The sequence below is a fragment of the Cynocephalus volans genome, chromosome 6, assembly GCF_027409185.1.
Source record: "Cynocephalus volans isolate mCynVol1 chromosome 6, mCynVol1.pri, whole genome shotgun sequence".
Lineage (NCBI taxonomy): Eukaryota > Metazoa > Chordata > Mammalia > Dermoptera > Cynocephalidae > Cynocephalus > Cynocephalus volans.
The window spans coordinates 77,224,135-77,368,313 of NC_084465.1; positions in this window are offsets into that span (position 1 = coordinate 77,224,135).

Here is a 144,179-nt window from a genome sequence, read left to right on the forward strand (position 1 = left end):
ACCTCACCCATAAAGATTCACACAGACTAAGAGTGAAAGGATGGAAAAAGATTTACCATGCAAACAGAAAAGAAAAACGAGCTGGAGTGGCTATTCTTATATCTGACAAAATAGACTTTAAACTAAAAACCATAAAAAGAGACAATGAGGGACACTACTTAATGATAAAAGGACTGATCCATCAAGAAGACATAACAATCATAAATATGTACGCACCCAATGTTGGAGCAGCCAGATTTATAAAACAAACTCTATTAGACCTAAAGAAGGAAATAGACACTAATACCATAATAGCAGGGGACCTGAACACTCCACTGTCAATATTAGACAGATCATCTAGGCAAAGAATCAGTAGAGAAACACAAGATCTAAACAAGACTCTAGACCAATTGGAATTGGCAGATATCTACAGAACATTCCACCCAACAACCTCAGAATATTCATTCTTCTCATCAGCACATGGATCATTCTCCAGGATAGATCACATATTAGGTCACAAATCAAGTCTCAATAAATTCAAAAAAATTGGAATTATCCCATGTATCTTCTCAGACCACAATGGATTAAAACTAGAAATTAATAACAAACAAAACTCTGGAAACTATACAAACACATGGAAATTAAACAGCATTCTACTTAATGACATATGGGTCCAAGAAGAAATCAAGCAGGAAATCAAAAAGTTTATTGAAACTAATAAAAACAATGATACATCATACCAAAACCTGTGGGATACTGCAAAAGCAGTATTGAGGGGAAAATTTATTGCATTAAATGCTCACTTCAGAAGAATGGAAAGATGGCAAGTGAACAACCTAACACTTCACCTTAAAGAACTAGAAAAACAAGAACAATCCAATCCTAAAGTTAGCAGACGGAAAGAAATCATTAAGATCAGAGCAGAACTGAATGAAATTGAAAACCAAAAAACAATTCAAAAGATCAACGAATCAAAAAGTTGGTTTTTTGAAAAGATAAATAAAATTGACAAACTATTAGCTTGGCTAACAAAAAAAAGAAGAGAGAAGACTCAAATAACAAAAATTAGAAATGAAAAAGGCGATATTACAACTGATTCATCTGAAATACAAGGAATCATTCGAGACTACTATAAACAACTATACGCCAACAAATTTGAAAATCTGGAGGAAATGGATAAATTTCTGGACACACACAAGCTCCCAAAACTGAACCGTGAAGACGTAGAAAATTTGAACAGACCAATAACAATAAAGGAGATTGAAGCTGTTATCAGAAGGCTCCCAACAAAGAAAAGCCCAGGACCAGATGGATTCACAGCAGAATTTTACCAAACATTCAAAGAGGAATTGACACCGATTCTTTACAAACTATTCCAAAAGATTGAAACGGACGCAAATCTCCCAAACTCATTCTATGAAGCAAACATCATCCTGATACCAAAACCAGGTAAAGATATAACCAAAAAAGAAAACTACAGGCCGATATCCTTGATGAATATAGATGCAAAAATCCTCACTAAAATACTAGCAAACAGAATACAGCAACACATACGAAAAATTATTCATCACGATCAAGTGGGATTCATCCCAGGGATGCAAGGTTGGTTCAACATACGCAAATCAATAAATGTGATACACCATATTAATAAACTCAAACACAAGGACCATATGATCATCTCTATAGATGCTGAAAAAGCATTTGATAAAGTTCAGCACTCATTCATGACAAAGACCCTCTATAAGTTAGGTATAGAGGGAAAGTATCTCAACATAATTAAAGCCATATATGCCAAACCCACTGCCAATATCATCCTGAATGGGGAAAAGCTGAAAGCTTTTCCTTTAAGAACAGGCACTAGACAAGGATGCCCACTCTCACCACTCCTATTCAACATAGTGTTGGAAGTACTAGCCAGAGCAATCAGAGAAGAGAAGGAAATAAAGGGCATCCAGATTGGAAAAGATGAAGTCAAACTGTCCCTGTTTGCAGATGACATGATCCTATATATCGAACAGCCTAAAACCTCTACAAAAAAACTGTTGGAATTGATAAATGATTTTAGCACAGTAGCAGGATACAAAATCAACACACAAAAATCAGTAGCATTTATTTTCTCCAATAGTGAACATGCAGAAGGAGAAATCAAGAAAGCCTGCCCATTTACAATAGCCACCAAAAAAATAAAATACTTAGGAATTGAGTTAACCAAGGAGGTGAAAAATCTCTATAATGAGAACTACAAACCACTGCTGAGAGAAATTAGAGAGGATACAAGAAGATGGAAAGATATTCCATGCTCTTGGATTGGAAGAATCAACATAGTGAAAATGTCCATACTACCCAAAGTGATATACAAATTCAATGCAATCCCCATCAAAATTCCAAAGACATTTTTCTCAGAAATGGAAAAAACTATCCAGACATTTATATGGAACAATAAAAGACCACGCATAGCCAAAGCAATGCTGAGCAAAAAAAATAAAGCTGGAGGCATAACACTACCTGACTTTAAGCTATACTACAAAGCTATAATAACCAAAACAGTATGGTACTGGCATAAAAACAGACACACTGACCAATGGAATAGAATAGAGAATCCAGAAATCAACCCACACACTTACTGCCATCTGATCTTTGACAAAGGCACCAAGCCTATTCACTGGGGAAGGGACTGCCTCTTCAGCAAGTGGTGCTGGGAAAACTGGATATCGATATGCAGGAGAATGAAACTAGATCCATACCTCTCACCGTATACTAAAATCAACTCAAAATGGATTAAGGATTTAAATATACACCCTGAGACAATAAAACTTCTTAAAGAAAACATAGGGGAAACACTTCAGGAAATAGGACTGGGCACAGACTTCATGAATACGACCCCAAAAGCACGGGCAACCAAAGGAAAAATAAACAAATGGGATTATATCAAACTAAAAAGCTTCTGCACAGCAAAAGAAACAATTAAAAGAGTTAAAAGACAACCAACAGAGTGGGAGAAAATATTTGCAAAATATACATCTGACAAAGGATTAATATCCAGAATATATAAGGAACTCAAACAACTTTACAAGAAGAAAACAAGCAACCCAATTAAAACATGGGCAAAAGAGCTAAGTAGGCATTTCTCTAAGGAAGATATCCAAATGGCCAACAGACATATGAAAAAATGCTCAACATCACTCAGCATCCGGGAAATGCAAATCAAAACCACATTGAGATACCATCTAACCCCAGTTAGGATGGCTAAAATCCAAAAGACTATGAACGATAAATGCTGGCGAGGCTGTGGAGAAAAAGGAACTCTCATACATTGTTGGTGGGACTGCAAAATGGTGCAGCCTCTATGGAAAATGGTATGGAGGTTCCTTAAACAATTGCAAATAGATCTACCATACGACCCAGCCATCCCACTGTTGGGAATATACCCAGAGGAATGGAAATCATCAAGTCGAAGGTATACCTGTTCCCCAATGTTCATCGCAGCACTCTTTACAATAGCCAAGAGTTGGAACCAGCCCAAATGCCCATCATCAGATGAGTGGATACGGAAAATGTGGTACATCTACACAATGGAATACTACTCAGCTATAAAAACGAATGAAATACTGCCATTTGCAACAACATGGATGGACCTTGAGAGAATTATATTAAGTGAAACAAGTCAGGCACAGAAAGAGAAATACCACATGTTCTCACTTATTGGAGGGAGCTAAAAATTAATATATAAATTCACACACACACACACACACACACACACACACACAAACCGGGGGGGGGGAAGAAGATATAACAACAACAATTATTTGAAGTTGATACAACAAGCAAACAGAAAGGACATTGTTGGGGGGGAGGGGGGAGGGAGAAGGGAGGGAGGTTTTGGTGATGGGGAGCATTAATCAGCTACAATGTATATCGACAAAATAAAATTTAAAAAATAAAAAAATAAAAAAATAAAAAGTCTTTAGCAGTAATCCCAGCTAGAGATGACAGTGACCCCCGTAAGTAAAATGGTAATCCGGATGGAGGTAACTAAACAGATTCAAGAATTTTTTTTTAAAAATCATTCTTACTACATGAAGATTGGATGGGGATGGTGAAAACTGATTCTGTGTTAAGAAATACAGGAGAAAGAGATTTTCAGGGAAGGGAGATAATTTGTCTAATCTTGAAAATATTAAATTCCTATAAAAAAAATCCAGGTAAGAATAGGCAGCAAGCAATTAGTTATACGGGTCTGCAGCTTAGTTAAAGAGATCGGGGCATGAGATATATTTGGGGGACATGAGCGTATAGATGTCAGTTGAATGTATAGGTAGATGAGGCCATTAAGAGAAAGTAGATGACAGAAGAAAAGAGGGCTAAAGATAGAAATCCAAGCAGTATTTTAAGTGGTACATAAAGGAAAAGTGGTATATAAAGGATAAGGAGTTAAGAGCAGAGTCAAGAAAGACTGCTTTTCCTAGAAATCAGAGCAACAATGAATTTCAAAAACAGAAAATGTTCAACACTGTCATAAAACAGCAGAAGACAAGGAAGATAATGTTCTGCAATGAGTATCTTATCCCCTGTTATGAACCTCTTCAGATTCTTTTGGCTTCAACTGTTTCTCAGGCATTTTGCCATTTGTATCTGTACCAGCCACTAGGAATCACCTATGTTTCTATGACTCATCTGTGGCACGAAGCCTCAGGGCTTCCCTGTCGACAAGGAGGTATGAAAAACCAAATCCTTTGGTGCCCACTTGTGCACAATCAAGAAGTGCAGGAGAATTTAATGCCCTGTGGGCTCACCTTTGACCAGTGGGAGAAAGGGGCTGGTGAAAATATTCTATTCTCTTCCTTTTTTTGGTGGACTTCCCTGAAAAGCAATCATTTATACATCCTCTCAGGAGATGGTCCCAGGAGACTGAGCAAATTGTGTTTGATACCCAAGTGGTGGCCAGGTTGAAAACACATCCTCTTACTGACTCCTTCCTTCTCTGCCACACTCAGTTTTTCCCTTATTCCTGCTCCTGGGATGGCATTCCATAATGAGGGAGTAGAACCTAATCCTTTGCTACAGGCTCTGCTCTCTGGGGACACCAAGCTAAGAAAAAAGTGTATGACTATTGTAATAAAAAAGAACACGTGTTTCATTTGATTTGATACCACAAAATAAAATAATTTCTTCTTAACGTAGCATCTGTGAATCAGAAATTAAGAACAAAAATTGATGAATAGACTGATATGATACAAATAATGTAAACTGCAATTAGAAAAATAATAAAATTATGAGAGTAACTTGAAAAAGCAAGCAAATATATTTAACCAAAAGAGAACTACCGTCACGTTTCAGGGAAACTCAAAGTAAAGACTCAGTTGTATGAATATGATAAAGGAGAAAGATGAAAATGCATTAGGAGACCATTTAGGAATATTTAGCTTAAATTTTCTTTAGGAATTAAAGGTAGCTAGCTTAGTCCAATGGACTTTATTGTCTGGCTCTATACTAATGGTCCTCAAAGTATGGTAGCCAGATGTGCAGTATTGGCACCACCTAGAAAACTGATAGAAAAGCAAATTCTCAGATTTCCACCCCAGATACACTGAATAACAAATTCTGGGGGTATAACCCAGTAATCTGTGTTTTAATAGGCTCTATGGGGGGATTCTGATGCATGCTAGAGATTGAGAACCATATAATGATCTGTTTCATTTGAGGTAAGAGTAACTAAATTAAACAGTAATATGATACCTCTTCCCTGAAGTCTTCTCTGATTTCCCAAAATGGAAATAAACTTTCTTGCCTCTGAATTTCCAAAGACTTTATATATAGATCACTTTTATGTCATTAAAACAAAGACAACTTTTTGGAACAATTTGATGCAACATTCATCACACATTTGAGTAGACATTGTGAATTCTAACCTATCAGTTCCCCAAAGTAACCTAGACAACTAAAGACATTCTTCGTAATGGTCACCTGGCAGAGTACACATCAAAGGGTAAGATCACAGAATGCTTTTTAAGAAGAAAGCAATATATTTTTTTAAGAAAAAAAAATGCCTAAGTAATATTGGAAAATTGTACAATTGGACACATAAAGAATAAAAAATGCATGCGATTTTCTCTGACATTTAAAATGCCTTCAAGTAGGTTCTATACTAAAGGTTACTGATTATATTGAGACAGTATGGGATAGAGGGCAACATTTGGTTATACGTAGGAAACAAACGTAAAAACCATCACCTGTCCATTAGGCACATGTGGGTTTTCTAGTTTGCTGGTCATCTATATCAACGTATCCATTCTGGACAACTTAACCTAGTTTTAATTGATGGCTCCTCAAGGAATTAAAATAGGTATCAATATTTGCTAATTTAAAGGTTTTCATACCTATTAGGCAGGGGGGGAAAACCTACTTAGCCTTTACTCTACCTTGTTTTTTCCTTAAAATATTTATCATGAATCCCTCTACGTGAAAATTAAATAAATAAAAGCGAGATTGTATGGTCTCTGCCTTTAGCTACCAACAAAATCTCTTCTCCTTAGGGACTTCTAAGGTTAGCGTGCTGAGAATATGTGCCAGGCAGCTACTGAGTTTAATTCTGGGCAGCATGTGAGCTAGAATTTGAGCAGCCTTTCTTTGAATAATTTCAGTGAATATATTAAAATGTGAGCATTATCAATATGCAAATATTATAGATATCATCTTCACATAGTTCAAATAATCTGTTATAACATAAAGCAAACACTCTTAACATTATCTAGGTTGTGTTGGATAAATCACCATTAAATACTGTGATGTGGTTGATTATAATATGCAGTGCTCTACAGCTGGTTTTCAAGTTACATGAGATATTTTTCATATAATTTATTGCAATATTCCACTCTATCAGACCTCTTAGATGACTGGAAGTAATAGAGTATAATGGTTTGTTCTAGTGAATTGGGTGCATCTTAAATGACTCAGAAGCTGTCTTAACATTCCAGAGCATGAAAATACTGTTAAGGGACAGGATGTGATTCTTATGCAACTTAAATAAGACATACTGGGTCTAAACACAAATCAAGGAGTTCTCAGTGATATAACTCGAAAGAAGAAATAAATTGAAACTATGAAATAGGGGGAAAAAGTGGTATAGAAGAGTTTTAACAGGGAGAGGAGCATATTAAATTGTATAATCTTCCAAAGACATTTTCCATATATATTTACTGAAAAGTAGTTAATGTTTAATAAGAACAGTACAAAGAGATCAACAGCTAGCACTAAAATATTATTGTCTTTATACAAGATAAATGAAAGGTAAAAATACTAAAGTTCAGTAGCATTAAAATCGTTGAATCTCTCAGAATCAATAAGTTCACAAAAATTACACACCTCATTAAATTCTACACAGATTGCAAAGCTAGCTATAATGTAAAAACAGGCAGACAGTCTGTCTCAATATTATTACAGGAAGGGTTGGTTAAATTAATAGCTTCTCATTGATTAAAAAATCTTGCATTTTACATGTTCTTAAGTTGGTTCCCACCATTACCTTTCAATAACAGAATGAGTCTTTGGAGAAATGTGGTTATATTGAACTACTAAAATACAAAGGTAGGCAAAAGAAGATGTTTACAATATCCTATCATTGTTTCCTGTCATAAAATGCTGTCTACCTGAAATAAAAAGATGTTTGCTTCAATATATTCATAGTGATTTTTTTATGCTTAAAATCTCCTACTGCTAAAAATGTAATTAGTCTGTAATGATAACTAAGCATAAAATATTATTACTCCATCATAATTTTTTTAGTCACAGCATCATTTTGTCCACTTAATATAGCATCTGACATTGCATGTGATAATGCCACTGGGACCTTGTCCATTTGTAATCACTGTGCATTAAGAAATACTGTCTTATCAGACTATCAGTCAGCTGCATTTTGCATATATTCATTTAGCTCATTTCTACTTTTGTTCATTTAGCAAACATGGCAACTATATGACTTACCTAGAAAAATTTTATTATAAATGTGGATTCTTATCCAACTTACATGTTCACTTCTACTCAATGGAAGCCTAACTTTTTAAAAATACACATAATCCTTTATTAATCAGTCCATTTCCTCCCTTGAAGGTTATCAGTAAATAACTAACTGTGGTTCTTGGGTAGTGAAACACATATATTTGTTATGTACAGCTAAGTTTATTTAAATTTCAGATTTCTTCAATCAGATTTAGTTGATGATATTGTTATTAGTAGCATTGGCCTCATTATTTAGACCCTTTCACTGATCTCTTTCATTAAATATGTTGCCATGAAGATTCATTTATTGGCTCTGAAGCAGCATTAAATTGCACTTTTATTTGGTCATCCTGTATATTTTCTTAGTCAATAATGAAATTCAGTTTTCAAAGATATATATGAAATACATATGCATAGAGCTATAAATAATACACTATATTATATTCCACTGTAATTAGAGGCATTAAATACAGCAAAGTCAGTAAATAGGTTATAGAAATGTTTAAGGTGTTTGGGGTTAGCTTTCTTATTCTTATGTGTAATTATGCTATACATTTTAAAAAATATATTTTAGAATCTATAAATTTACAAATAACCACGGTATCACTCATATGTGGAATCTAAAAAAAAAAAAAAATCAAGTGATTGTCATAAAAATAGAGAATAGAACAATGGTTACCAAAGGGCTGGGGGTGGGAGGGTAGAAAAAGTGGTGGAATAAAGGGTATAGAACTATGCTGTGTACCCTAAGTGAATCATTGTGCAATAAATGCATATATTAAAACAACATACTATACCTACCCTACAAATTAGTACAAGTAAATGTAAATGTTAAACTACTTCGAATAAAAAGATAAGTACATAAATAAAATAAATTTTTAGAATTTTAGAAAATATAATTATATTTTTAAAAAATCACTTCCACAATATCTGCAACATTTGTTCATAACAAGACTGTATATATTTAGAGTTTTTACATTTCTTGATTTTGGAAAATATCAGCATCACCTCCTTTTTTTTCAACTAAAGGAAAAAGTGCTTTATATGAAAGGGGGACTTATAATCAATACCCTGTTGTTTTATTGGGGTTGTTTCTCATCCAATGTGGTGTTACTGAGTTACGTGTTTTGGACTGAATAACATTCACTCATATTTAGATTATATTTGAGGATTACATGAGAATACTCATTGAGACCCCAAAACATTTAGATTTAATGACAATTATCACTGATAAGTGGCGATTAGAACATATGTTAAATTCTTAATAACCCATTGAGTTCAGGGTGGCCATGTCTTTTCAAATTATAAATAGCTCTATGCATACTTGACATTGCTGTTATGGCAAATAAAAATGAAAACCTGACAAATCCACGAGGAGGTGAACATGATGATCCCATCATGAAATTCAAACCTATTTTGTTTTTGCTTACTTTTTGTTTCTTATACTAATTGTGGTTTTTCTGATTTTTAGTGTAATGAACCTAATTTTTAAGATTGTTTTCACAGTTGTGGAAGTTATTATATGACATCTGTTACATCACAGTGGAAATTCAAACACACTCCTGAAATATCAAAACATTTGAATCATAAAAGAGATGGATTCTGCAAACACCATTCATAAATTTAGTTCACTTAATAAAGGACACAGTCAGTTGCAAGATTTAGTTTATATTTGTTGTTTTAAATAGACTGGAAAATAGAAAGTGAACCAATGGCACAATTTAGAAATCATTTAATTTTTCAACTTTTATTCAGATTATCACTGTAATTACTGCAAAAAATAAAGATTTAATGGGCTACAGAAAGAAAAAAAAAAAAAAAAACTAGGGCCAGATATATATACTTGCATATAGTTTTTTTCCTTCCTCATAATACTGAATGTAGGTTTTGTAGGAAAGCTTTACTAAATAGACTAAAATTGGTAAATTAATTAGCAAAAAAAAAAAAAAAAATTAACAAACCACACTATCAAGATGGCATATATTTTGGAATTATCTGAAAAAGATTTTAAAACAGCCATCATAAAACTGCTTCAATGAACAATAAAATATTCTTAAAACAATTGAAAGAATATAATGTCACAGAAAAAAAAAAAAGTTGGGGATATAAAAAATAACCAAATGGAAATTTTGGAAATGAAAAATACAACCACCAAAATAAAAAACTCAATTGAAGAGCAAAATAGCAGAATGAAGAGAACAGAAAAAATAATTGGTAAATTTTTGGAGAAAACAATAGAAAGCACCCAATCTGAACAATAAAGATAAAATAGGGTGAAGCAGCACTCATTTTTTCTATCCTTTTATTGCAAATAGTTCCTTCAGTGAACTTGGTCTTTAAAATTAAATGTAAAGAGTAGTTTCCTGAAGGCTTTTTTGTGGGTCCTATAAAAATACAAAAATACACACACCAAGCCCCATCCCACACTAATAACCTCAGACAAAGAAAGAAAAGATATTGTTACTTTCATAAAAGAAGCTGAGATTGGGAAGGTAATTAAGAAAAAATATATTAAAACTAAAACAAAAAGTTATATGAAAATGTTAACATTTTATGTCCTGCTATGGAATATGCAGTTGGGGAGCAAAGAAGGCTTCACGGGGGGAGCAAAAGAGTGGTGAGAAATTAAAAGGAAAATAAAGAAAAAGGAGAAGGCCATACATAAGAGAGGGCTTAAGCAAATTGTAAAACTGGCCCTTTTTGTTACTAGTGTTCTAAGATATTTTAGACTTAGCTCTTTTCACTCCTCTCTGGTTCCTAGCTTTTCCCCAGCAGGAAAAGACCTGATAACAATGAATATTCTCTCTTTCCCAAGAACCAAAAAAACCCATCAACTGAAAACCTTAAGGAAAAGAATATAAGCCCAGAGATAATATCAAACTTGATTCACAACATCTATTTTCTAGGATCACACATCAAATACTAAAGAGTTATACTCATTAACCAAATCTTCCTTTTAGGTTGACATCCTTCAAGAAGAATTTTGAAGTTTCTTATAAATTGAAACTTTTATAAACCTATGCATCTATTAGTGTTGTCTTTCCAGACATCAGTGTTCTGCTTGATAGACAATAACTTTGTATGAGATTTCTTGATGCCCTTGAAATCCCACCACTGTTGTGACTAGTTTATTTTGTGGTAAGGCTGAGTACAAATTTAGGTGTTTACAATAAACATGAAACCAACAGCATCATACCATGAAGAAGAAATACATAAAAAAAAGTCTATCTAGTTGAAGACTTGGAATTCATTTTTTAAGTGAAAATAGAGTAAGTTATCATAACCAATATATGAATTAAAGAGACTAACAATAATAGTTATCATTTGTTAACATTTATTGTGAAGTATTATGCTAGCATCTTTACATAAATCTTCTCATTTAATTTTGAGAGAACTCTGTGAGATATCTCAGATAATTTGTCCAATTTTGGATGAGGAAACTTAAGTTTAGGAAAATTAAATAACTTGCCAAAGAATATGCATGAAGTAAAGAGTGAAGTCATAGCAAAAACAGGTCAGCTGATTTTAGAATCTTTTAACAATAGCTTATTTTCTTCCTAAGAAAGTGTTTTCACTAGAGTTTAGGCATTGTTACAGTAAATAGAAAGAGAGTTGTGGAATGAAAAACACATATCACCTTAGGCTTTTTATGCAAACAGATCCCAAAAGTACTTGAAATTAAGCCAAAACATTGCTCAAGCAATAAGGTGTTTATTAGATATTCAGAAGCCCTACCTTCGGCCCACCTTTTCTGCCACTGACTCCACTTGTTTCACAAATCCAGTGGCATGGAACAAAGTCACTTATTGCACCACTAGAAACATTGTTTTAAATGCAAGAGCTCCTGGTACATGTAACACACTGAATTAAATATACTTTTTAGAAAATAAATGGTAGGAGGGCTACTCTCCAGAGAGCAGATTATGATGGATAATGAGGTGCAAGAGTGAACATTGGGAGAGAAGGCTGTATTTCACAGTGGGAAGCTAGAATGAGAAAAGGAGAGGCCAGGTGTGCTCAAGAATAACTAACTGTGCTTTGCAATTGAGCTCAGGGCCAATCTAGTAAAGAATAAGTCCATTATGAAAATCAAATACAAAGGCAAAGTTAGCAAGAACTGCATGTGTGTTTTTGGAACCATGATTATAAAGACCTTGGGAATAGATGTGTGGGGTAGTTAATCAGACAAGAGCAACAAAAGAACACTATGTGAGCTTTAGATATGCGATTTATTTCAAAAGAACTTGCCGGAGAATATTGTGATATTCTCTGTCTGGCTTTTGCAGTTATGCTAGTCAGCAGGCCAAGGATAAAGACCGCTTAAGTATTATTTAGAAATGAAATGGCTACTAAAAAGGATATAGTTGTATGGTAAAGAGACACCAAATCATTTTGAATCAACTATGTTAGATGTAGGGGCAAGAATAAATGAATAAAAATGTGAGATCATATTCTCATAGATACAGGACTTTCACAGTCTTGTTTCTGAAGGTATGGAAAAGCCAATGAGGAGAAGGTGAGCTGTCAAATCTCTGTCACAAATGTACACCTAAGTAGTATTTAAGTTGCCTGATTCTCGAATACATCAAGTGAAAGATAGCATCATAGTGTCAAAGAATAGTATATAAACTGTAATTATTCAACACAAAAGAGAATGGATAGAGAAAGAAAAAAGTCAAAGCAGCAAGCTTAATCAAAATAGAGTTTTCAACCTTGCAGAGATAAAGACTGAGAGTTCAGAAATATGAATGGATTTGCCCATTCAAGTTAGAAAATAAATTAGAGAGACAGAAAGAAGTAGAAGAGGAAAATATAAAATAGAGAAATCTGCAACTTTAGTACATAAAAAGCGGCATAAAAAATGGAAAAGAGAAGGAATAGTAGAGTTGATTACTAAAATTTTTCTCACAAGAAGAACAATAAAATTTTAAGTATGTTCCAGTAAATATAACCTAAGATTAATTTTCAATTCTTTTTTTTTTTTTTTTTTTTTTTTGTCTTTTTCGTGACCGGCACTCAGCCAGTGAGTGCACCGGCCATTCCTATATAGGATCCGAACCCGCGGCGGGAGCGTCGCCGCGCTGCCAGCGCAGCACGCTACCGAGTGCGCCACGGGCTCGGCCCTAATTTTCAATTCTTGAAGTCATGTTTAAAGTTTGAGAAACCCACCTGTATTAGTCAGTGTTCTCCAGAGAGACAGAAACAATAGGACATGATAGATAGATAGATAGATAGATAGATAGATAGATAGATAGATAGATAGATAGATAGATAGATAGATAAAGAGAAGATTTATTAGGGGAATTGGCTTACACAATATGGAGGCTGAGAAGTCCCACAATAGGCCATCTGCAGGCTGGAGAACCGGGGAAGCCAGTAGCATGGTTCAGCCTACGTCCAAAGGCCTCAGAACCAGAAAAGCTAACGTTTTAACCCTTAGTCCTAGGCCAAGAGCTTGAGAAACTGGAGCTGGTCACTGGTGCAAGTCCTGGAGTCCATAGGTGTTCTCATGTGCAAGGGCAGGATAAGAAAGGTGTCTTAGCTCTAAAAGAGAGAAAGAAAGAGAGAGACTTCCTTTCTTCTGCCTTTTTGTTCTGTCCAAGACCTCAGCTGATTAGATACAGCCTGCCCACATTGGGTGAGGGTGGATTTTTCTCACTTGGTCAACTGATTCAAATGCTAATCTCTTCTGGAAACATGCTCAAAGACATACTCATAAATAATGCTTTGCCAGCTATCTGAGTATCCCTTAATCCATTCAAGTTGGCCCCTAAAATTAACCATTACAATTTCACCCTTTGTCAAGTTGGCACCTATATGTATCTCCTTAAAACCTACTCGGTTTCAAAAAAAAGACAATAACAAGGTTATAGTTCTGTCTAGCATAATACAACTATCCTGCATACAACCAAAAACACTAATCCCTTCCCCCAAAGAGGAATTAAAGTCCATGAGTGTAAAAGGGTAAACCCTTTTCCTAATATTCCATAACTTAAATGCTATGATATGAGATTAGCAACTCTTCAATAGTGATCTAAACTCAATACATCTTATGTTACATAATGAAGGCATGAGCAGAAAGAAAACAAAGATTATCTGCTTAATACGCATATATACACACACGCGTGCACGCACACACACACACACACACACACACATTCTCAAAATAAAGAGAAAATATTTACGGCAATTAGAGTCCTCATTCCTTTAACTGTTCATGTAGTCATAGCTGGTATTTATAACTACATTCTTCTACTACCCATTCTGCGTTCCCTTTGCCTTCATCAAGCATCTCAGCTGGTCATGGTTCTTTACCTGGTAAAATGACCCAAACTTTCATTCCTGAAGGATCTGGGCCATTTATAGTCCTGCTTAGGTTGGATTGTTGTAGTTCCATTGACCTTAACTACAGTGTAAGATAATACTAAGAGATACCCTAAAGGAACGTCTGTATGTCAGACATATTCTTCCACATATCCATTGTGGAGTAGTAGTCCAATTTCTCCTTAGTAGTCCAAACTAATTAGCCCAGCCAACACCAGAACTCCCTTCCTTAGCCTGTCGATTCAGAGGCATGAGGAATCCAAGTGGCCAGGTGGAAGTCTTAACTTCCAATTTAATGGAATCATTGTTTTATGTCCTGCTGGAAGCATTTTTTTCTTCTGGAACTAAGACTACTAGGCCAGCAGAACATTAACTTACAGGAATAGGAAGCAAAATTTTGCTAGAGGATCACTTGGGGTAGTGGTGAGTGATGCCAATACTATTTCCACCCCTTGATTCCTGGACCCCTAAATCCTGGCAATGAGAGAAACAGCAACAGTGAATGCTGATTCTGAGTATACACAGCCTTCTGGAGAATGTTTCCCAAGCCCTGCAAGGTATTGTCACTTAGCTGGTGCTGTAACTGGTCTTCAAAAGGCTATTCCACCTTTCTATCAAGCCAGCTGCTTCAGGATTATGGGAAATATGGTAAAACCAGTGAATTGTATGAATATTAACCCATTGTCACACTTCCTTGATCAGAGCAATGCTGTGTGGAATACCATGACAGTGGATAAAGCATTCTGTAACTCCACAGATGGTAGGTAGTCTGGGTAGAAGCATTGCATGCAGGAAAGGCAAATTTATATCTAAAGAAAGTGTCTATTCCGAAAAGGAAAATAAAAAGCACTACCTCTTCCATGGTGGGAGTGGCCCAATGTAATCAACCTGACACTAGGAGGTTACTCCATTTCCCACCATTCTGCCTTCAAGACCCCAGACCTTTGGAGCCACCAGTGTGCAACACCAGCCTGGGAGAGCCACTGGCACAGGGCTTTAATCTGTGAGAGCTGCTACGTGCCTGCACCAAGCAAAGCCTTGGGGATGGGGCTGCCTGATGTCTTGGGGTCTCAACTCTTGCTGCAGTGTGTCCAGAAGGCGGGACATGTTGCCAAAGAATACTCTCATGCTTTGAGATTGAACGTTGTTTGCTTTGTTGAGTTTTGGGCTTACTTGGGAACTGTTACCCCTTTCTCTTTCCAGTTGCTCCCTTTTGGAATGGGAATGTCTATCCTATGCTGTCGGGCCTTAAAAACTAAGGCCACCTTAAATGACATTACAAGCAGCGCCATTATGGGCCCACAAGGGCATATTAACGTGCAGCCTAAGACTGCGCCGGGAGGAAGTAGGGTGGGAGTGTCTGAGGGAAACTTGCCTTAGCCCTTATTGGCCAAATAGGTGCTTCCGCGCTGGTGAACACTGCGTGATTGCAGTAGCTAGGCATTGAGACAGGATGCATGCTCTCGTAACCTTTAAGCTGATTGGAGGATGTAAAAAACCTCCCTTCCCCATTTGCCTTTAAAAGCAAGTGCTTGTGTGATAATAAACAGAACTGCTCGACAGAACCCCCGCCGCCTCTGAGTGTCCTTTAACGGGCTGGTTGGGGCTGGCGGCTGTGCTCACCTCTTTTCACGGCTCTCTTCCCCCGTCTCCTCCCAATGGGGACCAGAGGGAAAGAGGAATCCGGGCAATTCGCTCGCCCACCAAGGGAGAGACTGATAGTGGGGCAAGGGCTGTTCGGGTCAGCTGGCAGCGGACCCAACACTATGCCATTGTTTTTGAAAGCATATACGTTGTTTGACTTCATAGGCTCACAGATGGAGGGAAATTTGCCTCAGGATGAATTTCACCCATATCTGATTTAGATGATATTTAAACAAGACTTTGGACTTTAGACTTTTGAGTTGATGCTAGAACAAGTTAAGACTTTGGGAGCCATTGGAATAAAATAAATGCATTTTGCTGTTTCTGTGGAGAACCCTGACTAATACATATACTTAAATGGTAATTTTAATGGATATCTGAAGGCTGAGGGTGGACTAAAATGATAACTCTTGGGGGCTGAATTTCTTAGTGGAATTTATCTCCAGTAAGCCCATGAGGTTCTCACATTGAAGAGCCAAGAAAGATCCCTGTATGACTCTGGCACGGAGGGGGAAAAAGTAATCATTGTTTATCATGCACAATGACTTCCCCATCAGAAAGGCCTATTCTCCAGCAGGAAAGACTTAACTAGAGCCTTGCCTCAGAGCCATGAGAGAAGTGCATTTTTCTTAGTCGAGCCACCTGTTGCCTTCCTGTCTCACCTAAGTAATAGCAGAAGCTATACGAAAAGAAACACTTGTACAGGACACAAATCCATTAAAAGTCTGAGATTTCATCATAAGATTATATATGCTTCCCCTACCCTATATCTAGCTATAAATAAAATAAATAAATAAAATAAACAGCAAATCAGTCCGTGATGGTTTCACCAGTGAATTTTACCATAAGAAAAATATAATATTAATTCTCCACTGTATCTTCCAGAAAATGGAAGCAGAGACAATCCTTCCTATATCATTCTATGAGGCCAGCAATATCCTAATACCTGAAACAAATAAAGACATTACATAAAGAAAAACTGCAGACCAATATCTCTCTTGAAAATAGAAACACAAATTTTTAGAACAGTTTTAGCAAGTTGAATCCAATATTGTGTAAAAAATATGTATATAAGACCAAGTGGAATTTATTCTGTGCATTATACTATAAAGCTAATAAATTTCACAGGGCCTAGTTTCTTGTACTTTCAGTTTTAGTCTAACTTCTTAAAAGTACATATAAAATGTTGAGCTGGCAAAAAACAGGAAATTTTCCCCAGGCTATAGTCTCTGTTGTAAGATGAAGAATTGTAACACAGCAAGGTTGCTGGTTCAAAGACAGACAAGTTCCTGATTGGTATGTAAAGATACTGGGAAGCTGCTGTATGGAGAAGGAATGTTTGCTATGATCAAGCTTTTGTTGGTGGATCACCTAAATTGCCTTATGGAATGTCACTTTTGCTGGTTTTACTGAATGTTACCAGCTTATATTGTTAAACTATAACCCCACCTATGTTCACTTCCTGTAACTTCCTAGTCTGGAGATTAAATGCAGGAAGAGAACCCCAATTTGTGGTTAATTTCCCAAATGGAAGGGATGCCTCTCTTGAGTGTTTCAGGAGATTAACCACTTCAGGGCTTCACAATGCTCAGAAGAGATGGGCTTTGAGTAATCTTTTGTGGCTCTGTTACCCAGGGGGAGAGGGGTGACAAATCTGTAGGAGGCAAAGCAACAAAATGATGCCCCATGTGAGAAAGTTCTCCATGGATCAGAGACTGACCTGCCAAGCACTGAAGAGGTAAAGGACATCCGACTCATCCCAGCAAGGGAGTCCCATTAAAGGAAGTCACATCCCCGTAAGGGAACACAGGTGGCTTTCGATTAGCGATTGCACTCCTGCAGCAGGTCAAAGCTAGGTCTTTTCAATCCTGAAGGTATTTTTCCCTTCTCTTTACTTTTAAAATATGGATAATTCATTAACAAAAGGGGAGACTGAACATACATTACAACTCCAATGTCTCCTTAAAGCAGCAGGCTGTAAGGAACTGAATGGCAGCTCGTAAAACTATTAGTGGATATTAAACAACCATGTCCATGATACCTTAAGGAAGGGAGCCTTAACATAAGAATTTGGGGAAAATTGGTCACTGGTTAATTATGCAATGGGTCTCGTTAAGGTTTCCCACCTAACAACTAGGAATCTATGTCGCTTCGCTCTGAGACCTATCCAAGACCTTAACAAAAAACTAAGACATGTTTATGTCACCAAAAAAGGATAAAACTTAATCTTTGCCAGTGACTGAGAGAACTTTAAATTGAATAATCTAAAGTAAAAGAAGTTAGTATTTCTTTGCAGTGTTGGTACTGTTAGAGCATGTTTTTTTTTTTTTCTTATCTGCACAATGCTTCTCTCCTCTCTTAAAAGCAGTGGTTCTTTTCTTGACTGCATGTGCTACTCTTTTTCACTGAGGACTCTGAGGTATTATGAAGAAAAGCAGTCATGGCACGAACCAGACCCCTTTTGGGTCTACTGCTCTTCTCCTAAAAACCTCAAGAGTCAAATGGTTTCATCTCTGATTGGAGTCTCAGCTCCTAAGCTCAGTAACCCATTTAAAAAACAAAAACTAGACTAAAATCTACCTGTTTAACTGGACGGTCTCAAATTTTCTGGCATCCAGCTGGTTATGTTAAACAGACTTCTAAATTCTCTTCTAGTCTCATCCATGTATTTCTTCACAAAATCCTATGGTAGAATTCTATGCTATTTTCTCTGCATCTTCTTGAAAAGGCTTGCATACTTTGCTTTACAATGTAAATTTGCTACCTTGCTTTCTTTAAAACAGGGTGAGGCCTATGTGATATTGGGCATAGAGTTTTTCTTTTTCTTTTCACTAAAGACATAACATACAGCTTACATATGTATATATGCAGACACAAACAAGAACAAATAAGGATCTTATAGGTTTTGTTAAAATGTAATAAAAAACCTCACTAGTAAAAAGGACAGTCAGGTTTAGGTTGTGTTTTTTTTTTTTTTTTTTTAAGACTTATCGGTGTTATCTTTGTGAATATTGCCTTCTGCCTCTCTGGATTCCACTTGGCTCTAAATGCCACATGGAAACCTGGGACCTAAAATAGCTAGTGAAAAGAAAACAAAAAACAAAACCGTATGCCCAATATCACATAGGCCCTAGTTAACATTAACTGATAAGGGTATAAATTTAATACATCAAGTTTTTTAGCTGGAAAACCATAAATATTTATTTGGTAAAAATAGCTAAAACTCAAACTGGGCTTTGTGTAATCTGCTCTGATAAATGGATGCCTATTTATTAACCTGTATCTGTAAAAATGTTCTTATCAGCCCACATTGCTAACTGGGTTTACTAATCAAACAGGATTATTAACAGTCTTTTCACTTAACTGCTCTTAATAAAATGTTGTAAAAGATTTTCTCTGTCCTTTAGATAACTGGTTTAAAAAATTTATTTCATGATAAAGTCCTTGTGCTCTCTGCCTTTGAAACCCTTTGTCACTTTGGTTTTATTTTTTGTAGTAATTTGTAATCTTATTCAACTAAATGTTTTAAGCCTTTTATTTGACAAAACTTTCTGAAACCAAATTCTGAAAGCTCAACATTTTGACTTAAACTAACTTTGAGGAGTTCCAAAGGCCCTGGAGCTTCTCAAAGGATATATAAAAGATGTATCAAAACTAATTGGCTGGGCTGAGCCCGTGGCGCACTTGGTAGAGTGCTGCGCTGGCAGCGCGGCGACGCTCCCGCCGCGGGTTCGGATGCTATATAGGACTGACCGGTGTACTCACTGGCTGAGTGCCAGTCACGAAAAAACGACAAAAAAAAAAAAAAAAAAAAAACAACTAATTGGCTTATTTGATAAATTAAACTACATGGGAAAGAATTGTCAGTATTGAAATGTTATTATGTGTTCCAAAATTTTGCAAGGTTCTTAAAAATCTGTGTCTTGATATATATGCTACCAGTCATAATCTTGGCTCAATTATATTTTTAAAGTGTTATGTCTTCAAATATTTCATTAAAAAATTCTGATAGGTACAGTTTCCTGACAAACTTTTAGTTCACAGCTTTAAACTAAATTTCCAAAATTCTAATGAAAAAACTGATGGTATTGTGAAATTATTCAAAGGTCAAAACTACAAAAGTTAATTAGTGAACTCGTTAAAAAGAATTATGAGTTTTTACAATTTCCTTATTTTGAAACACTGCTGGTTCTCTTAATGTTTTGTTTTCCAGATTTAAGAAATCTCTCTCTTTTAATCTATCTATAGCTAACAACAGTTTGGTAAAAATATCATTTAAAAACAAAAATTAAAGCATTTGTTTTCTCCCTATTTGATTCCCCCCCAAATTTAATAACTTTAAGTATCTTTATGATTATTATGACAATGTGGCTATTTTTATAAGTTCAATGAAAATTAACTCTCTCTCTCTTTAAAACAGGATATAATTAAAAACTTTGGATATAAGATAGCATGTCTCACTACTAAATTGTTGACTCCTCTTTCATGTTGCCAAATTGCCTTAATCTGGCCTGACTACTGCTTCATCTTTCCGCTTCATCTTTCCCCCCCGACCTGGGATCAGACAACCTGGGAATCAGCTTTCCAAGCACCGAGAGACCTATACAAAGAAAAATAAGACCTTTTCAATCAAGATATTGATCATCAATGCTTTTAAGAGGAATGTCGTGATCATAAGGGGGAAATAACATCTTTTCTGCAAAAGCAGTTCTCTAAATTTTCTTGGCCTTAAAGAGGGTGTTTGTAACTTGGATGAGACATCCTGTTCTTAAACAAAAGATTTGTAATTAATCAAAAAAATTTACAAAAGACTAGATGCTTTGAAAATAGAAATGTCCTGGACAGGTGAACACTGACAAACCCTCTGGACACAATCAATTATTATATGGAACAAAATCTCATTCCAGAGTTTCAACAACTGGTAATTAAACCCAATTCACAGCACCTGGAATGGTGCTGCCACAACAGCTCTGGGAGACAATGACATCATCAGTCCTCACCTGAATTACATTAAAAGGACTTGTCATGCTAAATGATACAAACTTTGCTTCAACAAAATGCTTTTTGTCTTAACTGTAAAAACCTGATCTATAGCTTTTGCTTTTTCTTTTAAATAAATAAAATGGGGGAGATGTGGAGTATACTATAAAGCAAATATATTTCACAGGGCCTAGTTTCTTGTACTTTCAGTTTTAGTCTAACTTCTTAAAAGTACATATAAAATGTTGACCTTGCAAAAAACAGGAAATCTGCCCCAGGCTCTAATCTCTGTTATAACAAAAAGAATTGTAACACAGCAAGGTTGCTGGTTCAAAGACAGACAAGTTACTGATTGGTATGTAAGGATACTGGGAAGCTGCTGTGTGGAAAAGGAATGTTTGCTAAGATCAAGCTTTTGTTGGTGGATCACTTAAATCGCCTTATGGAATGTCACTTTGTTTGTTTTACTGAATGTTACCATTTTCTACTGTTAAACTATAACCCCACCTATGTTCACTTCCTGTAACTTCCTGGTCTGGAGAATAAATGTGGGAAGAGAACCCCAATTCGTGGTTAATTTCCCAAATAGAAGGAATGACTCTCTCGTGAAGGTTCTGGGAGATTAACCACTTCGGGGCTTCTCACTACTCAAGAGAAATGGGCTTTGAATAAACTTTTGCAGCTCTGTCACCCAAGGGAAGAGGGGTGACAAATCCGTGGGAAACAAGCAACATTATTCCAGGTTGGCAGAGTTTGTTCAACTTTTGAAAACATATCAGTTTATTCACCACATCAATAGGATAAACAAGATACATCATATGATCATGTCATTTGTTGCAGAAAAAATATTTGACAAAGTCCAGCACTCACTCATGATTAAAAAATCTCACCCTCAAGAAATAAAGAGGAAATCTTGTCAAATTATTAAAGAATAACTAAAAAAAACTTATAGCTAATATGATATTTTGAAAAACTGGAGCTTTTCCTCTAAATAATTAACAAGGCAAAGATATCTCCTCTCTACTTATATTCAAGATTGTACTAGAAGTTCTAGTTCGTGCAATAAGAAACAAAAGGAATTTAACAATGAAAGAAAGAAATGAACAACCAAGCCATTAGAAGACATATAAGATACTGTTCTGGATGATAGTGTAATGGTGTATACCTGATGTCATCCATTTGTCAAAATCCATAGAACATCACAGAACAAAGAATAAATCTTAATGTTTGTATTTTCTTAAAATATTATTTAAACAGTTCAGGGATACAAGGAAAGATTTTAGAATTCAACAGAAGAAACTAAATGTGTTACAACTGTATAAAACATCTTCAACAAAAGGAGTAGAGTAATAAGGCATCATAGACCTAAGTCACTTTGGAAATGAGTGTAGTTTGTAACACTAAGGACAAAAGGATCTTAATGCAAACATGATAACTTAATTGATAAAGTTGTTTCCCTTGAGGCTGTGCTTTAACAATTGTCACACCACTATGCATGTGTAATAGAACTGAACTAAGAGGAAAATGGTTGTCAATGGCAAGAGTCAGGTTTCTCACTGTAGAGTGGGAATTTACACATAAGTAACAACAGGAGGCTGGAGTGGCTCCTGTAATGGACTAGAGTTAAATACATCAGCATGGACTTATGTCTGCTCAATAAAAACATAGGTGGTTACATCTGGAAATGTTTATTGATGTATACCTATATGTGAGTTAGCATACATACATACACATACATTTGAAATGCCAGCTGAAGGGAACCAGCAGCAATGACACCCCAGTAGCAAGAAGCACACATGGTATCCAGGTCTTGATTTCTATTACTATTGTTCAATAAAAAGAAGCAGAACTCATCAAAGAAATAGCTGATTCTAGGGCTAGGGCACAAAATATACAATATACAAGATAAGCCTGAGGAATATTGTAGTGCCTGAAAGTAAGAAAGTACTCAGGGAGAAAAAAAAAAAAAAAAAAAAAAAAGGGCCCACTATTGAGGCGGGCATTAGAATAACAGGAAAGACTCCATTTTTTTGTCCACACCATGGACAGCAGCAGTCTACATGGGGACCCAGGGACAACAGACCACATCCTGTTCTAGGAAACACAAGGGAGGACAACGGTTAAAGATAAATCCTAAAGGTATCAGTCAGTATGCCTCCCTCCTAAAACCATGTCATTACCCAAGGTTGCTTAACCTCCCTTGTAAAAGCATTCTTTTGCAGGCTTCAAAGGAACAATGAGACCCCAGCAGAAGAAGGTAACCATCAGCCCCCAACCACTGAAGCTGAAAATAGAACATCCTATGCAATCGTGAAGCCAGAGAGCACAAGCTCTTTCCCAAGCCCCCACCCTGCTCTTTTGTCTTTAAAAACCCCTTTGCACTGAGCAACCTTTCCCTTTCATGTTGGCTCCCTTGTGCACAAGCTGTTTTCCAATAAACAGCTTGCTCACTCACACTACATGTTTGGTGATTATTTCTATGACATTGACTCCCAAGAACATGGCTATTGAAGTCTGGTAACACAGTGATGGGAATATGTCAAAGAGACACAGGAGCCAACTGAAAGAGTTGTCAGTGGTCAAAGCTGAAAAAACTTATTAACAAAATAAATGAAATAAAATTAGATTATAGCCCCAAATATAAAATAAACATCCATTAAACTATACTGATATAAATTATTAAATAAATAATAAATATTAAATAAGTGAATAAGTGGGGGGAAATAAACAAATCTCCTGCACAGAAGAATTCCATATATGTACATAGATACTCCCACATCAACAAGGTAAAGCATAACTTCCCATTTATTAAGTCTGGGCTACACATAGTGACCTTTGCAAAGAATACAGTATAAAAAGGAAGGGAAAAGAGTAGGTTTACGTTGGAGAAACCTGCCAAACACATCTCAAGTGTGGCAATGAAGGTTAACATCAACAGTAATAAGTTATATTGATACTACGTACGCTTTATATAATAAGAATGTCACTTTGTCTCTGGGTGCCTTATCCCAATAACATATTATGTGTTTCTAATCATGAGAAAAACATCAGATATCCTAATTGAGAGACATTGTAATAAACATACTATAGCAATAATAGGGGAACCAGATGTGAGTTATATGGAAACTCTCTGTACTATTGTCATCATATTTTTATAAACTTAAAACTATTTAAAAACTAAAAGCATATGAAAAATTATTACAATGTATTTTTTAGTTTATAAATACATAGAAATAAAATGCAAGATGGCAACAGCACAAAGTATGGGAAAGGGAAAAGGAACTATATTATGGTAATGATTTTATATTAAGAGTAAAGTCACATATCATTTTTTAAAACCTAATTGATGTAAAAGAAGACAGGAAAACATGAAAAACAGAAAGGAACACATAGTTCAAAAATAAAACTGTAGCAATATGGTGGACTTGCACTCAGGCATATCAATAATAGCATTAAGTCCAAGTAATCTAAACATTTCAATAAAATATAAATATTTTCATACTGGATTAAAAAAATACAGTATGTTCATAATAACAGTCTCCAAATATATGAAGCAAAAATTCCAGGAAAGAGCTAAAAAAGAAAACAAACAAACAAACAAATAAACAATTATTGTTGGATATTTTAACACCCCTTTCTCAATAACGGAGAATCAATCCTTTTAAATTTGAATCCACAGAGAATCAATAGTGATTTGAAGGACTTGAACAGTACTATCAACCGACCTGACCATATCAGCATTTATAGAACATTCCACCTCCACTTCTTTTCAAATGCATCAAAATGACCATATGCTGGGCCACATTTAAAAACAACTCAACAAATTTAAAAGGATCAAAATCATGCAGTATATGTTCTCTGACCACAAGAGAATTAAATTAGAAATCAGTAAAGGAATTATATGTGGAAAATCTTCAAATCAATAAATGTAATTCACTATATTACTAAAATAAAAGAGAAAAACTATATGATTACAACATGTGACTTGTGACACTCGTTCATGATAAAATATCACAACAACCTAGGAAGAGGAGAGAACCTATTTGACCTGATTTTGAACATCTATAAATAACCTCTTTATCATATGCTTAAAGGTGAAAGTTTTAAGATTGGAAATAAGGCAAGAATGTCCCTCTTATCAATTCTACTGAATATTGCACTGAATATTCTTTCAATTGTCCCTCTTATCAATTCTACTGAATATTGCACTGAATATTCTTTCAATTGCAATAAGGCAAGAAAGATAAGTATAAGGGGGAAAAAAGAGCCTCAATTCTACTCGACAAAACATACAAAATAATTAATTTTAAATGGATCACAGACATAAATGTACAAGCAAAAATATAAAACTTTTAGAAGAGAAAAAGGAATTGAAGAACTAAAACTGTTATTTTTCACAGTCAATAAGGCTACATACATAGAAAATTCTAGGGTGTTGATATTACACTTGGTTTGTCAACATCAGATTATGAATTGACATTGGACGAGGTCAACAGGGACCACAGATCATCAGACCAGTGAGCAATAGGGCAGTGGGGTCACAAACATATCTATTTTTCTTATAAAAACAAAACAAAATATCTGTTTTTCTTATGATAACATGATATCATTTGTCTCAAATATTGGAAAGAAAGGAGGTGATGAGGTTGGACCACTGGAGGCAACAGACAAGGGAAATTGTTAACTTATTTCCTCTCTCCACCCCTACCAAAACTATCTTCTTGATCCCCTGTATTTTCTTTCTTTGTCTTCATAATCTAGAAAACTCACGTTCCTTCTTGATTCTGCTTTGTTCATTAATTGCCACATCTGGTCATTTATTCCATATTGTCTTTTCTACTGCAAAGTTTCCGCCCTTTATTACTCTTGTCTTTTTCCAGATCTTTATAATCTCTTACCTACATGGATTCATTCCTTTATTTATTCATCCAGTATTTATCAATCACCTCCCTCTTGCTTGAACCTATGCTGGTCAGGGGAGAAACACCATGATGAAAAAGATAGACATGGTCTCTTCCCCATGAGGTTTATGTGTTGTGGTTAAAAGTATCAGGTATATAAGCAATAATAAGTACAATGGTGAAAAAGAACCACATTTATAGAAGGTCCTAAAAGGGTAACCTACTCTTAACTTAGGATATTGGGCTTCCTGGAAGAATTCGTTCTAAACTAAAATCAGAATGATATAGTAGGCATGAGTAAGCCAGAGAGAATAAAAACACCTAGATGTAAAAGTGTGAAAAAGAACAACAAACTGAAAACTACTTTGTATTATATGTCAGAATGCAACACTTTAAAGCAACACACACAATTTAAATGGTAATTTTTCCCCTAGGAATGTGTGTATATATTTGATTTTATATATGTATATATGTGTGTATGTATATATGTATATACACACATATATGACTATAGATAGCTATGTGCTTCTTTTGCAATATATATTTCTTTAGAATATATATTTCTAAATATATAAATAAGCATTATTTATAAAATTATGCCAAATATATATATTTATATATATATATTTCTAAAGATGAAGATGACTATCTACTGAATTTTACGTAGCCAAGATAATTCTTTGTATCTGGAAAGAATTTTAGAGAAAATTAATGCAAATTATCCACTTTCAGGGACAATTCAGAACCATATGGAAAATAAACAGTGTAACTACGATAAAGTCCGTCCTGTGTTTGCTGTAGAGTAAGAGGACAGCACCATACGCTTTCATGTACATTACCCCAGGAGGGCAGTGCCGGATGTTCACACATATGTCACCCTTCTTGGCCTTCTGTATAAGCCAGCTTCCCAAGAGGTATGATGAATGTGAAGAAAGCAGCCACACGTGAATATGAGGACGTAGTGTGTTTCCCCTGTTGACAGATTTTGTTGGACCATCACTTCGGTTGGCAAGCATCCACAACAGCTCCTTTACCCTGGAGCAAAGGTCTTTGTGATACCACCAAATTCCCCAGTGAGTGAGACAGTGGGGTGAAGGTGATGTGCCCTTTGGGACTGGACTTTTCCTGTCAAGTGCGGGATGAGAAAAAGGCAGTAATTACCAACTAAAACCCAATATTCAAAGAAGTTTCTTACCACTCTCTCCTTTGCCACTCAGTTTTGATAAAATGAATTAACATATATTTACACAAACTGAAATCCTTCATTTTAAAAAAAGAGAGAGATTAAGAGATTAAGAAATTTTAAAACTCTGTTGCTCAAAGTTTGTTTCATTATAATTTAGTGATTACATGCCTATGTTGTTTAAACCTTTTAGGTTTATACCAAGGCTGTACATAGGTGATAGTTTGGGCCAGAATTATGTTTTATCATCCCAGATGTGGCCAAAATGAAAGAAAGCATTTTACAAACTCTGTACAGCCTTGTGAAAACGAACGTGGGTTTATTCATCACGAAAACAGTCATCAGGCACAGGTAGAGGGCATATGGTAGCACCCATCTCAAAATGCTCTTTTTTCTTAGCTATCTTTCTTTTATAGAATTTTATGAATATATGAACTCATTTGTATCTAATACATATTTGGCTCTTTCTAAAGTTAGGTCATTCAAATATATTTAAAGAATAAATAAAATAATATGTTTATATTTACCAATCTATGTACATGGAGAAAATGTTAAAAGGTTCATAAATCCAGTTTCCACTATTGCAATGAATGAAATATGATTATTTAATGTCATGTTTTTCCAATGCTTTCCTTTACATTTCTGCTTTCATCAAAAAGAAATAAGATAAATCCAAAATAAAATTAATAGCTATATTCAATAATTGAATTTGTTTTGTCTCCCAAGAGAAAAGTTTGCATCTCAAAGTAAAGGATTTTTCTCTTTGCTGTTTTTAGGCAAAATTAATTTGAAAAATGTTTGGAAGAATCTTTTCTTATTGGAAAACTCTGAGATAGTTTATCAGAGTTTTTAGCCAATAAAAAAAAATCTATTTTTACTCCCTGTTTTACAGATGGGGGATAAAGCTCTTAGGAAGGTTTTCTAACTATTTTGCACAGCTAGTAGGTAGGCAGTACCAAGATGTAAACCCAGGTCCATTTGACTTCCAAATTGAGATTTAATTTCTCACCAAATTATGCCACATGTTAGGTTAATGAATCAATGCTTCACCCCCCCCCCTCCCTTTTTTTCTCCCAATTAGACAAATGGACAGTTCTGAGTTGCATTCCAAAAAGCTCCTCAGGAGGTACTAAGGTATTGAGCCCTAGCCATCTATAACTGTGCCACTTTAATAATCAATTTTGTTGTTCTTTCCTCCTTCCCTTATTAGTCCTGATGTCCTTCACTCCTGTTATCTGTGATCACTTCTCAAATAAAATACCTGCAAGCAAGCCTTAGTCTCAGGCTCTGCTGTCTGAAGTGCCTCCTCTTTCCTTTCTCACTCCCCATTTTCCCTCCAGTGCCTTCCAGATAAACTACTTGTGCTTGAATCTTTGTCTCAGAGTCTATTTCTGGGGAAACCCTAACTAAAATAAGCATTTTTTTTTTCTTTACAAACTCCCTTTCTTCCATTTCTCTCTTTCTCCTCCAATTTTCCTCACTCACTCCTGCATCCTTCTTGCCATCTTTTCACTTCTTGATACGCACTCTGGGTTCTCATGGTCTCTCTATATTCCCTTTCTATCAAAACTTGAACTCATAAAAGGTTATATTAATCTGCTTTATTCCAGAAAGTAAATTACTGAAATACTTAAGGTCATATGCTTCTTCGTCATATTTGCACTTTAGCACAGGGCCCAGACTGTACCTAATGTGATAAAACTTTGATCATAGGATTTTAGTTGTTTTTTATACTGGGGATAGAAGCTTTTCAAAGATTGTGATGAAACCAGGAGCTTGTCTAAATTCATGGCTAATAAATGGCCATTTAGCCTGCCTTCTTGCAAAACTCCATGAAGTAATGGAAAATATTAATTTATATCCACATAGCTGTCATCAACACATATACACCTTTAGTTCTGTACATTAAAAAAAAAGTTATAAACTCAAAATTTTATGGAATATATATATTTTTAGAGCCCTAGTACAATTTCAGCTAGCATGATAATTTTGTTCTGAATGGTTGTTTTCATTAGTTCATTTATGGCCCATGACCAACTGTTTAACATAATTCTATTTTTAAGGGAACAATGAAAAGTGCTGGGAAGAGAAAAGCAACTCACTCAGGTGGACAAAAAACAGTTCCTAACATATTCAATATGATTAAATAGCAGTAGAAAAGATGATCACGATTCACCTGACGAAAACTCAGATGGCCAACCTGGTGCCACAATTAGTACTCTGTGTCACAGCTCGAACTCTGAGTGGTGAACGTGGCATCAGCTTCACTGTTGGCAAGAGCATGAGAACATGGAAGAGGCTGTTAGATCACACAGCCTGTGATGTTTCCCCACTGCAGTCTGACTTGCTCAGATATCACAGTGCCAGAGTAAACAGGAAATCATTCCAGACAAATAGCAGAGAATCCAGTTCCTAAAATGTCTAGCGGAGTTTAGTAAATAAAAACAATGATTTGATAGGTTCCATCCATTAAAAGGCAAAAGGTTATGACAATCCCTCTCTAATTTCTATCTGATCTCTCAGTAAACCCAATGGAAATCAATTTTCAAAGTTAAAATGTGATCTCAGAGTTCATGAAGATATATGACACATATGTTTAGAAACCAAGCTCAAAAGAGGAAAAGGGGATTTAAGTAATTTGCGCATAAGCAAGTTCAGATGCTTAAAGTAAGTTGCTGTGACAAATGTAAGTTTTTATAAAATTAAACAGACACATGGCAAATTTCAGAACATCTTCTATGTTTTAACTCTGAGTCTGACAAAGAAAAGACATACTAGAGGGCCAACAATTTTCTGAATAGTTGTTCCAGTCTGCTTGCTTGCTTTTTATTTACAAACTCTTAATTGTTTTCTTCTGACTCTCAAGAAAAAGAATTAACTAACCAGCACATAAAGTCAAAGGAAAAAAAAAGTAAATCACTGGGAATCCCACCACCCAGAGTTTATTAATCTAATGTGACCAAATTTCTAGAAAACTCACTATTTATACACAAATGGCTCCATACACAATTTTACAGATAAAACACAAGATTTATCATTCTGTAACTTTTTTTTTTTTTTACACTCAACAGTATGCCTGGACATTATTTCATCATAAATAGAATTACGGACATAGGTTATAACTTTAGTGACATCCTGTACCCCACAAATATGTTTAATCAATTATGTCTCAATTAAAAAAAAAAAGAAAATTTTAGTTACTGCTTACATTTTACTCTGTGATAAATCATAATTCATGTTATCAGGCTTCTGTAGAACTTTTCAATTATTTCCAGTTTTTGAAAACTATAATAATGTTACTCTTGTTCATACTTCTGTGTCTTTTACATTTTCATTTGGATAAATTCACAGAATAATGCAAGTTCTAAGACTACATTCATTTTACATTTGAATATTTGTGACCACAGTGATGTCCAGATAAGCTGTAACAATTTGAAGTCATGCTAAAATTTAGGAGTGAGTGAGACTGTTTTCATACATAGTGCCTTTTGTAAACTTAGTTTAGAATATTTGTCAATTTGCACAGAATATCTTTGGCAGAGGCTCCTCCTCGGTCTTGCTTCCCCTGGTTGAGGGATGGGTTGGTGGTGGTTTGGAATTTTCTTCCTTACTCTATTTGGCTATCCTGGGTTTCTGCACTCTCTGTGAATTTTGCATGTGTCTCTCCCTGGATCAAGGTAGTTGCTTGCACTGCACATGTACCCCTCACCCCCAGGTGGTGTGCTACCACAGGAGCAGCAATTTCCCCTCTGGGTTGGTCCACTGGGTCATGGGTCTGTGCTCACTCACCTCTTTCCCTGGGCTCCACTGGTGACCCTTCTTGTGTCAATGCTGTTGAGTGGTCAGTGGTTTGCCTATACAGCTGCAGTAGCTAATGCTGCAACTGTGGTGGGCTGCTTTTGTGGTGGCAGTGGTGGCAGGTTACCCTTGTGATGTTAGTGGCCATAGCAGTGGCTGTGGTGGACCACTCACACAGTGGCAGTGTTTGCAGCAGTGGTGGGCCACCCACACAACAGTGCCCCATACTCCTGCCATCTGTTCGCAGGGACTGCCTTCAGCTCCCGAGGTCTCTGCAGGTCAATATGATGGCAGAAAAAATATTGCAGTGTTTTTACTTGCATTTTATTTGTTGCTATTTTTATTTATTACTATGGCACATCTTTTCAATCTTTTATTCCTTTTTCTTCGTGTGTGTGTGTGTGTGTATTCCTTTTTTGGTGTGTGTCCTAGATCCAATTTTTATTACAGTGTCAGTCTCCTTAGTGGTTTCTAAAAGCTGTTTCTATATAATGAGTATTGATAAATGTCCAAGTAAATCACTTTCAAGTTGTCATTTTGATTTTATTAATGTAAATATTTAAATAAAAGTACTTAAAATCTTCATGAAATTATATCCATAATTTATTTAGGGTTTCTGTATTTTGTGTCATGCTTAGAAAAGTCATCCTAGATAGTAAACATATTTACCTTTATGTTCTTCTAGTACCTTTTGTTTTGTTTTTGCTGTTTTTTACATTTAAACATTTAATATGTGCAAAAATTTATTTTTGTGATATAGTGAGAGAGGTATACTTAGCAATTTACAAATAATTTGTCCATTTCCTCAACATACATTATTGTTAATTCTCTTGCTTCACTAATTTTGTTAGCCTCTTTATTTCCTAAATTCTCATATGTAATGGGATCAATTTTAGTACTATTTTAGTTCTACTGATCTATTTGTTCATTCACCTTTCATTATTAGTTTTATTTACTGTAGCTTTATGCATTATTTTTAATATATCTGGATTTGTTTATTTACCTTTGATTTAAACAATTTTTATAATTATCACTTCTTTTGACATAATTAAAACAATGTGATCATTAGCTTAAAATAATAATTTTAATATAACTTTATCTGTGGTTTATAATACACTAAGTGTTTCTTAAAAAATAAATGCCTCTTAGAGGAGGATGATCAAAATAATATAACTTTTTTTATACTGTCATTTAGATTCACAAATATTCTGGTTTTAAATAAGTAAGCCATTTATTTTTTATCACTTCTTTGAGAAATGATTAATGAATTTATTTTTTGGCAATACTGACAATAATACACTTCTATAACACAAATACATTTTTTGGAATTTCTCTTCCAACTTTTTCTCCCAAACTGGTGGCAGATTAGAAATTGATGAATAGTGCAGATCTACATTCGTTCAAACTTGCTTTGAATATAGAGCCAGTACCACTCGACTAATGCAGAGTGGAGTGGAGTAATGAGTAGTCTGCCTAACAAAATCCTGTGTGGAAAGAGACCACTCTTATGGAGTTTTTTAAATAAATTTCTTAAGATATCTAGAAAGGTAGAAATTTCAAAATTAATTTTAATAATATGTTCAAAAAAAGAGGGATAAAATTTAGCCAACCCAAGACAAGCAGAGGGCCAAATTTTTGCAAATAAAAAAAGAGAAAGAAGAAGAACAATAATGTTTAGTGTTAAAAATTAGGTCAGAAGGGAAATAAATTGCTTTTCTCTCTGAAGTGAACAACAAAAAAAAAGCAAAAAAAAAAAAAAAAAGATAATTCCATAAATGTTTTGAGCAATTACTACACCATCAGAATAAATATATCTACCTCTCTTAGGATGACTTCCTACATTGAGCATACCTGTTTTAGTAATTAAGTCAGATTTTTAAATTTGAAAAAGTGGCCCCATTTTCTTACATGCAATCCCAATAAATTCTTAATGGCTTTCTAGACTATTACAATTATTAATACAAAATTTTTAATATTTTGATTTAATAGTCTTAAACACCTTCATTTATACATATCAAAAGTGAAAACAAAAACTAACCAATTATAATAAATATTTACAGATTGTTGTATGGGAAGAATTATTTGGTGATGTCAAAGTCCCCGTAGAGGAGCTAAAGTTCGTTATTAGAGTATTATAATGTCTCACAAAATTCAAGGGCAGAAATGCAGCTTATCCTTAAGACAACTTTGAAACCAGAAACTGAGTGACCACCAGGATTCTTCACCCCTAGCTCTGATCCTCTCTGCATGTGTCCTTTCACTCTAACTTTCTGCAGGTGAGTTTCCTCTGCTATCTGACCCAGGTGGTGAGAAAACATGGTGCTAAGAGTGCCTGGGTTCACTTGCATCCATTTCTGCTGTCTGGGGAGAAGCAGATCTTTTGTCTGTCTCAACCAACATCCTAGAAAAGGATGCCAATTAGCTCAGTTTGGGTTATATATCCTCCTGTGGACTGACCAATCAGTTGTAACCAGAGTATTGTGCCATGGAAGAAACAAGGTTGTCAAGAGTTGACCACTTTAGGAAGGGCAAGTAGTTTTCAGAGAAAAAGTGATAGGCAATTAGGTTATTGTCTAGGACAGTTGCCTACTTTATTCTTGGCCCTAAACATACTACAAAGGGGGACAGAGAGTAAAAATTTGGCTTTTTTAAGAAGCTTATAATCCTATAGGAAATAACATTTATTTAATATGATCAGAATTCACATCTAAATAATTTGTTTATAAAGGGCTCCAAAATTAAACTTATACAATAGTTACATATTTTATCATATGATACAATCTCATTAGAATGTTGAAATGGCAGATCTTACAAATTTTCTTATCAAAAGTATTCAAGAAAATATGTACAGATTTTCCAAGTATAACTTTCTAATCTTAATGGAAACTGCATAAAAACGTAATTAGCTGTCTAATGAAATTAAATGGTTCTGATACTTATACCTATAAAGTTGTAGATATGTGAAGAGGGATTTAGTTTATGGCTCTCATATTAAACATGCTCAAGACTGAAGCAGGATAACCACTTATTAATCAATTTCTTAGGCAGTGAAATAAAAATTTAACATTATATAGCCTTTAATGTCTTTTTTTGGTTTTGAGTTGATAATCATTAGCTTTGACTACGCACGTAATAAAAAATCCTGTACAAAGTTACTTTGCAAATAACTTCAACTCTAATACAGTTTGTAATAACTGTCCTGTCAAAAGGAAGAAAGGCATCTGAAAAAGATTTCTAAAATTTCTGTCCTGAAGCTGGACCATCATCTTATATGATCAAAGTGTCTGACGCAGTCTGGATATAGATTCTCTGTATGTAGAACGGATTTTCTCTTACCTCAATGAATTGTACATGAGTATTAATAGATAAAGAATGGCAGCATTATCTTATCAGAGTTCACTGGGAGTACCTTGACAGTTGGGTCTTTTTCTTCTGTTAATGCCAGTGTCTAGCATAATAGCTGCTCACCATATCTTTAAGAAGTTATTCTTGAATTTTTAGTAAAGTGATGAGTATACACTCAATGAACATCAATAATTTCTATTGATGATTTTGTGAAATACCACCTTTGTTATCCATTGGATCCATATTTGTTTCCTTCTTTTTGAGTATAAAAACATCAAGAAAATGATATCAGGTATTAGACAAAAAGACAAAGATTAAAATATTTGCATACTGCCTTTTCTTAGTCAAATTACAAAGTTACAGTTCTGCAGATCTGAAATTAATACTAGGGAAATGAAAAATTATAAAGACACTAAAAAAAGCATTGATCAGGAGTGGTCAAAGATTTTCAGATGCATGGAGAAGCTGGTAGATATATAAGGCTTGTGAATTGGATTATAAAGTAACAGAAAATATGTTTGCATTTACTTTATCTCCAGAAAGAAGTTTAAATACATTTATGTACCAAATACATTTATGTACCAAATAAATGACATTAGATTAATTTTTGTTGATAAATTCAAATTTGGTGTTACTTTAGAATTAATGGGCTATTTCATCAGTCACCTGTAGTACCACATTACTTTGTATTTTCAAAGATTTTCTTTCATAAATGTTGAAATTCTATTTTTAAGACTATTTCCTAGACATAGCAATAGTTTAATTTCAAATTGATTTATAATGATTTTAGTAACAGCTTTCTTCCGATATCAGTAGTCTAATACTGAATCAACCAATAGGTTGATTATTTGTGCCTATTAAATATGGACATTTGATTGTGATCTTAATTGTAATAAACCAATGTTTTGTGAAGCATAGCAGGATACATATCTTAACCCCATTTAAAGGATACTATGTTGTCACTTTACTGAGGCATCAAGAAATTAACCATTTTATTGAATCATAAAAATCTTTCTGTTCCCCAAAGAGGTAGCAATAATTTAAGATTAGTAGAGTTAAGAAAATAGGAAAATTTATTTTTTAAGGACCTGAGATTCTAGAAATGACCTAGTGATAATCTAATGAGGTTTTATATTGATAATGTTGGTGGACTTTTCAGATGCAATTTCCAGCTTGCAGCATAAGACAAGCAAAGAACACAGTCCTCTCTGGTAACTGCATTTGTTAAATCTTCTTTGTTTTTCTTTTATAAGCTCCAAAAAAAAAAAAAAACCCTTCTTCAAAAATCTTTTGTTCATATTTTAATCCAGGTCATGAAAATCTTTTAGGTTAAATATTTAAGCAGGCTATCGGCAAAGTGAACCTTTGCTGTCAACCTGTCAAAACAATTTTTAGTTTGTCAAAAACTTCAAATAATGTATGGTAAGAATATATGTCACATTATATACTCTCCTTTCTTAAGGAAAATTTCAGGTCTATAGAGTTAAGTGAAAGTAGTAATACCAACTGACCTCACTTTTATCTGTAGCATTTACTGCTCCTGGTAATACTAATGATAAAATCTGATACCATGAGCATAGCCTAGGGGTTAAGAGCCAGACTTGCATTGGGCTTCCTGGGTTGGTAACATGGCCACTTCACTTACTAGCTGGTAAACTTGGGCACATCAGTTAATATCTCAGTTACTTAGTTTTTTTCATAGGGATTAGATTATATATTGCATAGAGTTTTATTATATTTAATAAATTAGTCCATGGAAAGCACTTAGAACAGTATCAGTCATATAGTAAATGCTACTTAACTAAACATTCAAACAAGTAACTTGTTATTTTCCCCCTAGATTATTAATATTTCCCATGACTTTAGTTTCTATAAAATAGTTGCAAAATTCATTGGTCATATGACCTTTAAATAAATCAGTCTTTAGTCTCACGATTTGGAGTTTACATAATAAATATTTTATCTGTTTTTAGACATTTCTGAATTTTGACAAATTATTTATGAAATTATGAAGATGGCTCTGACTGACCCCTACAGAAGTATAATTTATTGGACATTTTTCTAAAATGAATTATTATCTGAATTTGAATATCAGTATTCCTCACAATTTATCTGGGTAATTCTTTACTTACTATTCCAGTTTTCTATTGCTGAGTAACAAACCTGAAAACTTCGTGGCTCAAAACAACAATTTGTTATTTCTCATATTTGTATGGGTTGGCTATCTCTTCTTTCTGCTTGTCTTGTCCAGGATCATTCATGAAGCTGCAGTCACATCTGACAGCTCAACTGTGGCAGGAGGATGCCACACAGCCTTGCTCACGTGTTTGGTACTGAAAGTGGGAAATCGCTGTAGACTGGCAGGTTTTCTTTTTCCTTTTCCTGTCTCTCCCCCCCCCCCCCCCGCCCCGCTTCATCCTCCAGATCCTCTTTTTCCTGTGGTCTTTCATTTTCTCAAGATAGTTTCAGTCACTTCTGTAACATTTTACTCATTAAAGCAGATCTTGAGCCAGCCCAAATTCAAGAGGAGGAGAACTAGACTCTACCTCTTGATATAAATGGTAAAGTCATATAGGAAAGTAGCATGGAAGGAATTATTACAGACATTTTTGAAACAATCTACCACAGTCTGCCATTGGGACCTAGTAACTCACATCCTTCCCCTTAGCAAAATACACTTTCTCCCTTCAATACACCATCCCCAATCGTGTTTCATCTAATTGTGGCATTAACCTCAATGGTTAGCCTTTGTGTTCTGCATCAGGTCTAAATCTGGATAAGCATCCTCACGTACCGTTCCTCACTCTAGCTCCTCTTGAGCTAGAGACTTGTGAAGTTAGAAGGCAAATTTTCTGACTCTCACAGACCTAACATGTAATAAACAAAAAGTATATCACCTCAATGACACTTCATTCAAAAGAGGAACGAATAAAATGCACATAGTAACCACTGGTTTATAGCAACTCTGACATTTAGACAAGCAGGTTTTCAGGTTTCTGTACTCCAAAGGATACATTTCCTTTCCTCCAACCCAGGAATTCTTTTCCAGCCACCAGGGACCTCTGCTAGCAGGATCCTGTGCCTGGAGACCTTCTTGCCATGATCTCTAATGGCCCCTATCATTCTAGTCTTGGATCAAATGTCACCTTTGCTTAGAAACTGATACAGACAATCCTGTCTAGAATCAATCTCCCCTTCTCCTATTTCCTTCATGGAACTTACCACATTCTACCATTATCTTCTATGTTGACTTAACACATAAGGGCACACACTTTGTTTATTTCTTATTCACTAAATTATTCCTCAAGCTTAACACAGAGCTTAGTATTTAAGAGATGATCAATAAATATCTGTTAAATGAATAAGTGAATGAGCTCTAACAACCACCCTGTAAAATAGATGCTTCCCTGTTTTAAAGATGAAGAAACTGAGTGAGTAACTTGCCAAAGGTCACACATATCTAATCAAGAGCAAGATCCATATATATCCCAGCAATCATGTTATTCTCACAATTTTCCGTTCTTTATAAATGGAAACAGAATACATGTCCTTCAGAAGGTTGACATTGTTTCTTGCATCACTTCACCATTTCATGTAACTTCAGGTCATATTATATCAGACAACTCAAGAAGAATGGCAGTGACTTTCACCTTGTCTTCCTTTCTTTTTCTAAGATTTGCACACACTGTGTATTATTTAATAAGTGAGCAAATGGAAACTGGCAGATGAATCTACCCCACGATGAGAAAAAAGAGAATGAACACATATTCTCTGCCTAACTTCCAAAGGAGAGAAGTCAGTCTGTGTTCTCTTCTTAGAAAGAGTATCGTCCTTTATTCTTTCTGGTTATATTTAGAAAATGTTCATTCATTTATGTAGCATCTCATTTTTGATTTCCAACCATATACTGCCACAGGTGTCAAGAAGAATAAGAACAATTTCAAATGTGAAAACAAAATGTGATATTAGTCTTGGCTTAGAGGTGCATCACTGTTTTTTTTTTAAAAAAAAAAAACACTGAAATGTTATTAATTGGCACAATTCCAAAAAATAATTTTAAACAAAAATTTCATCTTTTCGGTATGTTCTGAAGTTTCAAAGACAAATAATCTCACTTAAAGACACACACACACACACACACACACACACACACACACACACACACACACACATGCACGCACAGTCCTATTAATAAAGGACAATGCAAATACATTCAAATCTATTCTCATCATTTGTAAGTGTGAATGAGCACCTTCTATGATAGCAGCACTGTTCCTGGTGATTCATACCGTTTGCTTAACCTTGCAACAAATCCTCCATATAATTATTTGCAGTCCTATTTCAGAGATGAGGACTCTGTGTCTCAGGGCAAATAAATGTTAGCAATTTCTACCTAGTTTTATATTTTTCTGACATAAATATATACCAGTTCCAGAAAAGAAGAAGGTCAAACTTTCTTCTTTGCAGTGTTTTTTTCTCCTTCTTCCTTCTCCCCTTTTTCCTCTTCCTCCTCCTGCTCTTCCTCCTCATTTTCTTCTTCTCTTTATATTTCCCTCCTTTGTTTTTTTTTAGTGCCCGAAGAAGTTAATGACAAAGTCCACTCTCCAAAAAGTATAATTAATTACTGATTAGATAATAAATAATTTAACTAATGCTTGGTATAAATATATATAAATCAATTTTTATTAAATCACCTAGATACTAAACACGTAATTTAGCAGAAATAACAGAATTCTTTTTCTATTCAGTTAAAATACTGGAAGCATTTCCACCATTAATATAAACTGTGCAGTACCAGGTAGTATACTTTTAGCAGCAATTCACAAAACCACCCACTCAAATAGCTTTTTTGAATGAAGAGAAATATCCTATCATATACCAGAATGTCCACAGGATGGTCACTGCTGAAGCTACAGACATTGTACAATCAGCCACTCAAAGTTTTTACGAACAACTGGAAAATTATTTTGCTTTGACCTGAATTGAAATGTTATTGTTTACTTTAAATAACTGTCATGCATTGTAAGTTATCATATGTTTATGAAGGATATACATATCTATATCATTGAGTAATTGTGTGACATTGGGAAATTTGCATAAACTTCCTGCCCATTACTCTCCTCATCTGCAAATACTAATAGTACCTACCTTATAGATTATTGAGAGTAATTAATGAGACAATCCATGAAGAGTATTTATCACAATTTGTGGAAATGGTAAACAGGCTCTAAATATGAATTATTATTATAATTGCTACCAAATCAGTTTTTTAAAACAATTTTATTAAGTATATTTTACAAATATAAAATTCACCTATTTCAAGTGATTCAATGATTTCAGTAACTTTACTGAGCAGGTGCAACAATCACCATAATCCATTCGATTTTCATTTAACACTTTCATCTGAAAGTTTTTAATTCACATTAAAAAATCTGTAAAATAAAAAAGGACGGTTGTCAATATTAAATGAAATTTAATGTGTACATATATTTACATAAAGTTAAATCGTTAGATAGGTAACATAAATAAAAATTACCCAGTACATAGAAAGAATTAGGCAAAACAAGTAGAAATTTTACACACTCTACCACCTCCTTTCCAGACCCCATTACATAATTTAACTGCCTCTTTAAAGCTTTATTTGATTTTTCTTTGCTTTGTTTTAAATTTCCTCCACTGCTATAATCAAAGTCACTTGTCTTATTTCACATTATCTCACTCTAGCAAAGATTCTAATTATAACTTCTAGTATGCTAAGCAAATACTAATTACACACTAAGGGCCAAATTCTGCCCTTGAATTTAAACAAAGAATTTACAATAACTTCAATTAAACTTGAATATCCAACAGGTTTCTTATCAAAACTCTTTAATGTTGAGGGTCATTCACACACAAAATGATATAACTGTCTAGAGAAAAAAAAATATCCAACTAAGTATGGTTTAAACTAGGACTAGGCATTAGGTGTCACCAAAAAGTACTCCATGAGCATTTTTCTATTTTACATTGAGCCTCTCAAGACTAAAATTCAAAGGCAAGTGAGATTTACTTATAGAAAATGAAATATCATAAGTTTCAAAATTTTTGTTTGGGCAATAATTTCTCTTTTATTTTCATGTCTTGTGATTCCTTTTGAAATCCTTTAGGGTGAGAGATGAATCCCATAAACAAAAAGGGTAGAAAATTTTTACCAAATGAAGTTAGCCTCTTCACTGGGAATCCTTTCAAACCATATTTTGGGGATGATGCTAACAAATATCGTGCAACTCTAGCAAATAAAGTTTAAGTATCTCCCTGTTGATAGTAGTATTCTAGCATGAAATTGATGTAATAAAACACTTTTTTTTTGGTTTCCGTACAAAAAGTTTCACATAGAATTGAGAGATGTTTCCACCACAAAAAGTACACATTTAAAAAGAGAATGACACCCAAGAGAAGTATGAAGAAGAAACCTATGTCCACCTAAATACTTGTATACTAATGCTCACAGAAGCATTATTTATAATATCCAAAAGGTGAAAACCCAAATGTCCATCAACTGAGGAATACATAAACAAAATGTGGTAAATCCATACAATGGAATATTATTCAGCCATAAAAAAGAACAAAGTATTGATACATGCTACCTTGAAAACATTAAGTGAAAGAAGCCAGTCATAAAAAAACACATATATGATTCCATTAATATGTAAATTCAGAACAGGAAAATCCACAGAAGCCAAAAGTAGATTAGCGATTGCTTAGCACTGGTAGATGGGAATGAGAGATAAGGGATGAAAGCTCAAGGGTATGGGGTTTCTTTTTAAGGTAATAAAAGTAAAATTGTGGTGACTATTGCATATATCTGTGAATATATTAAAGACCATTAAATTATACACTTTTAATATGTGAATTGAATGTTATGTGGATTATACCTCAACAAAGCTGTTTACAAAATACAAAGAGAATGAGAAAAACAAAACATTACATAACAGTCTAATCCAAATCTAATTTATAGGAATGTCCCAGAAGATTGAATGTACTGCTAGAGATTTTGTGTGTATGTGTTTGTGTGTTTAGTTTTATTGTTGTTGATGCTGTTGTTTTCCAGGAGTCTAATACTTTGGATCAGTATTTTTAATATAGAGTTTCCATTTTATAGTCTTCTATTTTTAGACCAGAACCCATTGAAAAATGACTTTAGATGCTGAATTACATAAAAATGGCCTGAAATAATTTTCATGCATAAATATTATTTGCCAACATATTTTCCACTCCATGTTATAAATTATCAGAATCTGATGCTGTGATCAGTTACCCCACACCATACTATTTAAAACTTGAAGCCCAGCAGGGATTTTTTTTTTTTAATTTAGTATGATTTTAAACATTACAAAAATAGCTCTCTTACAGATCCCCTGCTGTGTCTTAGTTTGTTGCCAAGGCTTTTTGTAATATATTATCAGTCGAGTAACATCCTTCTATAAATATTGCATCCTTGATTCTAATGTCACTCAAAATAGCAATTTGGTATGAAGGATACCGAGAGAAAAAAATGTAAAGACAGGAACTATGATTTAATTTAATTTTTATTTTATAGTCATTACAACCTCCATACTGCCGCACTTTTACACTTACCTTCATAGTTTCCGAATGTGGAAGTCTCTCTTGGGTGTCAAGATTTTTTTTTTTTAAGGCTGGAAGACATTCCCTTAGAAAATTAAGCTCAGATGAACAACTGATGTTATTTGAAAAAAAAAAAAAAAGTCACTGAACTTTGAGTACTTTGTAAAAACTCTGTTGCCAAGTATCAACTGCTTGTACACTTCTCATTTCAATGACCCATTCTATAAAGCAATTTATTCACTGTACAAGTTTCAAAGACAAAAAAACAAAAGCACTTTGGATTTAGTCTGAATCTTGAAAAAAATTCTAAAGAGAATGGAGTTGACATAGTTTACTTTGCTTTTTACTCTGAAATTTTAATACTTTGTTTTATGAGAAAAATTTATTTCATGGACTAATTGTCAACCATGTTTTATTCATCAAACTGTATTTGAAAGGAGCTACTGGAGCTTCTAATTTAAATAGCTTTTGAAATAGACTTTGTAAATTGTTTTTTAATAAGATTTAAAATATTGTTCTTGAAAAAGAGGAAGTCATTATTATAAGCCCAAAGTAACAAAAGACCCAAAAGACTCAAGTTCAACTTGAAATATTAATCCTCAAATGCTCAATAATTCCTATATCTAATAAAACCAATTTGAGCATCCCATTCTAACAGTCTGCCTCTTTGGAACAGCCCTAAATGTGTATGTGGCTGTGGTAGCTGCCAAATTTTGTATGACAAGAAAAAAGTGTTTCATGGTGATTAAAGACTGACTTTCAATCTCTGGATAATAATCTATTGTTTATGTCAGCTTGATTATTGCAGATACACAGGCCAAAAATATTTTGCTTGAGGCCCTATGGAGGCTTTTGTAACCCCCAAAGACTTATCAGCAAAGTCAATGCAAAATATGCAGCCAGAAAATTAATTCTTAGGTGAAACCATTTTTCATTCATAACATTAGATTGAATCCTACGAGCAACTGCATTCTTGTTTGAAACCCCATCTCCACCGTCCTCCAACATCTTATGAAGTAGAAGTACAGAAGAATGGAAATAATTCAAATGCAGGAACTGATGGCCCAGGGGGTAGGAAGAAATTAGGGGAGAGATGGAAGAGTGTTCAAATGTAGTTTGAGATTTTTTGAAAACCTCAACTGAAGGCATAAAAATAACCTAGCACTGCAAGTTATAGATATATTACATGCTGGAGAAAAACTGAGAATTGATAACTTATCCATAAATAGTAATGAAGGATGTTTCTTGGCTATAGATATAACTCATCTCAGAAGGGTCAAATCTAGAACGCAAAAGCAACAAACCCAGTTTACTGTATTTTCCCATGTCACACTCCTACTTTCTCATTCAAATGACTATTACCATACATTTTTAAGGGTCTTAAGTCCCATGACATTAAAGTGTTTGTTTGTTTATTTGATTGTTAATGTTCTGTTCTTTTTTTCTTCCTTTTGGGCCTTTATTATTTTTACAACTCATCTTCTACCATTTACCAACTTTAGCTACCTGGAACTCTCATCTCTGAACCATCCTTAGTTCCAGTAAGAGATATTTCCTCTGCATTTCTGCACTCCATATGACCTACAGTACAGCAGTACCCTGGCCACCCCCTTGTAAGTGAGGGATTGAATATGATTTCTAAAATCGACCATGACTTTTCCATGCTAGTATGAAGACCTCCAGGTTTAATCTAATTCCAATCCCTTTAACTTTTACTTCTGAGATACTGGAGTAAATGTCTACAGTATGGAGGAAAGACTAATGCTATTAAAATTAGGTTTAAATTTTCTCACATTCTTTGTGAAGAGTGACACTTCAGAAAGATAGTGTCCACTTGGGGAAACTGTATCTCTCATTATTTATAGATTTAAAATATTTGAAACTGAAAAATATGAGTTATAAATATGTAACATATATTTTGTAACTGCTCTTGTCTCCATAATATGGTGTCTTAGCCCAGGTTCCCCAACTCCTGAGGCAAAATTCACATACTTTTATTGAAAATTTGTAATCTCAGGGAAACAAAGATAAGAAATATAGCAATGAAGAAGAGCAGATATGAAAATACAGCATTACGAAGCTGACCACAGCTTCCATAAAAGGCATGGTTGGTTGCTTCATCACACTGATTTCTGTGTTACTGTGGTATGGAAAAGCTGTTTATTATAATGCTCTCTTAGCGGGGAAGGACGGGAGCATTTATTTCAGGCACCTTCCCATTGCTGGTCTTTCACTGGCCAGTTATCGGAGGGTATTAACTCCCCCACAATTAACTCCTTTATGTTATGTTACCTGATTTCTTCAGGCTGTGGAGGTAACATTCACTGAGAGCAGTAGTACCCTCTCCTTTGATGTCAGTCATACATGTGTAGAGTGTGCCAGCAAGTGACCATAAGCCAGTCACACTACTAGCCTACCCGAAGCCTACAGTTTTGATGCAACAGGGAAGACCTGAGGCTAGAGGCAAGGCAATAGCAGGTTATAATTTAAGAGATCTGGAGCAGCTGCTGCAGCAGGCCCAATAGACTGAACAGGCACAATACTGCAAGATATAGTCTCCTCCATGAAGATGGTGATGCTTTTCAATAAGCTTTTCTAACAAAGATAAATACCTCCTCTTTCTAGACCACAAGAACATGGTTTATTCTAAGTGACCTTCCTAGAAGGCTAGAAGTAGAAGTGAACAGAAAAACATGGCCAAAAAAATCTGATTAGATTCATGGAGAGTGTTTGAAAAATATTCTAAGAAAATATAACAAATAAAAATATCTATAAAACAGGGAAAATGAAGAGCTAGTCTTTAAGAGGTACAGAGTGTGACTTGCTCAGTTTTTTGCCAACAGAAGTATGTTTTTGTAAAGTCCAGAATTTATCTAAGAGTTTTTAAAAAGTCTAGGTAATTTTCCCTGAAAAAATATTTATAGTAGTTATTTTTAAAAAGAAGAAAAATCTCAAACTAACAACTTAACTTTAGAATTTAAGAAATTAGAAAAAAAAAGAAACCAAATCCAAAGTTAGCAAAAGGAAGAAAATAATAAAGATTAGAACAGAGATAAACAACACAGAGAGAAAGAATAGAAAAACAATAGAGAAAATCACTAAAACCAAAAGTTGGTTCTTGAAAAGATCAATTAAATTGACAAAACTTTAACTAGATGGCCAAAATAGAGAGGGGGGGCGGGGAGAGAGGGAGAGAGAGGGGAGAGGAGGAGAGACAAATCACTAAAATAGGAAATGAAAATAGAAGCATTCATACCAACGCAACCTACTTGATAGAAACAAAAGGGATTCTAAGGAAGCACTACAAACAACTGTATGACAACAAACTAGAAAACTTGATGAAATAGGAACATTCCTAGAACACAAAACCTACCAAAACTGAATCATGAAGGAACAGAAAATCTAAATACATATGCCTAGCAAGGAGATTAAATCAGTAATCAAAAATCTCCCAACAAAGAAAATCCCTGGACCTGATGGTTTTACTGGTGAATTCTACCAAATATTTAAAGAAGAATTTACACCAATCCCTTTCAAATGTTTCCAACAAATTAAAGAGTAGGTAACACTTCCTAGCTAATTATATGAGGCCATTAGTACATTGATACCAAACACAGACCAAGACACTACAAGAAAAGAAAACTGCAGTAACATTGATGTAAAAATTCACAACAAAATACAAGCAAGCCAAATTCAGCAGCATATTAAAAGATTATACACTGTGACAAAATAGCATTTATTCCCAGAATGTAAGGATGGTTCAACATATAATAATTGATCAATGTAATACACCACATTAACAAAATGAAAAAAAAAATAACTGAACACAAATATCTGAATTGATTCAGAAAAATCTTTTGACAAAATTAAGTAAACTTCCACGATAAAAAACAATCAAAAGCCAAAAATAGAAAAAAAGTACCTCATAATAAAAGACATATTTGAATATTCCACATTGAATGTTATATACGATGGTGAAAGACTAAAAGCTTTTCCTTTCAGAACAGGAACAAGACAAGGATGCCCACTTTTACCACTTTTATTCAAGACAGTTCTGGAAGTTCTAGCCAGAGAAATTGGATAAGAAAAATAAATAAAAGATATCCAAATAGAGAAGGAAAGAGTAAAATTGGCTCTGTTATCAGATGCATAATCTTGTATATAGAATACCCTAAAGATTCCACAATAAACAACTGTTAGAACTAATAAATAAATTCAGCAAAGTAGCAGGATACAAAGTGAGCACACAAAAATTAGTAATATTTATATATGCTAACAATGAATAATCTGATAAAAGAATTATGAAAACAAATCCATTTACTATAGCATTAAGAAGAATAAAATACTGAGGAATTAACTTAAACAAGGAGTGAAATACTTGTACAATGAAAACTGAAACATTTTAGAAAAAAACTGAAGAAGACATAAATAAATGTAAACACATCCCATATTCATGATTTGGAAGATTTAACAGCAATAAATTGCTAATACTAACCAAAGTAATCCACAGATTAAATGAAATCCCTATCAAAATCCCAATGACAACTATTTTTTTTGCAGGAATAGAAAAACCTATCCTAAAATGTATATAAAATCTCCAACTGTTCTCGAAAAAAAAAAAAAAAAACTGGAAGACTACTACTTCATTATTTCAAAACTTGCAACAAAGCTACAGTAATCAAAACTGTGTGGTACTGGCATAAAGACAGACATATACACCAGTGAAATAAAATAGAAAACTCATTAAAAAAAAGCACTCACAAATATGGCAAAATGATTTTTGACAAGAGTTCTAAGGACAATAAATAGGCAAAGGACAGGCTTTTAAATAAACTGTGCAGAGAAAAAGATATCTATATTCAAAACAGGTTAGATCCTTACCTAACACCATATACGAAAAGCAACTCAAAATGGATCATCTATCTAAATGTAAGACCTAAAACTATAAAACTGTTAGAAGAAAACATAAGGTAAAAACTTCATAACATTGAATTTTGCAATGATTTCTTGGATATGACACCAAAGGTACAGGGAACAAAAGAAAAAGACAAATTGGACTTCATGAAAATTTAAAAAAATATTGCACATCAAAAGACAACATCATGAGAGTGAAAGAGCAACTTAGGGAATGAGAGAAAATATTTGCAATTTATATATCTTATAAGTGATTAATATCCAGAATATATAGAGAATTCCTAAGACAGCAATAACAACAAACAACCTGACTCAAAAATGGACAGATAGCTTGAACAGATATTTCCCAAAAGAAGACATACAATTTTTTTGTTTAGATTTCACATATGAGATTACGCATTATTTCTATTTTTGTGCCTGACTTATTTTGCTTTAAATAATGTTCTCTAGGCTCATTCATGTTGCTGCAAATTACAGGATTTCATTCTTTTTTATGGCTGAATAGTATTCCATTGTGCAAATATACCACATTTTCATTATCCATTCATTTCTAAAAGTTGATCTCATAGAAGTAGAAAGTAGAATAGTGGTCAACAGAGGCTGGGAAGAGTTAGGGTGCAGCAGAGGATGGGGAGAGGTTGGTCAACGGGTGAGTACAAAATTATAGTTAGACAGGAAAAATAAGTTCTAGTGTTTCACTGCACATTAGGGTGATTACATTGTATATTTCAAAGTAGCAAGAAGAGATGATTTTGAATGCTTACACCACACACAAAAAAAAGATAAATGTCAGAGATGATGTTTACTCTAATTTGGTTATTACACATTATATACATGTATTAATACATCACTGTACCCCATAAATATGGACAATTATTATGTGTCAATAAAAATAAATTTTTAAAGGATAACAAAAAAATACAGATGCATCTTTTCCTGTGCTCAACATCACTAATCATTATCGAAATGCAAACCAAAACTGCAGTGAGATACCACCTCAAACTCATTAGGATGGCTACTATCAAAAAAAGAAAATAACTGTTGGCAAGGATATGGAGAAATTGAGCCCTTGTACACTGTTGATGAAAATGTAAAATAGTATAGCCACTGTAGGAAACAATATGTTTGTTCCTCAAAAAATTTAAATTATAATTCAGCAATTTTAATTCTGAATATATACCCCCCCCCCAAATTGAAAGCAGGGTCTTGAAGAGATATTTGTACACCCATGTATTATTCACATAGCTAAAATGTGTAAGCAACCAAGTGTCTATTGATATACAAACCACATTTTACACACACACGGGAATATTACTCAGCCTTAAAAAGGAAGAAAATTCTGATATATGCTACAACATGGTTGAATCTTGACATTTATGCTAAGTAAAATAAACCAATCACAAAAAGAGAAATACTGTATGATTCCGCTTATACAATGTACTTAGAGTAGTTAAAATTATAGAGATAGAAAGTAGAATGATGGCTGCTAGTGGGTAGGGAGGGATGCAAATGGGGACTTAACACAGTGTAGAGTTATAGTGTTGCAAGATGGAAAGAGTCATGGGAATGGATAGCAATGATAGTTGCATAGCATTATGAATGTATTTAATACCACAAACTCTCCATTTAAAAATGGTTAAGATGGTAAATTTTGTTATGTGTATTTTACAACAACAAAAAAACATGGTAAAACAATAGAATCTAGAGCTTTTGGGGGCTCATAGTGAAGCATGGGTGAACAACTAAGTGTCACAGAGAATTTCTGGGGGTGATGGATATGATCTATATATTGTTTTTGGTGGTACTTACACGACTTTATGTATTTGCCAAACTGTACATTAGAAAGAGTGAGTTTACTATCTGTTAATTATAAATTAATAAACCTGGCTTTCAAAAATTGTTTTAGAAAACAAGCTTTTATTTGCAGAATCGTTGTTTATTTATAGTGGTTATTTATTTGTAAATAACAAATTGCAACCTGGTGACTTGCTGCCCTCTACTCCACTGTCATCCAGCATTCCCAATCCACCTTTTTCTGCCTTTTTTTTTTTTTTTTTTTTTGGCATGACACTTACTTTCAACTGTATCATCAAACCCACGTCCGGCTGCCTGCTGCCAAATGTAAACAAAACACTTGAAAGTCAAATGTTGGTGAAAAGGGGAGACAGCTTTATTTCAGGCTTGACAGAACGGCAAGCTAAACCATCTCAAAGCCTCAGGATTTACTGAGAGATTTTTAAAGAGGAGAAACTAGGCAAAGAAAAGAAGGAAGGGGATGTGTAAAGGGCCAGATGCAAATTCTTACCAAGGCTCTGTCTTGTTTCTGTTCTCGTACTTGACATTATCTTAGGGTCCTGCAGGATTTTGATTCCTTGCTGGAACCCATAGTCAGCCTCCAAACATCTGTTCTTAGGACGCTGCAAGCCTCAAAGAAGAGCTGTTAGTTCTGCAAGGTACTGATTAGCTTTCAACAGCCTTGTTTTTCTACTTAGCAAGCCAGATAAGAAAATCAGGGGATAAGAAAAAAGAGACATGGAAAAAATACTGCATCAACACCCCCCCAATGGATTAGCTGTGAGTTGGGCTTGATCCAGTCTTTTGGGGTCAAGACAGTGGACTGTGTCAAAGAACAGGGGCTTTGACCACATGTGTCACATACCAGGGAGAGGGCAGCATCACTCAAAATGCAGGGGATACAAAGGTGCTTTAGAGTCTTGTATATTTCAATGTCTTAAATAAATTTGTAATTAAGAACACAACAGTTTAAAAACGGTCTTCCTAGTTAGGACAAGCACAGATTATTTCAGAGATTGAGCAGAAATAACCCTGAAGAAGGGTAAACAAATAAGCAGGCCTCAACCAGCCCCAACCTAGCTTACCTTGGAGGTCACATATTTGATCCACGATGTCATCTCACACAAGTGTTTGTAAAAGCATCATGCATGCATCGTCAAAATGAAGAAGAAATCGTAGAAGAATATAAGATTAACAATTACAAAACAATATATATATATATATATATACACAACCCAGTATTCTTCCTGAGTATAAAAACATGAAGAATTTTAATAGTACATTGTTTGCATTCCAAAGTACAAATACATACTCCCAAATATGCTGGCTTATATTTACTGCCATCAAGCCCTAAATCCTGATAATTTGTTAATCTAGTGTTTATATAAAAAAAAAATCCTAGTTTAATTTTTTAAATGTATGCTAAATGCTTAGTAAAAAGAAATAATATAAACGAAACATGACTTAAACTTTCCCCAATTCCTATTTACTCCATTTACTATATTCATCTTTCCTAATAAAGGCCTTAAGCCATTGCTGGAATAAAGCGAGAATAATAGCATACACTTAATTTCCTGCTATGACTTCCCATTCCTTTTAAGCTTTCGTCCCTTCTGAATGTTTATAAATAAGTGTGCATGCACAGTTGGAATTTCACCTTCTGGTATTCTATTTTAAGGCTACATAACCAGGAACAGATTGCATCTAAATATAGAGAACAGCTCTTTTATATTTTCTTTAGTTTAGCTTTAAAACTATCAATCAAATTAGTCCTATAAATCAACTTATTTATCTTAAAGTAATATCATATGTCAGCTAAAGAGCTTTTTACTTATATAATTATCACATTATAATCAGTTAAATGAGTATTAATTATTTTGACATTGTCTCCCACAGAGCGAACACTTAAGTAGAAGCCTCTGTTAAAACTTATCCCCCTTGTCAAAGAGAGGTTCTCTGTGTATCTCAGTCATAGCACATCAGCCCTGGAAGGAACCCACAGATTAGCTAACTGGAAATTATTTATTTGATAGATAGATAAACTCTACTGATCTCTAACAGAACTACCACTAGGAGCCAATTATCATCATCTAATTCTATCTTCCAATAACCCACATTTCCTTCTATTCTTAAACTTCATCACTTTATACATAAGAGTAAAACCTCCAAAGTGTATGTTCAAGTCTCTCTTTAAATTTGGTTAGTAATTTAAAAACAAGTTTCTACTTGAATGATATGTACTTTAATATAACTCAGGGTTTTTCTGGGCCTTTCCAGACAAGGTATTTTAATGAGCCATGCTGCCAAATGTATAACATGGGATTTTCACTTACCCTAAAATCTCACTCATTTCTTTCTGGGAATTCCCGGGATGTCACACACAGGTTGTTGAGTGCACACCCACAGGTGTGAGTATCCCATTGTGAAGCCTGCTGTGCTGTATCACCCCCAAACACACACACAAACACACACTGCCTACTTCCCCACTTGGCCATACTGTCAGTAGATTTAGAATTTGGGGGTGCAGAGATAGTCAAAATTCCTTTTATTATTCCTCTGTAAACATTACATATCTGAGGCACATGCATATTATGATGACGCTTTTTTTATTCTAATTTCCTTGCTATCTGATTTTTTAAAAAATACTTTTTTTGGGAAAAATAATAGACGTACAGAAAGGTACAGAAACAGCGTTTATCTCAATGAATTTTCACGAGGCACAGGCACCTGAAAACCCAAAAATTAAATCAAGAAATATAATATTACTAGCATTTAAGAAGATCCCTCATGCCCCCTCCCAAGTCATTACTACTTCCAGAGGTGGTAATCATTATCCTGACTTTTAATTAATTTGCCTTTTTTTTTTTTTTTTTTTTTTTTTTTACTTCACACAAATGGATTTATACAATAGGCACTGTTTGCCTCTGGATTTTTTCACTCGACGTTACCTATATGAGACATACTCCATATGCACGTACCACAATTTACTCATTCTACTGAACATGTAAATTGTTTTCAGCTTCTGGCTGTAGCAAATAATACCCCTCTGTCAGTTGCATACCTAGGATCAATATTGCTGTGGTTATATGGTTTGTGTGTGCTGGACTTTATAAACTCTATCAAACAGTTTTCCTAAAGGCTGCACCAATGTATTTTATTATTCACTTACTTTTTAAACTAATAAATAATAATTTTATATATTTGTGAGGTACAGTGGGGTGTTATGATACATGTATACATTGTAGAGTGATTAAATCAGGCTAATTAACATACCCATCACTTCACCTATTTATCCTTTCTTTGTGGTGAGAACATTTAAAATCTACTCTTTTAAAAATTCTGAAGCTTACAATACATTGTTATTAACTATAAGCAGCATGCTGTGCAATAGATGACTAGAACTTACTCCTTCTGTCTGATTTCCTTCAGCTAACATCTCCCCTTTCTCCGTCCACCCCCCACTCCCCACATCCCTTACCACCAGCTCCTTGTAACTGCCATTCTACTCTGTACTATGAGATTAACCTTTTTAGATTCCACAAGTGAGATCATGAGGTGTTTGTCTTTCTGTGCCTGGCTTATTTAAATTAACATAATGTCCCCTAGATTCATCCATGTTGTCACAAATAACATAGTTTCCTTCTCTTTTAAGTCTAAATGTATTCCATTGTATATACTGTATATACCACATTTTCTTTATCCATTCATCTGTTGATGGGCACGTATATTTGAATATTTTGGCTGCACCAACTTAGACTCCACTTAGTAATATAAAAGAATTTTGATTGTTCTATACACTCACCAACAGTCCTTGACATTTTTCTGGCTTTTAAATTTTATTCACGCTGGTATGTTTATAGTTGTATATAATTGTGGTGGTGGTAGCAGTGGTGGTGGTGGTGGTGGGTTTCTTTTCTTCTTTTGTTTTCTTTTTTTCTTAAGAGCACTAAATTTTATTCATTTAAAAAAAACAGAATATAGGACACCAAGGCAAGCATTTGCATGCCCTACAAAAACCAAGAATCCAAATTACACTTTAAAACTGGAAAAAGTGTTGTAAATAGGGGACAATATAACATGTCATTCAAACATGTACAATAAGCAATAAACCAAATTAACCCAGATATTTATCATCCATACCTCCAAATTAGATCTTTACTTGTAACACCTCACAATACAGTTAGTGCTTTGAATCTGGAAAATATAATATGTATATCATTCTTGAAGATTTATAAAATTTCCTTAGAAAGCACTGTAGTTAATTTTAGAAGCCACAGTTCTATTTGATCACTAAAATCACTAAAACTAGAAAAGCTAAAAAAAAAAAAACTTGTTTTATTTTTCAGGTAAATGCACTCTACTTGTGGATTTCGTATGTATTTCCCTGATGACAAATGAATTTGAGCACCTTTTCATGCTTATCGATCATTTAGATATTCTCTTTCGTGGAATGCCAGTACTAGTCTTTTGGATTTGACCAGGAAAAATCTAATGAATTTTCTACCTTTTTCTCACTGTTTTGTAGAATTTCTTTATATTTTTTGTATGTGTTTCAACTGTATATATTGTCAATATTTTCCACACTGTGGTATGTTATTTAATTCTTTAAAAGAGTATCGACAAAAGTCTTCACTTTAATATAGTCCAATTTATCACATTTTTTTTTCTTTATGGTTAATGTTGTTTCTGATTTCAAAAGCTTTTCTTCTTCAAAGGTCAGATATCTCATGTTTTCTTCTAAAATATTTATTGTTTTATCTTTCAGCTTTAGACTGCAATCCATCTAAAATTTATTTTTGCTTATGGTGTGAGGTATGTTCATCTAATTGATACAGCACCATTTATTAAATGGACTACCTCTTCCCCTTATTGCATTCCCTTATTGCATGAGTCTACTTATGTTTCATTGATTTATTTGTCTAACCTGTGCTGTACGACACTTTCTTTATCATTGTAGTTTTATAATCTTGATAAATGGCAATGCATGTCCTGCACGTTTCTCTTTTTCCTCAGGATTTTAATTGGGCTTTTCATTTCCATATAAATTTTAGAATTATCTTGATAACTTCAAAAAGAAACCTTTCTAGAATTTTCATTAGGGTTGTGCTGAACCTAAAGATCAGTTTAGAAAGTATGGACATCTTTTCAATACTGTGCTTAAATTCACTAAAATCGTATTTTCCTCCATTTATTTGTATAATCTTTAATTTCTCTCAATACGTTTTGTAGAGTGAATCTTCTATTACATTTTATTGAGGACATTTAATATATTAATGTTCTTGCAAACATTTTCATTTTAAAATGTCATTTTAAACCTGTTTGTAGCTGGAATATAAATATAAAATTGATTTTTGTATGTTGACCTGATAAATTAGCTTTTAGTTTTAGTAGTTTGTATATAGGTTATTTTGGACATCCTACTGACTCAATCATGTTCATCTGAATAATGATGGTTGTCTTCTTCCTTCCTAATCTTTATACTTTTAAATTATTTTCTTGCCCAGTACTGGCTATGAATGCCAGTACAATGCTGAATATAAGTGGCAAGAGAAGGCTTTCCTGTATTGTTTCCAGTAGAGGGGAAATTTTTTCAAATTTCGTTACCGAGTCTGATGTTTTCTGTAGGATTTTTGTAGATATGTTTTTCAGATTGAAGATGCTCCCTATTTTCCTAATATGCTAAGAATTTTTATTATAAATCAGTTAGACTTGATCTGTTTATATTTACCACATGATTTTTCTCCTTTGTTCTGTAAATGTAGTGAATTACATTGGTTTCTTTTCAGATGTTAAACCAACTTTACATTCGAATAATAGACCTGGAATAGACCCCACCCCCTTTTTTTTTGTAATGTATTACCCTTTTTACGTATTACTGGCTTCATAGATATTTTGGAGGAGACCATGAAAGAGATTGGCAAGCACTGCATTTTTCATATCCAACTAGCTTAACACTAATGAATTGTTTAAAATTTTTCCTTGATTCTTAAGAAGTTTGGACAGTCACCTAGATTCCTTCTTTGATAAAAATGCTATCTTAAGAGAATAAAAAGGACTCTTAGAAACCTTAAACCTATTCTGCAAGAATAAAAAGATTATAAAAATGAAAACATATCAGTTTTTTAAAAATAATTCTTCTCACAAAAACTGTGAGAGTTCTTTTAACTCCTGGACTCACATTTACTTTCATCTGTAGTTGATAAAACTAAGAACATTAAACTATTGAGGCATCTTGTTCTTAACAAGAACCCTCAGGAGAAATTTTTATCAGAGCCTAACCTGTTGGGTTTTATCAGAGCCTACCACATCTACAGGAAGGGAAATACCCAACTGCAGCCCACTCTGGCCATTGTGTCCCATCTAGCAGTGGAGGCAGCTGCTGAGAAGCACTTACGAAGTTCACAGTCAGAGGCATAGGCTGCCTAAAGACCTAGGATTGTAAAATGCTTCCCTTCCCTCCTCACCTTACTACCACATTACTAAAGGCCTATTTACATTATATCTGGCTTTCAAAAAAATAATTACAGGTATACTAAATGCCAAAAAAACAACAAAAACAATAACAACAACAACACACAGTTTGAAGAAGCAGAGTAAGCATCAGAACCAGACATAGCAAGAATGTTGGAATTTAAAAGAACTATGATTAATATGCTAAGGGCTCTAAAGGATAAAGTGGACAGCATGTAATGACAGATGGGCAATGCAAGCAGAGACGAGAGAGGGAAATCCTAAGAAAGAACCTAAAAGAAATGCTAGAAATGAAAAACACTGTAATAGAAATGAAGAATGCCTTTGATGGGCTTATTAGTAGACTGGACATGGATAGGGATCTCTGAGCTTGAGGATATATCAATAAAAAACCTCTAAAACTAAAAAGTAAAAAGGACAAAGGCAAGAAAATAAAACAATAAAATATCCAAGAACTATAGGACAACTACAAAAGGTATAACATAAGTATACTGGGTAGACGGAAGAAGAAGAAAGAGAGAAAGGAACAGAAGAAATATTTGAAACAATAATGACTAAGAATTTCCCCAAATTAATATCAGACAACAAACCACAGATCCAGGGAACTCAGAGAACATCAAGCAGAATAAATGCAAACAAACAAACAAACAAACAAACAAACAAACAAACAAAAACCCTTACTTATAGAGGAGCAAAGATAAGAATAACATAGAACTTCTCAAACCATGCAAGCAGAATGAGAGTGGAATAAAATATTTAAAGTGTTCAGAGAAAAGACCCACAAACCTAGAATTCTGTGCCCTCTGAAGCTATCTTTCAAAAGTGAAGGAGAAATAAAGACTTTCTCAAACAAAAATTGAGGGAATTTCTTGCCAGTAGACCCATCTTGCAAGAAGTGTTAAAAGAAGTTCTTCAGAGAGAAGGAAAATAATATAGGTCAGAAACAAATTTACATTTAAAAAAAGACCATCAAAAAAGGAGTAAGTGTAGGTAAAAAGTAAAATAAAAACTTTTTTATTGTTGTTCTGAATTGATCTAATAGATAACAGTTCAAAATAATAATAGCAACAATGTTTTTGATTATGTATGTTTATGTATATATCATATGGACATATATTCTTGTGTATGCTTATATATAAGTGAAATGAATGACAGAAATGATACAAAGACCAGGTGGAAGAAATTGGATTATTTTTTTATTACGAGGCACACTCTCTATTCTTGAAGCAGAATAGTGTTATTTGTGAGTGGACTTGGATTAGTTGTAAATGCATATTGCAAACTGTAGGGTGACCACAGAATAAAATCAAAAAAGGAAGTATAATCTATATACTGAGAAAAGAGAGAAACTGCAATTATATAAAATGCTCAATTAAAGCCACAAAAGGCAGAAAATGAGTGGAAGACAAAAATAGGAAAAGATTACGGGCAACAAATAGAAAATAATCACAAATATAATAGCTATTAATCCAACTAAATCCGTAATCACTTTGAACATCAATAGCCTAAAAATATCAATTAAAAATAAACCAGAGTAGATGAAAAAACAAGACCCTACTATATGTTGTATATGAGAAACCCACTTTAAATACAAAGCTGGTGAGGATGCAAGATTGTACAGCCACTTTGGAAGACAGTTTGGCAGTTTCTTACAAAATTAACATACCCTTACTGTACAATCCAGTAATCATGCTCCTTGGTATTTACCTAAAGGATTAAGTGCTTATGTTCACACAAAAACCTGTACATGGATGTTGCTGTGGATTGAATGTCCCCCAAACTCACTGAAACTTAATGCCCATTGTAACAGTGTTGAGGGTGGGAAATCCTATTATGGTCACTGAAAGGTGGGTCCTTTAAGAGGTGATTGGATTGTGGGGACTGTGTCCTCATGAGAGGATTAATCTATTCATGGTGAAATGGGCATAGTTCTGATGGGTTTAAAAGGAGAGCAAGTGAGTAGGTTAGCTCTCTCACTCAAGACATTTTGCCATGTGGCACCCTGTGTAGCTGCAGAGTCACCACCAGCAAAAGGCCCTCACCAGAATTGCCCCATGGATTTTGGACTTCCCAGCTTTCAAAACTGTAAGAAATAAATTTCGTTTTCTTATAAGTTCCAGTTTCAGGTATTCTGTTATAAGAAGCAAAGATGGACTGATACAGATGTTTACAGCAGCTTTATTCATAATTGCCAAAATTTGAAAGTAACCAAGATGTCCTTCAGTAGATGAGTAGATAAACTGTGATACATTCAGACAATGGGATAATATTAAGCACTAAAAATAATGAGCTATCAAGTTATGAAAAGACACAGAGGAAACTTAAATGCATATTATTAAGCAAAAGAAGCCAATCTGAAAAGGCTACTGATTCTGTCTGACATTCTGGAAAATGCAAAACTATAGAGAGTAAAAATGATCAATGGCTGTGAAGGGTTAGAGGGGATGGAAGGGTGAGTGAGTGGAGCACACAGGATCTTTAGGGCAGTGCAACTATTCTGTATGGTATGATGATGGCGGATGCATGTCATTTTACATTTAGCCAAACCGATAGGACGTACAGCACCAAGAGTGAATCCTAATGTAAACTATGGACTTTGGGTGACAATGAGGTGTCAATGTAGGTTTACTAATTGAAACAATTGTCCTACTCTGATGCGGGATGTTAATAATGGAGGAGCTTTGCATGTATGGGGTCAGGAGATACATGGAAAATCTATGTACCCTCCTCCTAATTATGCTATGAAACTAAAATGGCTCTAAAAAATTGTCTTTAATTTTCTAAAAAATATATATTATGCAAACATGTTTGGATCAAGAAAATTTTAAGGAGCATAACATAAGGTAGAATTTTTATAAGTCGTTTTTGCAATAAACTTGGTATAATTTTGGTATATTTTTTTTAATAGTTAGTAATAGAAAGCGCTCCAAAAGCACACACACACAAAAACATCTTAAAGATTGCTATATAGTCTTTCACTACAAATTGTTTAAAATGTACTTATGATAAAAAAATAGTATCAGAACAAATGTTAAAGGCAAATGACAAACTGGCAGAAAATGTTTCTAGCATATGTCACAGTGAAAAGGTAAATATTACTCCTAAAAGATAAAAACAGCTTTACAAATAAATTTTCAACATAAATCACATGAATAAAAATATGAATTGAGATAAATCAGTAAGACACAAAATAAGAAAGATAGTTAAAAATATATGAAATAGATTTTTAATAATCAAGAAATATAAACCAAGAAAGGAAACACCATTTTTCAGCTATCATATTGAAAAAAATAATAATAGGACAGTTCATACTGTTGACAAATGAAAAAGAGAAGTAAGCATGTTCAAATTCTTGATATAGATATAAGCTGTAAATACATTTTTAAAGCAATTTTTGCAATTTGAACAGAAAACCTTAAAATTTTTATCTATATACCTCTAACCAGGAATTTCTCTTATAAAAATTGATCCTAAGAAAAAACTTTATTAGAACTTATAAAGGGTGGTATGAAAGCTTTAACAATAATGTAGCAGAAGAATATGTACTAAAGCAGAAAACCACAAATGCTATAATATTGCATTAAAAATAATATACTGAATGAGTTTTCTACTGGTGTATAACAAATACCACAAATATAGCCCCTTAAAACCATGTCCAGTTGTTGGTTCAGAGTTCTATAGGTCAGTGTGACTGGATTCTCTGCTCAGGGTTATGGCAAGGCTAATATCAAGTTGTTGGCTGGAGGCTCTAGAGAAATATTCTCTTCCAAACTCATTCTTGTTGGTAGCAGAGTTTAGTTTCTGTGTCTGTAGTACTGATTTTCCTGTTTCTTTGTTGGCTGTCAGCCGAGGAGTTGGGAGCACTCTCAGTTCCTGGAAGAAACCCTTCAATCTTCAAGTCAGCAATGGTGAATCAAATCCTTCTCATGCTTTGAATCTCTGATTTCCCCCATCTCTGACTTCTAGATTAAGATTTGAAAGATATGATTAGCATAAACTCCCTACCTTAAGATCAACTGATTTGGGACCTTAATTATATCTGCAAAATCCCTTCACAGAAGTAGCTAAATTAGTATTTGACTGAATAACTGAGAGATGTGTGTATGAGTGGCAGAAATATTGAGAGCTTAGGGAGCCGTGTTTAACACCAAGGTTAAGGGTTCAGATCCCTATACCGTCTAGCCTCGGGGGGGAGGGGGGAAAAAACCATAATATATATACATATATACTACATATATACATATGTATGTGTACTGTGTGTGTGATTCTTTTAGATGTTGTTTTAATGTTCATCTTCTAATTGTCAGTTTACAATGTATATTGTTATTACTTTTTAAGAAATAAACATATGTTTGGAGCCACTGTAGAAGTTTCTATTTCCAGGAATAAGAGAACCTCTTTTCAACATACTTACCTATCAAATGGTGTTACCAATGCTGTGCTTCCGAACCAGAAACTGTGCTGACAGTATCAGAGAGAGCTCATATGGAGAAACAAAAATACACTTAGAAATTTTGCAGTCACTTTGAGCAGTTAAAATCCCACTTTGATGCGTGCTCAATTGAGAATTAAAAGTTCAAATATTGATTTGCATAGGAAATTAGCAATTAAGTACCCATAAAATTAACTTGCACCTGCCAATTGATGTACCAATTAAGTTTGCAGATACCTTAAAAGAAACTTCTTGAAAATAAAGTTTTTGACATTATTTGACAATAATCTGTTGTAGATATTTGAAAGTACACAATGCCACAGAAAGGTGCGAGTGGTGGTTATGAGAATGTACCCTGGAGACACCCAATTACAAGGACCATAACTGACCAAGGACCCAGCTGCCAGGCCCTGAAACACATCACCAGGTTGGCAGAGAGGTCAGACTTCCCATGGGCAGCTCACTGCCAGTGATTGAATTCAATAGCGATACCAAGACAGATCTGTGCCCCAGCTGCTGGCTTTGGCTCAATGATTGCCTTGCCACTTGCATTTGGTTGAATTGTGTCCCCCAAAAAGATATGTTGAAGTCCAGACCCCTGGTATCTGTGAACAGAACCTTATTTGGAAACATGTTCTTTGTGATCTAATCGAGTTAAGATAAAGCCATACTCATTACGGTGAGCTCTAAATGGAATGAGTGGTGACCTAATAACGAGAGAGCTTTTCAGATACAACAACATACACAAAGGCAAACATGTGAAGACAGAGACAGAAACTAGAGTGGTGCAACTGCAAACCAAGGAATGCCAAAGAGTGCTGGCAAATAGCATAAGCTAGAAATAGGCAAGGAATGATTCCCTGCTACAGCCTTCAGAAAGCATGGCCCTGCTGACACCTTTATTTCACACTTCAAGCCTCCAGAACTGTGACAAAATAAATTTTGGCTGTTTTAAGACCCAGATTGAACACACGTATACGCATGCACACTTGAAATTTTAACTGATATTTTAAGAAGGACTGCTATGGCAGAGACAGTGCAGCTCATTAAATGTATCCTATCCCCTCCTGTACTTCCCAGTCTCCATGCATTCGGTTCTGACAGATGGACTATGAGAAGTGACATGTCACTTAATCCTATTACTTAGGACTAGGCAGAAATCCTCTACATCTTTTTTTTTTCCCCTGACACAGGAACTTACAAGTCGTGTGCAAATATGGTGTCACTACAAATTGGTGGAAACCTGAATTCCAGAGGCACTGCGAAGTTGTATTTAATTGCATTTAATTCATAAATTAATCCATGCAGAAGTTGTATTCTTACAATATCTAGTATTCTCTATACAGGAATAAAATATTCTATATATTTAGGTCTTCTTTGGGACTTAAACTTGTAGGTTTTTGTTGTTGTTGCTTTATTTGTTTTCATATGGTTATTTTAATTTCTTTTTACTTTCTCTTAGTTATTTTCCAGTCCTCATTACTATTGCACATGAGGCCATTTATCCCATCACATTATCAATTGGTTATTGCTAAATGATGGTAAATCTTGCACTTGTACATATCTTTCGTTCAGCACCTTCTGAAATTTCATAACAAATTGAATAATTTTACCATCAGTTTTTTTTTGTTTGTTTTTTAGCTTTAGGTCATATGATAATATCTGAAATAAAATATATTAAAATTTGTTTTAATTAATAATCATTTATAGTAAAGCTTTGGGAAAATGAACAGAGGACTAGACACAGAACTGAAGAAATGTCTGGGATACACAGAATATAAAAACTGTTCAAATGAGACAACATTAAGTAGTGGGTGAGAAAAATATTACATGGAAAAATGGTGAAAGGAAGAAATTTCAATGTTGCCATAGTAAACATGTGTATGTTACTGGGTCTTTAAAGATGGGCAGAAGTTTTCAATGAGAAATGGGAAGAGTATTTTAGGTGTACAAAGCATCCAGTGAAAAAGATAGAGTTGTTAAAATACACAATTCCTTCAAAGACCCAGTTGGAATATTATCTCTTCAAAAAAGTTTTCTATAATCCCTAGAAAAGTCTATTACTATAGCCTTTTGTAAATTTCTATATCAAAACATGATTTGCAATGTGTTGTCATCTCTTTATGTGTCTATCTGTTCCACTAGGCTATGATCTTCCTGAGGTGAGTCACTCAAAAATGCTCAATGAATGAATGAATGAATGACACTGTTATGACTTGGACTTTGAAGTGTATGAGGAATGCATGACTTGGTTTCCATTTTGACCCCACAAAGCAAAAAAAAGAAAAAAAAGAAGGTACCTGAGTTTATGCCCATTCTCTGCCTAGGAAGAGCCTTATGTAACACTGATAACTGGCATTTTGCTGACTTGAGGGGTAATAACAGAAGGAGGGATAACAATTAGCATCAGACCATGACTTCCTAAATGTCCAGGCATCCTCTGGTCTGGAGTGAAGCAAATATTCCTTGGGCATAGAAATTCCTAGTAAATTATTAGAGATAATCATGGTTACCATTACTAGTTGAATAAGAAATTGCTTGGAAGAATATCAATCCTCAAATATTCTTTCAATCCCCTTGTTGTCAGAAAAGGAGAGACTGTAATAGGACATAAGTCTTCCAAATTTCCTTCCAAATTATGGCTCAGCTCCAGTGGAAAGCTTTCTCTGGTCACCCTGGGTTATGTTAAGTGATCTCTTCATGTCACTGTGCCATCACAATATTTCGTTCATTCACATTGCTATCACTATATTTACCACTTTGTCTTACAACTGTTGTTTCTAGGTTTTTCCACGGTTTTTCAAAAGAAGCTGGGTCTTGGTCATCATTTATCCCTACTTCCTAAAACAGCTCCAGGAAAATTATCAGCATTTATTAATATGTTAGATGAAAGAATCAATCAATTAATTGATATCATAAAATTTAAGCTTATAAACCAGGAATTATAAAATTTACCTAGCTTCTTAAATATTTATGAAAAATTTGCTGTATCCTTTTCCCATAATTAGGGTAAAAACAATCATTAAAAAAACTAGATGTGTGCCTGCCCCCAACAATGAGAGATTGCTTTGGATGGCTTCAGGTCAAGATAGAGGAATAGACAGTTCTCAGAATCACTCTTTCCCACAAATCAACAAATTTACAACTGTTAAAAAGCAATGACAGCCAAGCTGGGGCTGCTAGAGCTCAGGGGAAGAGAAGGAGAGGCCTACAGAGTGCATGAAGGTGGGAGAAGCCACGATGAGAGAAAGAAAGGACCACCTGGACCGTTTCAAATCCCAGTCATTTCCAGGCTGGAGCTGCTGAGTGCACAGAGTAGAAGCTGGCAAAAGCCACAGCTGTGCCCTTCAGACGAAGTTGCCTTGAGGCTGCAGGGAAGAAGAGGGCCATGGTGGCCCCAGGCCAGCAAGACCACTAACAAGGTTCTCATGGACCCACATAGGAGTGAGGAGCCACAACAACTGAAAAAAAGGAGCCACTCAGAGGCTGGTGAGTCATCACAAGGGACCAGAGCACAGCCCGTCACATGGGAAGTCTTGGAGCATTGGAAGTGGGGGAGAGGGGCCCACCAAGGCAACACTGGGGCACAGCAAGGACAGCTGATCTGCCTCCCAATCAGCACAGGCCACTCAGAGGAAACTGGTCAGGAATATAGAATTGCATGGGGTGCAATTTGATGAAAAGACTCAGGCCCAGACCAGTGTTTTTACACAACCCAGATGCAGCAGATTTCACTAAATCCAGAAGTACTTATAAAGTCAACCATTAAAACTCGTGGTGCGCAAAAAGCCTCCCCCAGGGAATTAGCAGCAAAGCAGCAATTTAGCTCAACCACAGAGCTCAAGTACTGGTCCCCTCAGGAAGTTCCCCAACTTTAGAAGTAAGCAAAAGACAACAAATTAGTTTTGGCGCAGAGCTTAATCGGTAGGAACAGCAAATAATCCAACACAGAACTGAAAGAACAAACAGAGCAACCATTGGGGCCTACCTGGGGTCCTGGGGCATGGATTTGGGGATCAGACCCTCTTCAACAACCAGGCACACCACCAGTGCCATGGAGCCTACCTGTGGTCCTGGGGACCAGACCCTCCTCCCACAACCAAGCAAACCACCAATGCCACGGGGCCTGCCCAGAGTCCTGAGGTCTGAAGCCAGGAGCCACCAGCAGCTAGGTAAGGAGCATGCCAAAAACATCACCTCCAAGTGGGTGGCCCACGACAGCCACCACAATAACCATGGCTACCATGAAAGACGCTAGACACCACAACCACCATGCAGATGGTCCACCAGCCACTGGAGTGCATTGACACAAGGAGAGTCACCAGCAGAGACCAAAGATAAAAAGAGGATGTCTCTCTCCATAAAGCCCATTCCACAGAGACAGAAGAAGCATCTGCTCTGCAATAATACTGAGGACCTGAACCTACCTCTCAGCATTGGACAGATCATCTAGGCAGCAAATCAACAGAGTAACCATTGCTCTTTCAGAAGGAGAGAAGAAATATAGGGTTATCAGAGGTGGGAGAGGGTAGGGAGAAGGGGATGGGGAAAAATTGGACTAGGGTCATAAAGAATAAATATGATTTGTAACAATATATATGCAAGTAATATTGATTTGATCAACATATGTCAACATTGAACCCCTAAAATATGTATAATCAATTATGATTCAATAAATATTAAAAAAAAAAACAACCTAGAATTCCTAAGTCTGAGAGTTTCTACTTTCAGTCCTACATAAGCATATTATTTATACTCCCACTCATTGGCTAGAATGCTTAAACACAGTTAAGATACTCTGTTGTCAGGAAAGAAAATATTCAAAAGAATAATACATGAAGAAAATGCATGGAAGAGGAAGAAAACTCTGCATAAGAAAACACTGTCCTTCAAAAGCTTACACAAAGTGACTGACCAGAAATATTTTTAGTTTTCTGTATCATTATTTGGGTACTTGGGTGCACAGTCTAGTTTCTATTTTTGTTTCTAAGCATTTTTTTATACTATGCTCTATAACAACAAGAGTAACCTTTCGGAGCTGTTCATATACCATATTTGGACTTCATAGAGAAATTTGCTATAACAGAAGGCTAAAATTATATTTGGAGAAAAAAAGATAACAGATAGAACAGATAAGGAATTTCTATGAATGAAGCCACAATATATATATTTTTAATACTGAGTATCCTTGAGAGAAAAAAGTGACCATAGATTACATATAATTTCCTTCAAGTATGTAGAGGCAATAGAATACTGAAGTTTGTGCTTATATAATCCTGTTGGAAGATGCCCAAACAGTAAGGATCTAGAATCCAAAGATGTGTATGAAGTACCATAGAAATATTGTGAGTCCTATGAAAGTAAGATTCTGCTGTACTATAGTTGTTGGTAGCTTATGAGTGGTAGCTTATACAGAATAAGGAACTCCCTTCTTTGAGAATTAACAATCTAAAAGGAACGAGAGACCTCTTCCAGGATTCTTTTGAGCTAGCTGGTGCAGTAAACTTATATTTACTATATAGATACATCAGCTTTCCCTATCCCTTTGCCCTTCAGGTTCTTACCTAGCAAAGAAAACAGATTATTTTCTCTTTGAGGGTCACTGCTGTGTGATACACTTTAGATCTCTCGCCAGGTGCGCTTAACTCTCATACTCTGCCTATAGTAAATACTTAGCTTTGCTACATTTATAAACAAAAGTGCATAGTTTCAGGTTTAGAAGAACCTGGATTTCAGCACCAGCTCTATAATTAATGATCAATTACATTTGGGTGGCTAATATAAAAGCAAATATTATAATGTTAACAAATTTAGCTACTACTAGGGGAGTGTTTATTTTACTGCTATGATGTCTAAATGGAGAATGCATGTAGAGAGTCACACACCTAGATTTTTGTTGTTGATATTGTAGAGGGTATTTGCTAATCACTTGCAACTTAGACCAAAAATACAATTCCTGTAGGAGAATTCTCTAGAAATAGAGATGAGAAGGACAAGGCTAAGTTCTTTCTTATATACCTGAGAGGTACTTGGATAGCATTTCCGTAGGGCCTGGTAATCACTTGTGACTCTTGGTTTACTCTGACATGAATTTGGAAGCTTCTATTCTCAATTCTAAAGTGGACATGAAGTACAGAAATGAATGGTTCTTTTCGTGCTGAATGGCTTTAAAGATATCTTGGCACAGGATAAACTTATCAGGAGCGGCAAGTGACAAATGCGGGTTATAAAAATTAAGGAATCTTTTACTTACTCTAATTGATGGCTCTCACAAGAGGATTTGTAACTTTTTTGTTAGTTGTTCTTTATTTTCTTCAATGTCTGAAGTCTTAAAGTAGCAGAGAGTTTGAGGGGATTTTGTAAAGTTAATTAATGTTAATTGTGTCATGAATTACTTTAAGGAGTCTGTTGAGTGATGGACCCAGGGAAGAGGGTCGATACCATTTAATGTTCAATAGGGTATAATGCTGGTCTTTGGCACTGTTTTACAATCATTAAGGCCCTGCTGAAGCTTGTCAGGAACAGCTGTAAAGATCAGTTGCTCATGCAATTAAAACAACTGAAAATGACCTGGTATTACATTATATATGATGCAACCCTGCTCTCAGTATGAACAAACTTTCCTTCCATTAGTGATTTTCAATTTCATACCAAGCACTGCAATTTATTTTTCTTAGTTACCTTACTATGGCTGTCTGTGTACTTCTAGCAGGACATCCTTAATATTTATCCCATTATCTCATACAACATTTCATGCTTAAAGCACTCTGCAATCTTAACTAATTAATCTTTATATCCTGCCTAAAAGGATGGTAAATACCCTTTTAGAGTTAGAGAAACTGAGTTGGGAGTGGCTAAGAATTGGCCATCAAGAAAATGATCCAATAGGCTCCAGGGTCTATGCATAGGCGTTTCCATTCCCCGTCAGAACTAAAATTAATGAATCTTTGGTCCTGAAGATCATACTCTAAAATGTAAATGACCCTCAAGAAAAGTAAATGGAATAATTTTTAAACAGAGTTTATTCTTTAAATTAGGCCAAAAAAAAGACTTTTAAAAAAATTCATAAGTGAGTAGAGAATAAAAAAAGTTTAGTTATTTTTTCATGTTAAAATCAATATCTATTTAGGGGAACTAGTGAACTAAATTTTATTCACAGCACATAGGAATATGTACAGGGTTTTTTTTATTGAAACATAATTGATTATATACATATTTGTGGGGTGCAGAGTATATCAGTACGTGTGTATAATATATGATGGCCAAATCAGGATAACAAGTAAATTTATCATTACAAAATACAGTCATTCTTTGTGTCCATAAACCAATTTCCAACTAATCCCCCACCCCTTCCACTTTCCTACTTCTAGTAACCACAGTTCTGTTCTCTCCTTTTGTAAGTTCAACATATTATTGTGATTGTTGTTTGTTTCCTTCCCTCCTTTCCTTCCTTCCCTCCTACCCTCCCTTCCTCTCTCCCTCCCTCTCTCCCTCCCTCCCTCCCTTCCTTCCTTCTTTCTTTTTGTCTTTCTTTCCTTCCTACCTCCCACTTATGAGTGAGGACATGCAGTATTTCTCTGTGCCTGGCTTATTTCACTTAACATAGTTTTCCCCAAGCTCATCCATGTTGTTGCAAATGACAGAATTTCATTTTTTTAATGGCTGCATAGTATTCCACTGTGTAGATATACCACATTTCTCTTATCCAGTCATCCATTTATGGACATTTAGGTTGGTTCCATTTCTTGGCTATAGTAAATAGAGCTGCAATAAACATGGGAGCGCAGCTTTCCCTTTGACATGATGATTTCTGTTCCTTTGAATATATGCTCAGTTGTGGGATTGCTGGATCATATGGTAGTTCTACCTGTATTTGTTTGAGAAATTTCCATACTATTGTCCATAATGGTTGTACAGTCCTACCAACAGTGTAGAGGGGTTCTCCTTTCTTGGCATCCTCGCCAGCATTTGTTACTCTCTGTTGTTTTGATAATTGCCATTCTAACTGAGGTGAGATGATATCTCAATGTGGTTTTAGTTTGCATTTCCCTGATGATTAGTTATGTTGAACATTTTTTCATGTACCTTTTGGTCATTTGTATGTTTTCTTTTGAGAAATATCTATTCAGCTCCTTCACCCATTTTTCAATTGGATTATTTGTTTTTTCACTGTTCAGTTGTTTGAGCTTCTTACATATCCTAGACATTAATCCCTTGTTGGATGTATAGTTTGCAAATATTTTCTCACATTCTGTAGGTTACCTTTTCACTCTATTTATTGTTTCCTTCGCTGTGCAGAAGTTTTTTAGTTTGATATAATCCCATTTATTTTTTCTTTTGTTTCCTGTGCTTGAGATCTTATTCACAAAGTCTTTGCCAAGTCCTACATCCTGAAATGCTTGCCCTATGCTTTCTTCTAGGAGTTTTATAGTTTTAGACCTTATATCTAAGTCTTTAATCCATTTTATATTGATTTTGGAATATAGTGAGAGGTACAGGTCTAGTTTCGTTCTTCTACACATGTATAACTGGCTTTCCCAGCACCATTTTTTGAAGAGGCAGTCCTTTCCCCAGTACATGTTCTTGATGTGTTTGTCAAAGATCAGTTGGCTGTAAGTACATGGATTGATTTCTGGGTTATATATTCTATTCCTTTTGTCCATGTGTCTATTTTTAAGCCAGTAAAATATGTACAGATTTTTAAAAATTATGTTTTAGAGATATAATAATACAAAGAGTACCTAATAAATATCAGATAATTATCAAATAACTTTTCAAACATAATTGACCTATACCAATAGTCTGGCAAATTTGATACTTATTTCAACTCATTGACAAGGCAACTGAAGCTTAGAGAATTTGTGAGTTGCTAACTACCACATAGCTAATAAAAGATGAGGATAGAATTAAAACCCAAGTCTGTCTAAGAAGTCCTTAGTTTTTACACTGCAAAAAATACCGGTTCTCAAATATATAGAAAGTAATCTGCAGTTTACAAATCTTCACTTGACTCAGCAATGACCTGTTCTTTCTAACCCACTGGCACACTGGATTCATTACTGAAGACCACTCTGGATGCCTCAAATGTGCCATTTTGAGGTTCACAACTTCCACGCTGCAACAGGAATTGTGCCCAGCAACCCTACCAGAACTCTACCTCCCACTTCCCGGCATCCCTTCCTTTCCAAAACAGTCAAGAAAGAACTGATGTCAGAGCCTCTCCTCTTAAATATCTGATCGTCCCACTGACAAAGGAGGCCTCAACCTAATCTGAATATGTTGCTTTGTCTCCCATGGATTTGTCACCCCTTTTCCCTTGGGTGATAGAGCTGCCAAAGATTACTCAAAGTCCATCTCTTCTGAGCAGTGAGAAGACCCCAAACGGGGTTAATCTCCCAGAACCCTCAAGAGAAAGGCATTCCTTCCATTTGGGAAATTAACCCCAAATTGGGGTTCTCTTCTTACATTTATTCTCCAGACCAGGAAGTTTCAGGAAGAGAACATAGGTGGGGTTTTTGCTAAGTATATTTTAACAAGTTTAACAATAGAAGCTGGTAACATTCAGTAAAACAAGCAAGATGACTGTCCATAATGCAATTTTCAAGAAGTTGAGTTGATCCACCAACAAAAGCCTGATTCTAGCAAATATTCTCTTCTTACAGCAATTTTCCAGTATTTTTACATATCAATCAGTCACCTGTCTGTCTTTGAGCCAGCGATCTTGCTGTGTTACAATTCTTTATCTTACAACAGAGACTACAGCCTGGGGAAAATTTCCTGTCCTTTGCAAGGCCCATGTTTGAAACTGCAAGGCTTTGGAAAACCAGGCCCTGTGAAGTACATTTGCTTTATGTATACTCCACATGAATAGGTTTGCTAACTTCTATCCCAAACTTTCAGCCTACTTTCATGGGGAAAGGTGTCCAAATTTCAAACAATGGACTTAAATAAAATTTTAAAACCAACCTTGTTATGAACTGAAGACATATGCATATAATTATGATGCTACTGTCACATTCTTATCCTTCCTCTTCTTCTTCTCCCTCTGCCACTGTCCCCTCCTCCTCACCCCCTCTTCTTCATTCTCCTAGTCTACATCTTGCTCATCTTATAATGCCAAGCTTTTAATGTATGACGAAATAACAATAAATGCCATTTTATGTATTTGGTTTAAATCGATTTTGTCTGGGTGAATAAAATTTATGCTAAAATGATCCCACTTTGTGTCACCTTTGGAAATGCTAAGTAATGTGAGGTACACTTGGAAAGGGACCTATTGATGGTATGAGGATGGGGAGAACACTGTGCTAATAACAAGTATGTTTACAAAGTAGGTAGTTAACCTAGGTGAAAGGGAGATAAGAAAAACTGGTAAACAATAGAAACTGCTTCTACAGAGGGTGATTCCTGTTACCTGAAGATCTCCATTCCCTCTGGATTTAGTTTTACAGAAACTATGACAGAACCAAATGATTCTGCAAGATAAAGGTTAAAATTTTGAGATAATGAGGAAAATCCAGAGGGATGGGGAAAAGCCAACAGGCCTGGGTGGTATGTGGAAACAGTGAAAAGACTAAATAAGTAAATAAATAATCCTTATGGCTGTTTGACCAAGGAGGAATTGGAAAGAACAAAAACATAGATTGGAGTATTCTTCATATAATACTGTGCATTAAAAGTTATGTATAAAATCTTTCTTAAAGTCTACATAAATAAATAAAATTCTTGCTTGATTGTGTATGCTTTTTTTTCTGTTTATCAAAGTTCACTTTGGCTATGCCTACACATGGTCAAAAATATAAAATAAGAGGTAAAAAATGTAGCCAGTAATAAGAATGTTTCTAAATACACTTGTATATTCTACTCGTATGAATTACATTGTACTTTTCAGTCCTCTCTGCTTTTTTCTAGATAAACAATTCTGTTTCTTATTCTTATTACGTTCATTCCTACTTTCTTCACCTGTGCTATAGTTTTTACATTTATTTGTGCATCTTTTTGGTAAAGAGGAAGGAAAAGCTGAAGAGTCATTTTCAACTTATTTTACTAAAATGTTTGGAGAAATTAATTAACCATGTGTTGATATCTACTCTATGCATGACCCCTTGTCAAGCTCAAAGGAAGATTACAAACAAACAAAGCCATGGTTGCACTTATTAGTAAGCTTCATGCTTATATAATTGAGACAATGACACGTCTAAATATAAAACTATGAAGAGTGATTCTAGTAAATAAATGCCTCACATGAATATTACCATCAGGAGCCGCTATAGAAATCCTGAAGGAGGCAGCATCACTTTCAAAAGATTGAAATGTATTTTCAGTTTGGAGCCATGGGATAGTGATTCAAATTTTAGAATCACAATTTATATACTTTCTGGGAGAAATATACACACATTATCATATCCTTGTCCAATTAAATGATAAGAAAAGTAGTGATTCTGATGTGAATGGAAGATATGCAACTATGTTTTGGATTTGCATTTACTTTCTTCAGCTTCTAGAATTTGCAGAAAGTCAGCACCATGATATTCCAAAACCTGTGATAGATAGGCCAAATTATAACCTGGGTGAATCTCATATAAAACCAGTGCGTTCTTGCTGTCTTAGTATTAGAGTCATTATTTCAAGGTGATTTCTTTGTACTTTGTGAATATCTAACAACAGAGAAAGAAAGAAATTGTGAAAAGAGAGCTCAGAACCATTTTTGGTTTAGCTCAATTCATAAACAATAATAGACAATATTTAGAAATGTTGTGGCATGAAACACTATAGTATTGAGCCTGAATTATTGAATCTAATACACCATGTGATTCTGGTTATTAGTAAAGCTGAGATTGGATGTTGCTTTCCCGGAGACATTGTTGACTCATAAAAAGACAAAAGTACATGTGCCATAGATAATGGTCTTCCAGTGCATCAGACAAAACAGATGTTTGTTGAGCCTTCTGACACATCAAAAAAATCAGGCCAGCTAAAGTAAAAAAGATAAATCCCAAGAAATTAACTTTTTCCTTCCAAATCTTTCAGTTTGCATAGTATATCAAATATTTCCATATTCTTTCTATCAGTATTCCTTCATTCAAATTTCTTTTATAAATCATATTAAAATGTTAAGCTAACGTTCTCTATGAATAGATTTATATTTGGCATCCTACAATGTACTGAAATTGTAGTTTTCTGCTATTAAAAAGGTTTTTCTTTTAAAGGCCTGCTTCCTTGTAGGGAGAACCAAATACTTTTTAAAATGATATCACAGAATAGCATGTAAATTACTGAGAACAAACTAGTAGAACTCGTGTTCAGGGTGAATTTAGAACTTCCTATTTGTTCCTTCAGCAATACCTAGTAATGCACAAACAGTTCTGTATTAGATTATTTGTCAATGTTATTTTATGAAGAAATTTAATAAAATTTACTACTCTGCAATCCATTGAGCACTTCCTAACTTAATTGTCATATTCTGCATTTCCTGAGATTTACAATTAAAATCGTGATGAGCCAGACATACAAACTATTCCTTTTGTGACAACACAGGTTATTTGTATTTTACCAAAATTACCTGAGATTTTCATTTTTAAAGTAAAAAATCTGTTAAAAATTGATTTCACCCATCTATAAGTACCTATATGTTATACTTGTATGTTTTAAGTCTGAAAATGTTTTCAACCCAATTTTCTCTTAATGCCCACGACACAAAAAAAGATAGTTCAATTTACTATTTATGCCCATGCCAGAGCCAGTTAATAAAAAATAATGGCTCTGACATTTTATATTTTCTGAGGATGATCAAATAAGAAATGATCTCCAGACCAGAGTAAACATTCATTGTGATTAAGAAATATTTAGTCTTCCTCATAGTATTGACACTAGTCACCAGTATTACTTCTTAAGTCTTTAAGACTGTATCAGTGTATGAACTTACAATTTTTTATGCCATTGTTTTTTTAATACCTAAGTAAGCTTAATTGGTAGAAAGACCAATGCAAATATGAGAGACCACATTACTGATATTATTGCTATCTTCTGTGATAATTACATGGTTTGTAAATAGAAAAGAGAATAGAATAAAAAATCGAGTATTGATTTTTATTACATTCCTTTGAAAATAAATTTATTTTTAAATAGTTGTGACACTTTCCCACTAGATTTGAAAATTTTAAGGTATTCTTGCTCAGGAGGAATACATCTTTCTTTATGCTTGTTCTCATTTGTTCTTTCTAGTATCTTGGGTAAATGCTGTGGGAATGACAAATGTGGATCAGTTAACGACTTTATAATTTTATACAGGCTTTAAATGACAGAATCAGCTTTAAGAAACATTTGTTTATTCACTTCAACACTTTCAACAATTACTGATTAAGTTCTAGATATTGCACTTGATGTTAGGCTGATTAAAACAGTGATAGTGCAGTTAACTGAGAAATCTGAGAAATGGAGACCATTTTATTAGCTTTACCTTAAGCTGATAACACACCAAGTTCCATTTTATAAGCATGTTGATCAGTTTTGGAGTTGTGTGGATAAGTTTTGGACATATTTAAATAACTCTGTATTTTACATTTGAATATTTCTTGCTTCTATGAATAATTTCATGGCTTGAAAAACTAACCTCTTTGAGAGTTAGCAACCTACACATAAAATAGAATTAATATCACCTACCTTACAGTTTAGGGAAAATATCACATAGTATATACGAAGGTGCTTTGTCAACTGTAGAAAATTACACCAATCCAGAGAACATTTGTGTAAATGGAATTTGAGTGTACAGGATGGCAGATTTATAAATTGCAGTTTTAAAACAAAATCATTCTAATAGAAATCTTAGGAGTAATTGAGCTTTCCTAGCCAAAAAAGGGGGGGGGGGAAGTGGGGAAAAAGTACAAGAAGCTAAAGACTGAATCTTAGAATATACTAACATTTACAAGGTAGTAAAAAGATAAAAGAATCATATTTTTGAAAATGTGAGTCAGCATCCTTGTTGTAAAGCATCCATGTTGTAAAAGAGAAATAGGACAGTGGAGCCATCAAAATCAAATCAGAGATACAAAACTTAACTGACATTAGATCCATAATGGAAAACCTTGCACATTTTTGACAGATATACAGGGGTTTCTTTACATTCAAGAACTCATTTTCAGACCATAATCATAAAGAAAGAAAGGGAAACTCTTATACACTGTTGGTGGGAATGCAAAATTAGTACAGCCACTATGGAAAACCATATAAAGATTTCTCAAAAAATTTAAAATAGCACTCCCATACAATCCAGTAATTTCACTACTGAGTTTATACACACAAACAATGAAATCAGTATGTTAAAAGACATCTGCACACCCATATTTATTGCAGCATTATTCACAATAGCCAAGATATGAAATCAACCTAAGTGTCCATCAACAGATGAATAAATAAAGAAAATGTGGTATATTTATACAATGGAATACTACTCAGCCATAAAAAAAAATGAAATCGTGTCATTTGCAGCAACATGAATGGAACTGAAGGTTATTACATTAAGTGAAATAAGCCAGACACAGGAAGAGAAATGCCACAAGGTCACACTCACTTGTGGAATCTAAAAAAGTTGACCTCATGAAAGTAGAGAGTAAAAAAGTGGTTATCAGAGGCTGGGAAGGGTAAGATGTAGGAGGGGAGGATGAGCAGAGTACAAAGTTACAATTAGAGAGGAGGAATAAGTTCTAGTGTTCTATAGCATGGTAGGCTGACTATAGTTAACAATAATGTATTGTGTAATTCATAAGAGCAAGAAGAAAGGACTTTGAATGTTCTCACCACAAAGAAATGATAAATATCTGAGGTGATGGATAAGCCAATTACCTTAATTTAATTATTACACATTGTGTACATATATTGAAACATCACACTGTACCCCATAAATGTGTAAAATTATTGTTATGTCAATAAAAAATAAGTGAATAAATTAAATTAGAAAAAAAAGGTGGTGCCTTTAACAAGTCTCTCTTTTTTTCATTTGTAGAGCCAATCACTTGCCAAATTCAATTATTTCGATGTAAACAATATCTCTTTAATTTACTTGCTCTTTTTATCTTCACTACCATGAGAACTCGAGGGGAGTGATATTCTAATAGATGCTTCCTCATTTCTCAGACCTCAGACTTGGAGAACCAAATCCTTAGAGAGAGACAAACAGGACATATGGAACTCGAAGACAGGAAGACTTTACTCCAGGACTGTTAGTTGCTCAGGCTGCCATAACAATATGCCACAGGCTGGATGGCTTTAACAACATTAATTTACTTTCTCATAGTTCTGGAGGCTAGAAATCCACGATCAAGGTACCTGGCTTCTTGCTGTATCCTCATATGGCCCTTCCTCTCTCCATGCACTGAGAAAGAAAACTCTCTGGTGTCTCTTCCTCTTCTTAGAAGGATACCCATCCTATGAAATAAGGTCCTCACCCTTATAACTTCATTGAACCCTAATTACCTTCCTTAAAATCATATCTCCAAATACAGTCACATTGAGGAGTATGGCTTCAATATATACATTTGGAGGGGGACACATTTCAGTCCATTACAAACCTAAGATCACCAAGGGCACATAGTGACTGATGATTGATGAAAGTTTCTCCCACCTAACATCTAGAACATTGGTAAGATTATAGTGTTGAATTAATAAAAATACTTTTCTTTGAAGAAATTAATTTAAAATGAGATACCAATTGGTCTCCTACTGAAATTTCTAACTAGCATTTCTCCTGTATTTTCTATCTTTGACTTTTCAACCTGGCCTCTACATAGCTATTGAGTTACTTTCCTACTCCTTTCTTCAAAAACCTCCAGTTGATTCCCCAGTGCTTAATGTATAAAATCTAACATTTTAATTATTTATTCAGCTCTTGGTAGCCTGGCTCCAACACATATCGTATGTTCAGTCTCATCAATTGCTGTACCCTTCAACCACAGAAGACTACTCCCTGCTACCTGAACTTTCCACAAATATATATATAATGACACAGTGCTTCTGCTAACACTTTCCTCGGCCTAGACTATCTTATCCCTCAAGGTTCACTTCTAAGTTCCAGGGCGTCAGTGAAGCATTCTTCACTGAGAAGAAATCACTTACAAAACTTTTTGAGCATAAGCTAATTGTTTGTCTGCCTTTTCCAAAATACTCTAAGCTTGTTAGGGCAGAGAATGTTTTATTCTTATTTTAACTAGCATAGCTAAAACAAATGAATAACAAACAAAAACATAAAACCCTTTTATGTAGTAAGTACTAAATAATTGCTCAATGAATGAATCCATAGTGAGGAAATGGGAGAGGTGATGTAGAATAGTTATTAGAAATGTTTGATAGGTTAAAAAAGGTGAAAAGTAAAAATATACTGAAGAAGTGTACGAGTTGTTTTTCTCAAGAGGGAGAAAATGATCTTTATTTTATAAAATGAAGCTAAGAATATGCTTCCTATGACCACCTATTTGAAATAGCCTCATAAATAAAAGACAAGCAGACTCTTATTTGCTAGGCACTACAAAATACAGCTTGACTAAAAGGGGTGCAAATATCATTTTACTTTGCTAGCAACAAGAATAACAAAAGAGGTAGATATAATGGGGGAACAAGTAAATTTGCTCCTACTTCTTTTACCACATAAATTAAAAATAATGCATGGAAGAGTAGGAAAGTTCTGTGGAAAAATAGTCTTAGTAAAAAATCTTGTTCAGAGTTCACACTCAGTATCTTTTTATAAGAAATTATATAGCAGCACAATTAAAATGAAATACTAATTGTAATGAGAAAAGATGGTGGCTGCAGAATATAACTCAGCCTTAATAGATTTTCTAATGCCTTTCTTTATACCAAAGGGGAGTACCCCGTTAGCCAATAAAGTAAATTTTCTGATCTCAAAATGGGTACTTCATCCTCATTCAGGCTGATATTGCAGCGACATCATGAATTTCTCAGACAGCTTTGTGAATCAGCAGAGTATTTCAAAGGAGAACACTGACTGCTAAAAGCAAAGTCGTTTTTTAAACAGCTTTTAAACTAGTAGATGAAACATTTCATTTGAGGTCAAGGATGCATTTACTCCAGCAACCTAGAAGAGCAGAAAGGGCTGAACCAGTTGGGAAGAAGTAGAATAATGTTACTGTATCAGCCAAAACTCAAATTATACAGTTTTGCAGGTCGAAGATTTTTGACTTTTCCTTTTTAGTATCTTTGTCTATAATTCTTATTTCCAAAGAGCTTAGACGTTAATATTTGAGGAAATATCACACTATATTTCTAAAGTATCTGTGAAAAGCCATTAACTAATTTGCTCATGATAAACTTTGAGGTCTAGAAGAAACTGGTTTTCTTTCTATTTAAATAACATTAAAAAAAGAAAATTAAGGCGAGAAAAATGTATGCTTCCTAATGCAACTATTCAGCAAATATCCTGAGTGCCATCATGTGCCAGCAAGGTTAGGTTCTAAGAATAATTAAGCAACAAGACAGTCCTTTTCCTTACCCCTAGTTATACTAAAGAATGATGACTCATATGACAATATATAGTGTACAAGGTCAAGGTAATTGGACCCAAGATGTCCTTATACTTCTCTCTTTTTTTGTTCTTGTGCATTTATGAGTGTTTATGTATGATTTTATGGAGTAAAATTGAGATTTAAGTCTGATTTACAGTCTTAAATAGCTTAATATAAACTTAGTTTTTAATAAAAACTTTGCATATATTTTACTTTTCACTATGGAAATATATCTTAGTTTGGAAGTTCTGACTTCATCAAGCAATATATTTAAAACATTATATTGCATATAAAATGAGAGTATATAGCATAGGATATTTAAAGACAAAAATATCTAATGCTGAAATAACGTGTGTTCAGAAAAAAACATTTTTATACAGAATAATGGTTGTATATTGCTGGTAAGTTTCTTTCTCTCTCTCTCTCTCTCTCTCTCTCTCTCTCTCAATAGCTATATGTAACCTCTCAGGGCTGGCTGGTTAGCTCAGTTGGTTTGACTGGTTGGAGTGCAGTCTTATAACACCAATGTCATGAGTTCAGATCCCAATACCGGCCAGCTGCCAAGAAAAAAAAAGTCCTTCAGTATTTATATATGTATCTTCTTGGGTCTATTTACCTGTGTATGTGGGGAGGTGTGTTGTATGCAGTACATACTGTTTAATCCCTAAATTAGATTTCCTGTGACCAGGACAAATCTCAGTCTCCAAAACATCTATGGTTTTCCTGTGGCCTGTGATGCCAACTTTTTAAGCTAATGTAAAGTCAAGGGAGTTACACTACAGAAAATTTATTCTTAAGACAGGTGTCTTGATTTAATCTTTGTTTATAATTGTTATATATAGTTATCTTCTGTACCATGATTTATATGTTTTCAGATCACATTTTATTCTTAAATAAATCTAGCCTTATCCCAAACAATAAAAATTGAAATCACAGTTTGGTATCATATATGTACATACCAAATACACACTGTATTAGTCTATTTCTGTTGCTTATAACAAAATACCTGAAACCGGATAATTTGTAAAGAAACAAAATTTACTGCTTGCAGTTTCACACTCTGAGAAGTCCAAAGTCCAGGGCACACATCTGGTGAAGGCTTGGTGGTAGTAACAGTGATGCAGGGAATCTCACATGGCAGAATGGTGGAGCAGAGAGCGACAGAGACAGACTCTCATGTGTTCTACTTTTAAAGCCCTCAGAACCATGCCCATGACCACCATTAAACCATCTCATGGATTAATCCATTTATCTGGGCATGTCACCTTGAAAAGGTGACAATTTAATCACCTTTTCAAGTCCCCACCTTTCAATTACCATAATAGGATTTCCCACCCTCTTAACAGTCACAGTGGGGATCAAGCCTCAATGAGTTTGGGGGACATTCCATCTACAGCACACACATATACTCTAGCAAACAATAAAATTAATTTATAACCATAAATATGTATCATTTAAGCCAGGGATTGACAAACCTTTTCTATAAAGAGCCAGGTAACAAATAATTTAGGGTTTTTTGGTACATATAGTCTCTGTCACAGCTATTCAACTCTGCTGTTCTAGAACAACAGCAATCATGGACAGCATGTGTGGTGGCTGTGTTGCAACAAAACTTTATTTACAAAAACAAATGAGTGTGGCTGTGTTACAACAAAACTTTATTTACAAAAGCAGACAGCAGGCTAGATGTGGCCCATGGGCTATAGATTTTAGACCCGTGCTCTAGAGATGTTCCACATCACCAGTGATAGCCATGCCATTCTTTGTGAAACAATGATCTAATACAATTCATGTGAGTTATGATGCTAATGTATATGTGGCTGTTTTCTACTCCTTGAATAGCATTTCTCACCTGATAAGTATGGTAGGTTTCTGTCCATATCTGAACAATAGTGAAGAGATTGAAAGAACCCATGCTGATATTTCTTCTTAGAAAAGGACAAGCACACTTTGCTGATCTACATTTGAAAACTCTCATAAGTGTTCTTGCTGGTAATTGAGAAGAAGTGGTGTCAGTGAAAAGGCTCAGAATTCTCAGAGTACGATTTTCTTATACTACTTACCATGTTTATTACATTCACCAATAAAACATTGGTTGGCTACATATATCTTTACTATTACAACGTATATTCTTTGAGGGAAAGGACTTTGAGTATTCAGTCTTGTACCCCATGCATTCCTGCATACAGTAATTTCCTGAAAATTATTTACTGAATGAAAGAGTGATAAATGAATAATGAAGAAATAAGAAAATAGGGAAAGTATAAAATCATAGGAGAAGAAACATTTAAGAGTGTTCCAATTTACTTGCAGAAGTAGAATTTCTTGTTAAGAATATAAAGATCAGTCAAGGCATTAGAGATGGACTGTAAGTACATGGAAAGCAATAGATTAATTATGTGAATTAGAAAGAAAACAGCATACAACAGATAATTCAATAACAACTAAATGGCCCCTTCTCATGAATAATTTGATGCAATTTGAACAAACCTTAATTTTCAATAGAATGGGAATATTTGGAAAATGAAGTATGTTCAAGTTTTACTGTTCTTTTAATTCATTTTTTAACATGGCATGTAATTTTCTTACTATGTTAACTAATATTTTATTACTTTTCTTGTAGCAAGAATTAAATTTGAGAGACCATTTGAAGAAGCACAGTATTTATCAACCCAGCATTAAAGTATCACTCAGGTAGATTTCTTAAAAATTACTTGTATAATTTTGAATGATTTTTAATATTATCATTAATAAACCATCTAAGTTATAAGTAAATTAGTTCAAGTTTTGAAAAAGTACTTTGTTGAACGTGCTTTATTAAAACCGTATGTCATTTTTTACAGTACATGCATGGTTCCTACCACACTAAAGTGCTTTTAGTTGGTTTGCCCATAACATACCATTTAAAATAGATTGAACTCTCTCTTTACACAATATACCATATCAGTTTCAAATGGTTATGGGTAATGGTTAAAAACAGTAACATACTTTAAAAGTAGCTTCGATAAATATTTACAAGACTGGTGCTAATGGATCTGACAGATACTTCCATTAAAGGATATGTATTTTGGGGAGGAGTGGAGTTGATTTCACCTGAGGAAAAAAGCTTGCTCTAAAAATAAGATAAAGAATATATTGACAAACACATTAGAACAGCATTGCCCTCTACATTTTAACATCCTATTTGATATTTAAAGAGTCGACCTTCATTGTGCTCACAGTTACAAAACATTACTTGGACCAAGTGGCTAAGAAATAGAGAATCAGAAATGGTAATAATCTTCATTATCTAAAAGTACAGAAGTGCCAAAAACATGTAAAAATTAAATAGCAACACATTAATTTTATATAAAATTTTAAATATGAAAATTGATTAGATTATTTAGGAACAAGGTGGAACATTTTAAAACAGCAGCAATAATAAAAATAGACATTTTAAAATGAGGAAAATATAAGATTATAATTATTAAAAAGTTCTTATAATTTACCATATATACATATACATATACACACATATAATTATTATATTTCAAGACTGTTGAACAGTAGTAATTTTCTTTAAGCGAGTTGTGAGTTATATATTCATATTCATTCACTATTCATTCACAGTACAATCACAGGGATTTTTTTTTCTTCCTTTTTTCTTACTTATCTTTTCTAAATTTGTTACACAGGAAATGTATTACTTTATAATAACATGTGTTATATTTAAATATACACAACATTAAAAAATGTTCACTGGTCACTTTTTAGAAAATTAATTAGTACTTCAAAACTACAGCTGGTAGATCTATGACTCAAATATTAGTGAAGTGTAAGATTTATATATTTCCTTTTTGTCAGTAATACTTTGAAATATATAATGCATGTTTATTACAATTAAACATCTAAAATGTGTATAATTATTGATATAACATTTGCCTTAAAAAACAATTGATCCAAGTTAGATAACAGCTTCTGGTGGCAGCCAGTAGCCAAAAGTATCACTAGATGGATGGTGAATACTAATAAAGTTTTACAAAAGATCTTCACTTAAAAGCTCAAATTGGTAACACTTGAAGAGTCAGGTGGTTGCATTTTAACCAAGGATCTACACGTGCAAAATCCACTTAAAGGAGTTTGGCTGTTCAGCTGAATGTATTAAGTTAAAGAAAAAACCCATCTCCAAGTTTTCTCACTGGCATTTATTTTAAGGTTACATATGAAAAAACTCTTAACTCAAAAATTTAAATGTCCTTGATAGCCATAAATTTGTTAGAAGACACCTGACTTTAAACTTCAACATTTAATTAGAGGAATGTGTGTTGGGGGTGGGGTAGGGGTGGGGGGCAAACAAAACAGGCCTAAGCTTCCAGGCAGCCCCAGGTCCTTGCCAGGACTCTGCCATTGGCTGTGTATCCTTGTATCCTTGCATAATTCACTTCATCACTCTGGGTCTCCAGTTTCCCATCTGTAAAGTGAGACATTTGGATTTAATTACTAAAATTCTTTTCAGTCACAAAATTCAATGATTTGATGAATTATCAAAGAGTTTGTCATTAAAAAATGTTCCTCTACCATTAAAATTTTTAAAATGTGAGTTATTCTGAAAACCTTGCCTCAGTAACCCTTTTCTGATTTTTGGAAATTAAAATGATTCATATAGCATAGATGATGTTTTCCAGTTTATATGTTAATCTGAATAAGAGTGAAGTTATTGCCCTCGAAGATGTATGAAATCATTTATCTAATGTTCAGTCTTCACTCTTGAAGGCAAATCCAACTTCAGTAAGCTTAGACTTCTAAGCCATCAGTGGACATGCAATTGAACTTTCTTGCTTATCTCGTGCCATTCCTTTTTTCAACATGGCAGACTGGATTGGGAAAGGTGATTATGACAAAAAATTGTAAACCAAAAAAACAAAATGATAAATCTTTATAACAGGGAAAAGTAATATTTATAACTTTAGCCAAGCCAAAACTTCTTCAAGTATAAAATATAAAAGAGCTTTCTTCATAGTTTCTATGATTCAGAGGATCTTAAGATTCACATCGTAAGAATTTACTTGGCAGAAAATGTTTTGTATATTTTCAAGTTGTTAGTAATCACTATATTTTTGCTTATGTATCCAAATCAAGTGTTCCTTCAAAAAATCTACACACACAACAAATGAGACTACATACACCACAAAATTACTTTTCCTGAAGATTTCTATGTTTGCATTACATAATAAATGTTCATTGTCAAGTAGAAAATAAAAAAGTATACAAAGCAGAAAAATATAAATCATTTCATTTCAAATATTTTCTTTTTTCTATAGAAACATATTTGAATACTATACATTTAATAAAACATATGTACACATTATTAAATGAAAAAAAAATTGGATCATAATCTACTGTTATACTTCCCTCTATGTAATGGAGATAAATAAGGATTACTCAAAGCACCATGAATGCCATGAAAGGCCCAAAGTGACTGCATTTCAGCAACTCCCCTGCTAGAAGGAGAATGCTGAATGTAACAGCCCTGATTCAAAGTTAGCTTCTCTTTTTTATTGTAAAGACAAGGAAGTTCCACAAGAAAAATCAGTTGATTCAATCATCAAAGAAAGACATAAAAACAAAGGCAATGTAAAACTAGTAATAGCAGTAAAATTAACAATGTGACATTCCAGAATGCAATTTGTAAAAAGCTAAGATGATCCACCAACAGACAGCTTGCCCTTAGCAAACATTTTCTTTCCCTACAGCAATTTCCTTAGCATATTTAAAGAACAATCAAGCATCTTCTTCAACTTATCTTAACAATAATCAGTAGGTTAAGCTGCTCCAAGAACATCTGCCCTTAGAACCAGCAATTTTGCTGTGTTACAATTCTTTATCTACAACAGAGACTTTAGCCCGGGGAAATTTTCCTGTCTTTCGCAAGCTTAACATTTCTATGTGTAATTCTAAAAAGTTAGGTCCTGTGAAATACATTTGTTTTATTAATGTTAGCACTCTCCACAATCTACTTGTCATCTTATACTCTGCCTTTTTTACTTATGATATTTTCCATAATATTTAATGGCCTTTAATTATATATTTTAATAATAAATATCATTATAATTTCATATATATGTAATATATACTTACATAATATTACAATAACATAGAATTATTTATTATACCACCTCTTTTTCATTAAATACATATTATACCATACTAAAGGCTCATATATTTTTTTCATTTATTCATATGAACAAGTTCTCCTAGTTGAGAGATCTAAGGCTTTAATAATTACACTGACTTGCTGAACATGAAAGTCATTAGGTTTTGTGGAGGATATCAACATTAATAAAGCAAATCTGTTTTACAGGGCCTAACTTATACCTTAGTGGGGCCACAGCCCTGTAGTTTTAGCAAGGCCAAAGCCCTTTCATTTAAGGAATTGCCTAACTTTTTAGAATTGCACAAGAAATGCTAAGCTTGGGAAAAAAAGAAAACTTTCCCAGGACTAAAGTTCTGTGGTAGATAAAAAAAATTATAACACAGCAAAAATGCTTGCTCTAAGGGCAGTAGTCCTTGGTGCAGCTAAACCTAATGATAGGAAAGTATGTGAGATAAAGGCTTCAAGTTTGATGGTTGGGGGATTTTCCTCATCTTGCCCCCAGCTGTTTCTTTGAGTTTCTTGGGGAACTAAGTGTTGCCTTGATGATTATCTCATTGTTCTTTTTGTAACTACCTGTGCTCCTTTTTTGTAACTTTCTTGCCTGGACAATAAAAACTCAGAGAAACACTGATTCGGGATTACTCCTAGGAATTCTTCTCGCTTGAAGAAACTGCTCCTGGGATTAACACCTTCTGGGCCTCTCACTGCTCTGGAAAAATGGGCTTTGAGTAATCCTTTGCATTTCCATCACCCTGGGAGAGGTGACAAGGTTGGAATTCAAACTTATCACAATCTTAAAAATGTGCATTTTGAAGCCATCTGCATATTGCCTCCATTTTTAAAAATAACTTCAAAATTTTCCACCATATAAATCTAAAAATTTAACTAATTCCCACTTTTGGAGATTTAGCTTGGCTCCTTATTTCTTTAATTTGCCTCATAATGTTTTTGTAAACTTTTATGCATAAATTATTGTTCCAATCTCTGATATTTACTTGCAATGAATTTCTACACTATGCATACATTTTGCAGTTATTTATATGTAATTGTCTGTCAATTTGCAATTACATCAATAAATTTATATATTAGAATTCTAAATGATGTATCCCCCTTATCTGAAAACTTATAACTATTTATTAAGCTCAGTAATTTTTAAAATTTACATTAGTTATAATATTACATAAGTAATTTTTAAACTTTTACTCTTAAAATTTATACTCATAAATCAAAAAGGAAGATTTAACTACCACACATGACTATACCATTTTCTGTGGCGAATTTACCTCTAGCCATTTGGCATAGGCTCATTAACCTGTTCTCCAGTTAAGCATGAGTATAGGACATTTGATAGAAGAATCAATGCACTTTAGGAGTCTACCCCTAGAGGAAAGCTTTTAACCAAACCATACATACACATACATGCATGAAGAAGTGAACACCAAAGCATCCAAACACAACACACAAAAGGTTGAAGAATTCACATAGCCATAAGGTTACTTCATAACACTTTGCACATTGAATTTTAAGTAACAGAAAATATTAACTTGTTTACAAATCTGAGTCTATGATGGTGGTCATAAAAATATAGCTCTAGTTTAAATTAATAATTGATCCACCTGGAAAAATAGAAAATCATTTTATTTAATTACATTCTTTCATGAAAGCTGATGTGAAAAAATTTTAAATGTGTTGCACACTTCAGGAAATTATAAGATACTTTATACTGCACCCACTGATTTGTTACTGGAGGATGGTAAACTGGGGAGTATACTTTTAGGGTGAAACTTATACATAAAATGCTTTGCTATATTTTCTGTGAAACCTACCGATAGAAATAGGTCATTTTAGTCCTATACCTCCTTTTTTTTTTTCTTAACAGGGGATCTGATGTCATCAGGTCATTGCAGTTTAAGACTGGTTGCCTTTGTCAAACTTTTCTGTGATTGCCAAATAAAAAGTAAATAACTGGACAGTAGTTATTATGATTAAAATGATCATCTAAAATGGTGTGCTCCACAAGACACTCCAATACATGTATGTTTCTGCATATTTCAGCAAATGTGACTATGTCCCTTGGATAATTTCTCTTAGCTACCTGAAGAGTTAACAAAGTGCTACATGGTAAAGTTATTATTTGAGTTCTATCATGTATCAAATTCCACATGAAAGTGCTTTTCTCTGACAAGTAAAAAATCCACAGTATCCAAAGTCTCCAATTATTTGTGTTGTGATAGTTCCCTATTCCTCGCAAGTCTACATAAATTCAGACTTAATTTTAGAAAGTTGTGTTCCTAAATTCAAATCAAATTTAGAAGTTTGGAGCTACCAACATAAGTTTGAATAGAGAAGGAATTGGGATGTTTAGCTCCTTCCCATCAAATGTAAAACACTAGTGGTGAATTTACTTTTTTCAATCTTACATAAATAATAATAAAATACATTTTTGTATTATTATTTAAAAGATTATACTGTGGGATTGCACTTATATTATGGATATGGCCACATGGGAGAGAAACAAGTAAAATGGAAAGCATTAAACATTTATTTGGAGGGTAGGAACCATCTTCTTGAATCCTAAAAAAACAACACACTGTTTGGAACACTGTCCTTTGGAAAATCTTGAAGACAGGAAGATGTTCCAAGACGGACTGAGCAGTCTTATTCCCTTGTAGGCATCCTACCATCTGAAGCTTTAACTTAGGTGATTTATTTCACTTAGTTAAATGAGTTAACAATTAAATGTTTTTATGTGGACCTTACCAGAGTCCTACTCATCATCAGGGAACCTTTTAGAGAAGAATGGGGCAGAGCAAAACTCGTGTTACCTACAGAAGAGGGTAGATGTGTTCAAAAGAAGAAAGAATGGAAGAAAAGAAAAGAGAGAGAGGGAGGGAAGAAAGAAAAGCCGACCATGATTCAGTTATGTCCAACATCAGGAAAACAAACAAGTCTGAGGAAAGATTAATGCACATGGTAAAGGAGGATTTTCAAGTTTATGTGATTGCATGATGAACTAAGATGAAGAGTAAAAGTTGAAAAATTAAAAGAAACTAATAGAGCTTTCATTTTTTTCAGTCTAATGATACTGATGGAATTTCTGACCAAGAACACACTCTTAAAGAGAACTGAATAACCTGTGGGCTCATAAAGCCTCAGCATAGTACCACCTGTCAGCCCTTCCAGACATGATGAATAAAGGCTAGATCCGAAGAGCACCCATCTACTGCCTCCTCTAACAGAGCTAAACTCCTGAGATTTCAGCCTTGAATCAAAGATGCACAATCATCACAATCTAAATACCTACCTAGCCCTTCCAGATCTTCATATGCCCTGGTAGAAATCAGTTTTCTCTATAGTCATTTGTGCATTATCCCCCACATCAGTTTGCTTTTCCCTTGGTCCTGCATCTACATTTTCATATTCACTTAACATTTCCTTTTACAAAGACCTCTGTTATTTTATATTATTATCACTATACTAATACAAATGAACTTAGCAAAGCTGTTTTCCAGTTCCTCCTTCTCTGTGAGTTTGCTAATTAATTTGTTATCATCACATCTTCCATAAGCATAGCTCCATCTATAAACCATAGAACAGCCTCCTGTGTTTAGGATTCTTGCTTCAAATGACTTACTATTAATTTTTTTTTTTTTTGGCGTTGAGACCCGAAATAAAAATTATAGTGTCATAACTATATCCTATATTTTCATGAAATAAAGGTAGCTTCCCAAGAATCACCAGCACTGCTGTGTTATAAAATCCAATACTGCCCTTATCATAATTTCTGCAGAAAACACAAACTCGTTTCAACTTTACAGACTATGTGTCTTGTGTTTTCATCCCAGAAGAAATCTCCCCTCATTTAAAATTTCACATGTGCTTTTACTCATTTATTTGTTTCTACATTAGTTCAAAACACACTAAGATTTAATATTGCCAGACATTTGATAAATGCTGGAAATATGACATAAATAGAGTAAACAACTCCTTTGTCTCATGATCCGATAAATCTACACTCTAGGGATGAAGACAGATTTTGAACATATAATTTTATGTGTGATAAATGCTATAACAAAGAGTACTCAAAGTGCTTTGAAAACAAAAGTTAAGACATTGATGGTCCTGAAGTTTATAGATTAAGGAAGAAAGAGGTTGCCTTTAAGGTAGCGGTCAACATTGGCTTCATAATATATGAGGCCCAGTGGAAAATCAAAATGCAGAGATTTTTATTCAAAAATTATTAAAGATCTTAAGATGGCAATAGTAGATTATTAAACTGTGAGTTCCCAAAACATAAGGCCCTGTCCGACTGCACATATCACATGCCCATGAAGTCAGTCCTCACTTCTGTAACACATCCAAGTGGACATCTCAAGTAAGCAGTAGATTATAAAAGTCTGGAGCTCAAGAGAAATATCTTGGTACAGACATTTGCAAGTTGTGATAGATACAGTCTCAGAATCAAGATCTCAGGAGTGTGGCTATAAGAACATTCGTTAAAAACTCAGAAAGATTCAACTTTCGTTAAAAACTCAGCTGTGCTTCTTTGTCTTTCTTCTAGACAACAAGGCTTCTAACTCTCAGTCCAAGATAGGAAGAAAGGAAGGAGAAAGAGAAAAAGAAGAAAGAAAGAATTACAACAATAATACATCAAACTTCCCCCCCCCCCCAAAAAAAAAGGAGAACAGAACTGTGGTTATTATAGGTGGGGAAGGAGGAAAGTGGGAGGGAGAGGGGTGTTAGTAAGAAATTAGTTAAGGGTCACAATGATTGATTATGTTTTATAAGCATATGTATGCTAATTATCCTGATTTGATCACCACATTTTGTACACATGTATTGATATTCAAATCTGTACCCTACAAATCTATATAATCAATTATGTTTGAATAAAAAATGAAAGAAGGTATTATATTTTGATACTTAGGAAGTCAACAAAGCTGCTACATGAATTATACCAACTTGTACTAAAAAGAACAGTGATAGTTCAAAATTAAGAGGTCTTTGAGACCCCAGTTTCCAGCAGAGAAGACACAGTCTGAGAAAGCTACTCAGCTTCACATGAGATACTTCTTGGAGGAAAGGATGACCCATATGAAAGAGCCATGAGCCCAGAGGATAAAGCCAAGAGCAACGGAGAACCAACACAAGAAAGCTGGAAGAAGCCCTATCAAGGAACTGACATGTGAGCCTCAATTCCAGGATTTCTTTTTTTTTCACCCGCACCACGCTCAGCCAGCGAGCGCACCAGCCATTCCTATATAGGATCCGAACCCGCGGTGGGAGCACCACTGCGCTCCCAAGCGCTGCACTCTCCCGAGTGCGCCACGGGGCCCGCCCAATTCCAGGATTTCTATGAACCAGTGACGGCTATTTGCCCTCCTACTTTTTGAATGGGCCTATCTATTAAATTCCACTGTCCTCATCTCTCAATTGTATGTTGAGTTTGTGGGCATCAGATAATTTGTCTACTGCTTCACAGCTCTTCATATCACAAGGCGCCTCATCCACACCTAGACCTGCTTTAGATAATGAGATGTACTCTGAGCCTAATGTAGTGATGGGACTTTGAGGGTCATAGGGAGTGCAGAGAGTTATTTTGCATGTAGGATGGATTTAAATAATTTGTGGCTGAGGGATCACTGTGTTGGACCAAAGATGACCAAATACTTTTTATTACTCTTTCCATCAAAATGTGTTTATTTCCCTACGTCAATCGGAGTTGGCTCTGTGACAGCTTAACAGACAGAATATGGTGGAAGTGACCACGTGCCAGTCACAGACATACTGTTTAAGAGGACTTGAAGTATCTATTTCCCCCTCTAGGATTTGTCACTCTTGGAACACTTCTTCTTGAAACTCAGCCACCATGCTGTGAGAAACCCAAGCTGCATGTATAGGGGACATGTTGATGTTCCAATTGACAGTCTCAGCTGAGCTTCTTGCCAATAACCAGCATCAAATGCCAGGCATGTGAATGCCATCTTGGCTGTCCCAGCACAAAGGAGCCCACAGATGATGCAGCCAAAGACAATTTCACATGAAGTAAGAAATCAACCCAGTTTAGCTGAGTCAACACTATGACTGGTGAGAAATCATAAAATAGTTGTTGTTTTAAGCCACTAAATTTTGGAGTGGTTTGTTATGCAATAATAGATAACTGAAATGGGAGTCTTCTGTGGATAGGGGTTAATGAAGCCATGAGAATGTACAAGATTTAATAGATAAGTATGTGACATAAGAGAAAAGAGGGTTAGAATAGAATCCTGGGGATTCCAAAATTGCTAGATGGAGGAACAGAAGCCAGCAACAGTCTGTAAAATATGTTCATAAAGGTAGAAAGAAATCCAGATTGCCAGTGACCTGTGAGCCAATAGAAGATAGAGGCCACAGAGGTGAGTGCTAATGAGAGATCAAATAAGGTATAGCTGATAATTGCTTAATACCACAGAAGTTAAAGATGGCCTTAGCAAAAATAGATTTTCAAATTAGTGTGGAAGAAGCTAGATTCAAATTAGAGGTAATTGGAGAATGAAAGTAGAGAGAAACAGGATAGATTCTCTTGAAGTGCCAGGAGAGTTGATGTAATGAATCTCTCTCTGTCTCTCTGTCTCTCTGTCTCTCTCTCATCTCTCTCTTTCTCTCTCTGTTTCTTTTTCTCTCTTTCTGTGTGTGTGTGTGTGTGTGTGTGTGTGTGTGTGTATGAGAGAGACAGAGAGAGAGACAGAGATTTAAATTACCTTTAAATGACAGAGAGAAGCAAAGAAGTATAAAAGTCAGTGTAAGAGAAAAATCTGAGGAATATTTTACTCTTTCCAGAAAGGATACTCAAACCACATAACATCCATTTAGGCACTATCAACATCCATTGTCCAAACACACAGCAACCTCAAAAGAGCATTTGCTATAAAGCAGACTCTGTAATAAGTGTATCATGGATCCAAAGGAAATTATTTACTGACATATCAAAATGACCTTGTTAAAATACATGTAGTAGAGTCTACAGTGTAAATTTAATCTAAATATCAAAAATATCTCAAAAAAACTCCTATCTTTTAAAATTTTAGGCAGTTTCTTCTTTCTAAGGTGAGGAGTGATTATAATTCAAAAGTTCAAAAATATCTTCTTGCTGATGTGAAAGGATTTATAAACTTTTTGCTTGACATAAGGACTACGTAAGATTTTGAGTAAAGTTGAATGATGCACTTCCCAAATGCACGTCTGTTCATTAATGAATTTACACAGGTGCACAGGAACTTCCTGGGAACAGAATGGCTTTCACACCCTGTTTCTTTCTCTGGGTGTTTCAAAGACATGAAATCATGTTCGACAGAATGGGCTGTAATATTTAACTAAAATCAAGGGTAGCAAAGAAAAAATGGCACCAAAAGAGCAAACAAGAAAAGATTCTAGACCAGTGACTTGAGGTCCTCTCCAAGACAGGATGGTTAGAGGAGAGAGCTTCCTGTGCACATTATGTGGCTTGATGCAGTAAGCCATCCTGATCCAGATGCCCTGGTACTGCAGGGAAGCACCTTGGGTAAAGTACTACAAGAGTGGGAAGTGACAAATATGTTACACTAAAGACCAGTAAGTCATTCTGCAAGGTGAAGGCAGTTTTCCCAGAAAAATTTTCGCAGAAAAGAGAGCCATTCTCCCTTGCTCCTGGAAATTCCTTGCAATTTGATGAGCTGAGTCGAGTATACTGGCCAAGCTTTTTTATTTTTTTTCTATATCCCTTTCTTGTTCTGCCTGTCTAATCTCTCCTTGTTCAGAATTTTCATCCTTTTTGCTTCCTACTTCCGAACTTAGAACTTTCAATTTTCAGGAAATCACAAAGAATGGGATGAGTAAAATTCTAGGACCAGTTAATAAGAGCCTATAAAATAAATTGTTTCTGAGATAATCTTATAAGGCAAAAAGCAAAAGCCAGAGCAGATTTTCCTAAAATGCGTAAGCAACAATTGCTCGATTCCACCTGCTGCAGTTGAAGAAAAATAAGCAAAAAGAAACACTGACAAAGTAATTCTTTCAAGCAATCGAATGTCCATTCATTGATTTCTAGCCCAAGCAGAGCAAATCAGGAAGTTTCCATAAGCTCAATGAGTTTCCAAAATATGTCTTTGCTGGCTCAATTCCTGCCAATTACCACACTCCCCAAGCATCCTCAATATTTTGACAGTAATTGCAAGTGCTTTTGAAGTTAAAATTGGTGCATCAAAAAATATGTGCCAGATAGTAATACTTTTTTTTGCTAAGTGCTAAAGAGTTTACTTTTGTGTCCTAAGTGTTTACACAGATCAAACACAACAAATAATGGATGGACCTTGAGAGAATTACATTAAGTGAAACAAGTCAGGCACAGAAAGAGAAATACCACATGTTCTCACTTATTGGTGGGAGCTAAAAATTAATATATAAATTCACACACACACACACACACACACACAAAACCGGGGGGGGGGGAGAAGATATAACAACCACAATTACTTGAAGTTGATACGACAAGCAAACAGAAAGGACATTGTTGGGGGGGGAGGGAGGAGGGAGGGAGGTTTTGGTGATGGGGAGCAATAATCAGCCACAATGTATATCGACAAAATAAAATTAAAAAATAAATTAAAAAATAAAAAAAAAATAAATAATAATAATAATAATAATAATTACCCTCATTTAATCATCACACATTGTATACATGTATTGAAATGTAACTCTGTTCTCTATAAATATGCACAATTAATATAAATCAATTAAAAAATAAATGAATTTGTAAAAAAGGTAAGAAAAAACCAAAACACAACAAATAAAGACACTATTGCAATACCGGCTGTATTATCTGGATTACTCAACACCAAATCACCAATAATAAGAGAAATTTTCAAAGTGTTAACCAAAATCCCACCAAATTAAAATGAAGCCAATTAATTTCCAAATAGTAGAATGTGTATAATTAGAACATTAGTTCTCAACTGGGAGGCATTTTGCTCTTCAGGGTACATTGGCAATACCTGAAGATGTTTTTGTTTGTCCAACTGGGAGAGGGGACACAACTGGCATCTAGTAGGTAGAGACCATGGATGCTGCTAAATATCCTCTAATACACAGGTCAGCCCTCTACAACAAAGAATTATTTGCCCAAATTGGGAACGGTGCCAGATTTGAGAAATCCTGAGTTGGAGTTATCATAAAGTTCAATTTATTTTTCTTTTTTAAATGAAACCTCCTCTGGTTTGTGATAATAAAATTATAGCATCAGCATGTACAAAGAAATGTATCTTTCAGTCCATTATGGTTCTCAAGAAATGGAAAGAATTACAATCACTGCATCTGTAGACAATACCAGGTTATTGAGAATTTAAGTGAAAAGGAAGTATCTAAGGCACTGAAATATTTGTACTACTTAATCTTTTAGATAAATTCGAAATTTTTAGGAATGCTTTAAAATATGGGTAAACTGACTCCAATATTCTGAGTTGCCATAAACTTTCTAGCATGTTTTAAGCATTTACTTTACTCAAGAAAATATCAAATAAGATAATGAGGTACTTAGCAGCAAACTAACTCCAGGTTTCTATCAATGAGCTTAGATATTACAATGGTAGTTTCAAGTACTAGGCTAAAGGAAATTAATAATAGAGATTAAAGTAAAAGATGTATATTTAAATTAATTCAGTTAAACTGTATTAATTAATACCCATCTTCAGAAATTTGTTTTTGCAACCATTCAGATTTATATGTTAGTTTCTAGAGGTAGCAAAAAGGAAGAAAAGGTGTTAGAAATTCTTCACATTGATTCTGGGGAATGATCTCAAATAGCACACTGGGAACTGGCAAATTTAAAGAGGTAAGGAAAGCAAATTGACTCCCTGGAAACTTTATCAGGTAACAGGCAGCAGGCTTGACAAATGGCCCTGCTGCTGAGGAGAAGGAACATCTCCCCTGGCAACATCTTCTTTCACTTTCCAACCTTTTCAATGAAGGGAAGAGCAATGCTTATAATCTTGGGAATGACACCCATGACCTATGTATTTTATCATATGCAGAAACAAACCTTAGGATTCCAAATGATAAGCTAAGAATTAATCCATATTGGGCTCTAGCATCCATATTGGGCTTTAGCAACCTGAGTACAAAATTTCAATTTTCTTTATATTTTTGAAGCAGTTCTACGGTGGATGGAGTAATTTTTGGAATTTATTAAAATATCCATTATTAAACATTAACTTCTTCTGATCAAAGCCCAATTTCTTCAATGTTATATTAAAGTAATAATAATTCAGAACGCTTAACACATTGTTCTACCAAGAGCCATTAAAAACTTAACTTGAATTAATTTATTTAATCAGCTCTAGCAGCCGATTCCTATTTTAAAGAGACAGGGTGATAATTTTCAAACTATGATGATGAATTGACCCAATAGTTTCTTTCCTAATTGGGATTCCACAGAACACTACTTTCTTAAGTTGCCACAAGGGGAAAAAATGGTTCAAAGTGTTAAGAAGTTCAAGACATTCCGCCTAGGTCAATCCGCTTAGAGATTCACATTGCGTATTAGAGGAGTAAAACCTTTGAGAAACCTATTTAACTAGTTCTAGAAAGTAAATGTGTTTGTTTAGTTGCCCAGTGTAAATTGTAACACCAGTTAACATACTGTGGCATTAATGTTCTGAGCAAAATTTGGGAGATAGATATTTAAAACATTTATGGTATCATTGGGTACTATATTAGTCCTTTTCTGTTGCTTATAACAATATGCATGGAACTGGGTGATTTATAAAGAAAATGAACTTTATTGCTTACATTTTCTGAGGCTAAGAAGTCCAAAGTCCAGGGAACACATCTGGTGAGAGCCTTGGTGTTGATAACAATGATGTCAGGTATCACATTGTGAAATGGTGGAGCAGAGAGAGCAGAGAGAGATAGACTCCCTCTTCTTTGAAAGCCCTCAGATCCACACCCCTGACCACTATTTTTAATCCATTCACTACTGCACAGTCCTACAATCCAATCACCGCTTCAAGTCTCCACCTTTCAGTTACCATAATAGAATTTCCCACCCTTTTAACAGTCATAGTGGGGACTAAGTTTCTAATACATAAAATTTGGGGGACACAATTTAAGGCTCAGTGAGTTTGGGGGGGACATAATTCAATCCACTGCAGGTACATTAATTATCTATTGCTATATAACCAATCTTATTATATCACAATTTCCATGGATCAGGAGTCCAGGCTTAGCTTAGCTGGGTTTACTGCTTAGGGTCTCAAAAGGCCAAAATCACAAAATCAGTGTGGACTGGGGCTTGGGTCACATCTGAACCTCAGAATCCTCTCCCAAACTCAAGTTGTTAGCACAATTAATTTTCTTGCTGTTGTAGGACTGCCAGTGGTTGCTTCTTCAGGGCCAGCAGGAGAAAGAGAGGGTTTCTTCTATTTCAAGCCTCTGATTTATAGATCCTCTTTTAAAAAGCTTACCTAATTAGATCAGGCCAACCCAGAATAATCTCTCTTTTCATAAGCTCAAATTAACTGATTAGGAACCTTAATTGCATCTGCAAAATCCTTTCACCTTTGCTTTATCACATAGTCTAATCACTAGAGTAACACCTTTTATTCAAAGGCCCCACCTATATTCAATGGCTGGGGATTATACAAAGGCTTGGATGCCAGGGAAAGGGAATCACAAGACTTCTGGAGACTGAACTGACCATAATGGAGAACTTTAAGGGAAGGAATATAAACCGTAGAGATCTCAAAAGGAAAGACAACATACCATTTAAAAAACCTGAGACCCACAATCAGCCTATTTTCCGAAGGCCTATCATAGCCAATGTTCCAGTAGAAATAATTACCATGTCATCGCATTCTTCAGACTGTTTCACCTAAAAGACAAATTAGTTAATTTTACTAAGACCAATGGCAAAATAGACCATGTTTCTATTCAGAAACCTATTGCTGAAACTTTAAGCCAGACCTGAAATGAACATACAAGGAAATAGCAAATATTTCCAAACTTCTTAAGATAATGTCATTATGGCTTTATCTTCTAATAAATACTTAGGCCCATTATCAGAACACAACAGAGTGAAAATATATCGGGACAATCCTAGCCCATAATAAAAAAAAAAAAATCATGCTTTTTTTAAGAAATGGAGATAGGTCAATAGATAGATGATATATGCATAGATAGATGACAAATAGAGATCATTCATAAGTAAAAAGTTCAATAAAAATTGCTAGAATTAATTTCTAGTGACTAGAATCTAAATTTCCAGTCATATTTTATCAAAATTTATCTTTACTGAAAGGTTGAAAAGTTTTTCTGATTATAATCACCATTTAGAACTTTTTATTACCTTGACATTTATTAAATAATTCTATTAAAATAATTTATTTAACCTTTACATTACATTTAAATTTAAGAGGAAGAAAACAATAGAAAAAGAAAGTAAGGAGGGGATAAATATTATTTTTATTATCATTAATTTTCTTAAATAAATTAATACTTTTAATTTGGAAACACAAACCATAGAAAATAACATACACCAAATTCTATCACTGCCCTTACTGTTGTATTAAATTGTATCTAATATACTTTTTAAGTGAAAGTAAAGACTCATTCTTGTATTTACAGTGATGGTTTTTAGACTATTGATTAAAAAATATTTTGCTTCTCTTTTCAAAAGAAGTATGAGATCATTGATAAAGCTTAAACTCATATGACTTGATAGAGCACTATTCTTTGTACCAGTTACCCACTGTACATATTGCATACTTTAAATTATTTATATTTCAAAGGAAAGGGTTAGCTAGGTGCTTTATGAGCTAGTGATAAAATCTCAGTCCACAAAACTAGCTGTTCAGAAGAGAATTGATAACAACTTCTGAATATTTACAAATCATTCCAGAATTAGGATAATAATATAATTCTCAAAAATAGCAGTGAAAAGCAAGAAAAGTTTCTGTTGGAGAAATAGAACAACAGATCTAAGTTTCAAATCCCACTGGACTAGAAGATAAATCAGGTAAAAAGATATAATTTCATACCATGCCAATCCTCTATAAGAAACGGGATGTGGGTTCTGAGACACATGCACTTAATCTGACTTATGCACCCCAGAAAGTTGCCTGTAGAATATACAAATAGCCCTGTGAAAAAAGTTAATCAAATGTGCAATGTGACTTAGGATAAAATGCCTGGGATGGCTGACCAATTCTATTCATTTCTCCTAGTGGAGATCCATAATGTCTCAGTTCTTAATTATCTAATCTTTCGTGCGTTAAAAAAAATGGCCAATAAGATGTCAGCCAAGAAACACACTGTTCATTCCTTTCAGGCTTATTTTAAACCTATTGCACTTAGGCCAGAGCTAAATCAATTTTTCATGAATATCTACCCCAGTAGATTGCACCTCAAGCCAGTTCAGGTCCCCAGAGAATTTTAAAAAAGAGATTTATCAAGTAACAAGTAACACCTCAGGAAAAAGAAACAGGGTTTTTAATTGCTTTGTGTGCTCGGTAATTGAAGGCAGGCACCTTCTTGAGGCGCTGGCTGCCAGGAGCAGTGAGACTCCACTTGGCCCTGCCTAATTAATCCTGTGATACAAACCTTCTGGCTTCAATTTTCACATTTCTGTCTCTTTTTAGAGGTGATAATAAAACTAAAAAGTTATGTTGGTTACTGTATGACTATAAGTGTGCCAACGGAACACAAATAAAACCATATGGGCTAAGGAGACCTTGTCTCCACATTGCTGGTTTCCCCGTGGTAGGAGGTTCAGGGACAGGCTTCCTGCTAACAAGAAAAGGTAGGAAAAACTCAGCAGCCGGGCGGAAGTGCAGGTCAGACCCTTCTCGTGAGTTCGCTCTGTTAAGATGACTCATTGAAACATATGCCTTTTTTTATTGACGAAAAACTTCTCAAAATAGAATTGCACACTCTGAGTGCTCAACAGCTCAGTGACTACATATCACAAAACTGCACTAGGGCTTTTAATGAGAGACAAATTGGGCAGCTTAGCCTTTAAAAGATCTGTCAGAGTGACAAGTGCAGGGTCTATTATCTTAATAGCTTACATATCAAGATTAGTGTAACACATCCTTTAGGACATCGTCCACGGCACCAGCAAGATCCACAGTCCAGCTGTGATGCATAATGCATCCCACATCATGAATTGGCCCCATTGTTGACACAGTCAAAATTATTTTGCTTGGATGAAGAGCCATGATCTGTAATGTGATGTCATTATTAAATGTCTTGTGAAGTGATACTTATATAAAGATGAGGCAGCATTAAATATGCCCTGTCAATTTACATAGTTTGTCCCAGGATAAAATCTATATGCACAAAAGCACACAGATTTGTTCTAATATTAATTGGGATATGACATTTGTGTTATTTAAACATAATAAAAAAATACTAAAAGCATGCTATCATGTATAATATTTTGAGCAGTTTTTTGTTTTTTTTTTCTTTTTTTCTACATACTATTCTTCCAACTTGAAATACCAATGGCAGGGTATTTTCAAAGACAAGTAAAAACATGAAAGGTATATTGTACCAATCGGTTCATATATAATTCATACATTTTTTAAAAAGAGAGAAATTTCCAAAAATTATGTTACTTCAATTAATTTTATATGTGCTGAGGAACTTCACAGGTTATAACATTTTCTCTATTTAACTTTATACCTTTTAAATCTGTTTATTTTGAGTAGAGTTTCCACTCTTTCTGCTGAATTTTTAAAAATATGGGAGCCATCTGGTGGTCAACATTTATATTTTTTCTTAAAAATAAAAAGTATTCTGTTTATTACAAAATAAAGTGATTTTTATTTTAAAACTTGATAAGATCTTCTCTTTATTTCCAAATAGAAGTATTTCTAACAAAGGCACTAATTCTCTGCTTCCATAGACTTAGTTAAATAGACTTTGAACATGAAACTAACTTTTCAAATATATTGTTTTTGCTGTACACTCCACTTATTTTTACAAATATCAAATGAACTATTCTTTCCATATGTTTCATGTATTTACTGAGAAGTGCTTTAAATCATGAAAGGAGTTGAAAAAATACCAATATATCTTTAAAAGCTTTATAATATGTGGGGTTTTATACTTTTTGAAATAAAGCAAGTGACTTTAATAGAATATTCTTTATAAAGGGAAAGCTTTAAGAACCAGGTTCAGGATTCCAAAAATATACACAGATATGGAATAGAATTTAGAAAAGAAAGACTGAAATGCAAATATTATAAAGATTCAAGTTCTGGCTGGTAATATGTGAAACATCAAAACAAAACTGACATTAGTAGCAGCTGTTGAAATTATACATGCCTTGTTCATACAGATTTAAAATAAGCTGATCACCTTCTAAACTACTAAATTAAATGTATTAAACTAGTAAATTAAATTCTAAACTAGAATATTAAATTTAAACTAGTATAATATATAAATTATATATACATATAAATTATACATGCATATTATAAAATGTGGTCTCTTGTGAATATATTAATACACAACAATTTCACTCTAATCTCTATCTCATAATTAAACTGTTGTTTACAGTTACAGTGTTGTAAGTTTTTGTTGTTAATTGCTTGGTTAATTGTTTTCTCTGTTAGTTAACAGACAAGGGTACTTTAAAAAATCCTTGGAAAAATAGAATTAAGAGATAATACTAATCTTTCCATGAACTTTTTGAAGTACCCTCATACATTGAATATTTACTCTATGGCAGGTTCTCAACTACAAGCTTTTATAACGACCTCATTAAGCACATGTAAAATACTACTTATAGGTCCTATTATTTTCCCATTTAACTAATGAGGCATATGAGGCTTAGAGAAGTTATGAAATGTCAGTAAAAGTGAGTGCCCTTGGCTTGACCCCAATTCTGACTCGAACTTCTATACTTTTTTCTATCATTCAAAATCAAAATGACAGCTAGGCTTTCCAATCACTTGTACTTTTACGATGTTTCCAGTAACATAACTATGTCCCTGGTCAGCTTGGAGTTAGTGGGTAAGGCACCAGCCAATAAGCTCAGTCTGTTACTTATCTGTCAAGTGATATGGGAAATAAATTCACAGGAAGAAGTCAAATGTCTGTGTAAGCCACCTATATAGTTCAGTTCATCAGGTACTGTTTTTTTCTCCTCTTCTGGAGCAAGCTCTTCCCCGTCCATTCAGGCTCAGCTCTTCCCCTGTTCGAGCTCTGGAGTTCTAGAGAGAGTGCCAATCCCAGTACTCTGAAGAATGAGCATAATTATAACCCAAGCCTGGCCACAGTGGCACATCCAGGAGAGAGCAGGAGACCCAAGCCAGGACAAGCAGAGGCATTCCCTGGGACTTGTTACCTGTAGTCTGGGAAGAAATATGGTGAGAGCTCTTTCCTGCCAGATCCCTTAGTTGAGCAGATGGAGGCATAAAGCTGCACTCACCCCCTGGGTGCTTTTCCAGAACCCTCCACACACATTTCTCAGTACTTGGGGGAACAGAAGAGAATGAGGTGAACATATATGCAACAAGAAATGAGAAATAAAGAAAAGCAGAAAGCCTTGAGACTTTCTCTTGATCCCATCCTCTTGTCTGTCCCTAAGAGCTCCAGAGCAGGTTTGTTCCTTCAGAAGTTTGTTTGAGCTACCCAGAAATCCTTCCAGTAAACTTGTTTTTTATTGTTTCTTGGGATTTGTTTTTGCTGTTGTTGTTTTGCCTTAAGCTACTTTGAGTTGGATTTTTGTTACTTGAACACAAGAAGCCATTGGAATTGTTCAATTACAAAATATTAGGTTCCTGTATTGCGGAAAACAAAGATAACCACTGTTAGCCAACAGTGTCTCTCGGGTGTGTTTTAATATGAACAGTTTCCCTAGGAAAAGAGCCAGTGTGCCTGCATATGGCAGGGAAGTGTGACACAAAGCACCAGACTGGTTTGGCAAACACAGGGATGAGCCAATTTCCAAAAGCTCGACAGTTTTAATCCCCACTGGCATGCAATTTTTGTTTTTATCTCGCCCTTATATGTGTAAAACTGGACTCAAAATTTGCACACTTAAGGAACACACACACATGCAACCCTTTATGATTTTGATATGACTGCCTTAAGGCCAGAAATAATTCCTCCTAGAACTCTATATTCATAGCCTACTGAGAAAGGAAAGTGGCACACATATTGTAAGGAATAGTGTAAATTTGGATAAAGTCAGAACAAATTTAGTTATTGTGACTAGAGACACAGGATGTGTTAAGCCAAAAAACATATGCTTTCAAGTTGGACCACTCTAGCTTGGTGTCCCAGCTTTGCCACTTATAAGCTATGTAAATCGGTCAGTTGTTCTGAATGTTCATGCTCTTCTCAATACAGGAGGGGAATACAAAGGTCAATTTCATGACTGGTGAAGATCTATGGAAAGGACCTAAAATAGATGCACAATAAATGGCAGGTGTTGCTGTGGTTATTGTTATTAATATCAGTATTACTAACTCTGCTGTACTTTTGTTCGCTAAAGCACTGAAATAAAACATATGGAAAAGAGAAGAAAAAGTTTAATTTCTTATTTGACAATTTTACTTTTTCTGGGTATTCATACTAAGCTCATTTTAAAGGCACTCACAATCAAAACTAGTAGTTGGAAAATGTCATACTGAAGTCTAACAGAATGTTGTCATTATTGAAAATATATTAAACATTCTATCATGACTCTTCATTTTTTCCCATTTTTAAACTAATGTGTGGTTGTTGATAACAGCAATGGTCGAGGGTTCAGATCCCTTTATGGGCCAACCACCCCAAAAATATATTTAAAAATTAATAAAAAATAAACAATGAATAAATTTTAAAATGTGTTTCTCCAAATTATTTATTTGTATTCTGCTTCCTAAAATATGGTGAAATTTTACAGTCTCAGAACCCAGCCCCATGACATTCATTCATAAGATGTTCAGAGTATTATATAATCTCTACTCAATCATTGTTACGTATATCTTTGAACAAAACTATTACATGAAAATATTTAATCCAAAAAGGATTTGTTTTAAACAGGGTAAAGCCAAGTTTGAAAGTGACTCCCATTATAGATGATAAAATAGCTTGATGGTTCCCAAATGTGTCTGCTTATTGCAATCATCAGGGAACTTCAAAAAGTTTTGACTCCCCACCAACCTGCTAGATTACAATTTAATTGTCCAGGGTATGGTCCTGGCTTTGAGATTTTAAAAGACTTCTTGGTTATTCTATCATGCAGCAAGTTTAGGAACCACTGAACAAACTCCCCCTCTATGTCTCTCTTATCTTTGCTCAAGCAGTTTCTAGCTTTTCTATTTATTTTCTCTAAGGATAAGCATATTCTCTAGGGAAACTTTTATTTTGAAACAGAAAGTAAAAAAAATAAAAAAGAAACTTTTTCAGTCATTTCATCAAATTAATGTATTCCACTTCCCCAATCTTTAACACATTCTGTTAGGGACTGAAGAGGAAGAAAAAAGGTACAGGCACAGATTGTGTATTAAAATTTTAAAAATATAATTCACATGATTTATACAAATACACATTTAAAAAGATTAAAATTTTATGTGTCTCTTCAGCAACAATAATCCTGAAAGGCCTGAATCACTTGAAAATTTTGAAAATATTTTTTAAATGCAAGTGAACCACGTAACTGCAGCCATCAGAGGGGAATTCCCAGATGATTTTCCTCATACACTCCGAAATTTTCTTTGGCAAAGTTTATTGAGATTTTGCTAAAAGTGAGCCCATTTCCTCATCGGTTATCTAGAAACTGCTTGGCTGATTGCATCCACATTGGAGGTGGGCAGACAGCTTCATATATGCAGACTTTTTCTAATTCGTAACAAGACTTTCTCCATTCCTTGAATATGCCATCTAGGACCATCCGTGTAGACACCATCAAATACAGATGCTGAGACTTTTGTGGATAGGAGACATTAAGATGTCTGTAGTATCCATATTCTTCATATCATATGAACAATGGAGGATAAAGTCCACATTTAAACAGATTTTTTTACTGCTTTCTAAAATTCCCAGCTAACACCACAGCTTGGCATTAATAGACGATATCCAAGTTTTACGTTCCAAGAATGCAATTTCTATCTCAGGGCTATAGTGAGGATTAAAGGTGATAATGATTAAAAAAGAGCACTGAGCACTGTGCCTGGGACATAATAAACAAACAGTAAATGTTTGTTTTTTAAAACGAAGATAATGTCTAATTTCATTATCTTGAAATGATTGTGTTAATTTTGAGTGCTCATAATAGAATTCCATGAAATCATTTAAAAGAGAAGCACTATCTCACTTTATTGAAATTAGTGCAACCTACTCCCAAATTTACTGTTTTTTTTTTAACCCGAAATAGATTTACCTTAATTGGGGTTCAGTCTTTCAGAAATAAGTATTTGTAGATTCCTAAGTGGTGGCCTGAAGCTGCCCAAAGCTATTCTAGCCTAAAGCAGGTTGAGAAAGGGATGCATAAATAATTAGAAGTAGAATAATAGTTTATTTCTCTGCCCTTCATTAAGTCTTCACTGTTTTCCCAGCAAAGTAAAAGGAAACCAAAGTCATAGAACATCTGAACTCTGTCCAAACTTCTGTTGTATTTTAAATTCAGGTTAGAATGCATAATGTATAAATGCTATACAACTTTTATTGCGTTCACTTTAAAATTTATATTAAGTAGATTGCTACATTATGGTAATGTACTAAATTACCTAAAGCAAAGTAATACAATGATTAACTGACTATAAACATTGGTTTATGGTCAGTTTATAAAGTATTACAATGATTAACATTATGCATTTTCATAACGGTAGAAAATTGCAGGATGAAATATCTGTGGATTGACTCAGTGCCATTAGGAATAATAAAACAGTGGTATAACTCAGTCTCAAGTTACATCTTGAGAGTAAACTTTGTTTTAAATCTCCTCTCTAAGTGGTTGAGAAATTCATTAATTTAAAATGCCCAAGGCTTGCCAAACCCAAGATAGAGGATGCAAGTGTTCATACAAATATATTAGGTAAAATAGGTCTTACCTAACATTTTTTTAAGTATTTTTCTGTAATATTTTGCAGAAGAACATAGAGAAAACATCAATTTTATTTATTATATTCTCTCAATAAGAAGGAAATAAATAAAATAGACTCAAGATTTAGATTTCACTTTCTTCCAAAAATAGATTTGAAATGGGATACAACTTTTAAAAATACACTCTCATTTAGAGAAGCCTAGTTCATCTATTCTACAACATAATGTAACAAAACGTTTGTAGAGAAACCAGACAACACAGAGAAATAAGGACCTGTGAGAGAAGTCATAGATATATATTGTTCTTTGAGGGCAGAGGGTTAAATTCTAGGTCGATCACAATACAAAGAATATGGGCATCAGGGAGGAAGTCTGTAGAAAAATCACAGTAATGGACAAATGCTGAGAAAAATGAAGCAGAATTGTCTGGGTTCGAATTCTTGAATTGCCACATAACCAATGTATAAATTTAAGCAAGTTTCCTTAATTTCCATATCTATAAAATGAATATAGTAACTCTCAGTTGTTGGATAGATTAAATAAATAATTTAAAGTGAATGTCTCATAATAGACAGTCAATAAATCACAGTTATTTTTATTAACATTATTATCAGTATTCCTAGTTGATTACAACGATTGGATAATTACTGGATTTTAGTGATAGGGAATAGTCCCAGTAGGAAAAAGACTACAGTGAATATTGGTAAGGCTGGTTTAAGAATACTGGCTGGTGAAATTAATATTAGCTTGGGAAATTGTGTTAAAGCTCTAAAATACATGTGTTGATCATTTTGTATTGCAGAGGTTCTTGACTTCCCACAATGATATCTGCATAATCCTTGGGAGAGGGTGTGGAAGAGATCAGGAGCCTTTCCTGAAAATGAACTTCTACTACAAACAGTGCTTCTTCAGTGGTTAATCTAGCAGATTGCATTTACTTACATGTTTTTTCCCACTTTTCCCTAGATAATGAGCAATTTTCACATGGGGGTTCACTTTTTCTATAATTCTAGCTCCCAACACAGTTATAGGCTTATATTAGATGTTCAATAAAGATGAGTTGAATTACCAACTAAAGTAATGAATGACTGAAAAACATAGAAATAATTATTCTCAAATTAATGAATTTTACTGCTGGTTTATATTTCATTAATGTTTCACTTCCATTGGTATTCATATATCCATTTAATTAATTTTCTCACTTCCATATGCATCCATATATCCACTTACCTCCTCATCTGAAAACCTATTTCCTGTTTGCTATTACCTAAAAAATCAAAAGCAAATATTAATTGCACAGTTCAATCACACTTTTTCCATACTATGTTTCTCAGAATGCAGAATGTAACTGTGAACTGAATAGCATTAGACTGTTCAACATGGCTACTGTAAGATAATGTTCTAGAAAATAATAAAATTCCAACTCATTGGTTCTTACTGCCCGCAAGAATATATCAATGTAGTGAAGGATCCTGGACCTAGAGTAACAAGTAAAATGCCATCAAAGCCATTCTGTGTATAAGGAAAGAGAAAAGTTAATATTCCTTGATAATAATGAAGCAATATAGGCAAAAGTTTATAATTTCTTAGATATTTTTTCTTTTTTAAAAAAATTTAGGTCCACATATCTCTACATAGTTTCCAAAACACATTTGCTGAACTAATTTTGGGTTTTTTTTTTCCCTTAGCCTTAAAAAATCTGCAGAATAAATTGCTATCATTGTCAGTACATAAACTAATTCCTAAAGCAAATCTCTTTGAAAGCATAGTCCGTGATTTAGTTTTTATTGGTCTGCAAGGAGATAAGTACAGAAATTTGAATCACCCACACACACACTTTCAATGTACAATGTGGATGATTTTCGTGACTTTTCTGCCTTCCTATGTTATGTTTGTTCTGATTATATTCATGAAAATGCAATTTTCTGTCTGTTGAACCTAATAATAAAAAATAAGGCTTGTATTTTTTATGTCTTTTTTTTAAAGTTTATTTTCTAAGTAATTCATCTTTATTTTATTTCATAAAAGTGTCAGTCTGAGATAGTTTAAAACAAAAAAGAGAGAGAGAAAAAAGAAAACGTTCTCTACCACAGACAGTGTGAGAAGCACCATCTCTGAGCATGGTGGCTTTTCCCCTGCATTACAAACTTTCTTTTAAAAAAAAGCACAAAAACTATTTCTAATGTGTTAAATAATTTGCGGTACTCTTTTTTTTTCAATCTTCCCCAGGTGCTGCATCCTGGTTTTTTTTTTTTGTCTTTTTGGTTTTTAGTTTTGGGTTGTTTTTTTTTTTTTCCAGTTTATATGTTATTTTTACTTTCCTTAGTATGTGTGTGTGTATTCAAAATATTTTAACATTTACTTGTACAGATTTGTGGGGTGTGATGTGTTGTTTCAATACATGCAAATACTGCACAATGATTCAGTTAGGGTACACAGTATAGTTTTGTACTTAAACCGATAGGATCAAAATTGAATTTAACAAGGAAAAAACCTAAATCTGTTGATACTATTTCCCTGCTTAAAATGCGTTAGGGAATTATCCTTAACAAAGACATTTTTAACATCCTTGAAGGCTTAAAAGACCCTCCAAGATCTTGTCTTTGATTATTTTTTAGAGTGACCTTCAGCTCTCCACTCCAGACCATAGACATACATTCTCATCTCCAGACCTCTTAACATATGCTTTACTCTCTCATGGAAACTTCTCTCTCTCTCACACACACACACACCCCTTTCAAACACAAATACACACACACACATGGACACAGCTACACACAAATAAATGTACACACACATGCACATATATCCAGGACTCACACTTGTTAACACATACTCTTTCTTTAGGTGTCAGGCTACAGGGAATTTTCTCTTGAGTCCCTGAATTCCTTCTTGTACTGTTAGTACTTTCTATTTCCCTTTCCTACAATTTACTACATTTGTAAAATGCTGGCAACTCTATTTTCCATTGGATTATAGCTCTGTAAGGGCAAGGGACTGGTATTTACCTGTGCGTTTGAATTTCCCAGAACCTAGCACAGTTTCTGACACATAGTGTGCTCTCAATATTTCTTAAATAAATTAATGCATAAAAGAATGCATGAACTGGTGATTTATAATGACAAATTCTCATAAATTCTTCTTTTGTTTCACATCCTTCTATAATACTTCACATAAAATTTAAGCCATTATGATTACATTCCTAAGTTATAGTAAAAACACTATGACTCTGAGTCTCTTTTAGTCTTATTACTATTACTTAGATCTTCTCTCTACGGTATTTGCTGTACAAATAAATTGTTATAGAAAAATTCAGTTTCACATTTCTGGAAGTTTATTTTTTTCAACTCATCAAGGATATTTAAAATTCAAACCCTTTTCTTTAATGTAATGTAAAAGTTACTTATTAAGGCAATCATTAATGAAGAGGTGAGATAAAACCTCTGGAATTCAGTGCAGTTTGATCTTTTTGATCTTTATTTGAAATTAAACTATATAACTTCATTATTTCAGATTAATTTACACTAACTTCGACTGCCATTTAATCCTCTGTGCATGCGATTTTTGGAATTAATATTTCAAAATAACACCTATTTTCTTTAATATAGGCATTAATTTAATAGTTAACTCAAAAACATTTATTTCTTGCCCACCTACCAGGAACCAGACACTATCTATTAGTCCATTTCTGTTGCTTATAATAAAATGCATGGAACTGGGTAATTTGTAAGACAACAAAATTTATTGCTTACAGTTTCTGAGGCTGGGAAGTCCAAAGTCCAGGGAACACTTCTGGCGAGGGTCTTGGTGGTGGTGACATTGACCCAGGGGTCTCATATGGCAGAAAATGGCAGAACAGAGAGAGAGAGAGCTCCTCATGTGCTCTCCTTTTAAAACCCTCAAAACCATGACCATGACCACCATTTTTAATCTATTCACTAGGTATGGGCCTCAGAATCTAATCCCCTCTTCAAGGCCCACTTTACTATTACCATAATAGTATATCCCACCTTCTTTACAGTCACAGTGGAGATCAAGCTACTAATACATAAAATTTTGTGAACATAATCCATATCACATTATGATAAGGATTTTCAAATAGACTTCATATTGATTGTATTCCTCCGAGACTGTTCCTAATATTTCTGAGAACCTGAGTGCTAGAATGATTAAGTCATTTGCTTGAAAATAAGTGGCTAACCTCTGGGAGAGCCACAAGTCAAACCTCAGTTGCCTGACTCCACACCTAGTACTAGTTCAAGTGCTCTTTTTATCATCATCAATGACATTTTCTAAAAATGTATACGATTTCTTCAGCAGCTCCCTTAAGATTATAAAATTCCAAAAGAATTGCTCTCAAAGATTGTCATTTAAAACATATTCAGTGCATTCACTAAACCAGTTGGAAACCATTTGAAAGAAAAACATAAAAGAAAAAAGATTAGTGCATAAGGTAATTTTTGGTGAAATATAAGAAATAATGAGCCACTGAGTCCCTCATCGTAACAGCTGGCTTGATGGGAAAGGAGCAATAATTCTTCCTGCTCATAAGTCAGGTCAGCTCGTTTAATGGCAGTGGGCAACAGCATGCTTGCTCAACTTAAATTCAACCTTATTTTAATAATTTTCAAAGGAGGAAAATTTGGAAACCTGTGTATTTTTCCCAAGTATAGTAGCATATCAAATGTGGGACAGAGAAGGATTATCTTGGTTTATTTCACTTTCCTACATGACATTAATGTTTGTCTTTGTACCAGATCCATCGCCTCTGTTCATTCACTCTTCTATTTGAGTATGAAGGAAAAGATCGACACCTGCAGGGAATGTGCTTTCTTGTGACATGGAGGCCACTTAAAAAGAAAGACAAGGTCTTGACCACAGAACATCAAGTTTTACATTATAACAATGTTGGCTCAGTTGCTTAGAGCTTACTGCAAATGTGACCAAGTTAATTATCCAATCACTCAACCACACATCAAGTGTTCTCTTGCACAGCTCATATCTGGCCAGCTGTGTCACCAATGTGTGCTATTGTTCACAAATGGGGTCAAATATAAGCTTTTAGTAGGCCACAAATATTAGTTAAAATATACGGCCTTCAGTTATTTTCCATTACACATGAAAGAATATCTGTTAACACATCTATCGAGACCCTTATAATTTAAGTCAGCAATTATGGTGTGGACTCTTAAACATATACCTATTCATTTCATTATATTTGCTTATATAAATAAATACCTTCATATCAAATAAAAACAATGTTTTCAAAATCAATAAATCAAATAGCCCTCAAACTAGCAAGTAGATGCTTAATTTAGAATGAGTTTTTTCCTCTCGTTAATTATATATTTTTGCCTCCTTAAGAATAAAGAATCCTCTTTTAAGAAAACACCACAATATATAAACAGATAATCAGAAATTTAAACCAAGTTATATTGTAATAAGTCAGACTGGCTGTGGGAAAATGTACACATGTTCTTCAGAATAACATTACATGAAATCAGTTTTGATTGTTGCTTTGATCACAGGGTTAGAAGTGATGAAGGAGGAAATCTTATCCACTCTACAGGCTGAGTGTGGAAACCTGTATTAAGCAATCTGATAAGCCTAAGTATAGAACATTAAATCTCTAGAAATACCTTGCCAGTACACCTAAAATAGCAGAAAACAGAAATCTTCAGCCTTGCATAAATATATTTCCATTTTCAATTTATAAGAGCAATTACCTCTGTAGGAAAGGATATTTCACAGGAATTAATGTTCAACTGAACGTAATGATTCCTGCCCTCATGTTAGGTCATCAACTCTCTCCAGAGATGAGACCTAATCAATCTGTCATTATTGAGCTGATGTTATATAGGTACTTAAAAAAAAAAAATCTACCTCTGAAGATACAGAAACACAATCTTCTTCAGCAGAATTTGACTTTGCCCCAAGAATCTGCAGAGAGAAATGTAACAGACTGACTATAAAGCTAAAATACTTGTCTATAGTCACATTCACATTAAATCACTGATTGTACAAGCTTAAAAAGCGACAACTTCTCTGTGACTTTGATTCTTGTTTCTAACATGGGTTAGCAATTGCTTTTACCCACTCAATAAGAATTTTGGGAGACAAATAAGTACCCAGCACTGTCTTAAATGTTGCATATACAATGTTGTTTAATGCACAGTCACTATCCTAATGAAAATTTCAGTCCACTGGAAAGAGAGTCTACTGAGAAAAAAAATCTCAAAACAGAGCACAAAACTCTACTACTACAGGGCAGGGTAGGTAGGGAAAGAACATATATCCCAATCCTTGGAGTGGCTGTTAGAGGTGATTGGAAAAGCTTAACCATAGCAAATGACCCTGGGAGATAAAATAATCAAGCTAAAATGTAGATCTCCCAGGCAGAGGTGATAAAACGTACAAATGCTTGGAGGTGGTTAAAGAAAAAGCAGTACATTCAAGTCACTGCAAATTGTCCTGTTTGGCCCAATAATTCAGGATCTGGGTGATGAGAGATGTGGTTAGAGAAGTAAGAAGAGACCGAAGCATGAAAGTTGCTTGTAAGTAACATGCTTATTCTGAAAGCAATTTAAAATCATCTGTAGGTTTTACACGAAGAAGTGACATGATAAGATTTGAGAATGTTCATTTTAGCAGTGGGGAAAGACGGACCAGCCTCAGCTGAGTCTGCTGGAAAAACAATACTGCAATGCAGGGGAGAGATGATAGTGGCAAGGGAGACAGGGACTCATTGATCAGATCAAGAAATAATGAGGAAGTAGGACTTAAAATTGAATGGGCATGAAAGAATGGAGGAGAAGGTGCTATTCCCTAAGAGAAAGTGAATACCGGAACAACACAGATTCACAAGGGTAAATAAGACTTTCACTATGGGACTTGGAAAGTTTTAGGGCAGAACATCCAAGTAGAAATGTCTGCTAGATATGTAGACATAAAAGCCTAGAGCTGAGGAGAAAATTCTGAAATAGAAATAAAGATTTGGCATGTATCAGCACATATATACTCTGATTGACGCATTCAAAGTGGAATTAATTACCTAAGGGGTATAGTGAGAAGAGACAAGAAGAAAGAAGGTGAGCTAAAAAACACAGCCAAGTATTTGAAACTGTTTAAATGATGGGAAGGCATAGGAAGTACATGAAGAAATGTAAAAAGAAGTATACAGATGAGGTAGGAAAACATCAAGAAGAGTATGATTTTGTGAAAGCTCTAAAGAAAGTGGTTAGTTTTTATTCCCAGCATTTATTTCCTCTTCTTCTAGTGATGTTATCTTAGCTTTGAGTGGGATAAACTCTTTATTCCATTCTCAGTCATGTTCTTTAGTCCTCAGCCTTGCGGTCTAAGAGTTAAGTAACTGATAGAGGCAAAACCAGTCAGCCTCTTCTCTTTCAGTCTATAATGGTTGGCTCAAGAGTGGGTACAGGACTCAAATCAAGTTCAACTGTGTCAATATAGTTCAAGTATAGAATTCTGAGTTACTGAGGACATAGATTCTTCTGAACTGGGTGTTGCAATCCTGTGACACTCAAGCATTTAACTTTTCCCCATAGAATCTGAGAAGAGAGTCAACCCTAAAGTAGCCAAGGAAGATGGATCCTTTTGACATCACTTGAGCCTGTACTTGGAGGCACGTTGTACTCTGAGGAAGTTCATTCTCTCCAACTTTCTACCAAGAGTCTCTCTCCTAAATAGTCCCATGTGGAGCACAGCCATGTAACAGCAAGTTCAAGGGTTTGAATCCCCATACTGGTCAGCATCCAAAACAAACAAACAAACAAAAAATAGTCCCATGTTTTCTTGTTTTTCTACACTCAACTCTACTTAGGAAACTGCTGCCATATTGAATTTCTTATTTTCATTATTTTAAACACTTTCTTCTGACTATAAGAGAAATATTTTTAAAAGGGGGGAAGATTAAATATTGGAGAAATTCCAATGAAAAGTATAAAAATTTGTTCTAGTCCCACTACTCAAGGATACTTAATGTTAAAATTTCAACACAAAATATATGTGATGTAACTAAATTAAAGAATAACACTTCTGCCAAAAACAGCAATAGACCATAAGGAAATGTGTTAAAATGTCATTTTAGGCTGTTTTGAATGGCAAGAATGTGGATGAAATTTCTTCTTCTCCCTGTGAGTGATAATTTGTCAACTCTGCATATTACATTAATGTGAATTAATTTCAAGCTTTTTTTCATTCTCAATTACCATAGTTCATCTTTTTCTTAGATTGGGGAGGTCCAGAAATAAGAGAGTCAGCATCTATAATTCTCCCTTTCTTCATAAAAAGACACAAATTTTGTAGTTGAAGTCTTAAGTACTTCAAGAGGAAGTTGGTGTTGTAAAAATAAAACAAGTACACAATATATACCCAATATACAACAGAACATTTTTATGCCATTATCAGGTAGGTGTGGGATTTGGAAATCTCCGACAAGAAGTTAAATATGACACCAGACTATGTGTTTCAAAATGTCGCTTTAATCCAGTAGTTCATATAACTTTAGAAATTTAAAATGGAATTTAAATGTAACAAACAGGATTACCTATATGATTGTCACACTCTTTTACCTGCCCATAACCCTGCCGACTGGGCCAATTGTTGAGCTAGGGCTGGGTCTGGAGGTCACAGACCCCTCAAGCCCATTCACAGACTGGGTCACAAACCCTTCACATGCCAGGCTGGGTCCCCAGACCCTTCACATGCAGGTCTATGAGCTAGGTAACTGGCAAACAGATCCTTGGAAGCCGTAGGTTTGAGAGCATGGCCGCACAGGGTTGACGTCCAAGGCAGTCACCAGCCAAATTGTGGTGCCACGCATGCGCACTAACTCTACCCACACACACACAATTTGCTTACAAAGAATATGCTACACCATCCCCAACTGGATGGGTAGGCAAGGGGGCCTGATTAAATTATTCTATTTTCCCAACAGTGATTGTGACAGAAGAATACTAGATCAGGAGGATGCAGCTCTGGAAGCTGTGAACCTAATACTAACCAGCTTGGGCAAGTAAGTTTATCTACTTTCACAATGTAAGGAATTCCTTTCTTGTTCTCAAAATCAGAAAAGGAGAAAGAAAAACTATTTTTGTTTTTTTTGAAGAGCTTAAAATGAACTTTCTCTGTTCTGAGCATTCAATATTTTCAATGAGAGGGAATATTTTCACAAAGCACTGTCTATAAAAATAAAAATAAACAAACTTCATAGAAGATTACACTAAGACAAAGCCCCAGCTTCTTTTCTGGATAAGAAGTTGAACAGCTAAAGCCGTGTCATCTAATTTACATATAATTTTCCAAGTAGTTTTTGGAACTAATAAAGTAACATTTGAGCAATAAATGATATAGCAAATGCTTTCTCTTCTAATAGCCCATCTTAATATAGATTCAAGGTATACTACCCCTGAAAGTCCTAGTGAGATTTAAGATGACTCCCAGATATTTTAATTCCATGATATAAATCAATGGCTTAAGCAAATATTCTAATGTTACATTTCTCCTTACAAGAGTTCTTTCAACAGTTGGTAACTCCTAAGCAGGGCTGATATTAAAATCATGCTGTGGAGAAACATAATTTTAACCTGTCTAGTGGCTCAGATTCTTTCCATGATAGAACAAGGATTAATTTTATTTAAGGCAATAAAATTCATTGCATAAACCAGAACTTTGTAGAAATTATATGAGATTCACTCTCTAACTCTTGAATCAGGGATGTCCTTAGCATGAAGAGGTCTATGTTCCCTTCCTTTTCAGTCAACTGCAGTCCCTACCCACAATCTGGGACCTGCTGCCATCAGGTTTCTCACTATGTTCTCTCCTTATGTATGTGCTTATCTCAAGAAACAAAAGAAAATATTTGAGAGTTTTGTTTTGCTTTTTAATGAACAGATGACTAACAACTATTAATTATTATTCAGCATATATGTTGTGATTTCAAAACTCCTTAATAAAGAATTCACAATATTTTTTATGTTGCTGTGGATTCACTCATTTCCAAAAGAGGTGCCTATACTGCTTTAGATCCCATTGGCTGAAGTACAGCCTTTTGAAGTTGGGGGTTCTGGGAAAGTGGCTGAGATTTCTTATTGTCAAGTCCTCCTATCTCTTTAAAGCCCCTGGGTACTTTGACACATAGCTGGTGTGGTGTGGAGGGAGGGCAGGAATGAGGTTCTTCTACCTTATCACAGTTATCCCAAATGTTCCTCTAGAATTTGACTCCTGTTTGAACTTAGGGAGCAATTAAAATTCAGTCATACCCAACACTCAGCCCTAGCCAAATGCTTTACACTTTTTTACTAAAGGAATGCTCATCTCTTAAGCCAAGATTCCAGCCCATTTGTCCCTAAGCTGGAAAGTTACTTCATTTACACAGCTGTTTAGATGGAGCAGATAGTGGAACGGAGTCCCGACATCTTACTGTCCACAGCAGCCCCTAAGGGCATCTATGAAACTTCAGGGCTTTCTCAAGCACAGAGGGAAAACCACTAGTCTAGAATGCTCTTCAGAGTCCTTCTAGGTTCCAAACCATTGGATTTTATACAACCCAAGAATCCCAGTTTCTTTGAGCAACACATGTCCTTTCTTAGTTATCTAGGATTTTAGTATCGTACCTCTTATTAAAATATATGAGGGGTGCATTAGGGAACAAATTTGCAATATATTCACCATGATTTTAGAACACAACTGTTGAGCAGATTGTTGCCTTGGATCTCCAATCCATCATAAATGCCAAAAATTTGGTTTCCTCCCATGGGGATGAAGTAGATTATAACAACAGGTGAACATAGGTAAATAGCAGAAAGGGAAGTTCAAAGGCATCTTATCTGTTGAATATGCTAACAAATTTTCACATTCCTTTAAATTAAGATCAAGAAGGCCCCCAGCAATACACTACAGTGCCCTGATAAATACTCAGCTTTGATCCTGTAACTGGACCCAACACACAGCATTTGTCTGGAGGTGATACTGCCCTCTGGCTGCCAATGTGAATTAAATCCTTGCAGAAACAGATCTACTGTTCTTCATGAAAAATCACCTTCAGGTTTGAGACTGAATCTTTGACACATATTCTCTGAGAGCCCCCATTCTGGATCATGAAGTCAACATGCACTTCATACTCTTAACAGTATAGCACTTCTAAAGGGCCTCATCTGAGTTCTCTCTGTTTCAAGCATTCAATACTTCCAGTAAGAGGAACATTATTTTTTTTGTTGTTTCATTCCATAAGAATAAAAATAAACAAACTTCATAGAAAATCACAATGAGACAAATTTTTTTACCAGCATCTCTGGCTTTCACATGTTTTTGCATAATGAAAGGGCTAATATAACATAACAAATCCTAAACTGTTTTCACAAGGAGTGGAAAAAAGATGTGTAAAAGTATGCTCTGTCTTGCTTCCTTCTGTTCACAATGTATCTAAATAAAACAAATGGTGTTCTTGCTCTTTCTGTCTGTTTCCCAATCTGTTTGGATAGTAGCCACCATTCTGCAGCCAACGATAATATCTGACACTTCCTGACATCATGAAAGCCACCATCTGTCTATCACTGAAACCCTGTACTTTTTAAAGACTACTTGGCTTCATCCTTAATGAAGCTTCAAGTTGAATGCACAGATCGGTTTAGAAGGAATACAGTGAATAACTGACACAAGGAACCTGTATAAAATCACGTTTTCATTAGATTCCACGTGAAAACATAAATGAAATATTAAGGCCCCTTTGCAAGCAGAAAAAGCTTGGTTTACTTTCAATTGTGTTTCATTTCCGATTTGCCTGTGAAAGTTTAGACAGTGTTGAACACCAGGAATAAACCTATACTAAAACCTAAGCTTTAAATTCAATATTTTCAGTCTTGTAAAATTAAACAGTTAGACATGACTTTGCAGTGTGTATATTTGAGCTATGGAAAAAGAAGAAAATCCATCAATTATTTTCCCAAGGCTTGAGAAAATCATGCCATTTAAAACTGAATCAACTTCTTCTTTAACACCTGAGCGATTATCCAGGAAACAAAAGAAGGCTCTGTATGTCTTCACTTGTAAATGTCACAGGTGAACACAAACAACCGAGTGCTGGTAATGTCAAGTCACTCTTTGTTTTATTAAACTATTGTACCTCTATATGTTCAACAAGGGAATTAGTTAACAGAGGAGCCTGGAAGAATATTTTCCTAGGTGAAATTAATTTCTTTCAGAAAAAATAAAGCTTTCCAGAGAGAAGACAGAATAACAAGTTTCATAAACAAATTGCATTACCACATTCCATTGCTGAGGATATCTATGTTGTTTTCCCACTAATGGTCTTTCTTTTCTCTCCTTACTCCAATATTGTCCAGTCTCATAAATCCACGTTTTGTGATGTCAGGAAATCTTCTCTACTAATCAAAAAAAGTGTGTGTATATATGTGTATTCATTTATATACGTATATGCACCTATGTGTATCTGTATGTGTGTGTGTGCATATATATATATGTGAAAGAGAATGAGAGAGAGAGAGACAGGAAGACTGAGACAGAGAGACAGAAAAAGATGCAGAGAGAGATTACATATATGGTATATATATAAGGGTAATTCAAAAAGTTCATGGAAAAATAGAATTAAAAGATAATATGAATGTTTCCATGAACTTTCTGAAGACCCTTCATATTACATATATGTGTATATATATGTATATGCATATATATACATCTCCAGACATAGGTATATATACATCTAGCCCTCTCCCTCTCTCTCTCTCTATATATAGTAGTCTAAGTTTGAAAATCTTAAACTGGGGAAAGCTATTTATGGAGTTCTTCGTAAGAGTCCTTGTAGGAGTTGAAGTTGCATTTCTCCAGAAAAGAGCTTCATAGAATAAGATTTATTAAGTGCTTATTCTATGCCAGGTACAAGGTTTAAGCACCTCATACTAGTTATTTCATTTGATTCTATGTGTTGGGCACTGTTGCCATCCTATTGTTTTGAAGAGGAAATTGAGGCTCAGAGAGAGAAACTCACTTGCCCAAGATCCCACAGTTAATGAGTGCTGGATCCTGGATTCAAATCAAAATGTTCTGATTTAATGTCTGTGCTCTCTTCCACCACCTTGTATAGTATCTCTTGGTTAGACTGCATACCCTGATACATTCTAGCTATGAGATTATAAAACTTGAGGCAGCAGTGTGGGGAATGAGGGGGGGGAGGGTGGGAAAAAAGTAGATGTCAAAATATCTTCATCCACATGAGCAGCAGCCTTCAATATCATGATTATGAAAGTCTAAACACTTATTCCTGCAAGGATGCTAATGTTCTGGAAGGGCAAGTGACTCCAAGCAAGTTTATCAGCCTTAAAAGGAAAGATTTTATTGCATTTTGGCCCACATCATGTATTTAGAACAAGCTCTGTGTTGACTAAAAAGCAGCCTTGTTGCTATTCTTTGCCTGTCCGACTCTACATCAATGTTTTCAAATGGAAAGTGAAGAATGAATTATCCACTTGAAATAATAGCGAGGCAGGCAGAACGATTCACTTGAGTAGATAGTCTGTCATAACATCAGGCTCTTACTACACTCGAAGCACCATGATCCCTAAAACCAAGGGATGCTTGGAGGATCTATATTTGACATGTTATCCAAGGTTCTTCCTAACTTGTCATGGAAGTAGTTGTACAAAATTTCTTCTGAACTAGTTCAGAATAAAATATGTATCTTCATATCACTGAGTCTTATACTTTCTGCTCATTATTTTACCTATTGAAAAAAGATTACAAAAGTAAAATTATACATCCTCGAGCTAAAACATGAGCAGAACAAGCAGTTAGTCCTTTTACAGTGTGTGTGTGCGTCCTGAATAGTGCTGGGACTCTATAGACATTTAATTTTACCTTTTAGCTTGAATAGCATTTAATTGTTTCCCATTTATTACAAACAAACTCATTTATTTCAAGTCACACTTCCTTCTTCTAGAGAACTCAAGTTCATGTTTCTCAACTTGGAGATGGGGCACTGTACTTTTTACAAAAGAAACAATACATGAGAAAAAAATGAAAGCAGATTGTTTAAATAAAAAGTGAATAAATTATTCAGACCAGCTGTTTGGATTTGGAAGGAACTTTTCCGTGTTGATTAAAGCCTCTTAATTTGTTTTGTGCTGCTGTGAAAGAGTGAGGTGTAAATAAGTTGGGATCCAAAAGCTATTCTTTGCCAGAATTACCTGGTCAAGCCTGAGTAGATATGGCCACCTCAATATATCTTAAACTTAATTTTTAGAACACTATAGAACAGGTTTTTATGATGATATGCTTTTTTTTTTTCTTTTAAAAGATCCAAAGTGTTAATTAGACTTGTATTTGATATTTTTAAAGGATGGAAAAAGTGCCAGGGGCTACAATATGTATATCTTACAATAAAAAAGAAAAGGAAAGATATTCTATGAAGGAATAAATATAAAAAATAGATAGATAGATAGATAGATAAAATGACATAATGTTTGTCCATCACTGCCCTTTATACCCTCTTAAAGGCTATGTTGGAAATCAGTAAAGGAAAAAAGTATTATCCTTTCAGTTCAAAGGCTACTTTGCCCTCACTCTTTAAATCTTGTCTTAATGCTTCTTATCCACTTAGATTTATTATGTTTTGTTTTTTATTAATTATAGCCTACAAATTGTCTTTAAATAAGTACATTAATATGCAGATCTTAAATGTTTATTACAAGAATTGCCTTAAGAGATTCTCATTTATATATCTGAAACCATAAAATTGACCATCAATTTCTTGTGTTCTTTTTACAAATACATATAATGGATAATTCTGAAATAAATTGCAGTCTTTCATGATTACAAACTGAAAACAATGACTTCTCTTTACATTCAACTTCTGTAGAATTAGTATTAATAAAGCATACGATTTTCAGATACTTGATTTATAAATCTTTTAAGCTTCAAAAGTAGAATTATTTTGTAGCTGATTGATGAAAATGGTATTAAAATTTATGCCATAGTAATTATTGTCAATTTTTGCTTTTACAACATGTTTTGGTGGCATCAATATGATTTAAAGATAAAATAAAAACCTTGGATTTCCACAGAGACACCCCTGCTTGTTTGAAGGAAGCAACTAGACTAAACATCTGTTATCTCCCCACTAGGTTGGTTTTTTTTTAATAAGTTTTTGTGCAGAAGTCATTTATTGGGTATGCAGGCTATGTGAAGAGTGCCTGTGGAATAAGGTGGGCCAGAGAGAGAGGAAGAAAGAAAAAGCATTCATTATTTATAAATATGACTCAACATAAACAGCCCTAAAGATATTTGTGGGAACACCTAGAGTACAGGGAGTTGTGTTGTGAGCTGTATATATTTCATTAGTTATGCAAATTTACCAAGGCAAATTAAATGAAAAAAAAAACAAGCATTAAGTAAAAACGTTTCTAACATTTGAAAATGTTTGAATAGCTTTGATATAGTACACTTTTAGGCTTCTATCTTCTTAATCACAAGTAGCAAGTAGAAAAGTGGCTTCTTTGTAGCAAAATACAGATGCTAATGTCACTGCCTTCAAAGAACCTAGACAAATGTAATAATGTTAAAGGCAAAATATTAAAAAGATACAAGATTCTGAGGACATTTATATTACTATCAAGTATGTGACTGAATATTGTGGTACTAACTGGTATTCTTAAGAAGAGGATTTAGACATTTATTAAATTAGAATATTAAATGACAAGGAAAATATCTAAAACATATTAAGTGAAAAAAACAACATAATTTATACATATGATTTTTAAAAGAACCTACATTAAAGAGAAAATGAAGACTGGATGAATATACACTAAAATCTTAACAGTGGTTATTTATAGACGGAGAGTCAATAGAAAAATCTTGTATTATTCTTTTTAGTTATCTAAATATTTCAACATAGTGTTGGAAGTACTAGCCAGAGCAATCAGAGAAGAGAAGGAAATAAAGGGCATCCAGATTGGAAAAGATGAAGTCAAACTGTCCCTGTTTGCAGATGACATGATCCTATACATCAAACAGCCTAAAACCTCTACAAAAAAACTGTTGGAATTGATAAATGATTTCAGCACAGTAGCAGGATACAAAATCAACACACAAAAATCAGTAGCATTTCTTTTCTCCAATAGTGAACATGCAGAAAGAGAAATCAAGAAAGCCTGCCCATTTACAATAGCCACCAAAAAAATAAAATACTTAGGAATTGAGTTAACCAAGGAGGTGAAAAATCTCTATAATGAGAACTACAAACCACTGCTGAGAGAAATTAGAGAGGATACAAGAAGATGGAAAGATATCCCATGCTCTTGGATTGGAAGAATCAACATAGTGAAAATGTCCATACTACCCAAAGTGATATACAAATTCAATGAAATCCCCATCAAAATTCCAAAGACATTTTTCTCAGAAATGGAAAAAACTATCCAGACATTTATATGGAACAATAAAAGACCACGCATAGCCAAAGCAATGCTGAGCAAAAAAAATAAAGCTGGAGGCATAACACTACCTGACTTTAAGCTATACTACAAAGCGATAATAACCAAAACAGTATGGTACTGGCATAAAAACAGACACACTGACTAATGGAATAGAATAGAGAATCCAGAAATCAACCCACACACTTACTGTCAGCTGATCTTTGACAAAGGCACCAAGCCTATTCACTGGCGAAGGGACTGCCTCTTCAGCAAATGGTGCTGGGATAACTGGATATCCATATGCAGGAGAATGAAACTAGATCCATACCTCTCACCGTATACTAAAATCAACTCAAAATGGATTAAGGATTTAAATATACACCCTGAAACAATAAAACTTCTTCAAGAAAACATAGGAGAAACACTTCAGGAAATAGGACTGGGCACAGACTTCATGAATACGACCCCAAAAGCACGGGCAACCAAAGGAAAAATAAACAAATGGGATTATATCAAACTAAAAAGCTTCTGCACAGCAAAAGAAACAATTAAAAGAGTTAAAAGACAACCAACAGAGTGGGAGAAAATATTTGCAAAATATACATCTGACAAAGGATTAATATCCAGAATATATAAGGAACTCAAACAACTGTACAAGAAGAAAACAAGCAACCCAATTAAAAAATGGGCAAAAGAGCTAAGTAGGCATTTCTCTAAGGAAGATATACAAATGGCCAACAGACATATGAAAAAATGCTCAACATCACTCAGCATCCGGGAAATGCAAATCAAAACCACATTGAGATACCATCTAACCCCAGTTAGGATGGCTAAAATCCAAAAGACTCTGAATGATAAATGCTGGCGAGGTTGCGGAGAAAAGGGAACTCTCATACATTGTTGGTGGGACTGCAAAATGGTGCAGCCTCTATGGAAAATGGTATGGAGGTTCCTCAAACAATTGCAGATAGATCTACCATACGAACCAGCTATCCCACTGTTGGGAATATACCCAGAGGAATGGAAATCATCAAGTCGAAGGTATACCTGTTCCCCGATGTTTATCGCAGCACTCTTTACAATAGCCAAGAGTTGGAATCAGCCCAAATGTCCATCATCAGACGAGTGGTTACGGAAAATGTAGTACATCTACACAATGGAATACTACTCAGCTATAAAAACGAACGAAATACTGCCATTTGCAACAACATGGATGGACCTTGAGAGAATTATATTAAGTGAAACAAGTCAGGCACAGAAAGAGAAATACCACATGTTCTCACTTATTGGTGGGAGCTAAAAATTAATATATAAATTCACACACACACACACACACAAAAACCGGGGGGGGGGGGAAGTAGATATAACAACCACAATTATTTGAAGTTGATACGACAAGCAAACAGAAAGGACATTGTTGGGGGGGAGGGGGGAGGGAGAAGGGAGGGAGGTTTTGGTGATGGGGAGCAATAATCAGCCACAATGTATATCGACAAAATAAAATTAAATAAATAAATAAATAAATAAATAAATAAATTTTAAAAAGTATTTCCATCTAGACATACAAGTGATCTAAATAGCATTCATAGGACTTTAAAAGCCTTTTTGAAATAAAAGTAGAGCAAACTACAAAAAAAAAAATATTTTAAAATTCCCTACCACATATATATTTGTAACATTTGTTATGTATAAATGTATGCTATTAATATACACACACATATACATGTCTGTAACACTTTTGTAATAAAAGAATTTACCTACTTTTTAATTTAATTTAATTTAGGGGGCCTTTATCATACCATATTTAGGCTACTGCCCAGTTATGTCAAATTAGTCTCTCAACTATTGTCCTTTTCCTCCACAAATAATTTCACTCAAAAATATTTTTCTTTATTTGCAAAGAAGTTTTATCCCTTTATCTGGAGTTTTTGGAACACTGACTCTTTAGTTTCAACCAAGATAAGCATGACATACAGACTCGTGGCTACCACTACTATGCTCAGTTTTATTCTTAGCTTTCATTGTAAATATAACTGTGATAAAAGGGCTATTTTTTCTTATTCTTTTCTTCTCATTTAATATATTTATTTTTTATTTCAAAGGCAATAAATTAAGGGTAAGATCTTGACATTTTGGGGTAATAGCCTAAGTAAGTGATAAAGACTTTCCACCTTTTTAAATTTAAAGGTAGATTATTTTTTCTCATTACAAAAGTAACATGGATATTGTTGGACATTTAGAAAACATAAACAACCAAAATAATAATATAAAAATGTTCCACAGAACATAAAACATAGGTTTTAGTGCATAGTCCTCTATTTTTTATTTTCTCTTACCTGTAAATTTTCTTAAAAAAAAAAAACAAAACATATGATCTTGATGGAACATAAATCACAATTACATTTACCTCTCTATATATCTATCTAATTGATTCTCTGAATCTATCCAAAGAAATTAATTAATGAATTAATTTAATTAATTCTTGATTGACAACCTATCTCCACCATGTTCAATAACTTTATCCCTTAATGAAATTGATGCATGTTTCAATGATTCAGAAGAAAATTTTAATTGTATAGCATTGATTCCATAGTTTCCTCTTTGCTATTTTCACTATTTGTCTTACTGAAATGTCCATCCTCATTTCTCTACTCGCAAATCACCTCATTCTGTCAAAGTCCAATGTAAGTCTTAAGTCCTCTGTAAAACCTTTACCTTAAGTACTGTCGTCTTAGTTTCCCAGGGCACTTTTTGCATGTGGTAGGGACACTGACATTGTCAAGATGACAATTACAGATTTCTTTTCTAGGTCCCCAATTCATTCATCCTTTCTCACCTTCACATTTTAAAGGTCTATTTGTCTGTGGAATAATGATCTAATGACGAATTACAGGGTTGTTTTTGTTTTAATTTTCAAAATTTTTAAAGTCTCCTTTTTACAACAGAATCAATTACAAAGTCCATATTATGTGGTTTTACAGAAAAGTAACTACATCTTTATTTTGTAGTTTAGAACTATTATGCAAAGCCTCATAGGCTTTCTTAGTCTAACAATAGCTTCTTTCACTGTTGTTTTAAAGCTCTTTATCCAGTGCCATACATAATTATCAGTACCAAAAAATTTTTCCAAAGACTTTAGGTTTTTAGTCTGTCCCAAAGTAAGGGAAAGATACAGGAACTTAACAAGTATTTTGACATTTACTTACCAAACTTATGGAATTATAAGCTTTATAAACTTTTGAATTTACTTCACAATTTTCTTAACAATGATTTTTTAAACATAGCCAAATATCTTTTCCATGGCACTGTATTAAAAATTCCTTGCTGTACTGGAGAGCACCCCCCCAGAAAAAATTGTTGTTTTAATCTGAATAATTCAATAAGCTTTTAACACTACAAAATAAACATTTGATTTAATGTAATTATGATGGCAATGATTTTTATAGAATATGGTATAATAATTCTAGAATATTATTCCACTTTACATCTTACCCTTAGTTCTAAGGAAATTGATACAGGAACTAGCATACAAAGTAAAGAGTGTTAAAGAAATTAATCCAAATGTGATTAAAGATAAAATATATAAATGATGTACATAAACATGTATATAAAATATTTGACCTTTTTTTGGAACTCTTTCTTTCACAAAGTAGATTGAATATCAATGTTTTTCAATACATGTATATGCAACAAGTGTCTGTGTTTTCAATACACAACCATTATTCTCAAAGAGATAAAAGATATCTTCATTCCAGTGCTGTAATCAAAATGTTGCACCTTACAAAATGCATATTATAATCATAAGTTTCTACAATGTTTTGCATCATTTTATTTAACCTATTTAAGCAGTGAAACATGAGGGGGAAGTTCCTCTCCATATTTTACATCTTCTGATATTTTTCTTCCTCTAATACTGTTTCATTTTACAAATCAAAACAATTGCAATGTAGACATCTGCATGCAGACACTCTCATTTGCAAGAAACTACATTTACAAAAACAAAGCACCAGGAAATGTGAGAGGGAAAAGAGCTGCCACCCAGAAACCTGTAGCTAAGCAACAGGATGTCTTCTCTTCAATAACCAAATTATCCAATCACTTCGTGTGGGCCCCAGATCTCTAAGGATTTCCATTATTTGACTTTAAGGTAAGCCATTTCTGTGTTTTTTAACCTCAGGCAATCTACACTATCTTGTCAAGTTTATGGGGTATGTATTTCCATCTCAAAATTGGTCACATCAATCTTCCTGGAGGTTCTACTCTTCAACAAACCATCATATGGAATACTTGATAGAACTGATCAGAATAACATGAGTGAAAAAATATAGGTATCCATGAAAGAGAGAAGCTGCAATGAAAGATGATTGTTTATACATAAGAAGTATTAATAATTTGTTACACTGAATTTTTTTCCACAAGCAAATTTCCCAATGTCAAATATAAGAAAGGGTACTCTATGCCTAAATTTATATATTTGTGATAGAATTGCTTGCAATGATCCACCAATGAAATTATTCTCTAAGAGAGCACACTCTAAGCTAAGCTCTTGATTTAAAAAAAAAAAAATTCTGGAAAATACCTTTAGAAATGTATACATATGCCAGACACCTAAGACTTCTGGAATCTGGCAAACCATCTTTTTATTTATTTATTTATTTATTTGGAACAATGCCATCTTAACAGATGGGTGTTAGTGTAGGCATGCCAGGGAATCAAAATGTACATCACGTTCCACTGCAAGGGGGCAGAATCTCATCCAGAAATGTCCGTCTGTGCCACTGGCTAAAGGAATATTCCACTGCAACTCACCTCAGAGCCAGATTGCTTAAAACAATAATTTATAAAGCCACTAAACAGTTATTTTGGGTTTTTTTGGGGGGGGTTGTCTGTTTTATTTTTGGCTTTTGAGTGTAAGGATTCACATTCCACTGGGAAAAGTGGGATGGGAGCTACTACAATAAAATTTTAAGCAGCAAAAATGCTATTATGGCCCATTTCATTTTTTGACTGAATGGCTTACCTAAATCAAAAAACATTTTGTGGAAGTCAGCATATAATTTCTGTTAAATAGAACCCTGGAAGTCTGTTCTGAATTACCTTGAAGTATTTTTTCTTCTTCTTGGAACCTTTAGAAACCCATTGAAATTGTGAATAGTTTCACTAGAACTGTCCTGCTAAGCAGAGTTGTATTGGCTGCCATACTTGAATTTACTGCATAGAACTCATCCACTGGTGCAGTGACAGTCACCAGCTGTAGAATTATGAGAGACTATTTGCAGATTCTTTGGTTTTGACTGGAGTATGAGAAAAACATTCTCTGAAATAATAAAAATTTCAAGCCTTTATATTTTAGGTTTTTTGCCTCTCTTGAACATATGATTTCATAATACCTACCAAAGCAATCATTCACCGATGTAGTAAATCATTCATGTGTAATGGGTTTTAATTCTGATCATACCACTGAAACTCAATGTTTTGATCTTGGGTAATAATGGAAGCTCGGGATCTAGTATCCATTACAGAGACTTCTGGTGGGGTGCGGAGGGTGATGTTGGGTACTGGCTGGTAGAGGGATAGAACTCTGGGCCTTGATGTTATCGGCACCACATTCTAATCAACTGAGCTAACCAGCCAGCCTTGAGACAAATATTTTTGAAAAGTTCTGTCTGAAAACAATTTTATTTTAAAATTTGTATGGCTCATATCTACACCTGTTTCCCCTACTAGTCAATTTATGTCAGTTACTAGAATATTAAATTGTTTGCAGGATTTTTTTTTTTTTTTTTAAAGATGACCAATAAGGGGATCCTAACCCTTGACTTGGTGTTGTCAGGTGAGCTAACTGGCCATCTCTATATAGGGATCCGAACCTGTAGCCTTGTTGTTATCAGCACCACAGTCTCCCAAGTGAGCCACGGGCCGGCCATAGCTTTGCAGGATTTTTTATTGTCCTTATTAATTATTATTGTTACTGAGGAATAGTGTACCTTTTTATAAATATGGCTACAAAGTTTAGATAAAACAAATTTATCAAATTGCTATAAGTAATAGTGTTCTAACTATTGAAAGAATTATACTTAAATATATTTTGTGCATGTTATAATACTAAATTACTGTTTCAAGGGAAAATGAAATCTAGTATTAGGATATATGGAGACTCTCTGAATTTTAAATTAAGAACAAACTAATGATTGTTGCTGAAATTCCAAAAGTAATACATCTTCCATCAACTTAATTAGTAATTAAATGTATTGCAAGTATTGAAAAGAAAAGTGACATATTAATTAAGCTACATGGACTATATAAAGGTATAATCTCTCTTTTTTAATACATATATCCCAACTAAATTTCTTTCACAACATGACCATAACATCACCTGGTGATTAACAGCTGTAAAACCAGACTTAATTTTTTCACCATTTTCAGCATGTATTACTCCTTTTGGTAAACTACTGCAGGGGAAAAAAAAAATACAGCTGTCACTTACACAAAGTTATCTCCCATTGGCTATGAGAATTATCTAAATGTTACTTGCTTTCATTTGCTCTTCTCATTTGCAAATGTGCCAAGTTGACTAGCCTTTCTATTAAAATAAAGACTACCTTAGCCAAACAAGAAATTGGACAGATTCTCAGCTTTGTCTGCAAACATGAAGAGGAAAAATACACTAATGGAAGCAGCATGATTCTTCATTATGGACCCCTCCAGGTCTTGAACATCATCCAAGGAGCTTCTCATCAAATGTTGAAAATCTTCCAAGGATCCCTTCACACACACCCTTTTTAAGTGGTGAGTTCTTATCAAAGATTTTCTCCATTGAAAATGGAGAAAGGGGATTCTAGTATGATTTCCATTTTCTGAATCTTGTCCAAGTTCTAGCCAAGCATTGACAAAAGATTCAATATACCTCTTTCATGTTTTAAGGATGGAAAACCTCCAAGGAAGAAGTAACCTATCTTCATGATTTTCAAAGACACATCTTGCCTGTTGTTTGATGGTGGAAATTGTCCAGTGGACTCTGTTTTCACTTCTAAATATATATCTTCCTATGGTCCTGAGGAATGGAAGCGTTCCAAGGTCCCTTTCTGTCAATAATCTCCTCACACTTACATACATGTCACAGACGCATTGCTTTTTTTACTACTGAAATATTTTCAACTAAGAGACTTAAAGTTATGAAAATGTTTTCCCAACAAGAAGTAACTCGCAATCACAGTGTATTTTTTATTTTGAAGTAGCATTTATATTTCAAGTACTCTAATGTACTTTTAAATACATGATAAAGAAAATTATATAATATTTATCCATATACTGCAGAACATTATGAACTATTATAATATTTATATTTTATATGTATATTTAAAGCAGGTTTCTACTCAACTCTTATTATTCTAAATGAAATTAATCAAATAAGAAAAATTAATGTAGGAAAGGAAAATTGTCAAACTATACACCCAAAGTTGGAAAATGAACTTGAGATAGAATCTCTGGATGCAAGAAGAAGGGGTTGCATGTGTCCTGAGACCAGAGATAGAAGCCAGTCTCCAGATGAACCCTTAAGTGCTATTGACAATAATGGCAGAATACATATACTCAAAAAAAGAGTGAAGTCATCAATACTGTCTCAAGGTCACTTCCAGAACCGCAGTGTACCTTTTGGTTCTGTTGCCCTTTGTTTCTAGCAGTAATTTGCTCTTTGGGTTCTCAAACCACAGCAGCACTTTGAATTTGCACAAGTTGTTTTCAGTTCCACCACTTTCTATATGAATGTGTCCAGGTAACATGTTTTGACACAGGGTTTTCAGAGCTCCAGCTGAGCACAGGCAAAATTAACCAATTTTGCAGGTGACATTTGGAAGAGGAGCGTATTCATGATTGGCAAAATGAATGAAGCAAATCCAGTATCCAAGACAAAAGAATAAGCCATCGGCTAAATAAGGTTATCCTTAAGATAGAAAACCTGTTAAAATTGTTGATTAAAAGCTTTTCTATTAGAATTTGGGAAGTCATAGTCAAGTTTCTTGTTTCCTTTAACATGGCTTAGTTCACATCCCTAGCGGGTAAACTCAGCCACTTAACTCAGTCATTTAGAGCTTCTCTTTCACCTTCAAGGATTATCCAGAATAAAAGCTATAAAAATTTAGAAAACTGTCATGAAAAGGAAAATAATGAGGCAGAATCCCATTTCTCCACTCTGACCACTTGGATGTACTTGCTTTCATTACCTTATTTTATATGGTTGTAATCATACTACACATACTCTGTTGAGTGAACCTTTTTTTCCCACTTAATATTTTATCAAAGCATTTTACATTTTGCTCATTTTTTCAAAATAATACCTTTTAATACCTGCATAATATCCAATTTAGCAAATATGCCACTGGAAACTTAAGGACAACTTTTCATATTTTTCAACATTTCTTGTTTCTCATTATTCACTTTTATAAATAACACATTTGTAAAAAATTGATTTTTCTGTACTTATTTTTTTAAATAAATTTTTGTTTTGGAATAATTTTACATTTACAGAAAAGTTGCAAAAATAGTACAGAGATCTCATTTATCCCTCACCTCAGTTTCAATATTTCCTAATGTTATCACATGACATTTCTATGTTTCATTTGTCAAAATTAAGAAACCAGCATTGGGGCATGACTGTTAACCAAACTCCAGACATTATTAGGATTTCACCAGTTTCTCCAAATGATTTATTTTTAATGATATTGTGTGTTGATATGGAAGAAGAAGTAACTGGGCTATGTCTCTATAAGGCTACTAGAAGAGAAAAATGGCCTATCAGGTTATTTTATCAGTTTTTATGTTGTATAACAAGAGATCAATTATCACCATTAGTTTTTAAGTCCAGACATTTTCATTCTAAAATCTAATCGTAATTAATAAAAGAAAGTAGGTAATATAAATTAAATACTAAAAGTGCAAACACATATGTTTCTGCCTAAATTTAAATTTCTAAGATGTTGTCTAGGAAAAATATATTTTAGCATTGTAAGAATGAATTTTGGTGTATGTTTGTGCAGATGGTCAATCTTTATTGAACTCCATTTATTTGCTCAACCCTCTCTTGGGTGTTATGAAAGGAAAAGAAAATACACCTAAAATAGTTGACTCTCACCTCAGAAGCTTAAATATATGAAAGTCACCAGCAATAGTAAGTTCATACAGTGCATATGTAAGATAGTGACAACGGAGAGAACAGAAATGATTATATAAGTTTTCCTGACAAACAGAATCCTTAGAGATGTGGAAAAGAAAACAACAACAACAACAACAACAACAACAAACACGAAAAAAGATGTAGGCAAAATATCCTTGCAGAAAAAGAAAGATTTTACCACAATTTTTGAAACTCTTTTTGGAGTTTGATAGCAATTACTAATAATTGCCAATGTTATCAAGTGACTCTTGTGTGCCAGAAATGGCTGGACAATTCATTCATTCTCCAAACAAGTGGAAACATGTAGCTTTACCAAAGGAGCTAATTCAGTCCCCCAATTCAATGAATTGTAGACCTCAGTACATATCTCTGGATCAGAATGACAATGATTTTTTGGTGGGCGTCAGGAAGATGTGTTTGACAAAATAAGAATAAAGACTAACATTTATTGAGCACTTACTCTGTGCTAGGCACGCTTTTATGCATTTGCATGTATTGACTCATGTAATACTCATGACAACCTTATGAAGCAAGATCTACTATTAGCTTCATTTTAAGTTGAAGAAACTGAGTCACTGAAAATCACAAAACACGTCCAAGTTTATTAAAGTAGTAAGTAGAGGAGTCAGTATTCAAACCCAGGCTGTCAGATTCTCGAGCCTGAGCCCATGACTGCCTGCCGCCTCCTGGGGGTAGGGGGTTCTAGCGGGAGAAAACTGTCAGAGAAAAGGGAGATGAGGAGTTAACTGGCTGAGGTCAAGAGATCTATTGTACAACATGATGACTGTAGTTAATAACAATGTAAGAAGTTAATTGGCTGAAACAAAGTAGATGCCTAGGTAGTAAGCTTTGATGAAAACTAGACAAAAAAAAAAAAAAAGATTAGATTTGAGAGATGAAAATATGCCAATTTGTATCTAATTTTCACAACAATATCATAGCCAACAGAAAAGCAGGTTAAGCTAACCCACGGCTTTAGGTTTAAAGTTATATGGATTTTACTTCTGTTTTGTATAAATCGTCTCTTGATTTTAGCCTGTTTTTATTAACAAAGATGTGCATCATCTTCACTTGTGTCCAAATAATTTAACAGCAATGGCAGATGTTAGCTAACCTTAGATCTAGTTTCAAGTGTTTGTGAGATCTTCCCTTCTATTTTTAGTGTGTCTTCTAGGCAATTTTGAAAATGGTCAATATGTCAATGATTGAAACTCTGTCCATTCAGTCATAATCTAATTGTTCTTGAGCCTCCCTTTCTTTCGGGCATTTTCCACCATTTAACCTTTCAGTGCCTAACACAGTGCTAGCCATTGCTGTGAATCCACAAGGCAGTAGTTAAAGGCATAACACTATCACTTGCCCAGGCTTAACCTAATGCTCCTCCACCCAGCGCAGTTTGCTGGTTGGCAATAGTCTCTCACGATCAAGAGAAACGTCAGTACCAGGCTACATTATTGAGGCACTCTGTTTTCTATTTTTCTTTTTGTTTGTAATCTAAATTTTGATGTTTTGGTCTGCTGTTTAGATTGACAATAGTAATCAGGTGTTTGTCAAATTTTTGCTTATTATTATGCTAATATAGATTATTTTAAATCATGTTTAATGTTTTTCCTACTATTTATGATTAAGAACTTGATACAGGATATTTCTATAATATTTAATGTCCAAATTTGGACCAATTCTTATTCTCTTATTGCCACGATGTTCAGAAAAGTAGAACAGGTTGTTATTCATCCTATGTACTTGCCATCATCATTAAAGTTCATATTTATTGAGCAGGTAATATATGTTTTACAGATACTAATATAATCTCCACAGCAACGTTTTCAGGTAACTACTATTTTTATCCCATTCTACACATTGGGCTATAAACTGAGACACTGAGGTGAAGTAAATTGTCAAAGATTACACATCTATTACCTTATGGTGCCAGGATTCATCACAGACATTTTGATTCCACAATTCATACAGTTATACATATTATCATTTTACTTAATATATAATAGAAGGAAGTTCCTCAACTAATATATCAATTATTGAAATAATTTACAAAAATACAACATACAAACAGAAAACCCTATGTACACATTTAGAGAGAAAATGAGAGAGCTAAAAAATTTTTGAAAATTAACAGAGGATGTTGAAACTAGTTTTGATTCAGAGCCAACATTATGTTTTTCTAATTGCCCGACTGTTTGTCTACTCTAGCATCCCTGTAAAGCAACTACCATAGGTACCACTGTGAAAAGGTATTATACAAATGTTTGAATGGATTTATAAGGCTCTCAGTGTTTACTTAAGAATGATAAAGAAATTTGATTTCATAATTACAATCTCCTCTGTTAATATTTCACCTTTAGTGTTCTTCATAGGGCACATTTATTGCCTGAGTACTTCTGAAACTACTTAGAAAAAAATATATTGCATGAGAGTTAAAGTGTCTTCCAGTGTGCATATTGCTTCAGAAGCATCAAATGCTGCATATGCTGATGTGAAGCACACCTGGGATTTATTGATTGTTCATTTCATTCAGGTAACTGAGGTTAAAATAAAGTAAAATTATGCTTACTATTTACAACATAGCTAAATGAATGAATGAATATATTCTGCTATATTTTCTCCTGATGGAATCAAACGATGATAAATAAACTAATAAAAACAATCCTTGTTTCTAATGTTTACAAGGAACTGTTAAAGAACCCACTATTTTTGAAATAAAATGCAAAGAAAATGTATTTTTACCTTCAATATTGTGTTGGCTACTCAATGACCAAACCAAAATTTCTGAATAGTTCAGGCTTATGTAAGAGATGCTTGCTCTTAGGCTTTTGTTTTGTTTCTAAATTTCCTAGCAATATAGACACAGACAATAGGCAATTGTAAAAGATTTAATAGTAAAGGTAGTTGCTAGAGCTGAACTAACCAGAATATAGTATTTGAGTTGACTCCCATACAATGTCTATGGTGTCAGGACTTCCACAGAATAAATTACCTAAAATAAACGTCTTTAGATGTTTTTGCTAGTGACAGTACAAGTAGATAGCTTTGATAAATCCTTAAAATCAAATATTTGGCTTTGATAATACAAAATTGTATCAAATTGGGCAAGTTATCTAATTTTTTGAATCTATTTTTTTTTAATCTTAGTTTTCTCATCTGTACAATGGTAATGAACCTGAAGGACAGATGCAAGAATAAAATGAAATCATACATCTTAAACACCTTGCCAAATCTTGCCAAATTTAATGAAGACCTCTAGCTTCATGGCTTGAGCCCAAATGCTTGCTTCATTCTTTACCAGCTGTGTGATCTGAGGACTGTACAGCACTCAAAAGAGAGCTCAATGAGATTGGCACTCGACAATGTCATGGTTTCTCTGCATGTACTCATTATTAACAAGTCTCTCCCATCTTCTACCATTCTCTTCTCCCTGCCCTCTTTCTAGCTCCTCTCCCTCTTCCTTTCCAGAAAAGTAACAAACTTATACAGGCTGATATTGAGGAGATTGCCTTATTCCCCCTGAAACAGTCCAACCCAGGCAGTTGTGCCTCATCAATAGAAGTTGTGCAATTTTAATCTCTTCCAATTAGTTCCCTTTTAAATGGCCAGATGTTTTATTTGGCATCACCATTGGACAGATCAACTGAAAACAATGAATGCAATACAGACTGATGGCCCAGGAAACATCATGTGACTTCCAATCAGCAAGGTTAACAATTGGAAAACTGAGGCCAACTTATAAAGAAATGCATAACTATTGAATTCTACTTGATAATCCATTCTTTAAAACCAGTCTTTTCAAATCTACCCATTTCAACTTCAGATTTCATTTTTCAAAGCCAATATTCTTACAGGTAACCTTGAAAAAGAAAAGAGGAGCTGCAGTATCTGTTTACTTAAGAGAAGTTAAATGAAGCATGTAACATCTCTGTTACACACAACACAACAGTGATGACTGACTTTAGCCCTTAAATTACATATGTCATTTGTTTGACTGCAAAGTGACCTATACTTATTTATGTTGGTTTATATAATGCCCTTCAGTTTTCAGCTAACACCAAAAAATAAAGACGCTCTGGTTAAACAAAGAAAATCCCTATTAGCCAAATGCCAAAACAGGAGTTAGTCCACAATGTCTAGCATTACAAACCTTTACTGAGAACAAGGCACCAAATGCTAACTTCTACTTTTTCCATGATTTGTCCTCCTTCCTTCCCACTTACAGGACAAAGTATAAGCTTTTGATTCAGCTTGAATAAGTGCAAATTCAAGTTCCATGACCTGATAGTTTTGTGATCATTGGCAAAATAGTTAACCTCTCCATGCCTCAGGTTTCTCACTGATAAAATGGAAATGGCAATTATAGTAACTTCCTGAGAGAACTGTGGAGAGGATTAAATAAGATAATACATGTAAAGTTCTTTAAATAATAATTGGGACACAGTAAGTGCTCAATAGACGTTAGTTATTAAAACCCTCAATAATAATGCTTTAAAAAATGTATGCACTCTACTCACCATGGAAACTTCCCTAACCTGTAAGGGTAAGAGAAGAGTAATTTATTAAACCACCAATGTATATTAACAACTTAATTATTAGTATCACCCTAATCAAAAGTCAGATTTTAGGTCTATATCCTAAAGGTATAACAGAGGATCAGAAGTAAAATATGTGACTCAGAAAGAGCCCTCCAGCAGCATTTGAACAACAAACAGAAATAAGTCTAGATATGAGATTATGGCAATAGTCAAAAAGAAGGATGTTGTGAATCTAAATGCAGGCAGTGGAAGCAATTATGGGAACAACAGGAAAAACACAAGATGTATGAAAAGGACAGGAACCACACAAGTACATAGCTGATGTAACCTGGGTGGTACCAAATACCAAGCTGTTTCAAGTTATTTTTAAAACTTTCTAGAGCAGGCACCCATCTTATTTTTCTCTAGTGCATAAGTCATACAACAATCATTATTAATCCAAAATTTATCTTAACTCTCACTTTTTAAAGAATTACAATATGTTGGATTGTAGAGGACAGAAAAATGCTTAAAGTGGGTAAAATATGATTAGCTTCATTAGTAGATCAGGCTAAACTATCATATGTTAATCAATATATTTATGTTAATTACTAATTTTCATGTCTCGCAACAAAGGTGCAAATTGTGGCATCATCTGACCTTCAAGGCACACATGATACCAGTGATGCTTTTTTTTTCTTACTAAGTTGTGCCACTGCTAAAATTAATTGCACCCCAGGGCGTTTATATTATGCATGAATTGTCACTCAAATGAATGACAATGCTTGAGAGAGAGTGAAAGAATAGGGATTTAGATGTGTTCTCAGTGAATGCTGCCAGCTACATGACAACTGACATGATACCCAATTACAGGAGCTCTAATTAAGGCTATCAAACAAGCCCTGTGCATTTTTCCCATCACTAGGATTTTTAACCCAGGCTTTTGAAATTTTTTTCAGTAAACAGGGACAAAACCTTTTCAGAGTAGTTTTTCCTGACTTTCTGAAACTAGGATTTATCATTTGGTAAGTCAGAAAATATGGTAACTTTGCTGTGCCCAGTTCTAACATGTAACACAATAGTAACAATATGCTTTCATTTTGTTTTTCCCAGAACTCAAAAAGGGATAAGAATGTCAGGTATATGTTTCCTCTTTCGATACTGAAACAGTGAAAGTGAAATCTCAAAAGTTTGATTTTGTGGGGAATTCAAGGACATGCTGGAAAGAAAAGGGCTTACGATACACTATTCATTATCTTCTTTATTGGAAAGGAACTTAGCTAGTTAAAAGTATAGGTTATGAGGTTGACTTGTTCAGAATTCAGATGAACATGATGTCACAAGTAGCTCCATATGCAAAGTGGAGCCAGCTTTTATTCCACAAGATTATATTCAATGAATATCTTAATTTGGGTGATGAAAATCTTAGAAATGTATATATATAGATATAGATATAGATATAGATATAGATATAGATATGCACAGCATGAGATCCATATATACATACACACATGTATTCATTTTATTACGTATTATGTGTCATTTTGTACAAATACTAAAATATATACAGATATACACATTATTAGTATGTGTGTGTATATAGAGTTTACATATATATGGTATATGTGTGCATGTCTAAGGTTGTCACCAAAAAGACTTAAAACTTGGTTTACTATTATCTTGTAGAATAAAAGAGTTAGCTGCATTTATACTTAATACACACAAGCACACATGCACACTCACATATATCACTATTTGTTTAAGATATTTATATTGTTAAATACAATTTTTTCAGGGTTTTATTGGCAAATGATAATTATATCTACCTCCAGGATTAGATGTCATGGTCAGAGAGATCAAATCTGATTTGTACTTCATTTCTTGTATTAAACAATTGTGTTTCAGTTTTTCTTGAAGTAATTTTATACCTCTTAAAAGAGACCCCTTCGATTAATCAAAGCAATGCAATTGCTATCTGCTTAGTAGAGTGCTAGGCCATTTTCTACACCAGGCTCTTTAAAATATGATGAGAGGAGAAGGAAAGGAGGGATAGAGAAAAGCAGAAGTTGGAAAAGAGATAGGAAGGAGATGGGCTGCTAGGAAAGCCCTAACAACTGCTCTCTAATGAAGCACGGATTAACAGTTGGAAGCTGTGCTGCTGTTCATGGTGGACTCTTGCCTCATTCTTCTATACACGACTCTGCTTTGACCTTGGCACACAGCTCACTGAAGAAATCAGGCATGGAACTCCAAACCAGACAAACCACCCAGCTGACTCACAGAAGCATGAGAAATAACAAACGTCTGTTGTAAACCACCAGCTTTTGGGGCATCTGGATAAGCAGCAAGAGACACTGATCCGTTGCATTAATCCACTGAGATTGTGAAGTTGATTTAGCAACGAGGTTTTCTTTAGCTGACAAGCATGACTAGTAACACAACTGACACAGACGAGAGTCACACCCCGTGGATGAGAATGTTGGCCAAGGTGACAGGTGATCAAATTCTATAGATGGAAATGCTGTTAGAAGATTTTCATTTCAGTGGTTATAAAACTGTTTTGTGGATGCCCTGGTTTTCAAGAAGGGCTTCAAAGGCTATCTAGAAAGAAAGGCCAACATTCTGCTCTGCTTCTCCTGGACCACTTGTCCTTCAACGGAGGGCTTCTCATTTCCCAAAAAGGGCCCACCTGGAAACAATTGTTATAAAAGTTTGAAAATCACTAATCTTGTCCAAGTATATTAAGAATTATTACACAAAGACTCAGAGAAATAAGGTGGTTTGTTCAAGTTCACGTAATTGGAAGTGACAAAGCAAGAAATTCAAACTTCCTTCTTTATCCACCTGACTCAGGCTTTTGCCTGCTATAGCATCCTGAGACTTTTAATCTAGAGGAGGAGGGTAGCCTCTGCAACCCCATATGGCTAGCACCCTGTAGGCCGAATGCCTTAGCTTCTGGGGTTTGATTTTTTTTTTTTATTCAGCCAATCAACAAACATTAAACAGCAGTCACCATCATCCACAAGTAGATCCTACTCTGGATGTGGTTCTCCCTGAAGGAGCAGGACTCCTAAAGTTATAAAGTTATAAAACAGCAGGACTGGAGGAACCTTACAAAAGCTCTAAATCTTATTAGACACTGAGTGTTTATTAAAGTAAACAAAAATCCATTCCCCTTCCTCTCCTTTTTTTGCAAAAACAAAACTTAGTCCTTTAGGTCTGATATTACACATGCGTAACTTTTAATATTGAGTGTTTGTGTTTATGTAATTCAGTAGAAAGAATAGGAACTTTAGCCCCAGTATTATGCCATCATTATATTGGATTGCCCACACTCTAAAGTACAGTTTGAATATTGTAAATGAGCTCCATTAGCTTTTCAAACCAGGAACAAGTCAATAGTGTTTGCTTCCAAGATCAGAACTAATGAGTTCACTGTATTTTTCTCTGCCTTCCACTCCGAAGCAATAGTAAACTCTCAGATGGAATATTTTCAGGGAAATAACTATTCTGTATGTAGTAAAATCACAGACAAAATAAGAAACCCTTATTCTTAGAGAAGAACACTCCTGTCACACGGTGACTTCCACCTCTGGATTTAGTCAAGGTGCATCTTTATTGAGTAGTCTTTATTAAAGGTTACTTTGTCCATTTCCTTATGAAAGGATAAATAAATATTCTTATAAAAATAGCAAATATTCTTATGAAGGATAAATGAATATACATATAAAAACCAACTTGTTTGATTATAAACAAGTTTTCATATTTATCATTTTTTAAAAATCACAATAAAAAGCTTGCCTGAAACCATCACAGATAAAACTAGAGCAAAGCTTTAAGAGTCATATATTTAAGCCCATTTGTTTTACCAGAATGGTTAATAAAGAACTTGCCATATTTTAGATACATTTTAGGCATTATGCTTTTGCCTGGTACTAATGAGGACACCATATATTTCATACTGTAATAAAAAAGATGCAAAACTAAGAAAGAAAGATTTTCTCATAAATAAAAATAAACACATTCCTGCCTCGGAGGAAGAAATTGTAGAAAGAGAGCGATATCGATTAGATTCAGCTTCAGCTACCATTTTGTGGACCACCCGCCCGACATTTTTACTACATTTAGTCATTTAATCTTCCAAGCAGTCTGACGAAGCCATCATTATTACCACCTCTTTTGCACAAATAAGGGAACAATCAAAAGCATATGTGAGAAAAACGAAGCAAACATTATTACCACCTCTTTTGCACAAATAAGGGAACAATCAAAAGCATATGTGAGGAAAATAGTTACTTTACAGAAGAGAAACACTGTTAATACTACCTGTAGTTGGCAGACCAGTGCCCACTCCAAAGATGTCCACACCCTAATCACTAGAGCCTGAATATATCATATTACCTGGAAAAGGGGAATCAAAGTTACTAATCAGGTAACCTTAAAATAGGGAGATTATCCTGGATTAAGCAGGTGAGTCCAATGTAATCACATGGTCCTTAAAGAGAAAGAGGGAGGCAGAAGAAGAGATCAGTCAGAGAAAGATTTGAAGATGCTGTGAGGCTGGCTTTGAAGATGGACTAAGATGAACCAAGGAGTGCAGGTAGCCTCTAGAAACTAGAAAAGAAAAGGAAACAGATTAACTTCTAGAGCCTCCAGAAAGAAACACAGCTCTGCTGATACCTTGATTTTAGTGCAGTGATACCCATGTTGTAATTTTATAGAACTATAAGATACTACATCTGCATTGTTTTAAGCCACTACATTTGAGGTAATTTGTTACAGAAGAAATAGGAAATGACTACATCACCTTAACCAAGTGACGAGTTTCACATCATCAGTGATGTCATATTGATGTCATGTGCCCTTGATACGATGCAATGAAAAGAACATTTCTTCTCTGTGGTAGTCTTCCCCCAAACCCATCATCCCAGTCTAATCAACAGAAAACATTAGGTCAACCCAAATTTGGGAGATGGCGTGGGGGGGGGACTGCTGTGGATTGATTTATTTCGTCCCCCAAGTCCATATATTAGAAGTTTAATTCCCACTGTAACTGTTGAGGGTGGGAAATCCTATTATGGTAATTGAAAGGTGGGGCCTTGAGAGGTAATTAGATTGTAGGGCCATGTCATAGTAAATGGATTAATAATGGTGGTCAGGGGCATGGTTCTGAGGGCTTTAAAAGAAGGGCACATGAGAGTCTCTCTCTCTCTGCTCTGCTGTCTTCTGCCATGTGAGACCCCCTGCTTTACTTCCAAGGAAAACCCTCACCAGATGTGTTCCCTGGGCTTCGTACTTCCCAGTCTATGAAACAGTAAGCAATAAATTTCATTTTCTTCACAAAATACCCAGTTCCAAGTATTTTGTTATAAGCAACAGAAATGGACTAATACAGGGACGTTCTAGAAAATACCAAAAGAATATTCTCCAAAACTTTCAAGGTCATGTAAAACAAGCAGAGCCTTCTGAGAAGCTGTCACAGCTCTGAGGAGAATAAGACAAGATGACTGACTACATGCAATGTTGTGTCTTTGATTGGATCTTGAAACAGAAAAGGGACGCTAAAGGACAAACTGGTAAAATATGAATAAAATTTGTAGTTTAGTTAATAGTATTGTGGCAATGTTAATTTCTCAGTTTTGACAAATGTACCATGGTTTTGCTAACATTAGGAAAAACAGGGTAAAGGGGAGATGGGAGCTCTCTATACTTTGCAACTTTTCTGTAAACCAAAAGTCATTCCAAAAATAAAAAGGTTATTAAAAAAGTAAATAAAACAAAAGTGTGTGTGTTTGTGTCTACCGAAGACACATGCCTGAGAGAGGCAACTTTAGAATCCAAGTTTTCTGGTTCTAAATTCCATTTCTTTATTTTCTCCCTTATATACTCTTCTGTCTTCAGACTTATAATCCACTCAAGATGACCTTCTCTGACCTAACATATCATTAATGCAATTAAAGTTAAAATTATCTGGAAAAAAAAGACCAAGTTAAATAACTTGCTTAAAATTAGCAAATGAATAGGGAAAAAAAAACTTAGAAGTTTGTGGAGTAAGGTATATCTCTACAACTATCTTTCTTTTTCTCAAATTCTCACTTTTTTCCTACTTATTTCTGTCCTTGTGGGATTTTATTTTGAGTTGGGTATAATTTATCTAGGGTAGTTTCTAAAGTTGATGTTGGTCTCAAACACTAGTTGTCCTGAGCAAGTGTTGTGGTAGAGACATCTTATTAGACCATTGCTGTTAAGTACAGAGTAATGATTATAAGTTATAATAATAGTTAACATTCATTGAGCTTCCTGTGATCCAGGCGCTGTTCTAAGCCCTTTACATGTATTTATTTCATTTAAGCCACAAAATAGTTTTATGATGTGAGACCATCTCTTCTTATTTCCAAATAAAGAAACTGAGACACAGAGAAATTAAGAGAATTGCTACATGGCTGATGAGAGGTAGAACCAGATTCTAGCATTAAATATCTGACTTTAACTGTAAAGCATTCAGCTGAAAGTATGGCTCAGTACATCATTATTAATAATTATGCTATTAATAGCTAACATTTGTTAAGATTTTACCTCATTTAAATCTCACAGCCATCTCTATGAAGTAGGTACTGTCACAGATCAGGTTCTCTGGGAAGTAGACTTTGAGACCGAAGAGATCTCAGGGTTGACATCGGTAAACAAGAAAAATTGAGGGCCGAGCCCGTGGCGCACTTGGTAGAGTGCTGCGCTGGGAGCGTGGCAACGCTCCCGCCGCGGGTTCGGATCCTATATAGGACTGACCAGTGCACTCACTGGCTGAGTGCCGGTCACGAAAAAACGACAAAAAAAAAAAAAAAAAAAGAAAAATTGGACTATGATGCAATCACAACCAAGGTCGCAGCCACTACCCAGAGAGCTCTAGAGCTGGGAAGGGCCTGAAGCATTGTACAAATTGGGAAAAAGTGGCTGGGATTCACATACCCCAGTGATAGTCAGTGGATCTGGACTGCATCTGGGAAGGGTTGAGGCTGTAAACAAGGGTGGAGGGCAAGCTCTGGAAGTGGACTCAGCTGTGAGTCATCAGTAGCCAACAACCCCAGCAGCTGGGAGAATAAGCATGTCAGTCCTGGAGTGTAGGCAGAGTGCTAGGTGGATTCTGGGTGGTATGCCAGATATTTACAGATGAAAAAAACTGAGGAATACTACATGCTTCAACTCAAATGAACAGTAAGTTTACTAATCAGGGTTCTCCAGAGCAACAGAACCAATAGGATGAGTGGATGGATAGAAAGAAGATAGATAAACAGATAGATAGATAAATTTATTATAAGGAAATGGTTCACATAGTTATGGAGGCTAAGAAGTCCAGATCCAGGACAGCCAATGGTAGAATCCCAGTCTGAGTCTGAAGATCTAAAATTCAGCAGAGCCAATGATGTAAGTTCCAATCTGAGTCCTAGTCTGAAGGTAGGAGAAGACCAATGACCCAGCTGCAAGACAGGCAGACAGAGGGAACTCTTTCTTACTTAGTCTTTTTATTCTATTCTGCCCTTCAAAAGATTTGATGGGACGACCTACACTGGGGAGAGAAATCTGCTTTACCCAGTATATGGATTCAAATGCTAAACTCATCCAGAAACACCCTCACAGGAATACTAAGAATAATGATTGACCAAATGTCTGGGCACCCTGGGGCCCAGTCAAGTTGACACATAAATTTAACTATCACAGTAAGTGACATAGATGAGGCATGATTCCAGATCAGTTGGACTCACATGTGAGTCCTAACCAGTGTGCTATACTTCCTCAAGATATGCAAGAACGACTGGCTACCACAGGTGAGGTCAGCTGGAGTGTGATGGGATCAAAGACATCAGCACAGCAAAAGAAAAAGCCACCTGGTTCAGTCCAGGATGTCAAATGCTCCCTGAGAAGTGACATAATAAGGCAAGAATCAGTTCAGTGTACATTTTGATTTTATTTACACTGATTCCCAATATCTTTATTAAAAGAACAAGGCATTAAATTACTTTTTAAAAATATACATGTGAAAACATAAAAGATTAAAAATGGATATATAGATGCGTTAGTAGTACAAGAATAGAACTCCCATACCAGAAATCTCTGACTTTCTGGTAAATTAAGCTTTCTTCAGCTAGAACTCACATATGTGTAATTAACTCTACTCATAAGGGCAAGGTGATAGAATTCTGTGTGCAAACATATTTGTGAAAATTGATATGCTGATACATTTTTATATATTTACTGTAGCTCAAATAATTGAATGGTTAATTTAACTATTATGAATAATTCCCCCCAAAAATGTTTCACTATTTTTGGCTAATTTAACAGCAATTGAATGAACTGTTAAACATTTTTTTTTTCAAAATTACAGAACCTGTCTTACAATGCTTTTGAAAGGCTCTAATTTGCAATGTATCAAAGTGTGAGTCTTATTCTTTCCATTCCGTATTTAACAAATGTGAGCTAATTGAGAAGATCTGAAGAGAAATAATTCCAAACAAGATTACATGGAGATGTTACTAGAAAGATTAAAAGAAGCAGGATGAGGGAATGAAAGGGGAGGTGGAGAAGGATAAAAAGGAAGAGGCAGAGAGATGGAGGAGCTTGTTGAAGGTTTAACTGTAGGAACAGTAAATAACTACGAGGTCATTAGAAATGAAAAAGACATTAGACGGTTTGTATTCCACTGCTCTTTCTAATTCATGTACCTCTACAAAACTGCTAACAAGGCCCACTCTTCCCATAACTTCACTTTCTTCTTGTCTTTAAACATACAGACGAGCAACTGTCAAATGTCCTTCCAAAATCAAGCTGTATGAGTAATATTTCTATAGTAGAGCATTTCCCAGATATTCTAGTCCAATAAACATTGCCTAAAAAGGAAATGAGTCTGGCCTGGCATTAGTTCCTAGTAAATGTATTCTATAATCACTGTATTCTTTTCTTAGATTCATGAAGCGTCTGTTTATTAATCCATTTGAGAACTTGACCAAGGGATGATGTCATGGCCACACATCAATTCCATAGTTCAGAATCTTTCTGTTCTCTGTGAAGATATTTGTAAAATCTCACTCTTTGATATCACATTATTAGTGGTTTCCCAAAAATCATTCCTAGTGGTGAACAATCACAAAAACTAATTTTTCCATGAATTTTTCCACTGTCTTGTAATATGAAGATTACTCTCCTTAGTGACAGACATTTACAAAATGGCAGGACTCCTATCCACAGTAGTGTTCAAGCAATCACTAGCTGATTTCATATCATAGAGTTAAGTATTCCTGCTTTCTTTCTGTCACCTAAAGATTCTACAGTCTTTCCAAGAAGTGGTACATCCACCACAGAAATATGATATATTTACTCATTCAATATATGGTTATTAAGAAACAAGTTTTTGCTGGATTACTATGTACTAAATACTGATCTGAACACCAAGGAGACAAGGAAAAATCTCAGCCTGTAGTTTATGTTCTTCTAATCATCATCAAAACTTGTTTTAATTAATTGGAAGACCCATTAAATAAAAACCCTTTCTAAAATTTTTTACTAAATTAAATTAATAGGTTATAACCAATGTATGATCATTAAGAAACACATATTCTACTACAGGACTTCTCAGAGCATTTAATATGCTAATCTGCATTATGAGTCTGTAGAATCAGAACAGAATAAATAATGCTTGCCAAACGTATGTGGACATGGAATTTCAAGGCAACCAGTGAGTAAGTACAAGCGAACAATGCAGACCACATTCATGAGGGAACTGACTTTACATAAAGATCTTACAGGAGAAATAGAAATCTATTTTTATATTAATATGAGTAGTTTTAAAATGTATTCTGAACATACATACATTGATTCTCAAATTCAGGAGTGCCTGTACACAAACTAGATGAAGAATTTTTGAATCCACATGACGTAATTTTTCAATCACTCAAACTTTTTTTTTCTTTTAGAAAATCCTTTTGAACTCTACAAATGTCAATGCCACCTCCTAAAATAATGATTCCCAAACTTTATTTTACAAAGCATCTACATCAAAATTCTTGGGTTGCTCATTAAAAATTGTGAATTTCTTACCTCTACAAAAATGGTATACAAAAATCTGCATTTTAAAAAGAATTCTTCTAATGATTTATATGCCCAATAAATCTAGAGAGGCACTGAATTAGAGTCCAATCTCCCCTACTCTTTTTCCCTCATTTTAAGAAATATCTTTTTTATAGTACATTATTTTGAATCTCCAGGACAGTAGGATAGAGTGTCACTAGAGGTAACAGGAATCCACAGGTGAATCAGAAGCACTGTTGTGTCAAGAGTGGCAACCTCCTTAAAATTCAGACCTTTTAATGGGGGAAAAAATAAGAAGAAACAAAGATGGCTTAGTTTGGGATTAATTTCCATCTTATCATTGCAAATTGGAAAAGCTAAATAGTCAGAGGAAGGCAGATAATGAGCCTGAAGATAATGAGATAATATCTTTCTAGGCATCTTTAATATGTATTTATTTCTTAAGAAGTTAACATCAGAGTATGGAATGGAAGTTTCTGGGAAAATGTCTGCCTGAGTTTATATTCCTGGTCCTCTTGTCCTTCCCTCAGATCCTTGTTAAAGAGGCTTCACAAATAAATTAATCTTGCTGGTAAATACTCCAGAGAAACGCATGGCTAGGTTTTTCATTGTCGATGATGCCTGGGATAGAATCAACGGACCAACAGAGCTTGGGGTTAAGGCTGGTCTGGTGGCAAACACTGGTAGAACTTCTGTTGTGGGATGGAAAAGGGTTAGCTTTCTTCTATTTAGTGAAAAAATGAAATCTTGAAGAAGGTGTATTTATAAACTGTATCATTTGTAGTCTCTTGGTCAAGAAGAGCCATTTCTCTTCTGCTTGATCCTAAAGACACCTAAACTGAGAGAGACATCTTCCTATTCCCCAGCAGAATATTCAGTTTTTATTGCCTGACTAATCTGCAGAAAAC